Source organism: Carassius carassius, chromosome 14 (assembly GCF_963082965.1).
Source record: "Carassius carassius chromosome 14, fCarCar2.1, whole genome shotgun sequence".
Lineage (NCBI taxonomy): Eukaryota > Metazoa > Chordata > Actinopteri > Cypriniformes > Cyprinidae > Carassius > Carassius carassius.
The window spans coordinates 8508114-8619015 of NC_081768.1; the positions used below are offsets into that span (position 1 = coordinate 8508114).

Sequence of the window (110902 nt, forward strand, 5' to 3'; positions counted from 1 at the left end):
TTACTGATTTAATTTATAGGTCATTTATAAAGAGATACTAAAGTAAAAATCCTTTTGTGTGTGGGAGGGTGAGGTGACAGAAGGATGATGATGTTTTTGCTCAGCTGTCAGCACCTGATTGTGTTTTCGTTTTTCAATCCTGTACCATTGTTAATCTTCTCAGTCTGTCTGAATCAGCTGTAACACACTCTGTTATCAACAGGAAATGAATTATTTGTACCCTTGTGCCTTCTTAAAGTCATTGTAATCATAAGGGGGTTGGTTATTCTTATACTTTTAAAAGTGTGATAATATTTCACAGGGTTTGTCTTCATCAAGGCAGCCAGCATCTTATCAGGAACATTGTGACAACAGCTCTAGATACTGTTGAGTTTCACACTCAAGAGGGGCAGGGGGTGTTAGTACCAGTTTGTGCTATATTATAGCCAGAATGCTTTCAAACTGCTCCATAGCATGGTCTGCCTGTTGTGCTTCATTCATGTCATGGCAGGAGACAATAGGAATAAGTTTTGTGCTTGCGTGAAAATATAGATGTAGAGAATAGAAAGTTTGACTTTTAATGTGTTTAATTGTGTGTGAGAGAGCGAGGGAGTGTCTGTGTGATCCATGTTGGAGCTATGCATGTAAATGAGACATTCTGTTGTGTAATATCTCGCAATGTGTGTGTGTGTGTCTGGTGGACCACCAGGAATGCTGATAACAACGGACTATCCTTTGAAATTTTGCAACAGGTCTTTTGAATTTATGAGGTGGCCCAGTTTGTTTTGGTCATCTAACAGACATAATTTCTCTGTCTAGTTGTGAAACGTGTTACTGGATTTAGTAAAATGATTCAATGAACTGTGGCCCCTGCCTGTCTACACTCACTATATGCAGTTTTGTTGATGCTGGTGTTGGTAATGTTAGCGGTTTTTGTAGATGTTTAGATGACATATAATTATTTGAATAATTTCTGAGTAGATAAATTTCAGAATGTTGAGCTTGGCACAAATACAAAAGGTCCAGTGTAAACATTTATCTGACTAATCCCAAAGTCAATCTTCATGATCTTTAAAGCAGATTCACTAGGTCTTTTAAATACCAAGGACTGCAAAAAGCCTATATTTTCAAAATGCCATTTAATGCTTAATGAGACATCCAAACACTTTGTCTTTTGAACCATTTACCATCTTTATGTGTGTGGCATGTTTTTAGAGGGGTCATATGATTTTTCCTTTCTCTTTGGAGTGATACAAGCTCTTGGTGCATAAAGAAGATCTGTAAAGTTGCAAAGACTAAAGTCTCAAATCCAAAGAGATATTCTTTATCAAATTTAAGACTTGTCCACGCCCCTTTAAAATGCCTCGTTTAAACACACCCCCACATCTACGTCACTGTGTGGGAAGATTTGCATAACACCGCCAAATGTTCACTCAAAGAAAAAAAGTTAAACTTTTATCCTTGCTGTAGTATTGTTGTTGCTGCCACTGCTTCTTCCATGTGTGTGTTTCATTGTGAAAGCGAAACAGCTTTGTTTGGCCTTCCAAAAGAGGACAATATCCGCTTCATCATGTCTAGAGCCGATCCGTGCTGGTTGCTGAGGAAATTCATCAACTAAACCGCATAAACACATTGCATTACACCAAATACACAATATAATGTTCTTTTTAGCAACATTATATGACCCATTTAAGCCTTTATTTTTGTGTGAAAGTGCAAGTCAACTTTTAGAGAAATCATTCTCATATGTAGGCCTTTATGAGATACATTAAATATTGAGGGACATTATTGTGAAACATTGCTTGGTTAAAACTCCAAAATAAACAGAAGTCAGGTTGTTTTTCCTCAATGATATGCTCCTTTAAATTTCTTCAGGAGAAAATGTTTCCTGTTTACATACTCCTAGGTCAAAAGTTCCCAAGTTTGGTGATCTGAATTCCGCAAACTGACTAAGCAGTTGCACTGGCTCTGTTTTAAATCTTCTGAGAACGTTTAAGATCTAATACAGGCATGCTGAAAAACTTTACGATGGTTTCCTGAGTAAATCTCTCTGTTTATTCATATGCCGAACGGAAAAAAAATCTTTACTTGTGAGCGAAATATAATGGAGACGAACATATAAATAAGTTTGTCATAAGTTGAACAAATGTTTTATTTAATTTGGCAAGAGTTTTACTGCCTTGATTAAGATGCAGCGTTGAGAATAAGATCTCACTGTCTGTGCGCCTAACCCGTGACGTCACTTTCCCAAACATTCGCCGCTTGGAGGTTTGTCCATATATGGAAGAGCGCTCCAGACTACAGTGAGTGCATAGAGCGCGAGTGTGCTTCTGACCTAGTCATACTTTTAGGGATAAAATTGCTGAAGAATGTTTCTAGAATTTTGCTAAATCAGATGAATCGTTTTCGTTTTTTTTTTTAGGTCCTCAAATGGAGACTCAAAACAGAGACTAAATAAATAACCCACACACACACATATAGACAGATATGTTCTGAAAATGTATATTATGAATATAGTTTTCTTTTGGGTTAAGGTTTGTTTATAATAGTCAGAACTATCTTTATTTAAAAACAATATAAATTTATGGTAAAGTGCAATATATGATGAAGATGAGTGTGCCAGACAGTGAGGGACAACCTCTGTGGTCGTTTAGGTCTGCAGGGGGGAACTTCTGTTACCCAGGAGGGGGCTTTACCCTACATGGCAGAGGCATTCAGTCCCAAACAACAGCCTTGTTCGGAATCCTGGGGAGGATGGAGGCAGGAGGTGGACTTTGAACTGATGCCATGCACTGAAGATGTGATGTAATGGTGTGAAGTTTGACTGACAAAAGTGACAGGATCAGGGTACTTTATTGTTATACATTTTTATAGATTATTATTATTATAGATGAGCCCTCAGCACAATCTAGCTTTGCTGCAGCATGGATCAACCTGCTGATTCGTCTGGCCGGAGGAGAACTGGCTCACCCGACTGAGCCTGGTTTCTCCCAAGGTTTTTTTCATTGTGTCACCGATGGAGTTTTGGTTCCTTGCCACTGTCGACTCTGGCTTGCTTAGTTGGAAACACTTCATTTCCAGCTATATTATCGACTTAATTGCACACAAATTTAAACTGAACGAGCTGGACCATGACATCACTGAATTCAACGATGAACTGCCTTTAACTGAAAATTGAGTGTTTACTATTGTCCTTTTGTCCTAATTTTGATACTAAAAAGCTGCTTTGACACAATCTATATTGTTAAAAGCACTATATAAATAAAGGTGACTTAGCTTGACTATTGCAGTACAATACATAAATGTTATTGTATATTGTATTGTGTGTTATTGTATAATATACAGCACAGTATATTTTAAAGTACAGTATAAAAAATAGAAAAAGTAAAAACAAAAGTTCACAGCTCAAGATTTATTGTTATATACTGAAAAAAATCTTGAACACCTAAAACCTGACAGGATAACACATTTTTGCATTAGTATATGCAGACAGATGGCTGCACATATAACAATGTATAGAATACAATAAAAAATAGAATAACATTAATGAACAACATTATTTGTATATATAAAAAGTAGGAGATATAAATGTAAAATTTAGTGCAAAAGTAAAGGCATAATTAGAGACAAACTAGAGTTCAAGATGTAAATTGCAGTAACTTCAATTAATTTCTATTGCAGAATGCATGTGATGTGTCCATATGCATATGTTTTAATGTATGCATTAACAGTTGGGTGAGTAGTGACTTCAGTGAAAGTGCATTGTAGATTTATGAAAGGAAAAAAGCCAAGTCAGTAACATAATCCAGGCTGTACATCACAGAAATGAACTGCTGACCCTTGTTCAGCTGATGTGGAGCATCAAATACTCACAAGGTGAACATTTGTTTGAGTCAGAGCACGCAATGGCTGTTCAAACATGCCCTGAATAAACGGAACTAATCATATCAATCCTGTTCCAGAAATAACCACATGGATTCAAGAGAGGAAATCTCATAATCTTAAACTTCACAGCCTTTCTTCCCCTGGTTAGAGGTGATGAATATGAGGGATATCCCCTGCCAGTGCAGGCAGGCTTCTTTATGGAATAGGTCTGACCACATATGGCCTTGATCTGAAGTGGCGGCAGCTCCCACTTTCAGTCTTTTAACTATTCCCAAAATTAATAATGGTGTGAAAGTTTCAGACGCTTATTATCCTGTTAGCAAATTCCAGTTTAGGATTGCAGCTGTGTTTGGAATACATTTTTAGCTGGTGCAAGCTGGTCAGTATCTAGTGATCAAACTACCATGTTTTCAAAAACCAGCTTGACCACCACAAACTTGTATGACAAACTGGTAGATCATCTGTTGCTAATCCAAGATGGCCTACCAGACCAGTTAATAACCAGTTGGACTAGCAGAAACCAGCTTAATATTGATTTTCTAACAGAGAAACTAGTAATTAACAAACTGATGGGAGTTTTCTTTGGATGTTGTAACCCCCACGACTTTTCTCCACCCTAAAACAAGAACATGAGCGCTGTTACCTGAGACACGGTGAGATAAAATAACTTGGGTTGGGTGTGGTCACCTGGAAGGCAGTGAGAAAACAAGGATTATTTTTTAAGATCAACACTTAAAATACAATTATTTAAAAAAAATCATTAAATAAATTAATACAAACATAAATTCATCCTGCAATTAATTCAAGTGGCACAAATATCCCTGAAAGCTTTTCTAATACCTACGTCCATGCAGACAACCTACACCCAATCTATTAAAGGACAGCGATATTAGCCAATCATCTCGGAGATTTTTCTGGTGGGCGGGTTTTAAGGGTTTGCGCACCAGCCAATCAGGCTCCCTGCGTCGTCCTTCTTTTTTTTCCGTTACTGTGAAGTTTTCGCTGCCGATGCTCGTGCTGGCGGTCCTGTCTACTCGCCACTCTGGATAGCGGCCGTGAAAAAACGGGCAGAACGAGAAAGACAAGGAGACACGGACTTTGGGGAGAGTGAACGGGGCAGTATAAATCAAGGCAGTGGCGTTAGTTTGGTGCCCATCGTTTTAAGTGCGCACGGGAGTGTTTACTGCAGCGCTCTGTGGGAGAGAGAGAGAGAGCGAGAGAGAGAGAGAGCGAAATAGAGACGGGAACAGCAGTTCAGAATGGATCACCACCATCAACAACATCATCAACATCAATATGATGAAGGAGACAACGACTATAGGCAGCAGGAAGATGACTGGGACCGGGATATGCTGCTTGACCCCGCCTGGGAGAAACAACAGCGAAAGGTAACGTTACGAGCTATAATCTCTCCACACCACCGGTTTAAGGTGCAAAGGGAACTTGCAAAGCAGAAGAAGAAACAAACATTGAAATGTGGATATTTAAGGTGCCCGTACGGTTATTCAGTTACGGGCTGCCTGTGAAATAGGCTTTGCACTGCAACGCATGCATGAATGTATTTATATTGTGTGTATAATATGTGTTTCCCTTAAAACATGCGAGTACACAGTATCAACAGTCTATAAATTGTACATATTCTTCATTATAATAAACTTAAGGAACATCTGTTGCGGGATTGCGCATGTTCCTATTCACCCCTCCGTCTGTCCATTCATTTGAGCGTTATGTGCCCACCTATTCTCCTCACCGCGCTACAGATGTCAGCGCTGCGTACGCAGAAATCACGGACTCACTTTATTCACGGTCACGGCACGCAGACCCTGTCTACCGCTTTAACGTGTGACCCATGTAGACTTGAGAATCATTCTGGTTCCGATTCCTCTTATCGATTCCATTTCCCCAACGATTCTTTTGAGGAAGTACCTTCTGAAATAAAATGCTATTAGTGTTGCATTTACTGTCCTCTGTTGCCAAATTATGATGCAAAGCCTCATTACAACAGAACAGATATAACAAATAACAAAAAACTGTAGTAAAATGTTATGTTTACGCTTTTCCAAATACAACAGAACATAAAATATGTATTTTACCTACACGCTGTCATATAAATAACTAGTTAGTTACTATATAATAAGAAAATTTTGATTAATTTCGCATTCGCAAGTAATAATTTGTGGTTCAGGAAGTGATTCAGATTAATTTAGGCACCTCTTATAATGATTCAGAATTCTTTTTGACTCATCAAAATGATTTGTTCATAGGAGTTGTTTGCTTGAGTAACGTACCTCGCTGATTCACTTCAAAGGAACCGGTTCATAAGAGTGGTTCGCTCGGGAATTGGACCATACAAATTTATTCCCAGTAGCGGTGTTGCGGTATACAGTAGTTGCTAGAAAACACTGTTAGAGTATTTTAGTACGGTGTTCAGTGCTCATCAGCAGTGGAATGTACCGTTAACAGAACCAAACTTCGTGAAAATCGCTCGGTTCCGGTATGTTTAACGGTCCTGATTAAGAACCGGTTCTCGGTTGCCAACTCTAGGACCATGCCAGCTCCGTTAACGCATTTCGGTAGACCATTAGTTGAGGGAAGTGGGTGTTTATAAAAATCTCTCGGATGTGATTTTTTTGCACAGAAGTCTAAAAACTATTTGAAGTATGAGTGAAACGTGTCTCTCCCACTCTTTTCCTCCCCCTTGGAAAACGGGGAGGAAAAAAAGAGAACGAGTGCTGGAATCTGCTGCGGTTTGGGCTGGGCTTGTCAGGGAGCGAGTCTGCCCAAAAATGGCAATAACAGACCCCGCTCACGGCTGCTGGAAACCTTTCCCGCGTTTCTTTTTTTTTTTCTTCCTCGAAAGCTTGTAGACTCCTGAATGATGTCAACAGCTACCGGCGGGAAATACTCATGCTCAGGTATGCGAGCAGAGTCCTGCACTTCAGCTCCTACGACCATAAACGTGACAAAACCATGTGTCAAGAGTTTTCCACCAGACCAGACATGTTCAGTCTTACTTAACTGAGTGTTAAGGGAGGAGATCAAACCCCTTAAGAAGTTTTGCATCAAGTAGCCCAGTGCAGGACCATCATATTTTGAATTTAAGACACATTAACCGCTATGTATGCAATGCTATATGTATAAATGTGTGTGCTGGGTCAAATGCAAATGAGAGACACACAACTAGAAAAGACCCTGAGGTGTTTTTTCCCCCGTCTCAGTATATAGGCACTACATTGTGATGGAGCATCATTTCCGACACTGTTCATTAACGACAAACACAAACATGTTTGCTTCATAATGCCTATTAAACACCCTCTGTGACTTTAATGATGCATGAATGTGTTTGTCAGACAAATTGGTTATTGTTCTGCATTCTGACAGGTCAGTGGAGAAGTGAAGTATGTTCTGCAAACTCACACACACACACACACACACACACACACTGCAGGTATACATTGCAGCCCTGACCCCCATCTCATAAAAGACATATGGAATAAGTCAAACCTGGAGTAGATTTGAGCTGAGAAAGTGAATGTGTGTGAGAAACCATCTGATTGGCTGCAGTTTATGTTGATGCATGAAAGTATTTGCAGCAAGTTCAGACTGGACCAATAGAATCAGAAACACATTTTCCTGTCTAATAACATCTGTGAGAATTTGTCTGCAGTTTGAGAAAAAAAAGCCCCTCTGGCCGGACAGGTGTGAGATGATTCAGCCTAAAACTGCAGCAAGACCTTATAAACTCTCTCCTTTCTGCCTGTCCACATCTGTTAGGTCAGATTTTCATTATTTTTGTACACGTGTCCCTTCCTGATTCTTTCTCAGCCAATCAGTGAAGGCTTATGGTGTCTTCAGTTAACACAGTTCATTTTGTAGGGCCACAAAACAGAGTTCTGTTTTCATTTACTCTACCTTTTAAAATTTATTGGTCAGTCAGGTTTTTTTTATTTATTAATACTTTTATCAGCAATGACAGTTAACACTTTTACACTTTGAAACTTTCCATTTGTCAAAGAGTCCTTAATCAAATGCTGCACTCTTTCTAAGAAATATTAATTAGAAATTATTAAAAAAAAAATATATATAGTTTAGTCAATTTTTAATGGTGCTGCTAGTGGCATAGAAATGTATATATAAAAAAACGTTTTAAGTACCTTTAAGTAGAGTTTTCAGCAAAGCTCATTTGAATGTGAAAATCTGATATTGCATTCAGATTTGCGACAATGTTCGACAGAAGTTTTACTGCAGGTATTTGCCACTACCATTTGAACGTATGAAAATGATGATAAAAATAGGCAAAAGTAGTCTTATGTGAATGTGTATTTTAATAAGGGTTGACTTGAGACTATTTTCTAAACCTATTTGTATCATAATTTTCATACGTTCCAGTGCTAGTTGAACATTTGAACAGAAGTACTTTGAATTTCTAAATTTTTTAAGTTTCCAGGGACCACAAGCAGCTTTCTACCAACGGTATCCTAACATCATAGTAGTGAATTTCCTTTAGAAAATGTAAAAATACTGAAATTTGTCCTGCAGTGCCGTGCAGTGTGTGGACAGTTTTAGTGAGTTAAATGTTTCCATACTGCGGTAGTTTAGTCTGCCTTGGGCAAGTTTTAAATGGTTCTGTTTTCAGTTCTTGATGCTCTGATAAGAAAAAATGTAGTTCTTCAAAAACAGGAAACTGTTTAGCTCTAGTGAATCTTAATCAGTCACATATCATTGGGTTCTGAGATCTGTATCTGTCTGACAATCTGCATTGTGTATTTTCTTGGTGTGGGTCTTCAGGGTAGTAAGAGGGGAAAAACCTTTTCTGGCTTTTTCAGTCTAAAGAATTAAACTAGGTCTACTTGTCGCAATCAATCCTCTTGTTTTTCTCTGTCTCTCTGTCTTTTTCTCTTTCTCTCTACCTCTATTAGAGGGGTAAGCTGAGTATCCCAGTGGGATACAGGGGCTGTTTTTAAGCTTGTCTGAGGTGAGTTTCCTGAAATCTGTCACAGATCTAAGATCTAACAAGAATCTAAAATTCTCTTAGAAGAAACTGACATACACATTCCATCTCTACATCAATACCTTTTTTCCCCATGTTTCTTTGCTGAATTTTAGAGAAAATCTGCAGCATTTCATAAAAGATGGTACTAAATGAGCACTAAACTCTTAATGGTAGCTGAAAAGCATAATACAGTTAGCCAAAATGTCTAATATAAACCAGCTCGCAAGTGGCAGGGTGTGTGTAAAACATTGTGAATGACATCTGCTTCAATTACGTGGAGTTCTGCGGGCACAGATGCCATGTAGGCCTGCATATAACACGTGATATCCTTAGGCGTCATTGCAAGGCTGATTTTTTTTTTTTTACCACTTTTTGGAGAGCTGGCATTTTCATCTTGAGCAAAAGCTCTCAAGTGATGAATACTGTGCATTTAGTGTGGTTGTTACCAATTGTAGAAACTGACAGAAACAGTGTCACAGCTCTCTAAGGTCCAAAAATGGGAACCAAACCAATTGGCATGGTCAGTGTTTTTCTTTATTTTATTTACATTTTTCAAGGAATCAAAGTATTAACGGAAGAAAAGAGATACATTTTTTAGTATTTCCTACTATGGAAGTCAATGGGGACTAGCAACTGTTACCCACATTTTCGATAATGTCTTCTTTTGTGTTCAGTAAATGTATAGGATGACAGTTTTCATTTTTGGTGAACTGTCCCTTTAAATTCGTTCACACTATGCACATATTTAATCTTACTCATAAGCCTAATATAATATGCAATAAACAAAGTGCTCTGTTAATGTCTTGACACATTCAGTTATTAATTACATTAAATCAATCACATAAATCATGTGTTTTCAATTCCAAACAGTGATATTTCGACAAGAAAGAAGAGTATTGGTGAGATTTGCATCACTTATTACTTTGGTCATTTAACATTTCTATCTTATAAGTTGCCAAATATATGGTTTAGTTACCAAATTTGCCCTCTTTCACTCTTAAAATTAAAGCGTTGAGCTGACATTCACGTTTGGCTTCTGTGAACAGTGAATCCTGCCTTCTTTGATTGGATTGGCCTTCTCAATCATTTTGACATCAGTGAATGCTGTTAGGCTAGTCTAAAACACTAACTTTTAAAACCTTTTGTCATCTTAACAGCAAACAGAGCAGTATCAAGAATATAAAATATAGGGAGGACAATTTGACCATATCTTGATTATTGAGAGTTATGATGGTTACAGCCCTGAAGCTGTCTGACACAGGCTCCATGTTCTTGCTTTTCTGCAGCTTATGTCTCAACATTCCTAATATTCATCCACTGATGTACAAATGCAATTTTGTTTTATTAAAAAAAATTTATTAGGGCAGCACAAAATCCTAGTACAGACAATGGAAGATTAATGAAATGCTCAAATTAAGTTTGTCTCATGATTTAATTTCAAACAGTATAAGATCATGTTTTATTCATGCTTACCATATTTACTATTCATGAGATAATGCGTCATTAGTTACTGTCATCATAACCAGCACGTCTGTGAACGACAGCTGTCCCCACCAGAATGACATGCATGATGAGGTGCATGACAGTCTCTGTCATTTCCTGCCCTGGAGTTTAATGTCAGGATGTGATGAGGTACTTTATCCCTCACTGTGCTCTTTCAGCCAGTGAAAGAACAGCTTGAATAGCTCCACAATAGTGTAGAATGCTGCCACCTCATTTGCTGAGAATGTGTGTGTGCTCAAGCCAGACCGAGATGCTACGGGATGCAGTTTTTTGATGTGTGTTCGTTCTTAAAAAGTTTCTTTTATTGACTGTGTTTGATCCTCCTTCGCCTCTGAAGTTTGCAAAGTCAAATGTTATTTTTTTTTTTATCCTGAAAGTCAAGGTCTTCATGCAAATCATCATGTGCCGCTCCTAACCTGATGATGTGCTCCAAATGTGGAATTTGTTCATTATATCTGTCCGACAGACTTACCCAGAACCAGGCCCTTTTGTTCCTCAAATAAAACCGTATAGATAATGCAACATCGCCGGGAGCCGCAGTAAGTGTGTGCACATACACTGTGTGTTTTGTGTTTAATTAACGTGAAAGCAGTGATCCGAGCAAGTCAGCATTTAGCTCTAAGTGAAGCCGCTGGCGTCGTTGATAAGATTATTAATGAGTCATTAAACTCTGTGTCTGGAAACGTGAAAATAAGAGACAGACTCACCTTAGGAGGGTGTAGTGTGTGGGGGGTGGATAATGTGGAATGTGTATGGAACCGAGACAGTGGGCCGCACGTCTCAGGGGCAGATCAGCACTTCCTGTCTGGAGGAGAAAGCCAGCAGACAACAACAAACAGCACACTACTAAAAGACAGATAGGGTGAGAGAGAGAAACAGAATGGAAAAAAACTAGATTTTTAGTCTAATACTCGGGGTTAGGAGTTTGTTCAAAGCATTAATGATGTTTAGCAAACAGCACTAATGTGAAAGATAATCTGAGAGAGACAGGCATTTCATCCATTGAAAGGGGATGATGTCATTATTGTCTGTGTGTATGCAGTCAGCATTTTGTTTAAACAAGAGACAGCTGTTACACCTGTCACACGTGCACACCTTTGTAGGCGGAGCTGCACAGGCATTTGTGTGTTAAGAAGCTTCATTCCTGGGGCTGTATGTATAAAGCCGCCCAGAGTAAAAATTTAGTCCTAAGTGTGTCATTAATAAATTATTCAAATATGAAATAAAAATAATTAGAAATGTTATTAAATAATATAACATTTCTAAAAATATTTTGTCTGAATAAAAAAAAAGTCAAGTCTAAAGTCTAAATAGTGAATTTAGACATTACAACATTATAATGTACTCGATCAGAAGGCATATTCATGGTAAGATCTATTTAAGGTGCCTTAGAATGCAATGATACAATATTTAAAATTTTGTGTGTAATGTGTATACAAAGTTTTATCTCAAAATATCCCACAGATCATTTTTTTATAGCTTGTTGAAATTGCCTCTTTTAGGGTATGAGCCAAAATGCTCTGTTTATGTTTATGTCCCCTTTAAATGAAAATGAGCTGGTGTTCCCGTCTCCCTTCCAGTGTTGCCAAATTTGCAGTTTTCAAGCACAATTGGGCCACTTTAACACTGTTGCCGCGGATTTCCCTTCATTTCTGCAGGAGGGTTTTGTTTGCAACAAAACTGGCAACCCAGATCCCTTCTCAGATGTGTGCTGTGCTTCAAGAGCTCATGCTCATGGGTATACCAGTATTACGGTGACCGTGTTACTGACATCACACACTGCTTCCAAACACAATTTTTAACTACCACATTCCTATTCACAATCATTCTGGTAGCACGTAAAGGGAGCATTAGTGAAAACAGGTATAGAGAATGGTAGCTTTAGCAACATTAGCCTTACAGAGAGCCAAGAAGATCTTTTGGAAAACAAAATATAATGAGTGATGCTTACTTTGTCTGTAGTCTGGATGTTTGTGAGAATTGGACCTTAAAATAAAGTGTCACCAAACTTTTAAAGGTCTTATAGTGTGATTCTCTTTTCAGATTGTGGTACACACATCTTTTTGCACTGGTATTTAGAGATTTTTGAGAACAGTTTTCACTGTAGCTGTAAATAAACAGGTCAGCTTATGGGGGAGTTTGTTTATGTGTATGCGTGTGTCTCAGACCGCCTGATTGTTTGTAGGTTTTCTGGCATTTGTGGTTGCTATGGCAACCCCACAACGTTGAACTGCTGTATTTCACACCAGAGAGATAGAGAGGAGGAAAATAAGCAAAGAAAAGGAGTGAAACAGAGGGTTAAAAAGAGCTATAATGAAGAAATATTTATGGTGTAGGTGAGACGAAATCTAGCAGCATTCCTGCTTAGTGAGCAGAGATCTGCTGCCTGTGTGACTATATTTGCATTTGTATATCTGAGTTTACATTTGCATGCCTCTGCATAGATAATATGTGCATGTGTCTTTTTGTTTTGTACATTTTTGTGTGCATAGGCTTATTGCATTTTATGCTTACAGTGTATTGCGATAAACTGTATATAGATCTCTTTAGAAGTAGAGCTTTATTCTCAAAAATCGAGCTAAACTGTATGCATGTTCATCATGTTTATACTGCCTAAATGTTTGGGTTCTGTAACTTTGGAAAGAAATTAATACTTTTATACAGGAATGTAAAAAAATGGCAGTAAATGAATTTTTTTTTTATTTTTAGAAAGTTCTTTGTTGTCAGATTCCATGTTTCCAAAATTTTAATTCCAAGATTTCATGTTTTCAGCATGGATAGTAAAAGTAAGAAATGGTTCTTGAATGATAGGGCTGTGCAATTATTCGCATGCGATTGTCATGCGTATCTTGTCAGTAAAGCCGGTTCTGTGATTAGTAGTAAATCTCCATCACGTGCTTTCAGATGGAGCGCCATTTAATACACACTGAAAAAGTGTTTCATTCATCCAATTAAAAAACCCTTAGGCAGAGATATTTATTTTTCATTGGCTCAAGTTAAAATATATAGATGTGAATCATTACCCTTAAATTTTTTAATTGGATGAATGAAATACTTTTTTCAGTGCACAGAGCCGTAGTTCACTGACAAGCTGCGCAAAATCGTGTTCATAATCGTAGGCGATTCATCTGTGATTATGAACGCGGTTTTGCATAGCTTGTTCACAGTTCACAGAACCGGCTTTATTGACGAGATGTGCATGACAATCGCATGCGATTAATTGCACATCCCTAGTTCTTGAGCGCAAAAGTAAGGAATGGTTCTTGAGCACCAAATCAGCATATTCTAATTATTTCTGAAGAGTCGTGAGACTAGGGATATGCCGGTATCAAATTTTCATGTTGCGGGTAATTGCTAATGCTTTTATTATTGTATACGGTATTATCACAATATTTAAATTTAAAAAGTGTTCATAATACAGTATAACAGGTTTAATAACTTTTTTCTTATAACAAAAATAACTATACAATAAAGCAATACAGAAAAATATATAAAGTTAAAAGTAACTATAGCTATAAAGACCAATAGATACCACTTTACGATAAGATCTCATTAGTTAACCTTGGTTAATGCATTAACATTCACAATGAGAAATAGTTACATCTGCTACAGAATTTATTAATCTTTGTTAAAAGAAAAATACAACTCCTAAGTTAATGTTAGTTCATTAAATGACACAGTTGCAACTTAAGATTTTAATGTGTTATACATTGGAATACCTAAGAATTAATGAATGTTCAAAATAATTTTTCATTGGCAGTTGTTAACTAATGAATTAACTAATGTTAACTAATGAAGCCCTAATGTGTGAATGAACAATAAAGAATCAAAACACTTTCAAACAATATCTAGGGTTTGTTGTAGTATGGATTCAATGTTAAAAAAAAAAAAAAAATTGAAAAAAAAAAAGCCCATTAAGTCTAAATATTTAAGTATTTGGGGCTGTGGTGAACAACACAGCAAATCCACAAATCTTAATGGCTATTTAAATATGTTTTAGAAAGTAAAGCAGTTGCTTTACTTATGGGGTTTCCAGGGTAACTGCTGCACCATCTGCTGTCGGAGAGTGAATATGCTTTCATTCAGCGTGTCTTACGTGTTCACCCATGTGCTTCTCATGCGTGTTTGTTTACATCAGAGCACACATGTATACAGCGGTGTTGTGGATTTTTACCAGTTAATGGGAAAAGTATTCTTAAAGGCATTCCAAATTCGGAATAATGTGTAATATATAATTATTCACAGTATTTAGAAGTGCCCACGATAACAATATTGTGCATATTCATTACCGTGATATATCGCATTACCGAATACCGCCACATGTCTACATGTGACACTGAAGACTAGAGAAATGGTTGCTTTGCAATCACAGAAATAAATGACATTTTTAAATATATTAAAACATAATACAGTTATTTTTAAATGGTATTAATATTACACAATATTACTGTTTTTCTGATTTGTTTGATGCAGTTTTGGTAAGAATAAGAGACTTTCAGAATCATTAAAAAGCCCAAAAGTTGTGATTGATGTGTGTGTGTGTGTGTGTGTGCTGGTGTTGAAATTTTAGCATATAATTAGCATGCATTTAAAGCATTCTGTGCTTTAGCTGTTTGCATGGTGAAACCTTCTTAGAAAACTTACTTCTTTAAATTCATCCTTTCATTAAATCCAGCGCTCTGTCGAACTGTTCTTGAACAGAAGAACATGTCTTATGTAAACGCCCCCCTAAGAAAACCAGTCAGCCTAATTACACAGGACTATTAGTTGAATGGTTGCTTAGGCTGCCTGGCGGCTAGTTAAAAACATGTTGTTTTGCACATCCCTCAACTAAAAGCGTGACATGCTACAGTGGGAAAATTCAGTGATTTTTATTGGAAAAAATCTAGTTTTGTTGCATTGCTTGCAGAAAATTATGATCGCTCGTACTATCTTGAGTGTTTATTGTATCTCTCTAGTTTAAGAGTTTGTCTTCATGTTTAAGTGTGTATAATTGATAGCTTTTATTCTTTTACATTTTGATATGCATACTTAAGTTGGAATATTGCAGTGGTGGCTCTTGAATGTGCTTGCCAACCAGTGTCTGCAATTCTTCTTGAATGAATTTATAATCCTCCTGCTTGACTCACATTTACCTCCAGATATTCACATGTTATGGCATTTCCTTTTAGTCACTGCCAAATTCCGCAATGTTTCTCACCTGATCTGCTCTCTATTACCCATAATCCATCATTAAATTGCGCACCCCAGCCCACCCGTGGGGACCAGCTGTATCCCATCATGTAGCAGTTATGTCTCTGCTCATGTCCAGATCTAGAAATGTATCTTCGCCTCTCAAAGTTGGAACAAACTCATGCTTTTAAGTGCATAAGGTACAGTGTCTCTGATTCCGTTAAGTGGCATACCAATCGTATTAGAGTGTGAGTGTGTTTAGCTTCTGTTCTGCTCCACAGCTGTTTCTCATCAGCTCGCTAACATACAGATGAATCCTGAAGCCACAGATACTCAGAGCTGCCATGACAACCTCTGTCGAGCGCATACCCTCCCCTACTCTCTCTCTCACTGTCACAATCAGGCATGGTTGTAGATGAATGCAGAATTATCAAAGTATTCAGGTGCTTGCATAGTGCAGGTGAATTAAATAAATAAAACTGGTTAAATTGGTCATATCATCAGGAAATTACACATTTTCATTGATATTTTAAAGAGTATTGTACTATCAACATAACTTTCATGTGCTTTTTCAGACTTTGTGTAGCACCTACAGCTCTGCAGATTCTACTGAAATAATTACATTTATATTCAACAGTGTTACTGATCATTTCAGTCTGGTCTTATTTGCACATTCCGTGCAATTTAAATTTGCATTGTGTTTTGGCTTTATTTTTCTTCTAAATTTATAAATCTCTCTATTCTAGACGTTTACTGCGTGGTGCAATTCTCATCTACGAAAGGCAGGGACACAGATCGAAAACATTGAGGAGGATTTTCGAGACGGACTCAAGCTCATGCTGCTCCTAGAGGTCATTTCAGGTCAGTGATCTATAACCTCAGTTCCACCTTGAACCCAGTCCACCCCACTACCTTTTAAAGCTTGTATCTTTTATGATGATGTGAAAATTAGTTAGCTAGTTGCACAAAGTGTATAATTTACAGCTTTAGCCAATAGAGAATTTTTTTTAATGTGAAAGCAAAATAGACATTATAACTGAAATATACTTCAAAGAATTAAAAACTAGCCAAATTTAATTGAATCAAGAGCTTGTGGATCTAATCTGAATCGAAAAATCCTGTTTTCATCTCTCTGTACATACAAATTTTCCCCCAAAAAAAGTAAAATATAAAACTTGCATACTACAAGTTAGTTGACAACTGTCAGGAATAAATATTTGATAAATGATGTGTAAGTCACCTGCGGGCAGAATGTTGTGTGTGATGTAATATTATGTAATATTTAAATTCTTTCTCTGTAGGAGAACGCTTGGCCAAACCAGAGAGAGGAAAGATGAGAGTCCATAAGATCTCCAATGTGAATAAAGCTCTGAACTTCATTGCAAGCAAAGGAGTCAAACTGGTCTCTATTGGAGCAGAGGGTAGGTCCCCCTCCCCTTTAGCAGTGACCTATATCCTGCAGGCTTCTGGGGTCATGAGTTCAGTGTTTCAGCATGTGAGATCAATGACTATCAGACGCGCTGCCTGTATGTGATATGTACTTGTATCTCATGTCATATGAAGCCCCTCCCCATTCCATGCAGTTAAATAGGTTAGACATGCAGTTTATAGCTGACATATTGGGATGAAGTAGATAACTCGTCTGGATATAGCACGCACACTCGCATACTCACTATGCTGATTTCCCTTCCTCTTTGTTTGGTTGCCAGCCGAGCAGGTACACATGCCGTCTTGACAGCCCATGGACAGTTTCATTTTCATCTTTCATCTTGTACGAACACTTTCTGTGTCCCCAAGCGAGTTGGTAGTTCTCACAGTTTCACACATATATTAGACCTATCTATAGTGTGTGTATGTTTGCCATGTTAGCTGTTCTCTCTCTCTCCATGTATAATCCAGAGCAGCATTGCAGACAGATTAGCCATCTACCAAAGCCTTTGCCTTGGTCAAATACTGTTACCAGTTTGTGTGTGTGTGTGTGTGTGTGTGTGTCTGGCAGAGCCGGGATACACCTACACAAACTTACAGAGATGTGTGTGGAGTGTATTATGAGATTAGCTTAAGAAGAGGGAGAGGAAACACGCATGTTTACCTAGATATTTAAATGGGGACTTCCCATCCACATCTATGTGTAAAAAAATGTAAACAGATAATTTAAATGAAGCTTTTGCCTTATTTAGAAGTGAATACAGACATTATTTAGTCTTTGTATAATTTAGCCTTTATAAACCATTTGTCTCTTTAAGAATGTCTCCAAAATGGACCTTTTGGGTACATGTTCAGCAGTTTTGTTTTAAAAGCATAACAAACGTTTAGATAGTTTAGTTACATTGTTTTCATATCAAAGAAAATAACCTAGCAAAGCTATTCTCCTGCACTTTAGACTGAAAAGCCTTTCTAAACACTCACTACTGCTCACAACCTGCTCTCTACAGTCCTGATTAATTAATAAAGCTTACATTATAATTAATGAAAATAAATGTGTATTTGGGCTGGTAGAGGGATGCCAGAGAAATTTTCACAGTAGTGAAGCCAACAGAAATCCAAAAAAATGAGTAATGAAGCATATTTGTAGGACTGTTTTTTTAAACAGTATTTCATTATTTTCATAACAATAAATAATTTTTTCCACAAGTTGTCATAACTGTAATGCAAAAAAAGTGAAATTATAAAAATAAATAAAAAATATATAAATAATGATGTATATATTTCTAGAAAGGTATATAGCCTTGTGTAAATGTTAAACTGTCTGCATGTTTATTATATTTGCAAGTCTAATTTCTTGTCAGTGCAGAATTATCTGAATTATATTAGCTGCTTTCTGGTTCTGATATGGCTTTTGTTTGTAAAATGATCTCATTGTCGAGCTGTTACAGTAAATGTGATGCTGGTGTGTGTGCTTGTTCTGCTCAGAGATTGTTGATGGGAATGCTAAGATGACTCTGGGGATGATCTGGACCATTATCCTCCGCTTCGCCATCCAGGACATCTCAGTGGAGGGTATATATAAATATCACACACACACACACACTCACACACATACTTTTCATTTTTATAGCCTAAGTGATGCATTAGATTTTGAAGAAAAAATGCAGTAGGCAGGCAATTAATTTGTGTGTATTAAATAACACTAGAGTGAACAGTATGACGGACTAAAAATACAGTTCCGCTCTTTTGGATTTCTGAATATTCATTGTTTAATACAAACGTTATGTCAGGAATGTGTGAGTCATTTAAATTACAATTTTATCTTTCCACTCCTGAGATTCTATTTTTGATACACTTGTGTGTGTGTGTGTGTGTGTGTGTGTGTGTGCAGAGACCTCAGCTAAAGAAGGCCTGCTGCTGTGGTGCCAGAGAAAAACAGCTCCCTACAAAAATGTCAACATCCAGAATTTCCACATCAGGTGAGCATCTGAGAGAAGCAGAGTGAATGATGGGAAAAGATCAAGACTAAGATACTGCTACTGAATGCTGAGCTACAGCATCATATATTACATTTCTCTTTCTGTCTCTCTCCCTGTCAGTTGGAAGGATGGATTAGGCTTCTGCGCACTTATTCACAGACATCGTCCAGAGCTCATTGATTACGGTAAACTGCGCAAGGTGAGACATTACCAGAACCTCTGACCACATATAGAGACCAGCAGTATGAAGACCATGACCCATGCTTTGATGTGTGTTCTCACTCAGGACGACCCAATGACTAATCTGAACACTGCCTTTGACGTCGCTGAAAAGTACCTGGACATCCCCAAGATGCTGGATGCAGAAGGTGAGACATGTAGAGGACAGGTTTCTTTCTGTTCCACTTCACTCTGAAATTGGGTTAGTCTAAATATAGCGCTGTAGGAGGACTGTAGGTATGTGTGTAGGTTGAATTTCACCCCAATACTGCAGGGATGATTCCTTAACCTAGTCTGTTCTAAAGGCTTTTTAGGATATTATTTGTGACCGTGGACCACAAAACCAGTTAAACAATTATAGCCTGGGAAAACCCAGACTACTTCCGGCGAATTTCAATTCTCTCTATAGAATAGTCTGGCAAAGAGGACTATCTAGCTCGTTTCTGTGCCGCCGAAATCGCGGCACCAATCAGAAACGTTGAGGCGGGGTTTACACGATGATGACAGCGCAGCGACGGTAAAGCAGATTTTGTACATTACAAAGATGGATGCTGCAGAGGAACATTCGTTCGAAACTGCTGTTTTAAGTGATTTAAAACCAGAGCAAAGAACAACACTTGAAGCCTTCATATCTAAAAAAGATGTTATCGCATACACGATACTCTGCATACGTCATCTCCTTCATCGCTCTGATTGGTTTTAGGTCTATCCAATTGCGCCCAGAGGCATTTGAACGAGGTCCGTCGGGGACGCCCCTTTAGAAACGAGACGTCTAATAGGCTTTGCCAGACCCTAACTCAGTTTCAACTGAAAAGGGTCTGGTTTTAACCAGGCTAATACAATTAATAAGCTTGGCCGAAATACAACTATTTGAAAATCTGGAATCTGCATGGAACATTTTTTTACTTTACCTAATATCCTCAAGCTTTTTGGCATGAAAGAAAAATCAATAATTTTGACTCATGCTATGCATTTTTTGCTATTGCTACAAATATACGTGTGCAACTTAAGACTGGTTTTGTTGTGCAGGGTCTCATTTAGATGGTTGCACTGTTGCACTAGACTGATGTTCCTCAAACATTTTTAAATCCTAAGTATTAAGGCAATAATATTTGCATAATGAGTTTAAATGGGTCTTCATTCTTACATCTGTTTGCATGTTGAACTGTCTTTTCTTTATTGCAACATTCTATTTAAACATAAAGCCACTTTACATAGTTTACAGATAGAAAACAATACACAAATTCAAATTTTACTGTCCCCAATACAAAAAATAAATAAATATTTGTTTATATATTTGTAATGTTTATACTTGTATATATTTACTATAATTCCCTTTTAATATTTGTTTATTTATTATAATATGTCATGTTTATTATATCAATAAATGTTACATTTTCCTTTAATTTAACTTTTAATTTTTAATGAAAGCTGGAATGACATTAAAACCAGGTTGAGATGTTGCCTTGGTGACATTAAAACCAGTATAATTTGTATCTGAACATTTGGAGAAAAGTGTCAAGTGGCTGTATTGGAATATTTAATTTACACAAAAACCAAAATCCTAAACTTACCAAAAACTATAACAACTGTTTTGTTGCTCAGAAGCATTTGTTCCTCAAAGTATTTCCTTCAGTAAAGTCAAAACTTGTTCAAACATTTTAATGATTGGCTTAGGCTACGTCTACATTAATAATTAAACGCTCTCCGTCCACACTAGCGTTTTCAAGCGTTCTCCAAAAGTGCCTCATCCACACAGAAACATCAGAAAACGTTAAATTTGGTTTCTGCGCATGTGTAAATCCTCAAAAAAGTTCACTGTATATGATACACACGGAACAGACATGAAATGGTTTCATGCTGTTTTTCTGGCAGGTAATTTGATTTCTTTTATTTACGAACATAACTCAGCATTCACACACGCGTCCAGGTCGCACACACTCACGATTGTATGTCTGATCTATAACGCAACTGCCCTCATGTTTTGCCACAAATAGCGATCGCGAGTAAATCTTTGCAGAACTCTGATATGAAGAGTCTACAAAGTAACACCTCTATAGCAATAGTGTGAAAGTGCATAGCACATAATGTGCACAATACCAGTATAAACACGGATATCTATTGGTATAATATGTGTCACATGACTAAATTTCCTTCATCGTTTTCAAAAGCCTCCGTTTTCACAGTCCACACTACAACTCGAAGACGGCATTTTCAAATTGATCCGCTTTGGAGAGTGTTTTCCAAAGCTAAGTTTTCGTTGACTTCAAATGCCGTCTCAGTGTGGACGGAAGGCCAAAACGGAGAGAAAAATGTATGTTTTCAAATGAAAACGTATTAGTGTGGACATGGCCTTAATTTTAGGTTGACTATAGTTTCATATCCATTCATATTAACAATGCTTTCTTTACACAGGAAGTCACCTCAACTGGGCCTCTGAAGTGTGTGTGATGTGCTCTGATTATTAATTTATTCTCTCATTACTTTAATATCACCCCCTTCTTTCTCTGCAGATATTGTTGGTACGGCCCGTCCTGATGAGAAGGCCATCATGACCTACGTTTCTAGCTTCTACCATGCCTTCTCTGGGGCGCAGAAGGTATCGCAGGGCATCCCTTCCAATGCTATGAACTTCTATACTCCCCCAATACGTCCCTCCTCTCACTCTGTTTCTGCTCACTGGGTTTTGTGATCACCAGTAGCAGTAATTACTGGTTGTCGGGGTTTCCTACTCTCCTAACAGTCTGCCTCTCTTTGACTCTTTGCAGTGCTAAGCTCCGCCCCTCAGGGCTCATGCTCCTCCTACAGTTGCATGAGTCTTTCCACCCGTTGCATGATGGAAATTAAGTCTTATGATGAAGGCATGAGTGTGTCTCCATTCCAGTCTCCTAAAAAAAATACTCATACGTTCCTGGCGTCATTGAGACTTCCTGGAGACCTCTTCATGCCTTTCATCATTTCTGTAGAACTGTGCCCCGTTTGCCTTTGTGGCTATGCAGTCTTTTACTCTGTCCTTTTTTTCTCTCCCTTCCTCTCCACCTCCTTTCTCTCTCTGTTCCTGCTCCTTCTTTCCCTGGGCAGATATCGTTAGTACGTTGCGTCCCGATGAAAAGGCCATCATGACGTATGTGTCATGTTACTACCATGCCTTCTCAGGCAAACAGAAGGTGAGCGCAGACAGACATCAGCCAATCAGGACACAAGCTCCCACATCACAAACCCAGTCAAATCTAGACAGCCAATCACATCTCTGCTTTCATCAGAACCCTAAAAAGAAGTGCCAATAAAGAAATGTAAGAGATGTGTTCTTCACTAACCTGAACTCCTTTTCGAAAAAAAATAGCATACTTTTAAAAAGAGTACTTATTACAGAAATAATATACCTTAAAAATAATACTCATAAGTGCAAACTCTTTTTATGATTTCACTGACAGGTCAGAACCTTTCTGCTCTGAAACTTCATTGTGATTTCTTACTTATTTCTTGTTTGGCTGTGATATTAATTTCTTTCTTTCCTGGGTTTTGGCTTAGTTCTGACTGTTTCCATGGCAACCCTGCTGTAATATTACATAACACACCTAGCTCTGTTTCTCCACTCATCTGTACACACACACAGGGCTCTGGTATAGAAACCATCAAACTTCTTTACATATCAAAATACACGCTGACGAGCTAGAAGCTCAAATTCAGCAGAAGGCTTCACTGGGACAGTCAGTTTGTTCCTATTCAAATGACTTTTATTGTTCATAATTCATTGTGTGTTAGTACAGAATTAGTCCAGAAAATTAGTTCAAAATCAATAGCCATTTCCTCAGCTGTGAATCAGCTTACACAAGCTCTTGAGCCTTAAGTCAGTGAAGCCACAAAATAATGTTTACACTTTTTAAAGTGAAAAGAAGTCATAGCTCAAAAAATCAAAGTTCACTACACATAAAAAAAAAAAAAGCTGTGACATTTGCCAAGTATGGTAACCTATACTCGAATTGGTGCTTTTAACTCATCCAAGTGCACACACACAGCAGTGAGAAGGGAACACACGCACACACACACACTGTGAACACACACCCGGAGCAGTGGGCAGCTTTTTTGCCCCAGCGCCCGGGGAGCAATTGGGGGTTCAGTGCCTTGCTAAAGGGCACTTCAGCTATGGGTATTGAGAGTGGAAGAGAGCGCTGTTCATTCATTGAATCAGTATAGATAGACTCACTTTAGAAAGTAATAGTTCATTCAGAGAAAGCATGTTTCTCACAGACAGGGTGAAATTTACTACTTCACTGTGCTGATTCATCACATCCTGCTGGGTTTCCTCAACTCTTTGTGAGTGTTCCTAAGCTGATGACTAACATCCCACCATAAACAGTTTCTATATGCTGGGTGTGTGTTCACTGCACATTCAGATCCTGTCAGCTCTTATAAGGCATGAGTCTGACTGTAAACCCACCAGACAGTTCTGCATTCAAAAAAACTTCCTCACATCCACACCCATACATGATTGCTGTATGCAATATTTGGATTTTGAACTTGGTGTCATCACGGCCCAGTAGTTGTATCTATACCAAACTAGCTCATTTAATTAGGAAAGACAATATATATATATTTTTGGTGACAGTCACAGACTCCGTTTTCCACAGAGTTAAAAAAAAAAAAAAACTATTAAATCAAAAGTTGGGATTGGAGTGTCATGATGATGAGTGGATGATGACAGAATTTTGGTATTTTGATGGTCAGTTCAATATTTTTTGTACAAAGCAATATCACATTTTTGTTTGATAAATTTTTGGATTTTTAACTGTAATCAATTTAAATGTAAATATTATTTATTATAATATGTGTGTGTTTTTTAAGTATTTTTATTTTATACACAAAATGCCAAAGATAACATCAATAGTAACAAAAATGTAATTTAGTTTTTTTTTTTTCAGCTGAACACTGAAAAACCTTTTTTATTAAAAAGGTAAATCTTTGCACGGTTCAACAGAAATGGTAAAAAAAAGCTTTTCCAATAAAAAAGTATAACTTCTTAAACCACTATTGATAACAATGTTGTGACAACATAATTTCAGATTAGCATACTTAAGATGATAAAAAAAACTGAGTCACTGCCTGAATTCTGTCTGTCATTGACAGCGCTAAACTGAACTTATCATTGTTTTCTCCTCTTCCTTTCTGGCTTTTAGACTTGCAACTCACTTCCTTACCTCCACCCCCACCCCCTCCAAAAATACACATATTTATAATTAAACATGCACAGAAGGGTTATATGATTTTGACAAAGCAGTTGATTGCATTTGGTTAACGGTGATAAATTGACTTGAGCACCTCAACACACTTAAACACACAGAACCTTAATGGCGTTGCCATGGCGCTTATGTGGTTTCCACAGAAACAGAAGCAGTTTCACTCTGTCCTTTACCCCTTCAGGCCGAGACAGCAGCCAATCGGATCTGCAAAGTCCTGGCTGTCAATCAGGAGAACGAGCAACTGATGGAAGACTATGAGAAACTGGCCAGTGATGTGAGCACATTCATTCATGTTCTCTCCTGTTCACTCCCATCCTCCTCTCCTCTCTTCTCCTGGTGTCTCAACCTGTGCTCTTTTAGGGCCAGTGAGAAGTTTAGTAATTGAAACTCAGTCTAGCACGTTTACTCTGCAGTGTTGTTAAGGTCACGGAAAACAGGGCATTTAAAATTCTGCTTTCCAGACCATGCGGATCTATGGAAATTAAGAAAAACTTAAAGGATCATGGAACTTTTTGTGCCGAAAATAAATTGTTTTAGTAATGCTCAGTTTTAAAGTAATCAATTAGCAAATCAATATTTGTGAGAGGAATCTCTAAATTAAATAATTATACTATTATCATATATATAGAGTATAATATATAATATAATAATACAATCTAGAATGACCGCAAAAGTCATTGAAATGTATTATTTCAATTATGTGAACCCTGCATCAAAATCATAATATAAAACAATATACCATATTTAAAACTTTCTCTTTTTCTCTCTCTACCTCCTTGATCTCATTCTGTTTGCTCCCAACTTTTTCCATTGTTTTGTCCTCTTTTTTTCCTCCCCCATTTTTTTTCTTTTGCTTTCTTTAGCTCCTGGAGTGGATTCGCAGAACAATCCCATGGTTGGAGAACCGCCTTCCAGAGAACACCATGCAGGCCATGCAGCAGAAGTTGGAGGATTTCCGGGACTACCGACGACTTCACAAACCACCCAAAGTTCAGGAGAAATGTCAGCTGGAGATCAACTTCAACACACTGCAGACCAAACTCCGCCTCAGCAACCGGCCTGCGTTCATGCCCTCAGAGGGGAAGATGGTCTCGGTGAGAACCTAACACACTTACGACCTAAGTATCTCCCCAGGATTCAGAGCATTCAACTCTCTTAATTGGATCTGTGATGTTTGATTAATCATCTGCGTGTATAGGATATCTCCAATGCTTGGGGAAGTCTTGAGGGAGCAGAGAAAGGTTATGAAGAGTGGCTACTAAATGAGATTCGCAGACTGGAGAGACTCGACCACCTTGCAGAGAAATTCCGCCAAAAAGCTGCCATCCATGAGGCCTGGACTAACGGTAACACTTCTTTTTAATTGTTTATAAGAATTGAGTTCCTCATTCTCTCTAGGGTATGGCTGATTTTTGCTGCTCCTTGTAGGTAAGGAGGAAATGCTGCAGCAGAAAGACTACGAGACAGCATCCCTCTCGGACATCAAAGCTTTGCTGAAGAAGCATGAGGCGTTTGAGAGTGACCTTGCAGCTCATCAGGACAGAGTTGAACAGATCGCTGCCATCGCACAGGAGCTGAAGTCAGTAAACGCACCAAAAGATCTGATGCAGACATTGCTTCATGCTTTATAGTTTAAATGTTTTGTTCATAAGCAGAACACACAGAACATTTTAATCTTACATAATCTGTAATCTATTGTTGGAGTGGTTTAATAGTTTCCCTCTCATTCTGTCTCTAGTGAGTTGGAGTACTATGACTCTCCCAGTGTAAATGCTCGCTGTCAGCGGATCTGTGATCAGTGGGATTCACTGGGGGTTTTAACTCAGAAACGCAGCGAGGCCTTACAGGTAAAGCACTTTTATCATATACCCCCATGGAATTAATCCTTTCTACTCTGACCTGCAGGAAAACGCCGAATTGCTTCTTTGGTGACACACTGGGACACTGCGATTTTGTGCTGTAAGAGCAGTGCACTCATAAGTGTGTTTTGGCTCTGTCTCTTTGTTCAGAGGACCGAGAAACTGTTAGAAACGATTGATCAGCTGTACCTGGAGTTTGCCAAAAGGGCGGCGCCCTTTAACAACTGGATGGAGGGAGCCATGGAAGACCTGCAGGACACTTTTATCGTCCACACCATTGAGGAGATACAGGTATTGTAAATTCATCTTTTATCCATCCATTCACGTGTTCATTTATTTGTGCAGTGTATCTGTTGATCTGTCTTCCCATTTGTTCTCTCATTAGGGCCCTATTAAAAAAACATTCAAAATTTTTAAGGAATATTACACGATATCAAATAATGCATGGGGCAGGCACTATTGTTACATTTTTGATAAATGATTAAATTATTTGCTTTATGAGTTAAATTGATTAGACTTTTTTTTTTTTATATATATATAGATTTAATTAAACAATTAAAATGACTGGTACAACACAGAATTATCTCATCTGTCTGTCCATCCATGCATCTGTCCATTTGGTTTATTTCAAATGTGACTGTGATGTGTTCTGGTGCTTTTCACATAAAAGTTGATATAAGAGTAAAAATTGAAAAGTTGCAGAGGAGGAATGTTTTTGAAAGTTATAGCACCTCTCTTTGTGTGTGTATGTGTGTGTGTGTGTGTGTTTGTTTGTGTTTGTTTGTGTATCAGGGACTCAGCACAGCCCATGAGCAGTTTAAAGCCACACTGCCCGAGGCAGATAAGGAGCGACAGGCCATCCTGGGCATCCATAATGAAATTGCTAAAATAGTGCAGACATACCACGTCAACATGGCTGGCATTAACCCCTACACCACCATCAACCCCCAGGAGATCAATGCCAAATGGGATAAGGTCAGAAAATACATCTGAGCAGGACAAACAAAAGGGAATCAGAGTTTTCAGACAGATATGTGGCATTTTATACATAATTATGTAAGAAAAAGGGTACAATGAGAGTTGTTTAATTCACCTCCATACTGCTTTCTTCTAATCTCCCTTTTCTCTCTGTCCTTTTAGGTGAGGCAGTTAGTACCCCAGAGAGATCAGGCCCTGATAGAAGAACACGCTCGTCAGCAGAATAATGAGAGACTGCGCAGACAGTTTGCTAATCAGGCAAATGTCATTGGGCCCTGGATCCAGACCAAGATGGAGGTGCGACATGAGTTCTACTAACAGAAAATGGATCATATTCTCTTAGGCTATTTAGGAGAAAAAAAGATGTCAAAAATGTCCTTGTTGATTAGCTTACATACATGATGAAACAAGCATATTTGGTTGATTTACAAAAGCTGCTTTTGCACCGAAATTACCTGGAACAATTTGACCTAGGAACCTTTTTCCCAGGAAGATTTTTTTCCCCCAGACCTGTTGCTGTCTGTGTTTCCATTGCGATCTAAAAAAAACCATGAAGAATAGGCAAATAGAGTCGACTCCAGTAATTCTGCAAACAGCAGTGTACTTGATAACATCAGTCAGCTCGCCTTGGCTACTGCAATTGTCCTCACTGTATATTTATAATAAAATGAAATATGAGATCAAACACCACTGCGTGTTCATTTAGATATATTAATATCTGCAGAAATGTAGTTGAGGGAACGTATATACATTACAATGAATACATTAAAATGTACCATATGTTAACAATCATCTTAGAGGAAAATGCTTTAGATACTGCCAAATAACCTCTGAAAACCATTTGGGTGGCTGGAGAAAATTTTTGCAGGAAAAACCTTGGGGCAAAGATTCAGGAAGGACTGGGTGGCCTCTTATTTTAGTTTTTTTTTTTTGTGTGTGTGTGTGTGTGCTTAGGAAATTGGCAGAATCTCTATTGAGATGCACGGGACCCTGGAGGATCAGCTGACCCACCTTCGGCAGTATGAGAAGAGCATTGTGAACTACAAACCAAAGATTGACCAGCTAGAGGGAGACCATCAACTAATACAGGAAGCACTGATATTTGACAACAAACACACTAACTACACCATGGAGGTATACACACATAAAATCACAAATGCTTACTTGCAAACCCCTTGGTTCAATGCGTATGTTGCTGAAGTCTCTTTCTTCCTCTAGCACATCCGTGTAGGTTGGGAGCAGCTCCTCACCACCATCGCTCGCACCATCAACGAGATCGAGAACCAGATTCTGACCCGTGACGCCAAAGGCATCAGCCAGGAACAAATGAATGAGTTCAGAGCCTCGTTCAACCACTTCGATCGAGTCAGTATCACACCGCACAGTCCAACACCACAGTTTAACATCATTAAGAGCAGTAGGACGTCTGAGACCGTGACTCGGTCAATTCATCTGGGTCAGAACCAACAGAGAATTGCAGTTACTCTTTGTTAGTTAAAAACATTACATTTTTTACATTTTATGATTGGCTGCTGCAACATTTTGTGTGACACCTTGCAGACTTGGGCAAAATGTAAAGTTTTAAGGCCCATTCATACAAAGGACGATAAAGATAAATAATAAAGTAGTTTTAAAAATTTTCCACACCACAACTTAACAATAATGGTACAGAGGAATGATATCATTTGAATCACTTATATAATGTTTTTTTCCAGCTGATGAATGATAAATAGATTTGAATCGGTATTCCAGTCAGTAATCATCATTTTTTAAAGAGCTTGACATTTAAAGCTGCAGAGAACACATTTCTAGCACTTGCTTATAATAAACACACCATTATCGAGCATTGGTGTGGGCGCTAATATACTTCTTGTTATAGGTATCTTTATTGGTGTGGACAGAATTTTTTTTCCCTTTTAGCTGATGTTATATGAACTGAATTTATAAAAGTTATAACAGTTGAATTGGAATGACAAAAAGTAGAACTTAAAAAAAAATAGTCTTCAGAGAAATTCAGCCAGTAATGACATTCTGGGAAATGAAATGTTTTTCCATCATGGTCCAAGTCTGGAAGGCCAAAAAACTTTGAAACTTTCAGCCTTTTTTTAAACTTTCAAACAAGACCAACAAAACTTTTTTCAGTTCCTTTGAATTCTTCCTCTTTTAAAATCAAATTTCAGTTCTACTTCCTTTTTGTGACCTTAAATAATATTCAACATAATTTGATTGAATTTTGAATTTTTTATTTCTAAGTGGAACACAACCTTGGTACCTTGCGGTTCCTGTCCTGTTTAAGTACTTAACTTATAAGCATCCAAAATTGGCAAAATGCACAAATATCCAAGTTTTTACTTTCATAACAATGAGTTTGTATAATTGACCTGATGTGCATAGAGTGGAATTATGGTATATGTCACCCACACAAGTCCCAGATTACAGACTGCCATGCTGAAACCTAACACTGCACTAAAAACCCACACAGTGCCGCCCAAGACACCTTAACATCGTTAAACCAGCAAAACATAGTTAACCGAGCACAACGGGCACAGTTTTTAGCAGATCTGTCCTCACAGTCACTCTCTGTCCTCACTCACGGCACAGTACTGCACAGTTTGTCCTAACGTTTGTACACTTTTCTCTTCTTTTGTCTCGTTTTTCACTTCTGCATGGACCCTCTTCCACCCCTCCACATGTCTGCATGACATTCCCTCACCCCTCCCATGTGTGTACTGCATGTCCACGCTGCTGACCTCTGACCCTGCCCACGGCTCTGACACCCAGGACCACTCGGGCACACTGGGCGCTGAGGAATTCAAAGCCTGCCTAATCAGTCTGGGCTTCGATATCGGGAACGACGCACAGGTACACACACACCAACACCAGTTAGGGAGTTCAACCATTAACCACACTCTTTTTGTTTTGTTTTTCCTCTCTACTTTCTTTTCTATTTTGTCTCGTTTTCTCTCAAACCTTCCTCTAAAATGACTTCCTTCACCTTTACTCCCCCTGTCCTCTTTCGCTTTTCATCTTTCTCTCTACTACTACCTGATTCTGTTTGTCCCTGGTGGGTTCCTGTAGAAGAGAACAGGCATGATGGATGCAGAAGACTTCAGAGCCTGCCTCATCTCCATGGGTTATAATATGGTAAAGCAGAGAGTTCAGATCTCCATGGGTTGTGATCAGGTTTTAGTCCCCATGGATAATGTATGGTAACTATTAAAATGAATCTGAAAACTGATATAAATAATCCAAGTGGATTAACCTGGAAAATCAGAGGTTTGGTAAAGCAGTTTTAATCTCCATGTTTTATCTGGTAAATCGGACAGATTTTGTTGGGTTAGTTACATGAATGTGGGTTATTATTTTAGTAAGTATTTCTGGAAAAAGTAGCATGAACTATTAAAAAAACCCATTGGATTATAGTCCAGTTATAATACCTATATGACTCATTATAAAAAGATATAGTAGAAATGTATATCCATTACATGGGATAACTATGGATTTATATCTACTAAATGGAATTATAATATAATTAGAATTTTTAAGGCTTCTCGTTTCAGCCGCTTCCACTTATTTTAGCTGTACAAAAACAGTCCATAAATGTACTGGTTTGTTGCACAAATAGTTTTTCTGTTTTCTGCACTAGTTATTCATCTTTGTCTCACATATTTAAAGGAAATAGCTTACTTCACGATTGAAAAATAAGGTGGATAATATAGTCAAGCAGAAAGTTAGAATCTCTTGATTAGTCTGTTTAGATGTGTGTGGTTCAGTCTTATTTTAGTATTATTTATATGCTATTGTAATATTTATTAACGTTTCGAATTATGTATATAGCCTATATTTTTATAATGTTTGCTTCCCATTTTTTATTTATAAAATTTTCTATATAGCTTTATCTTTTTCAGTTTTAGTTTTATGTTAATTTTTTTAAGTTTTCATGTAATATTTATACTTTATTTTGCTTTATTTCAGTAACTGAAAGTGATCTTTTAAAATAGATTTAGCATTAGTTTTAGATAACAGCAACAACACTAATGTGGTTATTACTTGAGAATGTTTCTTAAGTACCGTATTTTCCGGACTATAAGTCGCACTTTTTTCATAGTTTGGCTGGTCCTGCGACTTATAGTCAGGTGCGACTTATTTATCAAAATTAATTTGACATGAACCAAGAAAAATGAACTAAGAGAAATGAACCAAGAGAAAACATTACCGTCTACAGCCGCGAGAGGGCGCTCTATAATATCAGGTAATGCTTTCTCTTGGTTCTTGGTTCTAAATAAATGCGACTTATAGTCCGGTGCGACTTATATATGTTTTTTTCCTCGTCATGGCGTATTTTTGGACTGATGCGACTTATACTTAGGTGCGACTTATAGTCCGAAAAAATACGGTATTCTTAAACTAGCATCAACTGATTAAAAAAATATTGTTATAATCTGCATGGAACATCACTCATAAGCAAAAAAAAAAGTTAACATGTTATATAGTTTTGACAAGCTGAGGTTTTACAAATATCAAGATGTAAGGAAATAGATCATTTTGAATTTCATGGATTAAAAGCAGGTATTTTAGACCATTATCTCTAAATAAAACAGAGGTATTGGGGAAAAAAATAGCATCACCTATTCTAACCCAGTGAGGAACTATCTTTTCATAGTGTTTTCATAGTGATTTTTAAGAACTGTTTCTCTGTGTGTAGGGAGAGGCGGAGTTTGCCCGCATCATGAGCATTGTGGATCCTAACAGACTGGGACTGATCACATTCCAGGCCTTCATTGACTTTATGTCTCGCGAGACGGCCGACACGGACACCGCTGATCAGGTCATGGCATCCTTTAAAGTCCTAGCTGGAGACAAGGTACATATACAACATCCCAAAAAATCATTCCCCAGTGTTAAAGTGTCTAAATTAATAACCAAATATATAACTCTCTCCTCATGCAGAACTATATCCTGGCGGATGAGCTGCGGCGTGAGCTCCCCCCTGACCAGGCTGAGTACTGCATCGCCCGCATGACGCCTTACACCGGCCCTGACGCCGTCCCGGGAGCTCTTGACTACATGTCCTTCTCCACCGCCCTATATGGGGAGAGTGACCTCTGAACCGTGACCCCTCCCAACCTGCCTTCAAATATGCGTTTTCAAACACACACATAGCTCGCGCACTATGAGAGTAAACTGGCTCTTCAAATGTTGATCTAGCACCAATAAGCAGAGCAGGCAGAATTGGTCCCAGATCAGCTCATCAGAGCAGCTTCCATCGGCAGCACCCAATGACGTTCACTCATTTTTGTATTCTATCAGCCCAGGCCCTTCCTGTGTGTCATATACAACTTCCTGTTCTTTCGCCAGCTGTGTTCATGAAGCCTGTCTTGGGGTTTGTGTCACAATGATGCAGCCTTCACATGCTTATCAGAAGATCCTTCTTGGTAATTATGTGTTTTTCACATTGAAGGAGAAAATAGGAAACGGGACAGGCAATCCTGATACTCTTTTATCTGTGTAAATGTACAATATGCAACAAACGGTTACAAATATACTGTACATAAAGCATGTGGTAGGCAGCATCATTTTGACCTCTGACTCATGTGATAATGCATGACCATGTTACGATTGATCTGCTTTTTTTCCATACAGTAAATGCTTGTTGATGTTGAGTCAGGCTTCATGAACAGATCTTCCCCTTTCTGCTTTCAAGCGCAACATTGAAAAACTCCCTTCCAGGAGGAACGTTTTCTGTATTTTACTTAATTTGTTTTTTGTTTTTTCCTCTTCATAAAGGAATAAAGTAAACATATTTTATTATACAGAACAAAAAAGGTATTTTTCTTCACCTTATAAAAAAACGTTTAAAAATTATGAAAATTTAAATAAAGAAACAATTACAGTTGTGTGTTTGTGTTTTTAATTGCTGGTATCAAGGAGAAATGTGTTAACTTGAGACAATGATCTATTTTAGTGTAAAAGGAAAGACATGAATTTCTATATTTACTCAACTTATTACTATTTAAATTGAATTTGCTGTATTTCCTAATAAAACAGATAAGTGGAAGAACGTATAAGAAATCCTATATTTTCACACAATGTACGCATTTTATTTTATTTTCATAGCTTTTGATAAAGTAAATTGATTAGAGATCTCGATGTGCCATTTTGCCTTTGTGTGTTCTTTGACCTGTGATGTACTAACAAACACTATGAAAATAATTTACTTTTCTAAGTACCTATAGGACATTTTCGGTTTAGATGTCCTCAAAGGAAAAGTGCATTATGTCCAAAGTTATAGAGTACACAAGCATATAGATAGATGGTCTCAGAGCTAACAGATGTGGTCTAAAAGCCACAAAACTAGTTACATTTCTTGAGTTACATGTTTTCTGGTAAAAAAAAAAAAAAAAAGTCCAACATTTATTTAGAAAATATATTTCCATGACAAGGAACTAATATAAAGTTTTAATATACGTTCAAATATAAAGTTAAGAGATCTATTGTGTTGCTTTATTGCTGAACTAAATTAACACTGTAAATGTGCTTTCATTTACACAATAATTTCATTACTATTCTTTTTTTTTTTTTTTTTTTGGAAGTGGAACCATTACCTTCTTCCTTAGTTTTACACGGACGCAATATGAGGCTGCCCGGTCGAGTCATATTGAATTATGTCCGACTGACTTTATTTTTGATAATATGAAATTGTAGAATGACATGCATTAACTAAACATGTGGAATCAAGTTCGTAAACTCCAAAAGAATAGGACAGTGAAATATGGGATCCCGATGCTGGTGAGCGCTGTAATGTTCGTATGCAGAATGAGCTTTCACTGATTATAGTCTAATGTTTATAGTTATGATTGTAAAAGTTGTGGACCACAAGACCTAGTAATAACAAAACCGAATGCATTGGTTTAAATAATAGTACTACTATTTGTTGTAATTTAATGTAATATTAAATCTAACTTGTTTTAATTGCCGTCAAATATTATTTTGAAAATTGAGTGATGCAATCTTTGTCCAACATTACTAATATTTAATGAAGTATTTTTTACTTTCATTATTAACTTTCAGTTAAGGGTTTTATGTGTTCATTTTTACGCAGTAATATGAAAACATTATGTAAAGCAAGTCATTGATGCCTATAACAATGATTACGTTGATACGTACAACGATTACGTTGATACGTACAACAACGTTGTAGGGATATGCTGGTATCAAAATTTCCTGTTGCGATTAATTGCTAATGTTTTTATTACGGTATTATCACGGTGTTTACATTTAGTTTAAACAGTGGTCATAATACAGTATAAGAGGTTAAATATTTTTTTCGTATAACAAAAATAACTGAACATTTAAATACAATAAAGAAATACAGAAAAATATATTAAGTTAAAAGTTTTACACAGATTAAAGTGCAAAATAACTATAAAGACCAATCGGTATCACTTTACAATAAGATATCATTAGTTAACCATTAATATTCACAATGAGAAATAGTTACATCTGCTACAGAAGTTATTCATCTTTGTTAAAAAAAGTCTCCGTTCATGTTAGCTCATTTAAATAACACAGTTGCAACTTTAGATTTTTAACAATGTCTTATTAAATATTGGAATACCTAAGATTAATGAATTTTCCGAATAATTTTTCATTGGCAGTTTATGTTAACTAATGAATTAACTAATGAAGCCCTAATGTAAAGTGTGAACGAACAATAAAGAATCAAAACACTTTCACACAATATTAAGTCTAAATATTTAAGTATTTGGCGCTGTGATGAACACTAGCAAATCCACAAAAAATTAATGGCTATTTAAAATTATTTCAATATGTTTTAGAAAGTAGCAGCTGCTTTATTTATGGGGTTACCAGGGTAAGGGCTTCCTTTTCTGCAGTTTAGTGCCATCTGCTGTCAGAGAGTGAATGTGTTTTCATGTGTTCCCCCATGTGCTTTTCATGCGTGCTTGTTTACATCAGAGCAGCACACTGGTCTTTCAAGCAGCATACAGCGGTGTTGTGCATTTTGACCAGTTGATGGGAAAATTATTCTTAAAATGCATTCCAAATTCTGAATAATTTGTAATATATAATTATTCACTGTATTTAGAAGTGTCCACGATAACATTTTCGTGCATATTCATTACCATGATATATCACATTATTGAATACCGGCACATGTCTATTCTAATATAAATCAGTTTTTTTTTTTTTCATATTGATGCTATCACAATTCTTTTAGTGTGTAATATATTTACAAATTCTTTTTTTCTGTTCAAAATTGTTGTCAACTTTTTACCTTTGTCAAATCAGTCATTTTCCCTGTACATGATGAAACACCCTAGTGCTCATATTTAATGTTTGTCTGAAGCTGCTGGTTGTTGGAGGGTCGTTTGGATTGAGAGAATTCACACAGATTAGATATGATGCACAGAAGATGAAAAAGAAGGTATGTAAAACTTCACAGACTAAAATATAACGTCATATAATCTTTTCATGTACAGGCCAAGTGACACTAACAGAACTTCAGCTAGAACTGATTTATGCTGTTTAATAAAAGATTATTATAGTTTCCTTCTTATCATCATTTGTATTTTCTCATTTGCATGTTTGTTTTAGCTGGACCCTGCACTGGAAGCCCGGGTGAACACTAAAAAACAGTCGGCCATACTTCAGGAGGAGTATGAGGTAATGAGAGAATGAGATGAATAGATGGAGAATCTGTGTGTGTGTGTGCAGTAATGCTTTATAGTGCTATAATGTTTTATAGAGCCATCTGCTGTTTTGCTGCGGACTGGAAGTTATGTTTACTCGCTAGTGAGGTTGTTGTACTTTAATGGTTAAGCATCTGGCTTCTTAAATGCAACCGGAGCAGGTTTGGACTTAACACAGAGTTACTCAGAAACTGTAATCACAAATTTGTCATGCAGTTTGTCAAGCAGGACACATGACATTAGGTTTCTACAGGGAGACTGACTGACCCGGCAATTAGCATGCTGTAAGTTATTTTAGACGGAAGGTGTCTAGTTAGCTGTTTAGTCTTGACTTTGTCCACTGGATGGCACTTGGTTCATTTAGCGTCTCCCTTTCAGGCTGTGGGTGGTTGAGCCTGTCATTATACTGCGATGGTGATTTATTGACTTTAAAAACTTTATTTTTAGCTTTGCAGACATTTTAAGAAGTTGCATTGCTATTAGATCTGACCCTCTGCTGCCAGACAGTAGTAGAAGAGCGCCCTCAAGTGGAACCAGGGAAATGTAGTCATCTCACAGCTGTTCATTAGACCATATATATTAACTGGAGTCAGGGGCGTCGGACTGGGGGTAAAATCAGTACTGATTACCAGGGCCCCAAAGGAAGAGAGGGCCCTTGAGAACTCTGATATATATATTTTCAAGGGGGGGTTGCATTAGGACTGCCTATGCATAGGGCCCGGGATCTTGTACAGCGCCCCTGACTGGAGTCATGTGTCATCTTAATTTTTTTTATTTTAGATCTTACACTGATCCTCCATGATTCATAAAGCTGACTCCTCTTTGGTAACTAGTGTACTTAGTTTAATGTTCTCTTTGGGGTCATGAAGATTTAATTCAGCAAGGTTGATCAAAAGTGTCAGCAAAGACATTTGTAATGATACTAAAGATTTCTGCTGTTCTTTTGAACTTGTATTCATTCTTTAAAAAAAACAAATCTAGCATGGTTTCCACACAAATATTAAGCAGCACAACTGTTTTCAACATTCATAATAATAAGAAATGTTTCTTGAGCAGCATATTAAAACGATCTCTGAAGGATTACGTGACACTGAAGACTGGAGAAAATTCAGCTTTGCCATCACAGGAATAAATAAATTTTAAACATATTCGGATTGAAAAGTGTTATTTACAAATTATAATAATATTTCACAACATGACTATTTTTACTGTATTTATGATCAAAAAAATGTAGCTTTGTTCACCATCAACAACATTTTTAAACTTTAGTTTATGTACCATAGCGTCCAGGCCATTTATCAGATTAGCAACAACTTGATTAAAGTTTAATGCATTTGTTATGATTTTTTTTTTTTTTTTTTTGTAGCTTTTGAGACCTGACAATTGATATTACATTTCTGTGTGTTTGTGCATGTGATTTATGGCTTTGGGGGAAAAAAAAGATGATTTAATATAGCTTAATCTCTTTTATTCCTACAGAAATTAAAGGATTTGGACTTGGATGGATGGAAGAACATTCGTGGCCCACGTCCCTGGGAGGATTCGAAGGAGTACCAGGAGGAGCAGCGAGCTCCACTCAAGAAAGGCACATAAAACTCTAAAACCTTAAACTCCCCCTGCTGGCCCACAGATGTAACACACCAATAAAAACTGTGCAGCGTACCATGGTTGTCACTGTATAATAAATCTGCATGATCACATTATATCTAGCTCAGAAACTACCAATTTGGACTCTACTGTCTGGCATATGGAATGCCACTTTGTTGTCTATTTAGGAAATGTATGTCCTTGTGCACTTGTGTGGCTGGGTATGTGTGCAGCAGACTCTCTGTCCACTTTTGTGCTCCTATATTCTATATAGGATATCCTATACAACAGGAAGGTTGTAACCATTATTCCATGTCAGTTCACATTTACAGTAATGCATAACTCAAGCCCCAGTACTACACCTGAGTGAATAAAACCCCTTGCTCTTTCAGTGGTGCTAACAGAACCAATGGTGCCTGTGCACATGATGGGTCCATGGTACAGTCTAAAGGCAGTAGGCATGAATGACCTTCTGTACACCAGTGCTGGATCAGCCTACTGCTCACTGTACATCTCATTCCAGCAAGCATATCATATGGAGTGTGTAGAATATGATGATCCGCACTTTGGAAATTATTGTCTTTTCTGCAACGACCTCCAGAAGGCCAGAGCCATGCTTTCTTGATGAGCTTATTAAGGCTGTTGGTCTTTAGCAGTGTCTCTCTGGGTTCATTTGATTATTTTACGGGGCAATTGTAGTTTAAAGTTTCAGAGTTTAAAACAATTACTTGCATGCCATGTGCACCATTAACCAACATCAGAGAGCCAGAAACATGTGAATGGGCCTTCTTGTACATAGCTGCTATATTCTTAGTCCATCAAAGCCTGTTGTGAATGTGATTTCCCATGTATGTGTATTAATGAATCTCAATGTCTCAACCATGGCCCATTTATCTGTTGATGTTTCCAGTTTCTTTTCACATTAACTTGTGAGAAAATGGGTTGCAAACTTGAAAACAAGTGATACAGATATGACTCATATGTATATATGATTCAGTATTAACAGTATTTATGCTAATATTCATATCTATTGTAGCTTAAGATATTAAGGGATATTTTACAGGGTTCAACCCCAAGGACCCCCCATTTTAGAATAATAATTTAGAAGTTTTTATACTTAACCCCTTAACTGTCACCCCCCATTTTTTAAATAGGCATTAAAGTGCACTATCCAAACTAAAATTGCTGTAATTTATGAACACTTTGGAATATAAACATAAGGTTGGTCTCTTTTTAAAGAAGAAAATTAGCAGATGTTGGCAAAAGTGGAATGTTTTCAAAATATTTAAGTATCAAAAAGTTATAGAAGTTTAAATGTACTAAAAATAATATGCGCTATATTAATTTTATAATATTTTATTTATTATAAATATTTTACATAACAGTTTTACTCTAAAATTGGTATAAAATTAAAGCCTTGTGTCTAAATAAGTTATGTTATAAATTTGAAGTTGATATGAAACAAATTGAGGTTCCTGTGAGATTTTATTTAGGGCGTCATACCACACACAGCGACCGGGAGTCATCAAAACTATTTTGAATTTTGCTTAATGAATTTTTCTCTAGATTTCTCTGTGAATTTTACTATCTCAAAATAACTCAAAAATATGAAATCCTGAGACTCAGACCTTTCCAATGATATGTTTGTTGCCAAGATTATAAAAAGTTTTGGTTCTAGAAGACCGTAATGCATTATGTTTTATGACACTTGGCCCTGCCCACTAAGGGGGAGGTGACCGCCATTAGATTTTAAAGTACCATTTCCATGGTAAAGCAATGTCCGATTTCAAAATGGTTTTCACAGGATGAATCTTGAGCTTCTAAGCTTTCAAATGATATATGATTTATGATGATTACTAAAAGATTTCTTAGAGAAAATGACAACAACAAAAAAGAGTGCCAAGCGTCCCACAGGTGGGACGGTGACAGTAATTCATTTAATGTAAAGTTTCTTTACAAAAAACTAAAGGTATTTTAAAAGGTATTCTTTCTAACAACAGCAATGTATAATACATCTCAGAAAAACAAATGGTTAAATTTGCAAGGCATAAAACTGGAACTGTACTATGCAACCTGCACATCATCATCCATAAATGCATCAGTGAGATGCTACAGAGCAAGCGCTAATATCTGTGTGGAACATCACCCCCTGCTGCTTTGATCAATGCTACACCACTGGTTGTGTGATTTTAAAGGTCTAATCTTTGGTTTATCTTGCGTCCAGCTGTGGAGAAGCACACGGTCTTGATTCTGACCTGGAGTACATGTGTATTTCCAAACAGGATCTGTGCACAGGCTGCGGCTTTCAGGCTGATGTTAACGCCAGCACTGACTCATCTGTGTGATGTGAAGCTTTGTTCGGAGGCACATTTTAACAAGCCCCTGCTGACTTTCCCTCTTCCCCCTCATCACTCTCCTGCTGGAAATTCCAGCACTGTCATATCATGTGCTCCGTCACTTTAATTGCACAAGTGGGAATGACCCTCAAGGGCCGAAGGGAACACGTCAACAAAACTGACTTCAGGAGTCCAGATATCCTCAGGGGGCATTAAAGCCACTCATGTGTCCAGTTCGAGTCAAAACAGTGTTGACACGGAAAGGCTCTAGTATGTTTCAATAAACTTTTGAGATGTTTTGGCTGGTCAGGTGAGGAGCACAAAAACAGACTAATTAATTTGTCATGACAAGTGTTGCTGTAGCAGAGAAGTGCTTTTATAACAGTGAATTACAGGGCATTTGATGCTGGCAAAGAGTGTTTCATTTATTATTAATTTATCATTTATTTGATTTAAGCCATCATCATAAGTTAGTATATTCATTTATGTGATAAAATTAGACATTTGTTCTGTATTTTGCACAGTAACCCATTATTTGTAGTTGAAAAAGGTAATTCAAGATGTGGTTAACTTACATTCTCTTCATTTTTAAAGTAATATATATATATATATATATATATATATATATATATATATATATATATATATATATATATTCCCTATATGGATGGAATTTCTTATTAATATCAGTGTTAAAAAACTGGAAATTGTCATTATTCTTTTACGTTTTTTTTGTGATGGATAGAAAGTTTATTAGAAATCAGTGTTTTTACTGACACTTTTGATCAATTTAATGCATAAATAAAAGTATACATTTCTTAAATATATAATAAAAATGCCAAAGGTTAGCAAAGAGTAAAATGCCTTGCTCAAAAACCTAGACATGACGGAACTGAACAGTGATCTCCACAACTCCGTCACCTCTGCTTGACAAGTAGTGGTGACTTGAACCTGTAACCTCTTCCGCCCAGATCCTTAACCATTAGATTAACAACCAACAGATTTATGTGGAGAAGCATCCTTTACTGCAGTGTGAGGAAGCCACTTTTTCCCTGAAACACTTAGCAATTAATCTGACTCTCCACTAATGGTGACAATTGCATTTAAATTAGACCTCTTGAACTACATTCAGACCTCCACCACAGAGCTAGAGCCTTATTGATGCTAGTAAACATCTTTATTTTTTATTCATCATTGCAGAGATGAACATTTCAGTCTAATTCATTCCATTTTCACTGCCGCAGAGGAACAAAATGGGCCTGCAAAATATTTAAATGTATGATGTTGCCTAGTGGGTTTGTGCATGCATGCTTCTAATATTAGTATTGCAAACTAAAACATTAACAGTGTTTTAGAAATCTGGCTTAGGCATTGTCAGGCTTCACACATAGACACATGTACAGTGTAACTTCTCAATTAATTGTGAGGGAACGTTTTGCCAAACGCTAAGGTGTTCAGAGTGGTTTTAACGTATTGTTTTGTGGTTGCAAATGTGTGATTTGACTAGAACAGTAAACACACCACAGAACGCGTTTTGCCATTTCACTGAGCTACTTTTCCCATTGTTTTTCTGTGTAAACATGAGTAAACCACTTTTTTTCCTCATTCAACTGCCAGCATCTTGCGTTTTTCGAAGATAAACACATTCTGTGTGAATGGTCTCTTTTGCATTTTAGACTTTTCTCTCCATTTTATACCTCTTGTTGGTTGTTGGCAGTGACCATATGTTTCAATTAAAATGCAAATTATTATAATATTTTAGGAAGCCAAATGAGTGTCAGAGACCTGGAGCAGACATATTAAAGCAGCCAGGGAAAGTATCTCCTCCTTCCCGTGTCCTTCAGAACTGGACCAATTCAGAAGTCAAAGGTCAGTGGGAGCTTTGCGACTTGGATGATGGTTGCACAAATGAATCGATTCCCACAGGAAGCCAATCCAGCAGCTATTGCAATGCACAAAGAAGACTTGTGGAAGATGCTGTGAGACTCGACTTGTCAACTTTAAATATGACTCTGTTTGGCTCAAATCCATCAGATCTCACCTGCAGAGCCTCATCACAGAGGAGACGTAAGTGCTCTCTTCTTCTCTAATAGGGCCTAAGGTGCCTGTTCTTAAGAATTAACATTAACAAACTAGGTTTGTGCAATCTTTCAACCTGTATGTTCAGGGTGAGTAAGATTTTAATCAGTAAGACATTAATACTTTTTTTCAGCAAGGATGCATTAAATTGATCATATGTGTCAGACTAAAATTGTTACAAAAAAATTCTGTTTCCAATAAATGATGTTGTTTTGAAATATTCATCAAAGAATCCTGAAAAAAATGCATCAGTCTCCAAAAACAACAACAACATCAACATTAAAGATAATAAGAAATGTCTCTTGAGTAGTAAGTCAGCAGGGGAGTAGAGCGCAGTCTCGGGAGTACCCCCCGGCCTGCGAGGGGCGATGGGGGTATGTGACGAGTGGGGCGGGGCCGAGGGACATGGGAGCGAGGCCGGGGGAGTGATTGGAGATGAACTGCACCTGTTCGTCCCACCGGTCTCGAGGCCCATGGAGGAGATGGAAGGATATAAAACTGGAGCGACGACAGTGAAGGACGAGAGAGGACCAGGCCTGGGCTTTTAGTTGTGTTTTGGTTTTTATTTTATGCGCACCAGTCGTCCGTGAGGGGCTGGTGCGCTGTTTTGTGTTTATTTTGTTATTAAAATGTTTTTGATTGTCCGCCGGTTCCCGCCTCCTTCTTCCGGATGAATATGAAGGTTGATATCGTTACACTAATAAACTGCCTTCTGCAAGCAAACTTGTATATATGTGGCATACAGTACCGACCAAAAGTTTGGACACACCTTCTCATTCAAAGAGTTTTCTTTATTTTCATGACTATGAAAATTGTAGAGTCACACTGAAGGCATCAAGGGCTATTTGACCAAGAAGGAGAGTGATGGGGTGCTGCGCCAGATGACCTGGCCTCCACAGTCACCGGACCTGAACCCAATCGAGATGGTTTAGGGGTGAGCTGGAATGCAGACAGAAGGCAAAAGGGCCAACAAGTGCTAAGCATCTCTCGGGGAACTCCTTCAAGACTGTAGGAAGACCATTTCAGGTGACTACCTCTTGAAGCTCATCAAGAGAACGCCAAGAGTGTGCAAAGCAGTAATCAAAGCAAAAGGTGGCTACTTTGTAGAACCTAGAATATGACATATTTTCAGTTGTTTCACACTTTTTTGTTATGTATATAATTCCATATATAATTCCACATGTGTTAATTCATAGTTTTGATGCTTTCAGTGTGAATCTACAATTTCCATAGTCATGAAAATAAAGAAAACTCTTTGAATGAGAAGGTGTGTCCAAACTTTTGGTCTGTACTGTATGTATTTGCATAAATACAGTAAAATAGGCCTGTACTGTATGTCACGTGTGTGTGTGTGTGTGTGTGTGTGTGTGTGTGTGTGTGTGTGTGTGTGTGTGTGTGTGTGTGTATTTAAGCGTTTCGTATTTGTAAGTGTGTAGTCTTGTTCTTGGACTGTGGCTTGAGACTCCTTCACACGTGTGCTTCAATTTTTCATCACAAACTGCAAGGAAACGGCATCAATTATTAATCGCAGCACTAAGAAAAGAAAAAATCAAATTCAATATTTACTGCATACTTCCTGAGCTAGCAAATCAAATGGCAGAGAGGATAGAAAGGTGTGTGTGCGTGTGAAGGTTACACAAGGGGCCTGCTGTGAAACTGGCAAAGTTTAGAGGAAAACCCCTTTTTCCTCTCTTAGAACAAACACCCACATGAACTCTTATTGTAATTATCTCTTAGAGCTCGTACTGTATAATTAGCTGAAGCGGGTAACATCAGTATCACACACATAAACCGTTATATCCAACTAAATTTTACTCGCACTGCACCATTACTGACTGATAATCCTTTTCATCCATGTGATGCTGTATATGCATAGCTTATTGTTTTTCTTCATCATAATTCTGTGTTCTATAAATATCCTGATGCTCTGCAGCAGAAGGACTGTTCAGGCAGAAAATACACACACATACACACCCTCTGGCAGAACTACGGCACAGCACACACACGAATGCATTATCTCGTGGACACACAACCTCAGATTCATTCATACTTCACCATGCACACACACGTTTCAGCTCTGCCAATCATGTTTACACACACAAATAAACTGGCACTAACGAGTCATCTGGGCATCTACATACAGAGCACAGACTCATTCCATCCCTTTACCCTGTGACATCACTACAGAGATATACAATATTGTGGTGATGTACGTCACAAATACACATAATTTTATCATTTTAAATAAGATTTCTCTATTCTCATGTATTTTTTAAATGTTATTACTGTGATGGCAAAGCTGAATTTTTAGCATTCATTACTCCAGTCTTCAGTGTCACATGATCCTTCATAAATCATTTAAATATGCTGAATTTGCCAGTGTTGAAACAATTCTGTAGCTTAAAATTATACGAAAACCATGGTGCATTTCCCCCCAGAATTCTTAATATAAATAATATAAAGTTCAAAAGAACAGCAATTTAATGCATTCTTACTCATTAAAAGTGTTGATTTCTTTAAAAAATATTTTTAATTATAATGTTTTTATTTCTATTTCATTTCAAACTTGTCTTTTCAATTTGAGTTTAGTTTTCATTTGTTCTCACATTATTCTTTTCCAGATTTCTTCCCCAGACATTTCTAGCTTCGATTTGTTTTCGTTTTTATTTTAAATATGTTAGACCTGCTAAAGATAAAGTGCAAACAGGCAAAAAAAAATATATGTTTGTTAATTTCTTACATTCTAATGTAACTGCATTACAATTTAATGCATGTGGTTTGTCTAGGTTTCAAGTTTTACTATGTTTCAAAAACAAATAAATTTTTGGTCATTTTGATTTTATTTTAATTCATTTTGGTGTCATAAAATGTATTTTAGATTAGCATCTGTTTTCTTAAATGATGATCGCACATTATGAAAGTTATGGGATGTGAAAAACGTCTTATGTTATCTATTTTCATTCCTCAATGCAAATGTATTTATACTTCTTAAACACTGAACTTATTAGCTAGAAGCTTTAAACCTTGCTACAAGCCTGGTGTGTGTGTGTGTATTCTGTGTGTGTGTAACTGGTATTCCTTACGTTATGGAGACCAGATATTCCCACAAGGACAGTAATACCAGTACATTTTGAACTTGTGGGGACAATTAAATTAAGTCCCACTACTTTGTAAGGGGTAGGTTTAAGGTGAAGGGATAGAAATACAGTTTGTGCAGTATAAAATAATTATGTCTACGGAATGTCCCCATAAAACATGGAATCCTCTGTGGCTTTGGAGCAGCTGTGGTTTTGAGGAGTCAGAGGAGAGGGTGAGGAAACACACACAGTTTGACCTCTGTTAAAGATGACAGAAGAGATGAATGACCCTTCATTTACTGTGTTAATTTCCCATCAACGTGCATTAGAGCTGGCTACTATATAGGTGTTATCCCCGGTAGGTAAGACGACTGAGGGTGGACAGATGTGCTGAGTCAGCTGACGGACCTTTTGCCTGCCACACACCTGTCTCACCGCAGGAGGATGCAGACAGCTGAGGTCTATATCTTCTGTTCTCTGGCTCTCGCTGCATCAGCCTCTTCGTGACTGCTGTGGGCACAGTGTCCGCCAGAGTCTGCCCGTTGATGAAAATGTGAGCAGCGTTTGCTTTGTGCAAAACTCGCCACCACAGTGCTTGAGTGTTTTGAAGAGTCAGAGGAGACAGTGAGGATACACACACACTGTGAGCTCTGGTAAAAATTACAGAAGGGATAACTGAAATTTTACCTTGACAAAGACTTGTTTGAAGATTATGAAAAATTTCTAAAAAGGCCTGATAGATGGATAGATATAAAGATATATAGATAGATAGATAGATAGATAGATAGATAGATAGATAGATAGATAGATAGATAGATAGATAGATAGATAGATAGATAGATAGATAGATAGATAGATAGATAGATAGATAGATAGATAGATAGATACCTTACAAACGTTGGTGGTCTTATACTCTTATCTTACTCATCAAGGCTGCATTTATTTAATCAAAGACAGCAATATAGTGGAATATTATAATACTGTAAAATAACTGATTTTTAATTTAATATACTAATATTTAATATTCTAATTTAAATTAATTTCAGCAGCCATCTACTCTAGTCTTCAGTGTCACATGGTCCTTCAGAAATCAAAATCATATACTGATTTGATGCTCAAGAAACATAGCTTAATATTATCCATGTTGATAACTGTTGTGCTGCTTAATATTTTTGTGGTAAGTGTGAAACATTTTTCAAGATTTTCTTCTGAATAGAAAGTTTATTTATAATAGCATTATTTATTTTTTATTTTTTTGTAAAGTGATGAGAATGCCTTACTTTAGTGCCTGACCTATGTTATGTGTCTTTGAATTGTAACTCGGTAAATTGCAAATTCTTTTCCCGCTGTTCCAATTTAAATTCCAGTTCTACTTCCTGTTGGTGTCACCAAATTTTTACATTCGTGAATTGAAAGGAAGTGTTGCGCAACCTTGTGATCTGAATTGGTTGAATATGGAGTAAAAATGGCCACTGGTGTCAGTGTGAATGATGCTTTAGAAACTGAGTTACATGCCATTGTTAAATATTTAAGATCAGTGGTTTGTTCTAATCCCTGATTTTTTAGTTGGTTAATGTTTGTGTCTGTGAAGCACTTGCATTCATTTAAATTATTATAAGACACACATTAGGCAGCCAATTGAGCATCAAAGATCCAGAGATTTGGAAGCAACTGGGAATGCATGGGGAAAAATGCCAAGGTTTTATTACCAAACACCAGAGAGATGTTTGACTATCAGCTCGGCAACGATTGATTCATTCATTGATTCACTCCTCAGCTGATTTGTCCTTCACTCTAAATATCCACAATCCTCCTCAACAGAACAGCTGGTGTGTGTGTTCATCTGTGGTCATTTGTTTTAGCTTTGTTATATGTGTGATAAATGATTTGGTCATGTGAAGGGCAGCCATAATTAGAAGAGGCTGGTACAGTGGGCTGATTACCCTGGTCACATTCTTTCTCTCTCTTACACACACACACACACACACACACACACTTTCCTTGGCTGGAAGTAGAACTGATAATATCAGCATTAATGATATCTGCAGGAACACAGATTAGGTGACTGATATGTTTTGGATCTGATTGTCAGTAAAAGGCCTTAGATTTAAATAGATTTTCACTTGTAAACAGCTGATCTGAGATCATTTGTTAACCCTGTACAGCCCTGTATGTCAACAGAATTGAGCTTAAATTCAAAAACGTCTGTTACATTTACTTATGTCTGTAAATGTTACACACTCACAGGAAGTTGTGTAAGGAGTTTTATTGTGTGTTTGCAACCCATTTTATTACATGTGTGCTAACAGCAGATACTTTTATTCAAAGCAACATGCTGTGCAACTTTCAGTGTATTCTTTTTATCAGTATATGTATTTCAGTTGACCTTGGCACTGCACTAGTCACAGGAACAAATAGTTACATGATGTGAGGCATTTCAAGGTAGGATAAAATAGAATAGTCAATGAGAAAAAAGGTCAGACAACATTTGATTTTTCTCTCTGTGACAGGTGGTTGGGAAGAAAAATAAGAGGGTTTGGTTATGTTGGCTGAATTTATTGATTTTTTTTTCATTTTGATTAAATATTATGAATTTCTTTTTCTTTTGAATAATATAAACAGAAAATAGTTCTATATATTACAAGGGTAGTTTGATGGTTAACCCTGATAATCAGGTCAGGCTAAACGAAAGCTATAGAAATGCAATTTAAAAGGATAGGTAACCCAAAAATGTTAATTTTGTCATAATTTACTCATCCCAATATCATTCCAACCCTATATGACATTCTTTATGAGGAACTCAAAAGATGAAACACATTGTTTTAACACATTCCACAGGAGAAATAAAATCATGTTTGAAAAGACATAAGGGTAAGTAAATTATGACAGAATTTAGATTTTTGTTCGAACTGTCTCTTTAACGAGGACAAATAAGATGTGCACAAAATTGATGAATATAAATGATTTTGGATCAAACTCTATTCAAGGATGGTCAGTTCCGTGTTCAGGCTGGCTGATATATCAGCCTACAAGTAGAATGTGATATGAAATTAGATAACATTATGATCTAAAATCATAAAATTAAACATTTTATGGAGTATAATTTTAGGTGCACAGATGCAAGTTAAAGGACAACGTTAGGCAGCATACTGTTATTAAAGACTGAATACTCCACTATAGACCAAATGAGATATTTTTGACCTCCTGCTCCACGCAGTTAATCCACATATGGTCTTGCGTGGTATTTTAAACGTTGTTTTAAGGCACGCGCGCAGATGTGGTATTACATGCACATGAATTATGGTGCATCTTCTCAGACCCAGCTGATGCGATGACGTAGACGCGTGTGTCCGCGTGTGTTCGGCGGAGGGTGTGTTTCCAAGGCGAGATCTGGAGAGGGGGGTAGAAGAGGTTACTTTAATTCACAATATTTGCCATCTTAAAATTCTCCCTCTCGTGATGCACAGAAAAACTAGCAGGAAAAGTCGCGCAGTGTCTCAACTGCATGATCAAATGAAGCTGTAATTAAGCAAGAGAGGGTTATTGATGCCTGCAAATGAAATGCACAGATGCTGACGTATTTACGGTTGCACCGGTGCTGACTCGGGATGCTTTGTCATTAAATGATACGAGGCCCGCTCGGGTGAGAGGACACCAACTTGTTTCCTGCGCTATAACGTGAGACGGACAGGGAGCGAGAGAGAGAGAGAGAGAGAGAGAGAAAGAGAGAGAGGGAGGAGGGGGCGCGAGCGTTCGTTCGCCGCTGTTGCTCGGGGCTCGCGGAAGAACCGATCACATGGATTCCAAGGTTTCATTTTTCAACGGCGCTTCGATCTGAGCGCGCGCTGACAGCCCCGGTGACCGGCGCATCCATCAGAGCCGCGCGAGGGAAAGAGGCATCACTTCACCGGTTCCATCGATTTGCCGGAACTAGGCAGGCACCGGAGTCGGTCCGTGTGTGTGTGTGCGTGTGCGCACGAGTAAGGAGGGCGAAAGCGGCCCTGGGGTATTTCTGCCACCGAGGAGCAGCCAGCTGCACGCTTAACGGAGAGGAAACCGTTACGGCTGGAATATTTGGCGTTGCCGAAAATCATTTAGGAGGAAAGCATTCCTCATTTGCTCAAACCACAGGTAGGCTACATACCTTCCGTTAAATGCGTTTGCGGGTAGCTATTGGTTAGTCAGCGATAATTAGTGCAGTTCGAGGCGCCACCGGCTTTATTTAGGGGTAGTTGGAATGTTGCGAATGTGTCACGGTAAACGGCAGACGCTGTCCGGAGTGGATGTGATCAGCGCGATGTGGAATTGCTGTGGTGGAAGAATGTCTCCAAATTTGCGTCACAGGATCATTTCCACCATAATGCCACTCAAACGTAAAATAATCATTGGCAGTGCTGCATTCGTCATCGTTGTGAAGAAAGAAAGCAGCATAATAATCTCGATTGTTTTATTTTTATGATAAATATGTGGATTTAGTTAATAGCGATTTAGAGACTCGTATGGCTCATTTGGGCTGTGAACCGAGAGCCGGTTTCGTTTTTTAAACGAATGTTTTCTTGACGTTTAGACGGTTTCCGAACGTAGCTTCATCCGTTGATGCGGACAGATCACTGTACTAAAATACTCTTAACAGCGTTTCCTGCACTACTTTTCGGCGGCAACACCGCTACCAAATCTAGTGATCAGTAGTTCGATTCCCGAACAAATGACTCCCCTGAGCCGGTTCTTTTTGAGTGAATCATTTACATGCTGTGCGGCCAATGTATACCGATTCATGGACGATTTACTTTTATGAGCCGGTTTCTTCTTAGTGAATCCAAAACGTACAGCGTGGCCAATCAACTTCGTTTCCCTAACGAGTGACTTTTGTGAGCCGGTTCTGTTTTGGGAATCAAAAACGTGTGTCAATCATTCGGAGTCGGAGCCGTTTGAGTGAGTGACTTACTGAACGCCAATTTATTAGTTTCATCACGTTCGTCTTTTGACTGCTGTTTGAAGTAATTGTGAATAATACGTAGGCCTATTTTCATTTTGTGTGTTTGTGTGTTTAAAAGTATTAGAAATCGCTCATAGAACTGCAATCAGAACCAGCATTGTTAAATGTCTTACTAAGTCGTGGCCTAGTGGTTAGAGAGTTTGACTCCTAACCCTAACGTTGTGGGTTCGAGTCTTGGGCCTGCAATACCATGACTTAGGTGCCCTTGAGCAAGGCACCGAACCCCCAACTGCTCCCCGGGCGCCGCAGCATAAATGGCAGCCCATGCTCCAGGTGTGTGTTCACTGCTGTGTGTGTGCACTTTAGATGGGTTAAATGCAGAGCACAAAATATGAGTATGGGTCACCATACTTGGCTGTATGTCACTTCACTTCACTACTTCCATGATGTTAAACTTACACTCGAGGCAGTTGGGATTTGTAATATGTGCATATGGGATTGTAGAGTTAGTCATCATATGTGAGTTCCTCATGGAGCCTCATCGGGGGTCCAAACAGGTAAAGAGAATTTGCTGAGAAATGTGATTAATTCAGGACAGCTGCCACCTTCCACACTCTCTGACAGTGTTTATATCCCTATCAGGTATCGCCCCAACTAGGGATTTCTTAAAATAGGGTGGTGGGAGGCTCGTGTTTGTGGATGTCTCTAGTTCGCTCTGTCTCCTGTTACCCTGAGAGATGTGTAGCACTTCTTCTTTCCTCACCAGGCCGGTGAGAGCCAGAACTTTGGGAAACAGATATGCTGCCGGGGGCAAACTTGCTGTTGTGTATTTGTGTGCTTTTTGGCTTTACGGTGTCGTTTTTGGGTGTGAGTGTGTATGACAAAAATACCTTAATTTGTACACACACTCGCAGACATGACTGACTGCCTCCAATTTTTTCTCTAATGAGCACACACAATTCGTTAGCTTAAAGGCCTCATTAGTATGTTAATTTGCCTGAGTTGTTCATAGGCCTTTTGTGTGAATATTTGTAGTCTATTCATTGTCTGAAATGAGAACACTAAGATGCCTCTCAGCGGCAGTTATCAACAGTTGCATATGAAGGGATTTGCTGAGGGTTCTGCGACACAGGCTGAGGTGTGATATATGCAGAGAGCGGAGGAGTAAAGACAGAAGTTCCCAAACATACTTTTTTCCCCATGATTTATGCCTAGTGTGTTGCCCATTTGCTAGTAAGTCACAGTCATGGAGATTGTGTGTGCTTCGAAAAACCAATGAGTCAGCTATTTGCTGTTTGCCCATTGATTACAGGTGCCAACGAGGTACTTTAACGCATGCTGAGATCCACATGATCGTATTAGCCTGCAGCTCACAGGCATTTCATTGCCATGAGAACAGCTGAGGCGGTGGAAAGGAGGTTACCCACGATTGGCTCACCATCCTGAAACGCTGCCAGTCATGTTTCTTGAGAGGTCTGACCTGATCTTGGTATGAATGAGATTCAAACCCACCATCTGTGTGATTGGATCAAGACATTGCCAAAAGCTCATAGTTTAACCTGTTGATTTCATTGAGTTTCATTTCATTGAACCAGTGTTGGAGAAGTAGCCATAAGCTACTTTGTAATTAAAAGTAGTAAAAGTGATCGTTTACCCATAAATTAAAATTCTGGTATCATTTACACATCTTTATGTTGTTACAAACCTCTATGATGTAGTTTTTCTGTGGAACTCAAAAGACAACATTTTTAATAATTTTTTATTTTTAAAACCATACATTGACAAAAAGTCAATGGGGTCCCATGAATTTTTGTTATTGTTTAATTTAATTGAAATCAAATACAATTATAAATTTCACTATGAACAATAGAGTATATGGTGCTAGCAAGCAACGGCAGGGTCATGGGTTTGATTTCCAGGAAAAGCAAGAACTGCTAAAATGTAAATTTGTACCTTGAAAGTATTCTTGCAACTTTGTAAAATTACAATTGAACATCTAATGTCACATGGACTGTTTCTACCAATGTCCTTACTACGTTTCTGGCCTGAGAACATTTTGGTTAAGTTGCTGTTAATACTGGGTCAGAAAGTTCTTGGAATTCATCAAAAATATCTTAACTTGTGTTCCGAAGATGAACGAAGGTCTTACGGGTTTGGAACGACATGAGGGTGAGTAACAAATTACATAATTTAAATTTTTGGGTAAACTATCCATTTAAGATTAGAAGTGAAAAATAAAAGATAATTCAATTCAATTCATATTATATTATTATATATAATTATATATAAATAATAATAAAATAACACTGGTCTCATGTTGTTTGGACTACAGTATTCTTCTTTCACAGAAGAAAGTCAGCCAATAAAATTTTTCTCCAGTCCACCAACAGAAATAGTATGCAGATAGTCTGTAAATTTCAATAATCAGATTATTTCTGGCCAAAGACATTGGTTCTGACAGAAAAGAGTGAGAAGAACAGACCAAGAGCAGGAGGAGGATGAAAGGAGAAATGCGTAATTGTAAGCATGGAACAGCTACTTGCTCTCCAAACCTATCTTTGTGTGGGCTTTCCAAGCAATGATGTGTGCAAGTGTGTCGTCTCTTCTACTGTATTTTTTTAAATGCTGGCATTGACTCTGATGCTGAGAGAGTGAAAAAGACGGTGTGTGTGTGTGTTGTCGTCTCTGTCAGCACTCTACCATCTCATGGGTGTATTTGGAATAATGTATAAGATCTTTTTCATGTTGCTTACCTCCAAGAGTGCATTAACACACACACACACACACACACACGCACAAACACTCACACACAAACACTCACAGGAGACCTGCACCTTGAGAATTGGAGAATCAAATTGTGGTTTTATTACACAGTGCTTTTGGAGGGGTCAAATTGGGATTACACTCTTACACATATGAGTGCATTTGACCAGAGCTGAAGATCTCCTGAGGTCTTCTGTGTGGGTGTTTAGCAGAGAGCTCTTTCCTTCCAGTCCTGTGAGCAGCTATACACTCCTAATTCACAATACAGTAACATGACCTGGGGATAATCAGTTTTTTTCCTCATTATTAGCTTTAACAATCTATGGATTTTGTTCAATTAGTGCTGTTGAGTTATGTTTAATTAACATTAACTGTAATGTTTAGTAAATTATTTTTGAACATGTTTCCATTTACTTCAAAATTTCATGTTTAAATCGATGGGTTATTTACCATTTCTGTGTCATTTTTGTTAAATTCAATAACAAGTAAAAATAGTTTCCACGACATTTTTTCATTGTACTGCATGTAAAACGTCGGCGCAAATAGTTTTTGTGATTTGAGAATCTGCCGTCATCACAGCTATACTATACCAAATGTGTCTTGAAGAATCACAGACGAGTGCAGAGCTGCTCACAGAGGACATTTTTGTTGCATTTTTGTCTTTCAGGATGTTTAATTTTCACATAATGGCCAGACTGAGTGCAGGCTCAGTGTTGTATGATTTGTGAGAAGAAAACGAACAAAAATGACCCAGAGGAAGGGCTGTAAAGGAGTGTTCAGACTGGAGATGTTAAGCATGTAAAATAGTCATATTGTGAAATATTATATCAATTTCAATTCTGTTTTAGATATTTTAAAATGTAATTTATTCCTGTGATGCAAAGCTGAATTTTCAGTATCATTCTTTACAGCATCATTCTAATACACTGATCTTCTGCTCAAGAAACATTATTAGTAGTATTGTTAACAATCTTATTATTATTAATGTTGACAACAGTGTTGCTTAAATAATTTGTGGAAAGTTTTTATAGTGATTTTGGAATAATTTAATGCATCCTTGCCAAATGAAAGTACAGATTTCTTAAAAAAAAAAAAAAAACTTACCGACCCCAAATATTTGAACCTTATTGTTTGTGTGTGTGTGTGTGTGTGTGTGTAATAAATAAATAAATAAATATATATATATATATATATATATATATATATATATATATATATATATATATATATATCATATTGGTAATGAAATTAAAGATTGTTCAGTTAAGATGTCAATCTGTGAGGCTTAGAAGTAGTTTTTGTCAAAAAAATTTTGACTATATTCCCATAAAATTTGAACATGATTGTTAAACAGCAGAAGATAGAAATTCTGTGTGAATGCTTATGTGTTTTTGCATGTATATGAATTTAGCAATCCTAGTGAAACTCTACACCCATGTGACTTCAACTGCATGTGGCGTTCGCTATGCTTTGACGGTAATGTTTTGTGATAGTTTGGTTGTTTGGCAATAAATAAACAGTCTGGTCACTGTGGTCCAGTGGATTGGATTCAGTTTCTCTGATGAGCAGATACAAACCTGCGCCAGGCCCCAAACGCACACACACCCGAGCTTTGTTTGATTTTTATGAGCATGATTTCAGAGACTCATAAAAATATTCCTGTCCCACGCGTTTCAGTGTGTTGCTATGGTAACAGGTGCTGACTTCATGTGCTGGGATAAGACAGATCTTTAGCTTAGACACACACACTTTTAGTTACGCTCTCTGAGGAGCAACTCTTCTTGTTGTGAGGGGCATGTCCTAAAAGTCGAAGAGTCGAAGCCGAATAGATGAAGAGAGATTACAAACACTGGCAAGTGTCTTTGTGTCATTGTGTGTTGCAGTGTGTTTGTAGTAAATTAGAGTTACACCAATTATCAACCACAATCTGCTGACTAATTCTTCCCACATTCTCTAACTTAGCAATAAGTAGGTTACAAACACACACACACACACACACACACACACACACACACACACACACACACAATCATTTAATCATTTGCATTGATAAGGTACAACACAAACTATGAAAGCATATTGTATTAAATCAAATGTATTAAACATCTCTAAACTGTGTTTTAATTGGTCTTTTGTGTACTAAGCTTATTTGTCACTAAAAAGGAAAGTTCACTTCAGTAATGAAGATAACACATTTACAGAGTTTTTGTTATAATATGATGTATTAAAAAGAAAGTGTATTGCTGGAAATCAGTATTGCTGGTGTTCAGTGATAATCGGAAGGTGAATTAATGCATTTATGCCAAGAAATAAGGATTTATCCACTTTAAAAATATAGGGCATTTTCAAACTGAAAAGGATTAGTTCACTTCCGGAATACAAATTTCCTGATTGTTTACTCATCCCCATTTCATCCAAGATGTTAATTTCTTTCTCCCTTCAGTCTAAAGGAAATTAAGGTTTTTGAGGAAAACATTCCAGGATTTTTCTCCATATAGTGGACTTCAGTGGAAGCCAACAGGTTAAAGTAGGGCTGCACGATTATGACAAAAATCATAATTGTCGATTATTCCCTTGAAATTATAATTACAATTATCACAATTTACATTGAATGATGTTTATACCATTGTTTGATGCAACTGCATGCCGTATTGTTATATTAAAATAAACAAGCTGAAAATACTCTAACTGAAAAACTTTTTGTGCTTTTCTATAGTATTAAGCGTCAAATGTCAACTATACATCGGATTGGTTTCTTCTTTAAATTAAAAAAAGTAAAAATATGAATTATATTATAATGTTATACTAAAACTAAAATTGAAATAATGGGAAAAACCCTTAAGATAACATGTGGAAAGAAAAAAACGCACATTAAGCACGCAGAATAACATAAGTGGACTTTGAACGATTAATTGCCGCTTTGAACGATTACGTAATTGTGGCATCCATAATTGTAATTGCGGTTAGAAATTTTATTAATTGTGCAGCCCTAGGTCAAAATGATGGTTTCAGTGCAGCTGTAAAGGGGTTTACATGATCCCAGCCAAGGAATAAGTTTCTTATCTAGTAAAATAATAAGTCATTTTCAAAAATAAATAGATAAATAAATATGTGGGTACTCTTTAACCACAAATGCTCATCTTCCACTGGCTCGATTATGCGTGTCCGTGACTTTTATGCATTGCAGATCAAAATGGTAGAGAAGGGACGAAAAACTCTATCTCGTTTTCTCCTCCAACTTCTAAATTATCTGACATCGTTGTTTTAAATTTTTTTGTAAAAGGCGTTTGACTATATATGTAATGCATGAGGTTGAGCTAGTGCAAGATGACCATTTATGGTTAAAAAGTATATACATTTGTATTTGTCTTAGAAAATGGCTGATCGTTTTGCTAGATAAGACCCTTATTCCTCATCCGGGATCGTGTAGAGCCCTTTGAAGCTGCAGTGAAACTGCAATTTGGTCCTTCAACACATTGGCTCCCATTGAAGTCCACTGTATGGAGAAAAACCCTGGAATGTTTTCCTCAAAAACCTTGACTAAAGAGAAAAAGACAATTATACAAAGTAAATTATAAAGAAATTTTAATTCTGCAAGTTAACTAATGCTTTAAGAAGACACAAGTAGTAATCTTTCATGTGTAAAGTTTGTGATTGCACACATCATGTGACTACAGGCTTCCTCTTTATTTTCTCTTCTTTCTTCCTTCATTTATTGTTGTATATGGTAGTGTAGACAGAGAGGAGGGGGAAGCTCAAGGCTTCAGGCTGGGCTCTTTTGCTTTACAAAACAGTTTTTCCTCATTAGGCCTTCTGTTTCTACACTGTGCTGTTTACTTACAACCCACTTCATATGTGTAAGTGTGAGAATGTTTGTTTTACTCACTATAATCAGGTCTGGTCTGATGGCTCTTGCATAGTCCACTTATGCTCATCTGCATCTGTCTCGCAACAGCTTTTGGATTATGACGTTTAGGAGATTGATCATGCAACGTAGTTAAACTGCTTCCTGAATTTCAGGAAGCAGTTGCAGGAGTCATAAAAAATTTAATTATTCTGGTTCCTTAGCGTTTGTTCTTAATAATTTGTAGAAATAAATAATTAGGATTAAATGCAGGCTTTTCTGAAATTAAGACCTCAGATGTTTCTACTCTAGAAACTGTGCTTTTATTTGCCAAGATATAGTCTACAGTTAAAACGTTTGAGTGTCAATACAAACTCAACATTTCTCATCAGAATCTCTCCTGACCAAGTTAAATGAAATATGCTGTATATTTATTTACATATGCATATACATACATTACGCATACATATACATGTTATAGCTCCATACCCTTACAGTATCAAACTAATACTAACTGTTCAAAAAAACTGAGGTCGGTAAGATTTTTTAAATGTATTTGAAATAAGTCTCAATAAGTCTCTTGAAGGCTGCATTTATTACCAAGAATGCAGTAAAAGTGTAGTACTATGAAATACTATTTAAATTTAAAATAGCTGTTTTTCATTAATATATTTAAAAATGTAATTTATTCCTGTGATGCAAAGCCATGTTTCAGCATCGTTACCCCAGTCTTCAGTGTCACATGATCCTTCATAAATCATTCTAATATGCTGATTATGTGTTTAATAAGCATTTCTTATCATCAACGTTGAAAGCAGTCATGCTGCGTAATACTTTTGTATCTTTTCATTATGAAACACAAAGTTCCAAATCTTCAGTTCAACAAAGTTCAAAACATTATAAAGGTATCTAATGTAACTTTTCATCAATTTAATACATCCTTGTTTAATATAAGTATTTTTTTTTTATTAATATTCTTGTTTAAAAACATACAGACCCTAAACTTATCAACGTAGTGGATTTGAGACTCATTTTTATTTCTCCTAAGGAATTTGAAGAGAAACATGAGACATGCTGGATACTTAAATGAGACATCCATTCTGAGCTTTCAAAGAGCAACCCCTTGAGCAAAACAAATTTCCTCTGGGTGCATTTCTGTGTTAGAGAAAGAGCAAATGAACTGCACACACACCACCTCCATCTCCATGTGGATTACCAGAGCTGCTCCCACACACTCCCACATACACACTCTGATCTCCACTGGTGCAGTGGGATAAAAATGTAATGAAATAATCTGTGTCCATATTAGTTAATTATTCCCAGCTCTCTGGGTGAAACTTGCATACATTTCATTTCCAGAACATCATGTAATCTTCTACTTAAAGACATATTTCAACCAAAAATGTAAATTCTGTCATCATTTACTCAACCTTTTGTCATTCTAAACATTCTGTGGAACATGAGAAGATTTTCTAAAGTTCTTCAAAATTTTGTGTTTCACAGAAGAAATGAAGTCACACATGTTTAGTAAATGTATAAAACATTCATTTTTTAGTCTCTTTATCTGGTTTGTGATGCTTGAAGTAGACGCCAACTCTTTGTGCCACTCCTTACATTAAAGCTCAATTTAATTAAATAGCTTTTGGCTTAAGCATTTCGCTAAGATAACAGAAGCATAATTTCTAAATCAATACACAAAAATGTGTATTACCCTGAACATTTTTATAATTCTTTTCAGTGTTTATACATCTTGGGTTTATTTATTTATTTATTTTTACTTAGGGCAAACCAATTTTCCCCAAAAAAGTATTTTAGGATTAAATAGCCTTTTGAAACAGGAGCCTTAAAATGCTACTTCAATAGGCAGCACGTTGGAATGGAGCAACACGCTGCCCTTGCTCTGTTGTTGATGTTTTCCAGTGCGTCATTTTGGACATTGCTTATTCTTGCAACATTCGCACCTGCTGAGTGAGGCCTTTTAGCTTTCTGCTGTGTGGACCTTTAGTATTTCACCATATTATATCACACACACACACGCACTGCTCGCAAATCTAACAAAGTATAATGGGTTTATTTGCTGAATTTTCAGATGGGATTGCTTACATTACTTTTGCAATGCTCATACTCCTGACCGCTGATGTCAGGTGTCTTTCCTCTGTCATTAGGTAGGTGTTTTGTTGGGTTATGTACCAGTTGTTCTCTGATTCACTCCCTTCTTTTCTTTTCTCATAGGTGGCGTGTGGAACCAAAGACAGCCCAGTGCTGGATTCCCGAAGGACAGCTAGAGATCACAGACCCTTGAGGTGAAAGAGGGTGCATGGATCGCTCAAGGACAAAGACTTCTGCCTACCTTTGGTTTGGCGTGGTTTTCGTGGCATCAGCCTTCCTCTGTGCAGAGGCGGGAGTCACGCCGAGCCCGTCCCTCTCGAATAACATCACATGCGTCGGGGAGGCGAGTCGATGCCAGCCTGGCATCATCTTACCTATTTGGTACCCCGAGGACCCTTCCATGGGTGACAAGATCGCCAGGGTCATTGTGTACTTCGTGGCAATGATCTACATGTTCTTGGGGGTGTCGATTATTGCGGATCGCTTCATGGCTGCCATTGAAGTCATCACCTCCCAGGAAAAAGAAATCATCATCAAGCGTCCGAATGGTGAGACGACAACAACGACAATCCGAGTGTGGAACGAGACCGTGTCCAACCTCACGCTCATGGCGTTGGGCTCTTCTGCCCCTGAGATCCTTCTCTCCGTCATCGAGATTTGCGGGCACGAGTTCCACGCTGGTGAGCTAGGCCCAGCCACCATTGTGGGTAGCGCCGCCTTCAACATGTTTGTGATCATTGGCCTGTGCGTGTCCGTTATCCCGGAAGGGGAGGTCCGGAAGGTTAAACACCTGCGTGTTTTTTTCGTAACAGCCGCATGGAGCATGTTTGCCTACATCTGGCTCTATATGATCCTGGCTGTGTTCTCGCCGAACGTTGTCCAAGTATGGGAAGGACTTCTCACCTTGGCCTTCTTCCCCATCTGTGTCATTCTAGCTTGGGTGGCCGACCGTCGCCTGCTTTTCTACAAGTTTATGCACAAGAAATATCGCACGGACAAGCACCGAGGTGTCATCATCGAGACGGAGGGTGACCGTTCAAAAGGCATCGAAATGGATGGAAAGATGATGAATTCTCATTTTGTTGATGGCGGAGCTGCTAGTAATTTGATGGGCCTGATTGAGGGCAAAGAGGTGGATGAGTCTCGCAGGGATATGATCCGTATCCTGAAGGACCTGAAGCAGAAACACCCAGAGAAGGAGCTGGACCAGCTGGTGGAGATGGCCAACTACTATGCACTGTCTCACCAACAGAAGAGCAGAGCGTTTTATCGTATCCAGGCCACGAGGATGATGACCGGTGCCGGCAACATCCTTAAGAAGCATGTGGCAGAGCAGGCCAAACGCAGTGCTAGCGTACAAGAAGTTCACATAGAAGAACCCGAGGAGTATGTGTCCCGCATCATGTTTGAACCTGCCATTTACCAGTGCCTGGAGAACTGTGGCGCCGTTCTCCTCACAATTGTTCGTAAAGGCGGTGACATCGCTAAAACAATCTATGTGGATTATAAAACAGAAGACGGCTCTGCAAATGCCGGTGCGGACTACGAGTTCACTGAGGGAACAGTGGTGTTCAAACCTGGTGAGGTCGTGAAAGAGATCACTGTTGGCATCATCGATGATGACATCTTTGAAGAGGACGAGCATTTCTTTGTGCGGCTCAGTAATGTGCGTGTTCTGGAGACTGAGGATGAGGTGCTGTCGCCCAGTAGCCTGCCGTACCCAAAGGCCTTGATAGGATTCCCTGCTGTTGCCACTGTTACCATCCTCGACGATGACCACGCAGGCATTTTCACTTTTGAAAGCGAGTCCATGCATGTGAGTGAGAGTGTGGGCATCATGGAAGTGAAAGTGCTGCGGATGTCAGGGGCGAGAGGGACAGTCATCATTCCGTTTCGCACGGTGGAGGGACTAGCTAAGGGCGGCGGAGAGGACTTCGAGGATGCGTATGGAGAGCTAGAGTTCAAAAACGACGAGACCTGGTAAATATGCTTTATTTAATTCACATATATTTACTTTTTTCAAGGCCAGAGTGTAAAGAGGGTGGAATTTTGAAAGCTTAGGCATATAGTGTATAAGGTATAAAGGTATACAGTGGCCTCAAAAAGTTTTTTTTTTTGGAATGTCATCGCATTAGATGTTTTAGCAAAATGTCAAACCAAGTGTCACTTGCAAAACAATGATGCTAAAGCTAACTAGCCAATTTGCAATTAAAACCGCATGAGTTGGTGTCAAGTTAATGAATGTATGAAGTACATAGTTCATAGTTCTAAATCAAAATACTTTTTGGTCTTGATTTTGAACAATGCATCTATTGTTTTATTAATGAAAACCGATTAAAGATCTTTGTTTGTGAAATTTTTTTTGCTAAGACATTCATACATTTCTTGAGTGTTCAAACGTTTTTGGGGCCATTGTAAGAATGTGTAGTTGAGGAGTTGTGCTTTTATCTTTGAGATTCATGGATTTGGTCATGCAATAATGTGTTATAAAGGCTCTAATATAAGGGTGCATGTGCCAGAAGTTGATGCTGTTTGTATTCTGTCTGCTTTGTAAATCTTTTGTGACTTCCAATATGAGTGATATACAATTAAATCACTTTTACATAAATTTTTTCTCTGTTTAATCATGAAGCGTAACTCAATAGAGTTTAAGGGATGGGGTCTGAGATTTATCTCAGGAATGTTGGTGGTTAATTAAGAAAGAGATCCAGTAATACAGTAACACACAGACCAGATAGAAACAGAGAGACGTTTGGTGTGCTGGTCCAGATATGCTGCTGGTTATTAATAGTTCAGTAAGAATATTCACAGCGTATTTCACATGACACTCCAACCCACCCACTGTCTATATGTAAGAGTACTGTATGTGAGTAGCTGACACGTCTAAGGACTTTTTTTTTTTTTTAAATTGACATCAAGATTTTTGGTTAGACTGCATATTAACATTTAAGGGAGTGTATATCTTAGTTTCTGTGTTTGGTCATTAAGTGTTTAAGCATTTAAGCATTTTTAATCCCATATTTTCCCCCTTTTTAAGTGGTCCTGTTTTGAGACCAATTAATTTTTAAACTCTAAATTATGCAAGTAGCCTCTGAATTAATATGAGATTATAAAACATGCATGGATCATAATGTATACATTTTTTTTTCTCAAATGGAGTATAGTGTTACATTGCAGAACATGTCAGCTATCCAGAAGTATTTTGTGTCAATTGTGCTTTATGCATTAACCATTAAATAATTAAAAGTTTCATTTAATGCCTACTGGGCTAAAAGATCTCATGAGGCACAGACAATTTGCTTGTCATTGCAAAGTTTCGTGAAGAACAATGCATCCAAACATCATGAGCGGTATCATGTCTAGAAAGTGACACTTTAGCTAGTGTCGTACAGTAAATGGTGATGATGGTATCATGACAGCCCTAGTACACAAATAGCAGGCACCATTCCTGAGTTACGGTTGAGCGTATGGACTGCTTGCAGAGAGAAAGTTGAGTAAAGGCATCTGCATCAATCATAACCAAGCACCTGCTGTTGCCACCAGCAGGGTTTAAATCACCGGCCCCCTAACCAGTGCGCTAACTAACTAGATTATATGGAGCTATCCACCCTTCTGTTCTGCTTTAAGAAAGGTCACCAGTCAGCACAGGCAAGATCTATACATTTTGTCTCTCTCTTTTTCGTAGGGGAGTTTTATATCACTGTGACCCCTCTTCACTGACCATTAAACCTTTGGAGATAGAGACAGTAGACGAGAGACCAGGAAAGAAAGCTATTTAGAGAAAACTGTATTCATCAGATGACACTTATAACCTACTAAAGCTGAAAGAGTAAAGAAATGAGCTCAACTTCTCCATCTCTTTATATCCATTTCTCTGTTTTTTTTTTCCTGTGTACACTAATGTGTAAGTGTGAGTGTGTGTGTGTGTGTCGGGGATCTCCTTCTCAGCTGGTGCTTGTTATATTCCCATGATGCTGCAGCACGATGCACCAGGAACCAATTTTCTCTGTCTCTTTTTCTCTCAAGTACTTTAATTTCAGATCACCAGAAATTGTGTCTTATTGGCCTGGTTTAATCAGCTCTAATTTATTATGCTACTTGTGTTGTTTGGTAGTAATGCTTTTTGTAAGTAAAATAGCTTTATTTGAGCTCATTAATAATTAGGTGTGATTTGAGTTGTTGTAATTTATGATCCTCTGTAATTTGAGTCCACATAATAGATGAAAGGCAAGTTACTTTATGATCAAGTTTAGACAGTGTAGTTTATGAGCTAGTCTGGTTGAATTTCTAGTTGTAATTTTAGACACTGTAGTTTATGAGTCACTGGGAGTTAAGTATTACATTGTGTGTGTGTGTGTGTATATATATATATATATATATATATATACAACCCGAATTCCGGAAAAGTTGGGACGTTTTTTAAATTTTAATAAAATGAAAACTAAAAGACTTTCAAATCACATGAGCAAATATTTTATTCACAATAGAACATAGATAACATAGCAAATGTTTAAACTGAGAAAGTTTACAATTTTATGCACAAAATGAGCTCATTTAAATTTTGATTTCTGCTACAGGTCTCAAAATAGTTGGGACGGGGCATGTTTACCATGGTGTAGCATCTCCTTTTCTTTTCAAAACAGTTTGAAGACGTCTGGGCATTGAGGCTATGAGTTGCTGGAGTTTTGCTGTTGGAATTTGGTCCCATTCTTGCCTTATATAGATTTCCAGCTGCTGAAGAGTTCGTGGTCGTCTTTGACGTATTTTTCGTTTAATGATGCGCCAAATGTTCTCTATAGGTGAAAGATCTGAACTGCAGGCAGGCCAGGTTAGCACCCGGACTCTTCTACGACGAAGCCATGCTGTTGTTATAGCTGCAGTATGTGGTTTTGCATTGTCCTGCTAAAATAAACAAGGCCTTCCCTGAAATAGACGTTGTTTGGAGGGAAGCATATGTTGCTCTAAAACCTTTATATACCTTTCAGCATTTACAGAGCCTTCCAAAACATGCAAGCTGCCCATACCGTATGCACTTATGCACCCCCATACCATCAGAGATGCTGGGTTTTGAACTGAACGCTGATTACATGCTGGAAGGTCTCCCTCCTCTTTAGCCCGGAGGACACGGCGTCCGTGATTTCCAACAAGAATGTCAAATTTGGACTCGTCTGACCATAAAACACTATTCCACTTTGAAATAGTCCATTTTAAATGAGCCTTGGACCACAGGACACGACGGCGCTTCTGGACCATGTTCACATATGGCTTCCTTTTTGCATGATAGAGCTTTAGTTGGCATCTGCTAATGGCACGGCGGATTGTGTTTACCGACAGTGGTTTCTGAAAGTATTCCTGGGCCCATTTAGTAATGTCATTGACACAATCATGCCGATGAGTGATGCAGTGTCGTCTGAGAGCCCGAAGACCACGGGCATCCAATAAAGGTCTCCGGCCTTGTCCCTTACGCACAGAGATTTCTCCAGTTTCTCTGAATCTTTTGATGATGTTATGCACTGTAGATGATGAGATTTGCAAAGCCTTTGACGTTGCAAAAACTTTGCAATTTGACGTTGAGGAACATTGTTTTTAAAGTTTTCCACAATTTTTTTACGCAGTCTTTCACAGATTGGAGAGCCTCTGCCCATCTTTACTTCTGAGAGACTCTGCTTCTCTAAGACAAAGCTTTTATAGCTAATCATGTTACAGACCTGATATCAATTAACTTAATTAATCACTAGATGTTCTCCCAGCTGAATCTTTTCAAAACTGCTTGCTTTTTTAGCCATTTGTTGCCCCCATGCCAACTTTTTTTGAGACCTGTAGCAGGCATTAAATTTTAAATGAGCTAATTAAGTGGATAAAAGTGTAAAATTTCTCAGTTTAAACATTTGCTACGTTATCTATGTTCTATTGTGAATAAAATATTGGCTCATGTGATTTGAAATTCCTTTAGTTTTCATTTTATTAAAATTTAAAAAACGTCCCAACTTTTCCGGAATTCGGGTTGTGTATATATATACACATATACAGTATGTTTTTATTTAGCAATGACACATTAAACTGAAAATGGACAGTAAAGACATTTATAATGTTGCAAAAGTTTTCCATTTAAAATAAATGTTGTTCATTGATTTATTCATCACAAAAATTTTATCAAAGTTTTATGGAGCCAAAAGAGTCTCAATAAAGATAAATGCACACACTACATTCACATATGCACACATAGGATTCATACATGCACACACATAATTCATAAATATACACACAGGATACACAAATGCGCACAAAATTCACAAATGCACACACAAAATTTAAAAAGCACAGAAGATTCACAAATGCATACAAAATTCAGAAATGCACACAAAATTCTGAAATACACACACAATTCAGAAATGCAAACAACATTTACAAATGCGCTCAAGATTCACAAATGCACAGGACAAGATTCAGAAATGTATTTCTGATGCACACACACATATATCTTGATTTACAAACTGCTTGCGGTCTGTGAACTTCACTGCATTTGTGTGAAATTTGAGACTCCCCTGACTTGGCTCGACCAAGCGGCAACATTCTGATCTGAAAAATGAAGCCTACCCGGAAGTGCGAAAAACTGCAATACATCGAAAATCCGCCAGGGGAAGGTCCCAAAAGGGAGCAAATGTCCATAGCCCCCATGTTAAAATGTCCATTTTCACAGCATAAATTCATGTTTTTACAAGTTGGTCCCATGGACTTTTATTGTATTTTTCGATAGCTTCCGAGTGCCTGACAACTGTGAGGGGGGTGATTTTTTTTCTAACTCATTAGTTTAGATCGTATTTAGATATAAAATATATGAAAATAAGGGTGTGGTTAACTTTGAGTGACAGCTTGATTGACAGCTCACACGGCAGCGCCACGGAGAATGACAACAAGAAGCGCCATTTTTTTAATACAGTTGACATATAATACTACTGTTTCTGTATCATGAAATGTAGTTTTAAGAGGTTTTCAGGCGAGAATGTAGTTGTTTAAAGCTCAAATCTGTGGTGTATTTAAAGATTTATGAAAATTTTATCCAGTTGATCCAGCGATGACCGGGCGCTCCGCATTCATGTACCCCGCCTGAAGCAGTCTTTCCTCGGCTAGACCTTCTAAAGTTTGCCGCCAATGCCGCGGACTCATACATGCACACACTACAGGCGTCTCTGTAGTGGTTAAACATGAGATATAATTCATCTTGTGTATATCTAATGGGCGATTTTTGGTCTCTTAAATCTATAATTTTTTCCCTGGGCAATCGTTTTGGCTGAGGGGAAGTTTCATAACTTTATAAGCTATTTAACTTTACCGATGTATGGTTAGACTAGAGCGCTGACTTTGTATGTTTAACTGAACTGTTTGCTTTATTTGTATAGCTTCTTATACCTTTTACTTATACTTTTATAATGGCTAATATTGATAAAACTGAAATTTAACAAAAAGAGACTGGGTTGAGTTTTGTCATTTTAAATTTTAATATAACGAAGATGATCTGTAATGTTGTTTACTGCAAAATCTGTTCTTTAGTACAAATGCACATATTGCCTGGACCATAAAATGTTTAATATTTTTATATTATATTTAAAATGAAAAGAGGCAGGTTTGTGTTTTATATTTTGTTTTTTCATAAATAGGCAAACGTTATGTGTAGTTGAATATAATCAATATGCGTGGCCTGAACCACATTTGTGTGGCTATAATGTTTAAGATTTCTTTTAATGAAAACGAAAATAGTTAGTATGGTGTTTTATAACATATTTCGTTGCCTAAAATATACACAGAGATAACCGAATTTGCAGAGCGAGCTGATTGAAGCGCGCTGCGTCAGAAGGTGGGCGGGGTTAGGATTTCCCAAGATTTTCCAAGATGGTGCTGCCCATACCCCCCATAAACGGCTTCAAACCCGTTCTTCAGAAAGTCTATGGGTGACGTCACTGACGCTTTGTCAATATTTTTTACAGTCTATGGGCTCGACACACAAATGCCTTTTTTTAAACAGGGAATGATCTGCAACCAATTAGATATCTCCCTTGTTTTAGCCAATCACAAGAATGCACCCCACGTGGGGGATTGTTTACTTATAAGCCAATCAGCGAACGACTCACTTTCCTCACGCAGCGAACGATTCACTTTCCTCACGCAGCGAACGACTCATTTTCCTCAGCGAATGATTCACTTTCCTCATGCAGCGAACAACTCACTTTCCTCAGCTAACGACTCACGCAGCCGGCGACCCACTTTGCGCAGCAGGAGACTCACTTTCCGCAGCCGGAGAGTCACTTTCCTCTCGCAGCGAACGACTCACTTTCCTCACGCAGCGAACGATTCACTTTCCTCACGAGTCATGCAGCGAATGACTCACTTTCCTCTCGCAGCGAACGACTCATTTTCCTCTCGCAACGAACGACTCAATTTCCTCACGCAGCGAACGATTCACTTTCCTCACGCAGCGAATGATTCACTTTCCTCTCGCAGCGAACGACTCATTTTCCTCAGCGAATGATTCACTTTCCTCACACAGCGAACAACTCACTTTCCTCAGCTAACGACTCACGCAGCCGGCGACCCACTTTGCGCAGCCGGACACCCACTTTGCGCAGCAAGAAACTCACTTTCCACAGCCGGAGAGTCACTTTCCTCTCGCAGCGAACGACTCACTTTCCTCACGCAGCGAACGATTCACTTTCCTCACGAGTCACGCAGCGAACAACTCACTTTCCTCTCGCAGCGAACGACTCATTTTCCTCACGCAGCAAACGATTCACTTTCCTCACGAGTCACGCAGCGAACGACTCACTTTCCTCACGCAGAGAGCAACTCACTTTCCTCAGCGAACGACTCACTTTCCTCACGCAGCCGGAGACCCACTTTTCGCAGTCGGAGAGTCACTTTCCTCTCGCAGCGGACCACTGACTCTCTCTTCATGTAGGGACCGAATATTTTAATTAAAGGGACTTCTATATTGCATCCAAAAAGAATATTTAGATATATTAAAATATTCAAAAAGGTGTAAAATTTTTTTTTACTTTCATTAAAATATTTCAATAAAATGAAATAATTGCCTATTGCAAATTTATGAATCCATGGTTAACTTTTTTTTTGCAGTCACTGGGCTATATGTATTGAGACATTTTTAAATGTATATTTTGTAAAAAATAATCGCATAATATCGCGCTGTGTGGACGCGTTCATGTGATTGGCTTATAACGTGGAGTGCGTTCTTGTGATTGGCTAAAAGAAGGGATATATCTGATTGGTTGCAGATCATTCCCTGTTTAAAAAAAGGCATTTGTGTGTCGAGCCAAGTCAGGGGAGTCTCAAAATTTACACACAAATGCAGTGAAGTTCACAGACCGCAAGCAGTTTGTAAATCAAGATAAATTTGTTTGTGCATCAGAAATACATTTCTGAATCTTGTCCTGTGCATTTGTGAATCTTGAGTGCATTTGTAAATGTTGTTTGCATTTCTGAATTGTGTGTGTATTTCTGAATTTTGTGTGCATTTCTGAATTTTGTATGCATTTGTGAATCTTCTGTGCATTTTAAATTTTGATTGTGCATTTGTAAATTTTGTGCGCATTTGTGTATCCTGTGTTTGTATTTATGAATCATGTGTGTGCATGTATGAATCCTGTGTGTGCATATGTGAATGTAGTGTGTGCATTTATCTTTATTGAGACTCTTTTGGCTCCATAAAGTTTCCATGAAAAAAAAAATCAGCACAACTTTTTTTCTGCATTGGTAATGATAAGAAATGCATTTTTGAAAAAATGGATGCTTAAATGTTATAAATGTATAGTCACAGTCACTGGAGTTAGTTGCTGTAGTCTCTTGAGTTTGTGTGTTATTTTACCTGTAGTTCAGTCAGCGTTGAAAGGAATGATGAAAGGAAAGCAACAGTAGAAAGAGGTTGTGTATCATTGTCATTCCCTGATTCTTCTTTACACTGTTTTTCTGCCTTTTGTATCCCCTTGGACCTTCAGACCTTTTTTGTTGTAAATCTAGTTATAGCAGAGCTCCACTGTGTAATGATGAATCATTTAGAATAGTAAACATTCATTTATTACGATGCATTAACAGGTGCTTCTAGAGAAGATGTTGTGATTTCTTCATAGAGCACAAACATGTTTAGGCAAATGTATCAGGAGTAGCTATTATAAAGTGTAATAAGCTGCTGTCATGAGGTCTTTAGGCATGAGGTTTATTGGTAATTGTGTGAAGTTAGAAAGATGTAATGATTGTAATGTAATGTGATGATTTTTAGTTATTCCTGTCAGCGCTGTATGGGAGCCTGTTTCCTGCCAGTTAATAAAAAATAAGAAGGAAAATTGTGACTTTTTATCTTACATTTCTGATCTTTTCTCACATTTCTGTGTTTATATTTGAATATAAACATTCAGAGAAGAAAAGTCTGAATTGTGAGATATAAGCTTGCAGTTGTTAGGAAAAAATTCACAACCAACTTTTTTTGTTATTATGGGGCAGAAACAAAAACAGTAAGAATTGTGAGATGTAATTGTAAACTAAGAATTGTGAGAGAGAAAAAGTCAAAATGGTGAATTCTGAGTTAATATTTTGCAGTTCTGTGTATATCTCACAATTCTGAACTTTCAGACATGTTCTTCTAATTTAATTATTTATTTATTCCATGGCAGAAATGGGCTTCCATAGTTCTTTGCCTAGTTATACTAAACAATAATGAGACAATACAGCCCAGTCACCAAGCAGTTTTTAACTGACCACCATAATTATTTGGTATGTGGAATAGCAGTATTTTCAAACTGTTTATCCTCTGTCTTCTACATTTACCGCTACTTTTATTTATAACCTCCATGCCGACACAGTTGAGAGAAATTCATGCAAGGATCTAGGATTATATAGAGGGACTGTGCTTGTGTCTGTGTGAATTTGAGTTTGTTTCACTCTTGTTTTACTACATTCTCTCCAGACATCAGCTTGAACATCTTAGTGACTCCTGTGAATGGAAAAACCCCTCGTGACAGGCAGTGAGAGAGCAGACGAGGAGAGCTGCTTGAATAATGGATTGAACAGCAAAGAGGATGAATATATGATGTAAATCATAAATTATTTTGCATTTCAAGGAATAGTTCATACAAAAGTGAAAGTTCTGTCATCATTTACACGCTCAAACCCGTGTGACATTCCTTTTCCAGTTTTGTGTGAGGAACAAACTGAAATGTAAGTCTTTGAAATATCTGCATTTTTATCAGTATTGGCATTATTGATCTTTGATTATACTTGGTTAAAAGAAGAAAAGTGATATTATCCATACCTAATGTTGAATTATGTATAATGTACTCTTCTGGCCAGGAGGAGCTGCTTGGTGGCATGTTGTTTGTGTACGTGTTTGTGACTTTCCCCAGGGCTCCAGTTTAATATGTAGGAGTGTAAATTCAGTTTGATCCAGCACACTTTGCTCATCTCTCTCTCTTGAGCCCTATTGGACTGGACTAGTTTTCCCTGAGGAGGTCTGGTAAATTTGTGTTTTGCAGACGTACTTTGTGATTTCAATCCTGTCAAAATGCCTCTGTGTTTTTCTCTCACAAACTAGGTAAAGAGTAAATTACCTGCTGTTTTTGTGTAAACTTACAAATCCTCTGATAAATGTAATTCTGTCTGCACAGAAATGTCACTGACTGAGGATTATATTGAGATTATATTGTTTCTTTCACCACGTCTCGTTTATTTTGATCTTAACTCTTACTGTAAGGCTAGGTTTCTCAATTACTATGAATTTAGACATTTTTTCTAGCATTTCTGCATCGTAAAATGTTTATTTTTTATTTTCTTTATACTGTTTCAGTCATTCTGTTTTAAAATTTCACGTTTAATTCAGTGTGTTACTTGCCCTTTCTTTGCAAATATTAGAAAAATTTACTAGCACTTAGATTGAACATTGTTTCTACACAATGTCAGACCGTGGTTAAGTACTTCTCTAACTAAAAAAGAAAACTAAATCAACCACAACAAAAAAGGTTAATTAAATCACAGAGAGCCCGAGCATAGACTGCACAGAAGAAAAACTAATTTATCCACAAAGTAATTAGTTTCTTCTCTCTATTATATATAGTATGCATACTGTATTCTTTCTGTTAGATTGTACTTTAAAATGCATTTTAAATCTGTAATGGCTTTCATGGTTCATCTTTCGATCAATTTAATGCATCTTTGCATTAAGTTTTAATTTCTTTAAAAAACATACTGACCCCAAATATTTGAAAGGTGGTGCTGTTTACAATTGTTGTAAGCTTTAACCGAGGTCACAGTCAAGACTTCAAGACTGAAGTATGCAGCACACATTCATCAATGAGATTCATTGAGTCTCTGACCACTGAGCCGTTATAATTAACATACACAAAAAGAGATTGAGGAGCCCTTTGGAATTCCCTCTGTAATCTAAAAGACAGTTTGAGTGAACAGCATCAGTAACATTACAGTCAAGGATCGATCAATGGAATGATTACAGCACTCTCAACCCGTGAATCAGAATCCCATCCTAGAGTCCCTCTACAGCCATTTCTTCAGGAATTGCTGATTAAGAACATGCTTAAATAAGGTACAATCATTGTGTGGATCAAACCAGTGGCGTACTGAAATATTTCCCTAGGAACTGTGTCGGGATCCAAGGATCATATCTCAGCAGGATAAAGCTCAATTCAAAAGTTTGCGGTCGGTAGGTTTTTTCGTTTTTGGAAGAAGTCTCTTCTGCTCACCAAGGATGCATTTATTTTGATCAAATATATTATTACAATTTAAAAGGATAGTTCACTAAAAAATGAAAATTCTGTCATTAATTACCCTCATGTCGCTCCAAACCTGTAAGACCTTTGTTCATCTTCAGGACACAAATCAAGATATTTTTCTTCTGACCCTGCTTAGACAAGGACATTGCTAAAATAGTCCATGTGACATCAGTGTTTTTTTATGAAGCTACAAGAATACTTTTTGTGTGCAAAAAAACAAAAATAACCACTTTATTCAAAATTTCTTCTTCCACCCTTATCGAGAGTAGGGGTGCGACGGTAAATCGATTCATGGATCAATTCTGCCATTTTCTAAATGCATCGCGGTTCTCTTTGGAATCGATTCTGAGCTTAGTTTTTAACAGAAAATGGCACTCTAGGCTAGTTTCTAAACACACAGTCAACACACTCAACACAAAGAAGAGAACTTGTGAGTAATGTAAGTAGTTAAATGTACTTGTACCTCACCTTTTATGCTTTTCTGACGCAAGATTAAAGTAAACAGCCCATTCTGAACACTCTTGTCATACGCTTCAGTCTTTAATAACTTTATGAATGATTATTTTAGGTTCAAGTGGTGTGTAAAGAAATGGAAGCAAGCAACGGCTGTTTCTAAAGCACACACGGTGCCATCTGCTGTCAGAAACAATTCTAGAGAAAAATGTGATTGTGACGAGTGGGGCGGGGCCGAGGGACATGGGAGTGAGGCCGGTGGAGTGATTGGAGATGAGCTACACCTGTTCGACCCACCGGTCTCGAGGCCCACGGAGGAGATGGAAGGATATAAAACTGGAGCGACGACAGTGAAGGACGAGAGAGGACCAGGCCTGGGATTTTAGTTGTGTTTTGGTTTTTATTTGCGCGCACCAGTCGTCCGTGAGGGGCTGGTGCGCTGTTTTGTGTTTATTTTAAATTATTAAAATGTTGTTTGATTGTCCGCCGGTTCCCGCCTCCTTCTTCCCTACGATTAGGAAGTTTAATCCATTACAGTGATGTATTCAGAAAATCGCAGAATTGATATAGGAATTGATTTATCATCGCACCCCTAATCAAGAGTACATTTTTGGGTGAACTATCCCTTTAAAAATAACAGTTTTTTCCATTTTAATATGAATTATATCATCCTTAAAGTCAATTTAAACCAAATATCACACTGCAGTATCAGCCACTGCTGAGTAACTATTTTATTAGCTTGCCAAAGTAAATTTTTAACTGCATTTGGCACTTAGCGATTGTTAATACAGACCGTGCCGGTAGGTTGCAGGTTAATCAGAGTAATACTCACAGTTGAGTACAGAAGTGGCCCCATCTGAGTCTCAGCGTCACGCTAGCAGCTAGCTAAGCATGTTATTAGCGCCACTAGTGCTGACCACCCTGGAGTATGAGGTTCCGGTCTATTGTTAATAGCCGCCAGTGGAGTGTTGCCTGAGGTGAGCTCCAGGAAACAACACTAACAAGAGTAACTTATCTTATATAGACATTTTCACACACAAATGTGTGTGTTAGCATACCGAATCGAGAAAGTATCTGGGAAGGCTAAAGTATGTGTGTGTGCTTGGGGAGCCAGAGCTTCGCTCCTTTTCAGCAGAAGGAAGCTGTGTCTCCTTGGCAACCACAGAGAACACGAGCTCGCAGGCATGTGTGTGTGTGTGTGTGTGTGTGTGTGTGTGCATGCACAGTGTGTGTTTGTGTTTGCAACAAATTAGTCTGTGAACGTGTATCTCTGGTTGTGTGTGTATTTACCCATCAGTGCAGACATGCATGCACTCTCACACACAAACACACCCTTTTCACTGCAGGGTTTATTTTTAGCACGTGTCTCTTATATAATCAGGGTGACACTGGGGAGAACATAGACTCCCTCTCCTCTCCTTCCTCCTCACTCTTGATTTGGATATCTGTGTGCATGTGTGTTGTACGCAGATGAGACGATGAGAGATTTTCTTAGTTGCATATTTCTGGTGCAGTTATGATGCTCAAGAGTGTCTCTGTGCCTGCAGCTCTGAATTACTGAATATAGATGAAAAAGATGTTGTATAAACACAACCAATATGCACAGAACACCTCACAGACACAACACTACTACATTCGTACAGAGAGCACGTGGGAGAGAGTGTGTGTGAGCAAGTTAGTTTTAAATTAAACTGATGTCCATCAGTCAGCTCAGGGCCTGATGATAATTCACTTCAGTAGTGTTGTTGTTAACTGAAAATAAACTGTTAAAATAATCGGTAACACTTTAGAATAAGGTTCCATTAGTTAATGTTAGTTAATGTATTAATTAACATGACCAAACAATGAACAATACATTTATTACTTTATTTATTAATCTTAGTTAATGAAAATACAGTTACCATTGTTAGCTCATGCTAATTCACAGTGCATTAACTAATGTTAACAAGCAGAACTTTTGATTTGAATAATGCATTAGTAAATGTTGAAATTAACATTAACTAAGATTAATAAAGGCTGTAGAAGGATTGTTCTTAGTTCACATTAACTAAAGTACTTAACTAACATTAACTAATGGAACCTTATTCTAAAGTGTTACCAAATATTCAATTAAAAATTACTTTCATTAATTTAAATAAAGTCTGTATTTATATATTCTGTGTAAGGTGTAGGACCGAAAAATGTTCGTCCAATCAAAATGCTCGAAAGCAAGCATTTTGATTGACTTTTCTACCTGCCTGTCAACATATATTTGCATACCTCTGTGCAGTGTGCACCTGGTTCGCACAGACAAGATATATAATAGATGTAAAACTTAAACCGAAATGTAATTAATTTAAAGGGATAATTCACCCAAAAATCTAAATTATGTCATTGATTAACTCACCCTCATGTCGTCCCAAACCCGTAAGACCTCCATTTATCTTCAGATCACAGTTTAAGATATTTTAGATTTAGTCCGAGAGCTCTCAGTCCCTCCATTGAAACTGTGTGTACGGTCTACTGTCCTTGTCCAGAAAGGTAAGAAAAACATTATCAAAGTAGTCCATGTGACATCAGAGGGTCAGTTAGAATTTTTTGAAGCATCAAAATAAAAAAGCATCAAAAACTACGACTTTATTCAGCATTGTTTTCTCTTCCCTGTCTGTTGTGAGAGAGTTCAAAACAAAGCAGTTTGTCATATCCGGTTCGCGAACAAATCATTCGATGTAACCGGATCTTTTTGAACCAGTTCACCAAATCAAACTGAATCGTTTTAAACGGTTCGCGTCTCCAATACGCATTAATCCAAGTCAAGTGCAAAAGAACCGGTGAACCGTTTTCTTCAACCGGTTTATTGAATCGAACTGTCTGAAAGAACTACTGGTGATCCGAAAACCGATGCAACCGGTTCTTGGTTCTTGACTCGTGAACAAGTTATTATCTGGCTCGGCGTTCATCTTCAGTTCTCTCTTCACAGCAGTTCAGTCAGTGTACTGTTTGAGTAAATGAATTACTCCGGGATATTGGTTTGTTTGAACTCAGAGGGAGTGTCAGCCACATTAAAAAAGTTAACAGCTTAAGTCATTTGTGGATTAATGCGTATTGGAGACGTGAACCGTTTAAAACGATTCAGTTCGATTTGGTGAACTGGTTCAAAAAGATCCGGTTACATCGAATGATTCATTCGCGAACCGGATATGACAAACTGCTTTCTCTTTCACAACAGACACGGAAGAGAAGACAATGCTGAATAAAGTCGTAGTTTTTGCTTTTTTTGGACCAAAATGTATTTTCGATGCTTCAATAAATTCTAACTGACCCTCTGATGTCACATGGACTACTTTGATTATGTTTTTCTTATCTTTCTGGACATGGACAGTAGACCGTACACACAGCTTCAATGGAGGGACTGAGAGCTCTCGGACTAAATCTAAAATATCTTAAACTGTGGATCTGCTAACATGAAGAGTTTAGCCTCAACTGTCAAAGAAAAGTATAAAAGATGTTGTCAGAATAGCCAATCGGCCATCAGTGGTTCAACCGTAACATTATGAAGCGACAACAATACTTTTTCTGTGCGAATAAAACAAAAAGAATGACTTTATTCAACAATTCGTCTCCTCTGTGTCTCTCCACACCACCGTAGCACCATTTTGGAGAATATTAGCTAAACGCAGGCAGCGTTCAAATCAAAGTGTAAATATACGTAGAAAACGTATCCTTGTGTCGCGGCTGACACAGAAGAGCGTACGCTGTCTGCGTGATTAATAAGTGATTAATGAGAAAATTTTCATTTTGGATTGGAGTATCTCTTTAAGGGATTGTATGGACACTTTAGGTTAATGGTCCTAGTTTTTTAAATAATATTGGAAGTTAAAACTGTTCAATTTAAATCAACTTGTAACATTCTAGTGCTTGTACTTGGCAGGATGGGTTGGAGCAAAAGCAGCAGCACCTGGAGTTGTTATGGCAACCAGATACATTCCAAGCAGATTTTCTGATAGATGTTCTAGATTTAAGGTATCTGCAAAGCCAGCTCTGCACTGTGATACTATTGAAAATCACAAACGGTGCCAGAGAACGTAGACAGCTGAGTATTTATGCTTTTTAGTGCATTGTCAAGACATCAGCACACACCTTGTGAAACTGGCATCGTTTTGGGTAAATCCTAGATCACATTTTGGAATGCAGCAGTCCATGAAAGTGTGTTTTAGGCTTAAGATTCCATTTAGTTCCCAAAATGCTAAAAGAACAGAGGAGGAATGTTGTCTTTTCTGATTTCAAGCACACGTTCAAGGTTTAGATTCATTTGTGGCAAGCTCAGGCAGTCTGCCGAGTCACTATATCTCGGAGCAGGTGGAGGAGCCGCTGTAGGGATTTTTTTCACTATACAGAAATAAATCTTGTTTGCTGTATATCCTTTACTTTTAGCCCTGCACACTCAAACACACATACACATATACACGTGTCTTGGTCCAGACAAATGGACTATTAACCACAGCACATGTGCCATTCCTTTTATGCAGCACTTAATTAACTTTTTTTTTATTTCTTTGCAGGTATGATACTAAATTCTGTAATTTTATAAAACCATGTAATAGAAAACTGGGTTGAACGATATAATTTTGTGTATTAAAAATTTTTTTTTTTAGAATGACATTTAAGCTCTTTGCAAACCAAATTTATTACATTTTATAAATGACTTTGTATTATACATAAACCTTTTGGAACAGATTATAAACTAAAAGCATTGAACATGTAATATTGTAAAATAGTTAAAGTTTACCCTTACTTTATTTAATGAGATCTTGATAAAATCATAAAAGCTTCTATTTTCTTACAATTTGTGTTATTTTTTTGTAAAAAAAAAAAATATATATATTGTGTGTGTGTGTGCGTTGTGTGTCTTCGCTGTGTGAGAGTGAGTGAGAGAGGCTGAGGATGTTTGAGTATAATGTGTCCGCTAATGGAAGGGGAAACAGGGCAGAGCAGAAGGGAATGAGAACATGAGTATGTTAGACTGAAAGAGATATTAGAGAGAGATGAAGCGGCGTGGATCTGCGGACAGCTGTACTGTGAGTAACTGATCTGAATGGAGGGAGGGGGATGTTCACAGGTCGAACACACACGCGTGCACACACACACACAAACACACACACACACAAACTCTCATTGAAACACATCTGAAACAGGTGTTACTCACAGTCGCAGAGAAACCAGGTCAACATCAATCACATGCGGAGTTATAAATACACACACACACACACATGCTGAGAATTTAGCAATGAAAGAGTGACAGAGTGTGAGAGGGAAATGGATGTTACAGATAAGAGGTGTTAAGAAATTGATTCTTTAAATAAACACAAATCAAAAATTTGCCAATGTTGCTACCGCTGTGTTGCTAGCTAAGATATCAACTACTCTGTAAGGAAATGAGTTAAGCTACTGTATAGTGAAAGCTAGCCTTTAGAGAATTAGCTTGCTACATTTAGGATACTTTATAATTCTTCATATTGTTTAATCTTATTTATGTTCATTGAAGAACCAATATATCTCCAAAATACAGTAGAAATTATATTGGCTGTTTTTATCTATGTAAATATACATTCAAAGTTTGGTTGTGTTAACATTTTTTTATGTTTTGACCTCTCCTCGACAAGGCTGCATTTATTTGATCAAAGATACAGTAAAACAGTACCATTTTACTCACCTTTTTCACCAACACTTAACCAACTAATACTAGCACTTACCTTTTCTTTCATTGTCTATCATATTCTTGAAAAAAAAAAAACCTGGCCACGTGTTCTGTGCTAGACTAACTGAGACTTGTCATGGCACTTGTATACTGTTGTTGTTCTTGTTGATCTGATTGCTTCTATTGTTCTCATTTGTAAGTTGCTTTGGATAAAAGCATCTGCTAAATGATTAAATGTAAATGTAAATTAATTATTCTACGCGGTTTCCATTTTAATATATTTTAAAATGTAATATTCCTGTGATGCAAAGCTGAATTTTCAGCAGCTATCACTCTTGTCTTCTGTGTCACATGATCCTTCAGAAATCATTCTAATTTGCTGATTTGGTGTTTAAGAAACATTTCTTCTTATTATCTAATAGCTGGGTTAATAATTTTGTGAAAACCATTTTGTGTTTGTTTTTTTTCAGTGAATTAGGAGTTTTTAGAAATCTTTTATTCAAAATATAAAATTTGTGTAAGATTAATAAGCATCTTAAGTCTCAATAAGTTATAATTTCTTTTAAAACATATTTCTAAGCCCAAACCTTTGAACTGCAGTTAATCAGTGACCCCTGATAATGTGTTTCTCTCTCTCTTCCTCTCTTAGTAAAGTCATACAGGTTAAAATCATCGATGATGAGGAGTATGAAAAAAACAAAAACTTCTATCTGGAGCTGGCAGAACCACGCATGGTGGACATGAGCCTTCAGAAAGGTAAAAAGCACACACACACACACACACAACATGTACAGTACAAACAGAAAGATCACATCCTGTGACCATCACCCTCTTTTGCTATTCATTTAATCTATTCACTCATTTCTAAATTCATTTTCATTCATCCACTGGCTCTTTATGAGGTCATGTTTTATGTCTTCAATGTTATTTTTTTTTGTGAGTAGCGAGCGTCTTGTTTTTTGAGGTTAATTCACATACAGTACCTTTCAAAAATCTGGGGTCAGTAAGATTTTTTTTTTAAAGAAATTAATACTTTTATTCAGCAAGGGTGCATTGAGTTGATCAAACGTCACAGTCAGTTTTTCTCTAGTCATCATAGAATCCTTGTCATCAAAGAAAATATATCAGTTTTCACAAAAATATTAACCAGCACAGCTGTTTTCAACATTGATAATAATAGGAAATGTTTCTCAAGCACCAAATGATTTCTAATTGATCATGTGACTCTGAAAACTGGAATAATGACATTACAGGAATAAATTAAGTTCTAAAATATATCAAATAGAAAACATTTTATTTTAAAATGTAATATTATTTCACAAAATTGCTGTCTTACTCTATGATCAGTCAAATAAATGTAGCTTTGTGGACCATAAGGGACCTATTTCAGATACAATAAAAAATGTATTATTCCAAACTTTTAAATGGTGGTGTAAATCTGCTTTCACTGTACTATGCAATTTTTCTGACTCTATGAATGGATGCTTCCAGTAGAGGGCACCTTGGATGACCCCACAGGTTCAAATAGAGCCAGTAAACAAAATAAACTAGTCATAGAGAAATAAATGAGAAAAAATGTGTTTTGCCTGCTTTTAGCTGAAGAAGAGACACTTTTAAACAATTTTTGTCAGATTTTATTTTTTATATACCCAGCAGTTTCTGAGATTTCCCAGTTCAAGTAGATAGGATGTCTATTGCCTAGATAAAAATATCTACCCTGCAGCATGGCCAACATGGCTGCCGAGTGGACCGACTAGCCTTAAAGGGACTTTGACTCAAAGCACATGAATTCAATGAAGACCCACTGGGCACAGCTCTCAAACTGACTCATCTCCAACTCACACAAGAAATGCTGCCATGACGTTTTTGTATTGCTTTAAAAATGTCTTTGTCTTCCAGTTTTTATATAGTTTCCTAAATGTCTTGACATTATTGTTTAGGATTGTGTCCTATGTGAAGGATTAGCTGGCAGTGTTGCTTTTTTAACTGACTTCTTTGGAGTTTCAGTATACATTGACCTTAAATGCCAGTATGGGATCTCAAAGAGTATGAGAAATGAGTACACACACACACACACACACACACACACACACACACCGAAAGTAGTCAAGTGTGTCTCTCAATATCTCTCCATAAATCAGGCAGACGTGGTCAATGCTACCAGCACGTACTGCAGTGCTGCAGTGTAAGTGTGTGTGTGTGTGTATGTGTGTTTGCATGTATGCATGTGTCCTTGTCCCAGTATTATACCCTTCAGAAAGAATGAGAAATGAAGAACAGCTGGTCCTCTTTGTTTGAGCTCTCATCTCGCCTAGACAACATTAAATAACCTACTTATTAACTTACCTAAGCCACAGAAACAACATGTTGGCTTGTCTCCTCACTTGTGTGCTTGTAAACAAGCAGTTTATTAATTATTCATTAGATTCCTTTATTTTCAAGCCAAGATGGATTCAAACAAGATTAAACAATAATACATAATTCAATTCAATAATTCAAACAATAATAAGCAAAATATGAACATTCCATGTTTGTTTCCATGGAAAAATACACTGTTAATTGCAGGAATTTTATATAGCGCTGTATGTAATTTAATTATTGTGGTTCTAATTCTGATTCTTTCTAATAATTCTGGATATTTGATGTTTTAGTGAACAATTCTAATAATTCTGTGAGTGAGTCAGACTGAGTTGTTCACCTGAAAAAAACTAAACAAAAAAATCTGTTTAGTTGTGAAAGCTGTGAGACAGGAAACAGAGAGAGACTGGTAAGTGATGGAAAAAAGACAGGAAATTGTGAGAAGAGCAAAACAGGAATGATAGAGGATGAACATTGTTCATTTTATATATATATATAAAAAATAAGATACGACTAAAACAAAGAATATATATATATATATATATATATATATATATATATATATATATATTGTTTTAGTTGTATCTTATTTTTTATTTAAAATATTTTTATTTTATACGAATATCTATTTTGACAAAAAAATTAATTAAATGTAGTTATATTTGTTAATTTTAGTTGATTTGACTTAATTTAGAGCTTGACAAAAAGTAATGCAGAATTTGTGAAAAATATATATTTGTAAAAACAATATTTTGAATTGTATATTTATTTAAATGTGTATTGACATTTCACACACACACAAAAAATATTAACATTGTACAAATAAAAACTATGTATTCCTTTCAATGTTCACATTGTTTTCTATGAATAGCTCATTTGACACAGTCATATTCTTCATATTTTCTTTAAAAACATTGCTAGTACTTTAATATCTTACTATTTTTTTCTAATCATGTTTTGTTACAATTGCTTAATTCTCATCATAAACCCAATTTTTCATTTAAACTTTGTTATACATTTTGTTTTATGTTAACTAACATTTTTTCAGGCATTTATAAGACATTAACAGGGACATTAATCTGGGTTTTTCTGTATTTGGTAAACAGACAGGGACAGACAGAGAGACAGACAGGATGGTGATAAAGATGAGGAGAAAAGGACAAGCAGAAGAGGTGTGAGACAAATAAGCAGAGAAGGGTGAGACAGGCAAAGAAAGACAGAAAGGGTTGAGCCAGGTGAGGAGAGAATGACAAACAGAATCGAGTGAGAGACACATGAGAAAAGTAGAAGAGGGGTGAGACAACTGAGGACAGAAAGACAGACAGGAGATCTATTGCGCTGCATCTGTGTGCGATTAATATCCCATAGTGCCCAAACCAGCAACACCCCTACCACATGTCCCAGATGAGAGTGTTTAAAGAGAAGATCATCAGTAGTGAATCACTCATTATGTGTGTGTGTGTGTGTGTGTGTTAGAGGAAGAGATGTGTCTGATGATGGAATAGCTATAAATGAGCCACTGACAGGGGAGTTTTCGTCTGAATATATGTCCCACGATCCCATTACCTCACAGAATGCTGGGAGGAGAGAGCCGTCTGGAATCTGTTGCCAGGGTATCATCAGCTGGTGCTAGCGCTGATGTGCAATAGATTTACGCTGAAGTGTTGAATCGAATCTCCTGGCGAATAGATTAAATCAATTCCTTTGTGTGTTTGACACGTCTGTGTGTTATCATGAAGCAGACATGTTGAAAACCTAGAGCTGATGACACTACACAAATTACATGTGCATCAAGACACATCCCCCCTCCACCAACAACCCTACTCGCAGACACATTTGAACATAAATTATGGGCTTATTTACACATCCAGGTTCTCATTATTGGTCGATATTTTCATCTCAGCACACACACACACACACAAACACACACATTTAATCAAAGCTTGTTTGTTCGCCATCTCATTCATCCTCAGCAACAGAAAATTACAGCACTGATTAGAGAACTATTAAAGTCATTATATACACACAGAGAAAAAAAGAGAGTAATGGAGAGACAAAGAAATTGATTCCTTTAGTTAATGCTATTTTTGTAAATGTGCTTGGGTCCAGGTGCTAGATTAATAAATTTTGTAAATAAATAAAACATTGTCGTTAATTCAGGAAACCTGATGCATTAACTAATTGAACCCTATTATATAGGGATAGTTTATTTAGTCCAGTGATTCTCAGGAGACTACAAGATTCTTTAAAATATGACACAACTAGCATTAAATTAAGCTAAAATCAAGAATTTGAAGAAAAATCAATGAATATTGAAAATTCCAGATGGTAATTTTAAAAGTGTGGTTTCTAAAACTTGTAAAGTCATGTAAAATAATAATATCTTAAAGCTGACATATCATGAAAATGTTACTGAAGTGCTATAATCATGTCTCCAGTGCATCTACAAACCCAGGAAATCCCAGTAAATTTTTTTGTAAGCCTTTCTCTGCAAGCTTGTTGAAAAACAAGCTTCCTCCATGTTGAAGAAAGGGGGACTTATTATAATTTTACGCCCCTTAATCTGCACGTTTCCACCCATGGCATCGCCACTCTGTTTTCACTAACGACAATAGTGTACCAGTTCTAACACCATGGCAAAATTTCTAGAAAAGCATGCTAACTGTGCTTTGGTAATCATGATGTAAAAGGTAATCTTTAAAACTCATTAGGCATTTTTAGGAGTACACAATAAATATTGGCCGATAATTAATGCACATCTCGTCAGTAAAGCCGGTTGTCTAATGAGCCGCAAATTCCAGGTGCATAATTTTACATAGAGCACTTGTTACTATACAGAGCCGTTGTTAACTGACAAGCTGTGCAAATCCATGCTGCACCTGAATTTACGGGTGTTTAGAGAACCGGTTTTTACTGACGAGATGCGCATTAATTATCGGCCGATATTTATCATGCACCCCTAGGATTTTTTTATAGTGAATATACATTTTTGTAGTTAAGCCAAGCTCTAAAATATTTTGTTGGGTAGAAATTGTATAATATAATATAATATAATATAATATAATATAATATAATATAATATAATATAATATAATATAATATAATATAATATAATATAATATAATATAATATAATATAATATAATATAATATAATATAATATAATATAATATAACAACCAACTATGGGTTTAAAACTAGCAAAATTAGACCCCACTGCTGAGAAATATTTTTTCCACAGAAAAAAAAGAATATCTTATAGGTTTGGAATTACATACCATTAGAGTGAATAAATAATAATATAATTTTTATTTTGAAATATCCCTTGAATGGTTACCAAATAATGTTTCAAATTTAAATACAAAAATCTTAAATGCGAAAAGGGTTTCAGAGGTTTAGGGGACACACAATACCGTCAGCACACTGTAAAAGGATTTGAAGTCTATAGGAAACCAGCATTACAATAGGGAAAGTAAACGTGTGTGAATAATCAGCGTAGCTTTAGCACCTCTTTGTTCTGTCGTCACATCTGCTCTGGTGCTCTGGATTGGCCCACACTATCACATCTGATCACATCTGCTCGGTCACACCTGTCGCACCTGTCCAGCTCAGAGATTCCAGGCAGGGTGATGAAACGCCAGAGGCTGCGAATATTTTTATTCATGTTTATCTGAGTAAATAAATCCTGTCCAACATTTCACTGCATTTCCCCTTCACCATTATCTGTCTAATGTTTTCTTCATGTCATTCCACCCCACCCTCTCTATTTTTTCTTCCACACACAGCTCTGTTATTAGCTGATGGTAAGTTTGAGTGAATGTGTGAAGTAAGATGAGGCCAGCTGCGGTAACTGTGGTCTTGTCTGCCTCACACACGTGTGTCTCCAGGTTTGTCTGTTTTAACACGTGCGCCAGAAGATAAGCTTCGGGTTCTAGGGTGTTTTGAAAGTTCATCTCAACTTTCAGGCTTTTCTGTGTGTACTTGTGCTGTGTGTGTGTGTGTGTGTGTGTGGATGTTGTGCTGTTGTCCTTCTGAATAACTCAGTTTTACAGCACAACTCACACTTGGTTCAGTCAAACAAAATTTATGTGTGTTTGCATGTGCAGTCTTTCTAATTACAGAAACTATAGTGATAGTTGGCCCCATAAAATAAAACCAGGACCCATTTCTGTACAAAATTGTTTGTAAAAACGGTGTTATGTAAGTAGTCACATTCGTTTCAGTGTGACAAGTTACATAACAATGACAATATGAACGTTTTACATGACTTCGCTGTGCTTGTGTTTCATGAATGAGCCCTGTTGACCCTAAACTTGCACGTGAATTTAGTGCAGTTTATAGAGACCATAAATGAATATTAATGAATATACAAAATAATTATTGCATAAATGTGTATAAATCACAAGTCATTTAAAAGGGACAAAAAGCCCACTTGTAGAGACTGATTATAGGGTGCATGTGAATGATGTGTGTTTACTACTTAGTGTGTGTGTGTGTGTGTGTGTGTGTGTGTGTGTGTGTGTGTGTGTGTGTGTGTGCGTGCGTGCGTGTGTGTGTGTGTGTTTGATGTACTTATTTGACACACAAAACAGCACAGAAGTTTCTTTTCATCTTTTAATCTCTTGTAGATATTCCAGACAGGAAGTTGTCATCAGAAGAGGAGGAAGCCAGAAGAATAGCAGAGATGGGGAAGCCTGTATTGGGCAAGCATGCAAAAATAGAGATTATCATTGAGGAGTCATATGAGTTTAAGGTACACACACACATACACAAAATTTCAGAGACTAGCATTCTTTTTCATTATGGAAGAATTTTATTATGCGTTATTATGTTTAATGTAATACATTTTGTGTATTCGCTGTAGAGTACAGTAGATAAGCTGATTAAGAAGACTAACTTGGCTCTGGTCGTGGGCACAAATTCCTGGAGAGAACAATTCATGGAGGCCATAACTGTCAGTGCAGGTGATTACCAACAATAAACAACACTGAACTAAAAGTGCAAAAAGAAAACTGTGTTCAAATGGTTTGCTCTTATTTAGCAACTATTCTTTTTTCCCTCTTTCTATTCTATCTACTTGTTTTCTTTTTCTTTTTTTATTAAAAACAAAAAACAACAACAACAAAAACATGACCCTCTTACATTAGCATTCTCTCTTCTTTTTCTATTCTATCTACTTGTTTTTTATTTTTTTAATTTAATAAAAAATAACAATAACTTTATAACCCTCTAAGACTAGTTATATCTATTCTGTCTCTTTTATCTCTACTTTTTATCCGCTATAAAAAAACCTTGCTACATGTACTGCGTTAGACTAACTGGGACATGTCACAAAACTTATACATGGTTGCTCTTTTGTTCTTTTGATTGATTCTGTTACCTTCATTTGTAAGATGCTTTGGATAAAAGTGTCTGCTAAATGATTAAATTTAAATGTACTTTTTTTCAGCAAGGATGTATTGAACTGATTAAAAGTAAATAAAGGCATTTATAATGTTACAAATGATCTCTATTTCAAATATATTCTGTTCTTTTTGAACTTTCTATTCATCAAAAAAAAAAAAATAGTTTCCACATAACAAATTAAGGAACTGTTTTGGATGTAATAACAATATTAATGTTTCTCGAGCAGCAAATCAGCATTTTCGAAGGTTTTCTGAAGGATCACATGATGCTGAAGACTAAAGTAATAATGCGTTATTATAAATTGTAATAATATCTCACAATATTACTGTTTATTTTATTCTTGATCAAATAAATGCAGCTTTAAAAATTCTACCGACCCCGAATATTTAAACGGTAGTGTAGATCACCCCAAACTCACAGAAATGTACTAAAAGCAACAAAAGTCAGTTATTATATAAATATACACTCATGCTCATATGGCTCACACACAAATATTTCTATCACTGTTGTGACACATTCCCCGGCCCACATGAAAACTGAACCCACAGAACTCCTACATGCTTCTCCTCATCCTGCAACCTTTGTCTTCTAAACATTTTGGCTAATTTGATCGTTTCAGATATGAGTAAGGATGTAGTATTATCAGCTCTGTTTCCTACAGATTTCCCCCAAAAATAAAATGGAAATGTCCCGCGTATTAGTCTTTTATGACCCTGTGTTGAAATAAAAACGCTGCTCTCACAGTATGTAGCCTTCAATTACTGTGACTATCAAACAGCCTGTGTTACCAAGGCAACAGGACCCCTAAATCACCATGGTGTCAAATAGATGGCTTTGGTCAGGTATGGAAGATGACATGACAATACTAACATTTTTCATTTTCTTTTTTTTTCCTATCCCCCATTCTGCTTTCCTTTCTTTCTTTCTTGCTTTCGCTCTTTATTTCTGTCATCCTGTCTTTATCTCAGGAGATGAGGACGAGGATGAGGGGGGAGAGGAACGTCTGCCATCTTGTTTCGACTATGTCATGCACTTCCTGACTGTGTTCTGGAAGGTTCTGTTCGCCTGCGTCCCGCCCACGGAATATTGGAACGGGTGGGCGTGTTTCATTGTTTCCATTGTGATCATCGGTCTATTGACTGCTGTGATCGGTGATCTGGCCAGTCACTTCGGCTGCACCATTGGCCTAAAGGACTCAGTCACCGCTGTGGTGTTTGTAGCCCTGGGAACATCCATCCCTGGTGAGTTTGCATATGCTTTTATTTTCCTACATTTTTATAAGTACCATTTTAAAGGGGTCATATCATTTACACAACTTTTCGACAGTTTAGGGGTAGTAAAAACTACTTCTATTCAGCAGTCATATTAAATTGACCAAAATTAACAGTAAAGATATCTGTAATGTAATAGGATTTCTATTTCAAAGAAATGCTGTTCTTCAGAACTTTCTATTAAAGAATCCTGGGGAAACACCATATCACAGTTTTCACATAAAAAAATATCAAGCCTAAAAAAAAAAAACATTTCAGCATTATTAAAACAAAGAAAAGATTCTTGAGCAGAAAATTATCATATTAAAATAATTTTAGAAAGAATCATGTGACATTGAATTCTGGAGTAATGGCTGCTCAAAATTCTGAATTACATTTGAAATATATTAAAAGTGAAACCGCTTATTTTAAAGTGTAATAATATTTCACAATATTACAACATTTTTGATCAAAGAAATGCAGCCTTTTTGAGTATAATAGATGTTTTCCAAAAACATTAAGGTATCTTACCGTCCCCAAACTTTTGAACAGTAGTGAATAGTGTTTTCTCCCATCTCTACTTATAATTAATAAAGTTGTTTCTCGCAAAATAAATCATAGATTGTTCATGTTTTTTTAATACAGGATTTCACTTGAACTTTCTATTTATCAAAGGAATTCTGGGGAAAAAAACTATCATGGTTTCCAAAAAAATATTAATTAATAAAACAAAGAAATATTTAATATGCACCAAATTAACATACTAGAATGATTTCTGAAGGATCATGTGACACAGAAGACTTTGTCATTACATTAACAAATGACATGTTTATATATATTAAAATAGATTAGATTAAATTATTTTAATTTCTAATAAAAAATATGTTTATTAAAAGTTTTATTAATATTACATATTAAATATCACAATGTTAATGTTTTTAATGTATTTTTGATCAAATAAATCACAGCCTTGGTGAGCGCAATGTTTTTCTTCCAAAAACATAACAAATACATAAAATACCCAAAACTATTGAACAATAGTTGTGAAGTTTTTTTTTTCATGGTGCACTTATAGTCAATAAAGTTGTTTCTGTAAAAATCAATCATAATTTGGTTTTGTATGACCTCTCTTGGGCCCTTTAATGAATGTAATGAGGTTGATCTGTCTGACATCAAATAATTGTGAGGGCCACACATCAGTTTTGCTGTTTAGTTTTAATAAATGCTCTTTTTGTATTAGAAGGAAGTTTGGAAAGTTGCAGTATGTTTTTATCATACAATTAACTATTTTAGCTCATGAAAATCAATACAAATCTGATTTGAATCCTTTTAATGGTTGTTAATCATAGATGGTCATATTTTATAATAGCATACACATGTCTCTTTTTCTCCTCAGATACCTTTGCCAGTAAAGTTGCAGCGGTGCAGGACAGTTACGCAGACGCATCGATCGGTAACGTGACCGGTAGCAATGCTGTGAACGTTTTTTTGGGAATCGGTGTTGCGTGGTCAGTGGCTGCCATCTACTGGCACATGCAGGGTCGTGCGTTCGAGGTGCAGGCAGGTTCCCTGGCATTTTCGGTCACTCTTTTCACCATCTTTGCCTTCCTGGCAGTAGGCGTCCTGCTGTACCGGCGGAGGCCTCACATCGGTGGAGAGCTGGGCGGCCCGCGCACACAGCGCATCTTCACGACACTCTTTTTCTTCGGTCTCTGGTTTCTCTACATCCTTTTCTCCAGTCTTGAGTCTTACTGTCATATACAGGGCTTCTGAAGAGAAGAGATGGGATGGGATGGGTTGGGGGTTGGAGATGAGGAGAGATTGATGCCAGGAAACCTCTTCTAGTCGTAAATTACAGAGTAAGAGCTAAGGAGTGATTCGGAAAGGTCGCTAAGGTTTTAAGCAGGGGCTACAAAAAGGACATTCGTTCCACAGATACCTTCACGCTGAAGATGAAGAGTGTGAAACATCTCTCTGAGAGGTGGGACAGTCTTAACCTGGAGTCTGAGCTTTTCACAATCTATATTTTTCTCAACACCTGCTGAGAACGACTTTTTTCTAATGAAGTATTTTGGGAAAAAAAATACACAAAAAATAACAAAAATAATTAAAGGACTCAAAGGACTATTTTCAAATCTGCTTCCAGGATTAGAAATAATATTTCAACAAAAAATGAAAATATATAACTACGTGAAATCTGTTATTGAGTGACATTTGAAGGACCCATAAAGTTATTATTTATTTATTTCCCTCGTTTAGTTTGGTAAGAACAAACAGAGCTTAAAGCTTTTACCGTCAGGCCAAATTCCCGGCTAGGGAGAGTGGCTCGGAAACACAGAACGCTGAGTAGACAAACGGAGAAGAGAGATGAATATGAACAATGGCTGAACACTGCATTTTCTCCCTGATATTCCTGTATGGATATAATCTGCTTCCATATTTTTTGTGTACTTCTGTGTATTTCCTTGCCAAGTGTTGTTATTTCGAGAATCAGAGGCTTCAGAGGGTTGCGGGAGAACAGATTGCAAAACAAAAACCATTATACAGAGGGAAAATGAGGCCTTTTAGCATTTGAACATTCATCAAAATGAATCACTAGTGTATTTTCTGAGAGAGCACCGCATCTGCTATTACAGTTGTTATTGTTTTTTTTATCAGTTTGTATTTCAGTGTCATTGAACAAACATAAAGCACCCCAAAGATATCTCCCACCCCCACTTCACCCCAGAGAGTCCCTCTTTATAGAGTCACGAGACCATTTAACCATGAGCTCCTTAAGTGCGCATCTAAACAGTGTCTGAAGTGTCAGTAATGTCGGTGGTGAATCCCAAATATGTTTTATTGGGGCCTTTAATGTGGTTCATAATGTTTACAGGCCTTCGGTCCAGAAAAGAGTGAGAATGGTGCAGTAAAAACAGATTCGTTTAACATGGTGTGGAGAGTTTTTTGCATTTCAGGGAGATGTAGAGAAATTTTGGGCAAAGCTGCATAAATAGTTCACCTAAAATTTAACATTTGCTGAAAATTACTCACCCTCAGGCCATCCAAGATGAAGATGAATTTGTTTCTTCATTGGAAATATAACTTTACATCACATGTTCACCAATGGATCCTCTGCAGTGAGTGGGTACTGTCATATAATGAGAGTCGAAACTGATAAAAACATCACAGTAATCCACATGACTCCAGTCCATCAATTAATGTCTTACTCTATACTAGTCCAAAATACCAGTCCATAATCTATAACAATGCTTCCTTCTGTGAAAAAGTCCATCCTCTGTTGTCCTCTCACATCAAAATCCACCAACATATTTGTTTAGAACTGTTTGGGACTGTTTTTGCTTGTAAACAGTGCTTGATCTCTGATCTGATTTGAAAGAGATTACTTTTTCACATGAGAGAGCAGTAGCATGGATAGAAGTTAAAAACATCTTAATGATGAATTTGTTTACAATTACAAACATGCATCTTTTTTTCTTCACAAGATATTAATTAATAGGCTGGATTATTTTTTTATCGATCCGAATTCTGACAGCACCCGTTCACTGCAGTGGATCCATTGGTGAGCAAGTGATGTAAGAAAACATTTCTCAAAAATCTGTTCTGGTGAAGAAACAGGAGGGTCTAATTTTTGAGTTAATTATTTTTTTTAAAGCAGTCATTAATTAATTTGACTGAAGTATTTCCATGCCTGTTTTTGCTGTAGTGGGCTGAAAAATAATGATATGGATGTTGTTTCTGTATTATTTGTGGAAGTGATGTCATAAAGAATAGTTTAGCCCAGAACCAAAGAGCAGAACCTCAGACTGCCACCCAGAAGCTGCAGTGGTTCTCTGGGCCACAGGGGGGCCACAGCCCCATTACACCTCTGTTTTTTTGTACAACTCTTGCATTTTATGTGCACGAGTGTATGTATGTTGATGTGTTTCATGTTTGCTCATTACAAATACAGGCCAAATCAGTTGTATTCAGGAAAACAGTGTTGGGATCACAGCATTTACAACAGACAGGTTTCATTTTTGTTGTTTACATTCATATATAGCTGTGTATGTGTTGTTTGTGAGTGAGAGCAGTTGAAAACGCATTTAATCTCTGAAAATCTCTCCATCCAAATTGCATATGTAACTGCTGGCATTGCTTCAGCCTGCTCTGTGCTTCCTACTCAGTACATAATCGATGTGCTTTAGCTTTACAGTAAAAGAAATTCACGCAGAAATCAGAACAATTCGCACTGAACATTCACCAGTGCTCTATGACTCATACAGGCTCGTGTTAATGAGTGTTGAATTTTAGTGTTTAAACTTTTGTTTTTGTGCAGAAAGGCAGGAGTGTATGTTAGCTTAGCTACACAACAGACACTTTCTTTATCCACACACAATGACTTTGTGAGCATGTACTGCCTACATAGACGGCATCATATACTTCTAATATATGCAACTAATTATGCAGCTTTCTAAGATGCCTTACTTTGGACATATTTAAGGCAGCATTACTTGTATTTAAGTCAACTTTAAGTTGAATCTCTTATCCAAAAAGGATTGTTTTATCCTTTATAATGTTACAAAACATTTCGATTTAAAATAAATGCTGTTCTTCAAATTTGTATCCTGAAAACATTTGTTATGGTTTCCACAAAAATATTAAGTTGTACAACTGTTTACAACATTGATGATATTAAGAAATGTTTCTTGAGCACCAAATCAGAATATTAGAATGATTTCTGAAGCATCATGTCACACTAAAGACTGAAAATTCAACTTTGCCATCACAGATATAAATGAAATTTTAAAATATATTAAATTAGGAAAAGGTATTGTAAATTGTAATAATATTTAACAATTCTACTCTCTTTACTGTATTTTTGGCCTCATAAACACAAGCTGTCTATTTTTATGCAATCACATTGTTAGCTTAGAGGCATGATAACAGCAAACTTCGAAACATTTGTGAGTCGAGACTCCCAAGGAGCACAATTTACATGAAACACTGACTTGCTGCCTATATATAGAGCGTTACAAATCATTCACTTCTGATGTTCTCTGTGTAGGCAGTAGACAGCAAGGCAGCTCACTAATTTCTGGAACACAGCCACTCACACACCTCATTGGCTGTTCTGTGCACCAGTATTAGGCATGTAAAAAAAAAATTGTATTTACACAGTATTCAGTTTGAACACTCAGTGACTTTCAGCGTGCCGCTTCTTTTCTGCCAGGATGTGTTGTTGAATGTGTCTGGTGTCAGAGGGCAGCTACAGTAGATCTTCACCACATCTGTGCACATGTGTATCTTTCAGATGGTTTGTGGTAAAGGTAGCACTCTTATAAACCTTATTACCCAGTTTGGCTGACTCAGTTAACAGCTTTGGGCTCAAATGTAGAGTGTTAAGGACTTTGAATTGCTATTAATGTCTCGGCCTGGGTCAGATCACACACACCTATGCATTCAAACATGCACACTTGAGTTAACTGAACACTGCTGTTGACTGGGGAGGGTTGTTATGAATATGCGGGTGGGTCTTCATGTAGTATTATGGTTGAGCATGAAAGTCAGCTGCAACCACCAGTTGAATTACTGCCAGCTAACACTTCCAGCTGTTTAGATGCAGGTGAACTGGCTTAAAAGAGATTTCAGATGATGTCACTATAACCTTGAAGTCACACAAGTCTTACAATTGTATCAGGGGTCTGAGTCTCTCTTTCTCACACACACAAACACACTCCTCTTCAGCCTGGTGATGAAGCAGATGGTGGATATGTTCATCTATTGTTGTTTTCTTTCATTTTTGTTTTGTTTTTTACTCTTCTCTCACAAAAAATATCATGTTTTATTTTTATTTTCAGGGAATTATGCATGAAATTTAACTTAATTTAATTAATTTATGTCCACTGATTTATTTATTTAGAATTCTTTTGGTCAACAGAAAAATACAAATAAAATATTTGAAAAATCTCTGGTATCAGTTGTCATAAATTTTATCTGGTCAAAGTATTTCAATCAGATTGTGTCACATGGTCACCAACAGTACTACCAAATGAAAATCATATTTTTGCTATATCATTAGGGTAAACCAACTGAGGGAAATTAATATATGATTAAGGTAAATATAAAACACACACTGGCTTTCTTAGCAAAAACTGTATTTTTCATGTATGTCAGGAGGGGGGGGGGGGCTTTGTTACGTGTTTTAATATCATAAATTTATCCTGATATCAAAACACATTTGATAATATATGATAAAACTGTTATTTGTCCTTTTTGTGCATGGTTTACATTTTTGCTAATTTAATTAAATATTTTGTTTCAAAATTATTTCATAAAATGTATATTTTGTTTTATAATTATAAGCTTTTTAATGGCATAACATAGAGTGAAAGTCCAGCAACATGTCTGTGATTAGTCAAAAAAGGTCAATATTACCTATATAAATCAGCTATATCGTTTTTCCTACGCAATAATAACTGTTTGAGATTTAAGAAATGTGTATTTGAGCTATTCACTGGTGTAAATGTGTGACAACTAACCCCAGTCTCGGTTTACAGGATGATAATCTTGTCCCTTTCGAAGAAAATGTGCTAAAACAGGCTACTCAGGGTAATTCGGACTATTTGCTGTGTTAAATAGAAATGTATTGATCTTTCTGCTCAACTCAACCTTTTTCTTCTGTAGTGCGCTGTCCAGACCCGTGGTGCTGAAAGGATTCTCCAGCATTTGCTGTGAAAGAGATTTAGTGGGCGGGTCTTATAAAGAGGCGAAACGTGATTGATGCGCCACTGCGCCAATCAAAACGCACCAACCAGGAATTCGTTAACATGTTAAACCACTGAAATCATGAGCTGGGAGGGGCTGAGTGCCGCTGCTTCGGGAGCGATGAGGGGTGCGGGACAATGTTGTAGCCAATTAAAGCAAAAAGTGCCTTATGTTCGGGACCGAAAGATAATTTAACGAGCCGGGCGGTCCCTTATGAAACGGGCTGCGGGTCTGGAGCTCGTTGAGGCTAGAGGTAGCTCGGATTAATCGCTAATTATGCTGCGGCTTTGCGCCTGGTCTTGAGCTCTGCGGCAGGTGAGGAGCTGAACCGGGCCGGGCCGCCCTTATGGATCGGCAGCATGGATGCTTTCAGTTTCTCCTTTAACAGCAGCGGCGGCCCGGACAGCAAAGACAGCGATGAAGCCGCAGAGCCCCGGCCGGAGTTTGGCCATGCGGCAGCGGCGACCCCGTACGGAGCCGGTTACTGGACCGCCGTGTTCGACTACGAAGCTACCGCCGAGGATGAGCTCAGTCTGCGGAAGGGGGATCGGGTGGAGTTGTTATCCAAGGACTCGCTGGTGTCCGGGGATGAGGGGTGGTGGACAGGTATGATCGAGGACCGGGTCGGTATTTTCCCTAGTAACTACGTGAGCAGTAACGGCATCTCGGAGAAGATTCGGGACACGCCGGAAGACTATGGCGACTATTCGGTGCCTCAGTTACATTGTGAGTAACGTTAACCATATATCTATCTACATAAACCATACATACACCCGCCTTCACTGAGAAGATGGCATGCATTATGTTTTGTGATTAGTTGTTTTTGCACACACTGATCAATAACCACATCAGCACAGCTTTTGCTGCACATTCTCTTTTGAGGGGGAAAAATTAACCAATCTAAGATAGTGTACTGATCTTTCAGCATGGCTAAAGTAGAGCTCAGTTCAAAATTAGAATTTTTAAAGGTTTATTAGCCAATTTATCAGACTGGGAGACTAACTAAGACCTGCAAACAAGCTTAGACAACTGGGTTCAGGTTGTTCCAAGATGGTCTTTAGCTGGTTGACCAGCACTAGTTTTCCAAAAATCAGCTGATATAGGTAGTCAGTGAAGGTCTACCAGCTAATAGGCCTAACAGCTGCCATGTCTCAAAAGACAATCTTAAAGGAATAGTTTGCCTTAAAAAGAAAAAAGAAAAGGAAATTCTGTCATCATTTGCTCACCCTCATTTACTCCAATCCTGAATTACTTACTTTTATGTATGTGGAACACAAAAGAAAGTCAAGCAACATTGGACCCCATTGACTTTCATTGTATGGACAGAGACATTTTTCAATATATTTGATATTAATATTTGTATACATTTATTTATACATTAAGATTTGCTACTATTTAGACACAAACAGGCACTGATATTGGGTGATGGGGTTCATCTGGATTCATATTCCATACGAGACTCCGTAAAACATTGTATTGGTGGCATGGTTTTTTCCTCATACTTTAAGGCATTAGGTGTATTTGTTTATATGGGGTCCTTTATTTGTTCATGTTATTCTGTGTGCTTATAATGAGGAAGCGTATCTGCTATGTTTTGCATCTCTCATGCTCTCTGTTATCGTATGAGTGTCCTTGTGTTGTCAGTCACATGTCATGGGTTGCTGGTGGTCGTCTGCTTTTCCTGAATAGCTGCTGGCCTACTTTTTATCATGTGGTTCTTGCCAACTGCAATATTAATAAGAGACACAGTGGCCCAGACACACCGTCATCCAGACGGCTGGGGAGAGTCGATCGCACGCACATCTTTGTTTTACTGCTTTCCATTTTCTCCTACGTCAGCCATCATTTTTAAAGAACATATCTCTCAGTGTGAATCTGCTTTCTGCAGATTAATGCCAGTCTCTTTCTTCCTGAATCTATCAGGCATTTGAGCTGTTATTCATGTCAATGTAAATTTCTGTTTGTTTTCATATTCAGCCCCTTTCTGATTTAGTCTATTAAATAAACATGATGGATCACACTATGTATTCCAAGATGGAAAACATATACACTACCTATTAAAAGTTTGGAATAATTAAGATTTGTATATTGTTTTTGAAAGATGTCTCTAAAGCCCTCCAAAGGCAGCATTTATTTGATCAAAAATATTATAAAAACAGTAATATTATGAAATAGTATTTATTCTTGTGTTGGTAAAGCTGAATTTTCAGCATCATTACTCTAGTCTTTAGATGCACTTGATCCTTCAGAAATCATTCTAATATGATGATTTGCTGCTTATTATTATCAATGTTTAAATAGTTTTTTGCTGCTTAATATATCTGTGAAAACTGTGAAACCACTACCATTCAAAGATTTGTGGTAGGTAAGATTAAAAAAGATATGTTGTTTAATATTCAGTTAGGATGCAATTAATTCTTCAAATTTAAATTAATCAAGGACATTTATCTTGCTCCAGAAGATTTCTTTTTTTAGATAAATGCTATTATTTATCAAAGAAAAATATTAAGCCACAAAACTTTTTCAACACTGATAATATTAAGAACCATTATCAAGAAATGAGCACCAATAATAATTTTGCAATAGGTCATCATATTAGAATGATTTCTAAAGGATTGTGTGAATCTAAGGACTGGAGTAATGGCTGCTTAAAAATTAGCTTTTTGTAAATTATGGTTTAAAATAATATAGAAAAAAGTTAAGTAAACATTTGTTGCTTGTAACACATTACTTAGTAATAAGTAAACAGCATACATCTGTGGCATAGTTTTTGTCTCTTTCCTGTCAGTACTTCAGATAGATTTCAGTGAGCTGGCGCTGGAGGAAATGATCGGCGTCGGAGGTTTTGGAAAAGTCTACCGTGCCATTTGGAAAGGGATGGAGGTGGCAGTGAAAGCTGCTCGACGGGACCCCGACGAGGATGTGTCACAGACGCTGGAGAGCGTTCGTCAAGAGGCCAAGCTCTTTGCCATGCTGAGACACCCCAACATCATGGGCCTTCTGGGAGTGTGTTTGCAGGAGCCCAACCTCTGCCTGGTGATGGAATATGCCCGCGGCGGACCGCTCAACCGGGCCCTGGCTGGGAAACGCATCCCTCCTCACACGCTGGTGGACTGGGCTGTACAGATTGCAAGAGCCATGCTGTACCTGCACTGCCAGGCCATTGTACCTGTCATCCACAGAGACCTGAAGTCCAGCAACAGTAAGACAGCTGTCAATATTATTAGACCTTATGTCAAGGGTTTTTAAAAGCTTTATGCAAAGGACCCCAAATAATTTCAATTTCAAAAACAATATTGTCTATCCCCAGTGAGGTAGAAAATTGTCTTCAGGCTCAACAATAGTCCTCACAACATTACATCACAAAAACACAACTAAAACAATACATTAAATAATAATAATAATAGTAATAATTGTAACCCTCTTGCTAGGGCCTCTCTTCCTAAAAATACAATGGCAGCAATATAATTTCATGTATAAAGAAACATTTATACTGTCAGTGGAAAATAATCAACATCATATTATAAAGGAAATATATATTGTTTCCTGTGTTCCATCATTAATTAATAGGATAAAATAATTTATATTTTATTTTTTAAAAGTATTTATATATTGATTTGACAGTTAATCTTTTTTCTACCCACTATATAATTTTTTTTCTGCCCATTATTAGAGTAATGTTAGATGTATAAACCTCTAAAAAGATTTGGTTCAAATTTAGTATTATTTGCTAGGACTGTCAACTAAATGAAATGAATAGTTTTCAATAAGTGTTTCATAAGGAAAATGAAAGAGTAATAATCTCAAATTAACAATAATCTGAAATTAACATGGTAACTTTGACAACCTTAAAACATCTTATAAAACACTTTTTTACAAAATATATTTTATAAAATATTTTATATCTTAATTTAACTTGTTAACTGACAACTTCATTCTGCGAAAAATTCATTTTGCGAAATCCTTTATTCAAATTTTTTACACTAATATATTTATTATACTTTACAATATATATATGAGTTAATATAATATCATTAACAACCTTAAAAAAATGCATTTTACAAAATATTTTTCCCTTAAATTTTCCCCTCTAATATCGTTAACATGAAAAGATATACTTAATATCTGAAGTTAACATGATATCTTTGACAACCTTAAAAGCACATTTTGCTAAATCCTTTTTCTCTCTTATATTTTCTCCCAACACCCCTTTGCGGCCACCAGTTTGAAAACCTTGGAATATGCAGCGATTTCATAGTCTGCTCTTTTTCATGTGTGTATGGTTGTTTGTGTCAGTGGATTGTATAGTATTGTACATACTGTAGAAGTGTGTGTTGGTGTGTATTTTTGTAGCTGGAGGGCTTGGCTGGTGTATTGGCTCTCTGAGTATGTAAGTGGTTTGTAATCCTGTGTTTGGCAGTTGACTTGTCTGATTGGATCCTCTAAATCCAAAGCGTATTACAGAGGATTTGCATTCACCTTCACTCCCTGCCAGTTGATTGGCTACCTAAAACATGTCCTGGGCTCTCATTGGCCATTCGGATATGATTAGCATAGGACCTTACAGACATAGGACCTCTTTATTGGTTGTGTTGTGGAAAAACAAAGTCAGCTAATTTTAACAACACAAACTTAGAGAAAAACACATTGAAACTTACTGCCAAGCTGTGATGTACATAAATAAGCTTTTGTACTGTAAATATAACATTGAAGTACACAAACAACCATCACTGGATTTGACTTATGACCTTTTACATTCATGCTATACTGTGTTCTAATGAGGTTTAGAGTTGGTGAAGTTGTTACTTTTTCACTTACACTTTTACAGTGAAAGCTTTGACCAATTCAGCACCACTCTGGTGGACAGCTCCTTTACAAAGCTGCCTGTCAATCAAATGCTGAAGATTTCTGTTTTTTGTTGTATTCATAGTAACCTCTGTATTGTGAATTTAATCATTATTATTGGCGTTATCTCCAACCCACAGTCTTGATTCTGGAACGTGTGGAGAATGACGATCTGAGCAACAAGACTCTGAAGGTGACAGATTTTGGTTTAGCTCGAGAGTGGCATCGAACCACGAAGATGAGTGCAGCGGGGACATACGCCTGGATGGCCCCTGAGGTTATCCGCTCCTCGACCTTCTCCAAGGGCAGTGATATTTGGAGGTGGGCACCAGGAAATGGGTGTAGTTGTGTGTGTTTGTGGCCTAGCTATGCCAAAGACAAGTCATTCCACATGGCATCCATCTTGGCAAGTCTTCAGCATATCATAACCTTATTAAAAATACAAATATGTTCTCTAGAAATTGTTTTTGGAAATTCTTCAAAAACATATATTGTTAATATCAATGTCTGTATTATGAAAAAAAATATAGGTTTAGGTTTTGATTTACTGTAGTTAGTAGTCTGTAGTTACTGTAAACTGCTTAATCTAAGAAATACAGAAGTCTTCTTATTGTTAACTAAAACTATTAAAAATAAATTAGGTCATTGAAACAGCTCTGAAATAAAATAATATACAAATATTTGATGAAAACCTTGCCTTGACAATTTAAATTAAAATAGGTTGAGTACTAAATTAAAGCTAAAGTTTAAGTAATAAACTAATTATGTGTGTGTGTCTATATATACTGTGTGTGTGTGTGTGTGTGTGTGTGTGTATAATGAATATTCATACTAAATACTATACTGAACAGAAGTCATTTAGTAATTAAGGTCACAATGGGATACACAATACATAATGGTGGGAACAAATCAAATCATACAGTTGTAGCACAAAAATTTTCAGTGATTTTTCAGTACAGTTTTATTGGCCAAACTATAGGTCACAGATGGCAGTGTCCAATGAAGGTCTTGGTTACCACGGTAACAAACAAATAGTGTCATTAGCCCAGTTTCTGAGGCTGGTCTGTGTGTTGTTTGATGCTGTGCTGTGCTTAGCTATTAGTGTCTAAATTTTGCTTCTCACCACAAATCCTGATTACAGAGTACAGAAGGGGAGGGATGGATAGTAAAGTGATAAAAATAGAAAACTTCATAAAATATCAAAGCTTCGTGAATACTTTTTTGTTCTTACATTAACAACGTGAGATGTGTTTGTTTTGTGTTTGTGTATGGCTGCAGAATCAGTTGATTGTACTCCATTTGATTCACTGCTACTGTAACTAAAGCTTGAAATCTACAGTAATATTTATAATTTATAGTTTTTTGAAGGATTTGTGCCAAACATTTCCTGATGTCTTTCCTTCTTTTCTGTTAGGTTTCTATCAGACTTTCAGCAAGGCAACATTTTTTGCCTAGTTGGCCACTGAAGCATGTATTTTACATTTAAAAGAATATGACACTACAAAGAGACACTTTGAAATGTTAATACAGAGTTTTTTTCTGTTTACTTTGGAACACAGTAGCTGTCATACATTTTATAGTGTAGTCTGTTTAATAGGATTCTGCTAGTCCTTGACAGCTTGTTATGTTAGTAGTCATGTTTAAACTTCAAACTCTCTGTCTGTGTGTGTCCTTCTCTCAGTTATGGTGTTTTGCTGTGGGAGCTGTTGACAGGAGAGGTGCCATTTCGTGGCATTGATGGACTGGCGGTAGCTTATGGTGTGGCCATGAACAAACTGTCCCTGCCGATCCCCTCCACCTGTCCTGAGCCATTTGCCCGGCTGATGGAAGGCATGAATCTCATTAACAGCAGTTCTACTGCAACTTATTAACTTAAGAACTGTGTGTTACTAAATTCTTGCCATCATTTACTCACCCTCCACAAAATGACAAATATAACATAACAAGTATAAAAAACTGGCAGCTGTGGTTGCCAGAAATTCATCATAAAATTCCTGACATTGTTTCTAGTATTGAGATGCCTGTATATACTACAGCTTAAAAATGAAATAAAATACAATATGAAATACATATACAGTATGTATTAAAATAATAAAGTAATACTGAATAGAAGTAATTTAGATATTAAGGTTAATATAAAAATACTGTGACAATGTTTCTGGTATTACAGGATGCCTGTATGAGTTACAGTTTATGTTATATGACATACTGTTAACACTCCTATCTACATGAAGTGCCAAAATCTGTTTTTACCTTATAATCTACTGGTAACCTCTATAATAATACAAGTGGTAAAATAGAAGGCAATGTGATAAATCAGAGCATTCTCAATTTTGTGTTCGTCTGAGGAAAAAAGTCATACAGTAAATGATGACGGAATTTTCATTTTTGTTTGAATTTTCTATTTAATTAAATTAGTTTGTAGACAAAATCTAGAAATGAAAATAGATTCACTAATCAAAAGGCTCATAGTCCCACCCGCACCCCATCTCTGAGTGCTCAGCCGGCATTCTTTTCAACTGACTGTCTGTCTGTGGTGTGTGTTTCTCTAACCTGCTGTAGACTGTTGGAATGTGGACCCTCATGCAAGACCCCACTTCACCAGTATTTTAGACCAGCTGACGGCTATCGAGGAGTCAGGCTTCTTTGAAATGCTGGCAGAATCCTTCCAATCCCTGCAGGATGACTGGAAGCTGGAGGTTCAGGAGATGTTTGATCAGCTCAGAGCCAAAGAGAAGGTTTACTTGCTTTCAAAAGTTGTCCAAATGAGAACATGCCATAGACATTTTACCATAAAGCTATAAAATACATAGATACTACTGATTAATCCAAAATTAAACTCTATGCTTCAAAGCCTTAAAGAGTTAGTTCACCCAAATATTAAAATTATGTCATTAATATCCAGTAAGACCTCCGTTTATCTTCAGAACACAGTTTAAGATATTTTAGATTTAGTCCGAGAGCTCTCAGTCCCTCCATTGAAGCTGTGTGTACGGTATACTGTCCATGTCCAGAAAGGTAAGAAAAACATAATCAAAGTAGTCCATGTGACATCAGAGGGTCAGTTAGAATTTTTTGAAGCATCGAAAATACATTTAGGTCCAAAAATAGCAAAAACTACGTCTTCTCTTCCAGGTCTGTTGTGAGTGCGTTCACTTCAGTGTAGTAATATCCGGTTCGCGAACGAATCATTCGATGTAACCGGATCTTCTTGAACCAGTTCACCAAATCGAACTGAATCGTTTGAAACGGTTTGTGTCTCCAATAAGCATTAATCCACAAATGACTTAAGCTCTTAACTTTTTTAATGTGGCTGACAGTAACACTCCCTCTGAGTCAAAACATACCAATATCTTGAAGTAATTCATTTACTCAAACAGTACACTGACTGAACTGCTGAGAGAACTGAAGATGAACACCGAGCCGAGCCAGATAATGAATGAAAAATTGACTCGTTCTCGAATCAAGAACCATTTATGCCAGACGAGTCCGATTCGAGAACCGAGGAGCTGATGATACTTCGCATGCGTGATTCAGCGTGAAGCAGACTGACACACAGAGCGTCTGAACCGAACTGATTCTTTTGGTGATTGATTCTGAACTGATTCTATGTTAATGTTATGAGCCCAGGTAAACCGAAGGCTTGGATCAAGGGCAATAATCGCCAATGACGTCATTACGTCGAGCGGAAAAGAACCGGTGAACCGTTTTCGTAAACCGGTTTATTGAATCAAACTGTCCAAAAGAACCAGTTCGCGGAAAAGAATCGAACTTCCCGTCACTACTGGTGATCAGAAAACCGATGCAACCGGTTCTTGACTCGAGAACGAGTCAATCTTTTGTTCATTATCGGTGTTCATCTTCAGTTCTCTCTTCACAGCAGTTCAGTCAGTGTACTGTTTGAGTACATTAATTACTCTGGGATATTGGTTTATTTCAACTCAGAGGGAGTGTCAGCTACGTTAAAAAAGCTTAAGTAATTTGTTTATTAATGCTTATTGGAGATGCGAACCGTTTCAAACGATTCAGTTTAATTTGGTGAACTGGTTCAAGAAGATCCGGTTACATCGAGTGATTCATTCGCGAACCGGATATCACTACACTGCGGTGAAAACGCTCACAACAGACACGGAAGAGAAGACAATGCTGAATAAAGTCGTAGTTTTTGCTATTTTTGGACCAAAATGTATTTTCAATGCTTCAAAAAATTCTGACTGACCCTCTGATGTCACATGGACTACTTTTAAGATGTTTTTATTACCTTTCTGGACATGGACAGTATACCGTACACACAGTTTCAATGGAGGGACTGAGAGCTCTCGGACTAAATCTAAAATATCTTAAACTGTGTTCTGAAGATAAACGGAGGTCTCACGGGTTTGGAACAACATGAGGGTGAGTTATTAATTACATAATTTTAATATTTGGATGAACTAACCCTTTAATATATACATAGATACATATTCTTATTAAATATTTTTTGCTCGCTAAGGCTAGATTTATTTGGTCACAAATACAGTAAAAACAGTGATATTTTGAAATATTTTCATGACTTGAAAACAATAGTTTTCTGCTTTATTATATTTCAAAATGTTATTTATTCCTGTGCTGCTTAATATATATATAGAAACAGCGATATATTTGAGATATAAATCTTTTGTAACATTATAAATGTCTTTATTGTCATATATATATGATCCATACTTAATGAATAAAAGTATGAATTTTTTTCAAAACAATTATTACTGACCTCAAACCTTTAAGCAGTTTATATACATTTGTCCCCAAAGTAATTCATTTGTCTCCAAAGTAATTCACTTGCTAAGTAAAAGTTAAATAAACTTCCATTTCAACTTCAACTCAAACATATTAACCAGAAAAAGTACCAGAACATTGCAGTCAGAACTTTTTATTTGCAGTCTAATCTTTGTTAGACTCACTGATATGGTGGTGTCAAAATCAGTATGACATATTGCTCATTAAACTCCTTAATGGGTGTGAATGAATCTATTAAGTTCTGTTTCTTGCTGTAGGAGTTGAGATCCTGGGAGGAGGAACTGAGTCGTGCAGCTGTACAGCAGAAATGTCAGGAAGAGGCTTTGCGGCGGCGGGAGCAGGAATTGGCAGAGAGAGAAATTCACATTCTGGAGCGAGAGCTTAATGTCATCATTCACCAACTGTACCAGGAAAAACCACGAGTTCAAAACCGTCATGGAAAGTTCCGCCGCAGTCGACTTAAATTGCGTGACGGGAACCGCATCAGCCTGCCTTCTGGTTAGTTTTTCATAGTATTAAATAAATGCATCATATAAACAGCACTACTCATGTGAAGCAAGCAAGATTCAACTCACATTTTGTCTGTTACCTTGGTGTTTTTCACAATGCATTGTGGGATTGTCTATATGCAAGTGTATATGATGTGAATTTTTGTTTATATAATGGTATGTTTGTGTTTCAGATTTCCAGCATAAGATTACAGTCCAAGCTTCTCCTTCTTTGGACAGAAGGCGGAGCCTCCTGGGCAGTAACTCCACCCCTCCCAACAGCCCCCCTGTTTTGCCACGCCTCCGAGCGATCCAGTGTAAGCGTGTTTATGCATCTGATTGATTTTGTTTAAATTATTGTGAATGTTTGGGTCTGTATACAGTCAGGTCCCTAATGTAGTATATCCTATGCTGACATTGACCCCAGGGGTCGGATGTCAAGCCTGGGGTCGTAATGCTGCATTCCAGTATGATGAAGATGAGGAGAGGAAGACTTCACGCAAGAAAGGGAGAACGCAAAGGGAGCACAGCGCTGATGAGAGGTGTGCATGTATGTGTGTTTCTAAACAATGCATAAACCTTTATCAAACATTTGTACAATCTCAAACTTCTGCATGCATGTGTTCCTCACTCAGTTTGAGGACTCCTAAAGAGGCCAGTCGGCAGCGTTCCTGCAGTGCTCCAAACCTGCGACGTTCCCCCAGACACAGTCCCGCTGTTCCTGGCGTGTGCAGCCTAGCAGAGACTGGTAACACTCACATTACACTTGATGCTTGGCATCTTAATTGACAATTCTGAAGGTTTTCCAATTGGAATCTCCCCATACTACATCCTTGTTGCATTCACAATAATATTGATGCACTCAACTGAAAGTGATTTTTAAAAGTCGACATGGAGTGGACATTCACTGTATCAGTTTTCTAAATTCATCTTGGTCATCTTATTGTGAAATGTCCATCCATAAATGTGTTACATTTTTGACAGTTTATGTAAGCTTGTAATTTTTAATCAAAGTTAGGGCTGTGAAACGATTAATCATGATTAATCGATTCAAAATTAAAAGTTTGTTTACATAGTATATGTGTATATTTATCAAGTATATATAAATACACACACATATATGTATATATTTTAAACAATGTTTGTATGTATTGTATGTATTTGTATGTAAACAATTAAACTAATATTATATTTACATACATTTTTATATATACTAATATGTTTCCACATGTATGTGTGTGTGTATGTATATATATATATATATATATATATATATATATATAATTAATATACACAGCACACACACATATAGTCTGTAAACATAAACTTTTATTTTGAATCGATTAATCACTATTAATCGTTTTGCATCACTGGATCTTGTGGTGATACAACAGATTTCTCTTTAATGATATATGCTGGACATCTCCAGTCATTTTGTATGCTCAAACTCTGTCCCTTTCTTACAATCAAAAGCAAATTTAATGACTGCTGCATTTTTTATTCTAGTAATATTTTATTATTTAATGTATACACAAAAAAGTTATCATAAACACAAAATATTTTTTTTTCCAGAAAAATAATATTCAGTCATTAACTATTATGATGCCGTTTCTTAATTTTAAAAAATTCTTTAAGTGTAGAGATTAATTTAGTGTAGAGATATTTTGTGATGCTGTATGGCAGGGTTATTCAAATCTTGCCCTGGAGGGCCAGTGCACTGCAGAGTTTAGCTCCAACCCTGATCAAACACACCTGAGCCTGTTCATCAATGTCTTTGGGATCATTAGAAAATCACAGGTAGGTGGGTTTGATCAGGGTTGGATCTAAACTCTGTACTGCACTTACCCTCCAGGGCAAGATTTGAATAACCCTGCTGTATGGCAAGTAAAATCTGTAAATAAATAAATTCTTAATAGTGTAAATAAATTCTATCTATCGAAGAGTAAATAGCCAAAAAATAGCCAGAATTAGTCATTGTAAAACTTGAGTTGGAATTATTTCAATTTTCTGTTGTGTGACTCTTTAATTACTTTTTTACTGCAATTCAGTAAATTCATCTCTTTCAGTAGTTCCATTTCAAATTACAATTCTTCATCCTGTAGTTCATGGCCAAATTCCAATTTTTGCCCAACTCTGTGTCACATGGTCATTCACTCCTATGTGGATACTTTAAATGACATAAAATTTGTGATGCTGACATTATATTGGCATCATTGCATCATGCTGATGATACATTTTCCTTATTTTGACATTTCTGCAACAGACCAGTTTAAGCTAATCTGTACAGATTTTTTTACATTATGATATTAGCAACAAAGGATAATGAAAAAAAGCATAAATAAATAAAATAAAATAAAAGTTTAATCCTGCAACTGTCAAGATGTGAAGGCTGGTTATGGTGCAACTTTGTGAAATCTTTCTCCCCCACCTGTCTCTTTCTCTCTCTCTCTGTAGAAAATGAGGACTGCTGCTTCCCATCGGAGTCAGCTGACTCCCCTGGCCAATCATACCTCTGCATCCCGTTCCACAGGGATGGATCCACTATGGACAGTTACGGCATTGAGTGTGGCACGACTGGAATGGCTTCTGACGTTTCCCCCAGTTATACGCGCCGGAGCCCCAGTGAAGGCCGTAAATCAGAACTGGTATTGCTGGGCTGCGGGGCGGCTCTGGCTGCTGTGGGTTTAGGTCAAAATCTATTGGACCTGGTGCGTGTGGAAGAGATTGTACGTCCGCGTTGGGAAGGGCTGTTTCACCGTAGCGGGGGTCCATGTCGTGGAGCCAGCCCACCCACACGCAAACTCTTCAAACGGGAAAGCCCCCGTCGCCCTCCCCCTCTGCCCACGTCCCTCACACTCCTGTCTCTTTCATCTGTGTCTGATTGTAACTCAACCCGATCTCTTCTGCGCTCCGACAGTGAAGAGCTGCTTGTGCTACGCCCACCTACACCCGCTAGACAGACTCCAACTCCTCTGAACCCACTGGTCAACACCCACCTGGAGAGCTTTAAACGGCACCCTCGACAGTCTCTGACGCCCACTCACGTGCCCTCTGCGCCTAGTGCTGCCTGCAGGCTTCATCGCACACCTTCAGATGGTGCGATAAAGATGGGGTCTCCGTCTGCCCATAACAACCACAATCCTGCCCCTATCACGCCCTCCAAAACAACAGGTGAGAAACTCATGCAAACCTCTGGGTCAATGACAGGATACTTATATTTTTGTCTTGATTTATTTATTAAAAAATATGGTAATGCTGTCCTGATATGATAATAAAGCCTCAATAAAACAATGGCATTCTTAAAAAGTAAACATTATTAGGAAGTTTGGCATCATATTTTATTATAATTAAAAAAAAATAATAATAATAAAAAAAATATATATATATATATACTATTTCACTATTTCACTGTTTATTCATATTAAAATATTTTTAAATATTTAATTTTAAATAATATTCACATTCACATTTCTTAAATATATTTTTTCATATATTTGTCAAAATCATGTGGTGCAACCAACATGCAAAAAAACGCAGACAAAATTATTTTTGACTATTTCGGAATTCACAAGTCTTAAAATGTAATTTTAATTTGACATATTAATTCATATATTATAAATAAATAAGAATATAATATATATAATATAATTTGTTATAAATAATTTCAATTATAAATAATATATAGTATATTAAATATATACATATATAACATTGCATATTAACTCAGAAATTATTGAATCATAAATATTGATTTATTTATATTGGAATTTAATTGATAATTAAAATGTTTACACTCTTGTTTTTAAGTTGTGTATAAAACATATATAACTTTTTATTTTATAAGTAAACTACATTATGTAATTAAATTGAAATCTTTCTCAAAAATGGTATAAAAGTTGTAAAACTACATAAAGACCAACAAAGATAGATGTAGTGAGAACTTGGTACATTTTTTAAACTAGATATTTCCAACCTATTTAAAATATTCCTTTTCTTGATACGACATTGATCCCTCAGTTAACACAATTTGAATTCCTTTCACAGAAACTGCTTCGGTTTGTAGCTGTAATTTGGTTTAATTTTGTGCCTTTTGTGTTGCTGTGTGTGCAGTGACTCCGTGGACTTTGAGTGAAGACCCCTCAGAGGTGCCCCGTCTTCCTGATCCAAATCTCATCTTCCCACCTACGCCACGTCGGCGCTTCCAACCTGAGCGTCCCAACACTCTGGACTTCCTGGCTAGGCCCCGCCCCTGTCCACGAGCTCGCTGTGGATCCCAGTGGGGTGAATCTCCCTCCCACACATCCAGCACTGAAACCCCATCCACTGTGGAGTTTGGAGGAGGTGTGGCTGTCTTGCCCACTCCAATGGAACCACCAACGCCCTGTTCCCCTTGGGTAAATGATAGCCTTTTGGACCAACAGGATGAAGGACAACACAGGGATGGGACACGGCCTCTGTCGTCAGATTCCAGAGACTCACCTTACAGAGTGCGACCAGGGTTTTGCTCCTGATTTCACCTTCACAAATTTAGACCCACTTGGTTTAAGATGTAGCACTTAGACTATCAAGTCAATGCAAGGGGATTTCTAGATACCCTGGAGAAAAAAACTGCTTAAACCAGAGTAATATAGTTAGCTTATTTTAGCAAACTTAAGGTTTAAGCTGGTTTAAGCCTGGTCAAGCTAGCTGGGTGGTCGCCCAAGTGCCCAAAACCCCTCTTAAACCAGTCATCAGACCAACTTGACTGGACTAGAAGACCAACAAAGACCAACTTGGTCTGGTTTGAAAGTTTTCTTTTCTTTCAGTATATGTATTCACACTATTAAGAACTGTTTTTAGTGATAAGGATTAATTACCCAGCATAAACCAAATGTGCTTGGTTTTTGCATAATCCAGATGCAGTTATGATCTTAACTATATCCAATTCAATATTACAGATTTTCAACACATATATACACTCCTCATTTTCTTCCTTTTGTAATTTTGCCATGTTTTTCATCTTAAATCAAGATACATTTCCTTGAAAATCAAAATTACTGAATCAAAAGTCCTGTTTTCTTAAAAAAAGAAGTGACTTTATGCTTAAAAACATTTATTTGTCCAATTTAAAGCAACTGTATGTAGTTTTGTGTATTTTTGCGACTTTGAAGCCCCCAACAGTTAAGTGAGTGGAGTTGACTATCGTGTATACAATAGCTGTACACCTAAATTTATTGTTGCCATATTTGTAATTTTCTCTGAATTTAGTTCCCTCTCACTAAACTTACAGCTCCCAGAACAGACATTTTGGGGGAGAGTGGAAAAGAAACAGAAAACATTCACCTTATAAGTTAATGTACCATCAGAATGATTTTGAAACTGATATTTCAAGGGGGGGAAAATAACAAGTTAATTTTCTTACTCTTTTTTTCTAATTTTAAGCATAAATTCATTCATTTTGTTATATATTCAGAATTGTTTTATATAATTTTCTTCTCAAAGTAATTGTATCTTGATTTAACAATGCTTCTAATGGAAAACAAGACAAAAAAAAAAAAAACTAAGAAAGAAATTCGTTTATTGCAGTGTGGGGTCTAACAGTGCATTTTCATAAGCTCTTCTTCAGTAAACTCTACTATTTACCACCAGGTATTATAAGCTATCAAATAAAAATACAATCCAGATGCTTCTTTAATGGCCGGGCTGATTTCTGTGTGCTTTAGAAAAGTACAGGGTCTGCACCTGAGATCTTAAAAGACATTTTATCAGGACACAAACTTCTTTTTTTATTCATATTGAGTGTATTATCTCAGCTGTCCTGCTGCGCTGTATTGACTTCCTCTCTGTATGTACTGTACACATGTCTGCATGTTTATAGTAGATTTAGCTCTCTGAACATAGCACCGAATTAACTGGGGAACCTGGTTTATGGTGGATGGTTTATTTCTGCTACTCATTGGAGACTTCAGGTTTTATTTATCATACATAAATCAGATTGTACAACTTTAGAAGTGCTTTTCCCGGTCTCATGAATGTATCGTTCTGTCATACTTCTCATATTTAGACCGTTCGAGATCACTGATTGTTCTGTGGTTTTCACTGTCGCATGCAGCACATAGTCTTTCACAAATAATATGCTTGTTTAGTGACCTTTCCACTATCCAAACCATCAGTATTAAACAGGGGGAAGCGTCTTAAAGAGAAAAGTTTTTTGAAAATTTATTGGCTCTACATTTCCAGCTATACAATAGTCAGGTATATTATTGCAGTCTTCCGGTGTTTGTGCATGTGCAGTATGTGTGGTGTGAATGTGTGTGTGTTATGCATGCAGTTCAGTGTAACTGATGGATTCCAAGGTGTATGTACATTGACCTTTGTTGGAGATTTTTGAGAAAGCATGTTGAATTTGTTTTGCAATTTTTTTTTAATTTAAATTATTTTTATATTCTTCACATTTTTGTTAAGATAAAATTGAAGAAGACAAACATTTCTGAACATGTTCAGACATTCAAGGTGAACATTCTTTTGCATGTTTACAGCAGTGTTGTCCTCCGTCTCTTTCATCTCTACACTGAAGAGGCCTCTAGAGACAAAACAACATTTAGAGCCAAAACAAGTGTCTGTCTTCCCCTTTCTGTCACCTGAAACCAGATTTTGAACATTATTTTTCAAGCATACGGCAAAATGAACTTGCAGTAGAATGCAGAGACCTGAAATCTGGCAAGAAAATTTGGCTGGGGATTTAGGAACTCTCATTTCATTCCATCTGTATGTCGAACAGTGGTCTTTTTTTATGGCTTAAAGGAATGTGTAGCCATCATCAGGAGCATCTGCAATCATTTATCAGCACAATCACTGTTGTCCTGAAGAGCAGGTGTTTTGGGTTCAGAGGCTGCTGCTATGAAACTTGTACTTGCACCCGAGCACATTAGACTTGTGTAAGAGCTCAATTAAAGCCCTGAAATGCTGAGATGTGGTGTTTTGTGACTGACTGTCTTAGGATAGAGTACACTCCAGAAAATAATTTTTACATATTATCATCCTCACAGCAAGTAAATGAGACTTGACTGCCATTTTCCAAATGCATTCTCTATTTCATCTCTATTAATATAAGCATTAAGAAAAGACAGACCCATTATTTTTTCATGCACCGATCAATTTTGCTTCCACAACTTCTTATTTAAAAATAGTAGAAAGAACACATCCCAAATACAAATTTAAGTGTTTGTTTTATGACTTTATCTATATGCATCAATAGATTTCAATTTTGTATTTTAAAGGCTATTTTCTGAAAAAGGTGTTTTTATATATATATTTTTTTGGTCCTGCACTGAGCCAGAAATCTCTACTTTATCATTTATGTAGACCACACTTTTCCATTCTATACTTTTCATTTTCCGTCGGTCTTAATACACAATGTATTCACCCAAGTTTTAAATAGGAAAAATATAAAAACTCTT

General features: G+C 37.2%; 4 protein-coding genes across 13 annotated transcripts; all 4 read left to right on the forward strand.

The window, feature by feature from the left end:
• The first annotated feature begins 4829 nt into the window (after window positions 1-4829).
• actn1 (actinin, alpha 1) lies at window positions 4830-33128 on the forward strand. 5 transcript variants are annotated; one of them, XM_059565909.1, is made up of 22 exons: window positions 4830-5252; window positions 16279-16393; window positions 16834-16953; window positions 18446-18532; window positions 18852-18939; window positions 19060-19138; window positions 19226-19307; window positions 21672-21757; window positions 24580-24672; window positions 25262-25492; window positions 25597-25744; window positions 25827-25977; window positions 26137-26245; window positions 26408-26548; window positions 27050-27232; window positions 27398-27532; window positions 28190-28369; window positions 28454-28600; window positions 30017-30097; window positions 30314-30379; window positions 31941-32099; window positions 32186-33128. In XM_059565909.1, the coding sequence occupies exons 1-22, from the start codon at window positions 5124-5126 to the stop codon at window positions 32342-32344; spliced, it is 2769 nt and encodes a 922-aa protein (XP_059421892.1). In that variant the 5' UTR covers window positions 4830-5123; the 3' UTR covers window positions 32345-33128. The 5 variants fall into 5 exon arrangements, with proteins under 5 accessions (XP_059421892.1, XP_059421890.1, XP_059421891.1 ...); XM_059565907.1 differs by lacking the exon at window positions 30017-30097; XM_059565908.1 differs by lacking the exons at window positions 21672-21757; window positions 30017-30097 and adding an exon at window positions 22240-22325.
• Window positions 33129-33856: 728 nt separating this feature from the next.
• On the forward strand, window positions 33857-37604 carry LOC132156862 (cytochrome c oxidase assembly protein COX16 homolog, mitochondrial). Its single transcript, XM_059565915.1, has 4 exons — window positions 33857-34024; window positions 35604-35681; window positions 35852-35920; window positions 37426-37604. The coding sequence occupies exons 1-4, from the start codon at window positions 33962-33964 to the stop codon at window positions 37537-37539; spliced, it is 324 nt and encodes a 107-aa protein (XP_059421898.1). The 5' UTR covers window positions 33857-33961; the 3' UTR covers window positions 37540-37604.
• An 11134-nt stretch (window positions 37605-48738) lies between these two features.
• slc8a3 (solute carrier family 8 member 3) lies at window positions 48739-92563 on the forward strand. 5 transcript variants are annotated; one of them, XM_059565916.1, is made up of 8 exons: window positions 48739-49156; window positions 58801-60657; window positions 78245-78351; window positions 83737-83754; window positions 84580-84704; window positions 84816-84915; window positions 86326-86598; window positions 88004-92563. In XM_059565916.1, the coding sequence occupies exons 2-8, from the start codon at window positions 58886-58888 to the stop codon at window positions 88378-88380; spliced, it is 2772 nt and encodes a 923-aa protein (XP_059421899.1). In that variant the 5' UTR covers window positions 48739-49156; window positions 58801-58885; the 3' UTR covers window positions 88381-92563. The 5 variants fall into 5 exon arrangements, with proteins under 5 accessions (XP_059421899.1, XP_059421900.1, XP_059421901.1 ...); XM_059565917.1 differs by having other exon boundaries at window positions 86329-86598; XM_059565918.1 differs by lacking the exon at window positions 83737-83754 and having other exon boundaries at window positions 48740-49156.
• An 870-nt stretch (window positions 92564-93433) lies between these two features.
• Window positions 93434-108639, forward strand: map3k9 (mitogen-activated protein kinase kinase kinase 9). 2 transcript variants are annotated; one of them, XM_059565921.1, is made up of 11 exons: window positions 93434-94080; window positions 96143-96556; window positions 98340-98520; window positions 99881-100029; window positions 100762-100937; window positions 103233-103473; window positions 103658-103779; window positions 103881-104005; window positions 104099-104211; window positions 105918-106634; window positions 107574-108639. In XM_059565921.1, exons 1-11 carry the CDS (start codon window positions 93714-93716, stop codon window positions 107972-107974), a joined length of 3006 nt encoding a protein of 1001 aa, XP_059421904.1. In that variant the 5' UTR covers window positions 93434-93713; the 3' UTR covers window positions 107975-108639. The 2 variants fall into 2 exon arrangements, with proteins under 2 accessions (XP_059421904.1, XP_059421905.1); XM_059565922.1 differs by having other exon boundaries at window positions 93909-94080; window positions 96151-96556.
• Window positions 108640-110902: the final 2263 nt, after the last annotated feature.

Bases quoted from the DNA above. Each gene is read 5' to 3' on its own strand.
- actn1 (XM_059565909.1), top strand. From the start codon at position 5,124: ATGGATCACCACCATCAACAACATCATCAACATCAATATGATGAAGGA. The intron at 16,954-18,445 runs GTAGGTCCCCCT...TGTTCTGCTCAG, and splicing joins GGTCTCTATTGGAGCAGAGG to AGATTGTTGATGGGAATGCT. The intron at 27,533-28,189 runs GTGCGACATGAG...GTGTGTGCTTAG, and splicing joins GGATCCAGACCAAGATGGAG to GAAATTGGCAGAATCTCTAT.
- LOC132156862 (XM_059565915.1), top strand. From the start codon at position 33,962: ATGTGGAATCAAGTTCGTAAACTCCAAAAGAATAGGACAGTGAAATAT. The intron at 34,025-35,603 runs GTGAGCGCTGTA...GTTTGTCTGAAG, and splicing joins AATATGGGATCCCGATGCTG to CTGCTGGTTGTTGGAGGGTC. The intron at 35,921-37,425 runs GTAATGAGAGAA...TTATTCCTACAG, and splicing joins TACTTCAGGAGGAGTATGAG to AAATTAAAGGATTTGGACTT.
- slc8a3 (XM_059565916.1), top strand. From the start codon at position 58,886: ATGGATCGCTCAAGGACAAAGACTTCTGCCTACCTTTGGTTTGGCGTG. The intron at 84,705-84,815 runs GTACACACACAC...TATTCGCTGTAG, and splicing joins AGGAGTCATATGAGTTTAAG to AGTACAGTAGATAAGCTGAT. The intron at 86,599-88,003 runs GTGAGTTTGCAT...TTTTCTCCTCAG, and splicing joins CCTGGGAACATCCATCCCTG to ATACCTTTGCCAGTAAAGTT.
- map3k9 (XM_059565921.1), top strand. From the start codon at position 93,714: ATGGATGCTTTCAGTTTCTCCTTTAACAGCAGCGGCGGCCCGGACAGC. The intron at 98,521-99,880 runs GTGGGCACCAGG...TCCTTCTCTCAG, and splicing joins AAGGGCAGTGATATTTGGAG to TTATGGTGTTTTGCTGTGGG. The intron at 106,635-107,573 runs GTGAGAAACTCA...CTGTGTGTGCAG, and splicing joins CACGCCCTCCAAAACAACAG to TGACTCCGTGGACTTTGAGT.